The sequence below is a fragment of the Pogona vitticeps genome, chromosome 1 (genome assembly GCF_051106095.1).
Source record: "Pogona vitticeps strain Pit_001003342236 chromosome 1, PviZW2.1, whole genome shotgun sequence".
In the NCBI taxonomy this organism is placed as follows: domain Eukaryota; kingdom Metazoa; phylum Chordata; class Lepidosauria; order Squamata; family Agamidae; genus Pogona; species Pogona vitticeps.
The window spans coordinates 90,419,712-90,541,607 of NC_135783.1; the positions used below are offsets into that span (position 1 = coordinate 90,419,712).

At 39.6% G+C, this 121,896-nt stretch overlaps 1 protein-coding gene, 1 long non-coding RNA gene and 1 pseudogene across 3 annotated transcripts; 2 read left to right on the plus strand and 1 right to left on the minus strand.

Moving 5' to 3' along the window:
• Window positions 1-12,422: 12,422 nt before the first annotated feature.
• LOC144586439 (bromodomain-containing protein 9 pseudogene) lies at window positions 12,423-15,513 on the minus strand (annotated as a pseudogene). The gene has a single exon (XR_013541271.1). The product of XR_013541271.1 is annotated as a bromodomain-containing protein 9 pseudogene (transcript).
• A 25,929-nt stretch (window positions 15,514-41,442) lies between these two features.
• Window positions 41,443-106,834, plus strand: MAN1A1 (mannosidase alpha class 1A member 1). Its single transcript, XM_020802159.3, has 12 exons — window positions 41,443-42,230; window positions 52,030-52,126; window positions 58,535-58,650; window positions 65,395-65,475; window positions 74,823-74,917; window positions 91,508-91,631; window positions 93,331-93,424; window positions 95,612-95,727; window positions 96,979-97,198; window positions 99,359-99,531; window positions 103,622-103,737; window positions 105,168-106,834. Exons 1-12 carry the CDS (start codon window positions 41,571-41,573, stop codon window positions 105,289-105,291), a joined length of 2,016 nt encoding a protein of 671 aa, XP_020657818.3. The 5' UTR covers window positions 41,443-41,570; the 3' UTR covers window positions 105,292-106,834.
• On the plus strand, window positions 85,311-89,097 carry LOC144586444 (uncharacterized). Its single transcript, XR_013541276.1, has 2 exons — window positions 85,311-85,376; window positions 88,127-89,097. It is a non-coding gene; the product is annotated as an uncharacterized LOC144586444 (long non-coding RNA).
• Window positions 106,835-121,896: the final 15,062 nt, after the last annotated feature.

The following is a 121,896-nucleotide window of genomic DNA, read 5'->3' on the forward strand; positions in this document are numbered from 1 at the left end:
GAATCTTTTGATATTCTAAGGGGAGCATAATGAGCACTGATCAAGTAGGCATTGGCAATGAGAATCGTAGGAGGAAGGCTGAGATTAGGCATATGCTGCCTGCTGTTTGCCATTGCTTTGACAGGCAGAGAAGATTCTAGTATGATTATAAGGTCCCGCCCTCAGAGACTGGGACAGGCGTTAACAAGGCAGCAAGAGGCCTTATCACCTGGAATTACAGCAACTGATTCAACAATGTTGCCTACCAGTGATTAGCAAAACCTGCAAGCAGAATGTCTGCTTTTAAATAAAACCATGCTTCTGATCTTTCAAAGACTATTTTTTGTCAAAGTCAAAACTTTGGCATGTGAACAGTCAGCTTCAACCACTATAAAATTTTATAATGCCCCTTGATAATTTGAGTCAGCGGTGGTCCTGGCATTTATCTTTGAAAGGGTTAATTCCAGTGTGAGCCAGATAACCTTGTTAATCATATCAAAGTTCATCTGGATATCAAGGCAAAATGTGCTTCATTGCTCAAATTATTCCAGGCAACATCAACTTTCTGCAAGCTTTATTCATCTTCATTGCTTCTATGCATAAAAATCCAAGCATTATTGAAAACATGTAACTTTTTGAGAAGTCACAGGTATGTTACTTTAAAAAAAAACACTTTTACAGCTTTGAGAAAAAAGCTGTCGGTGGAAATGCTTTAAAAATATAAAGACTAAATTTAAGTTGCCGTCAAATAGTTAAGTCAGAAAAATATAATTCAGGTACAAGCTTTTAGCAGTAAAAGTTACTGTAACAGCCACCCTCAAACCTCAGAGAGTGGTTGCTACTTTACTTTAAAACTCTGCTGCCACCAACTTATCCTTATAAATCAAACGAAGGACAAGTGTAACTTTGAAAACACAAAAACTGGTTTATTGATTACAGGAAATAAAAATAGTAAATCACTGGTAAAGAATCAATAAGTCAATCACTGTTAATAAACACTGGCTCACACAGACTATTTCACACTGACAGGCTCTCTCACTCACTATATCTAACAATCACTTTAAACCAGGCTTGTCCAACCTGCGGCCCGAGAGCCACATGCAGCCCAGGTTGGCTCATAATGCGGCCCAGTGCAATTTTTTATTTTTAAAGAAATTCCAAAGTTTCAAGTTACACTGCTGGCACTTGCACTGGAATGCAGCTGGGGCACATCACAATAGTGGGGGGGAGAGAGGGAAGGAAGGAAGGAGCGGGAGGGGAGGGGAGGGGAGGGGAGGGGGGCTGTGTGACTGCATTGTGCCATCCCCGTCAATAGGTGGACCCCCCTCCCGGCCCCATAAAGCCACCAGAGTCGAAGCTGGCAGCCTCTGCTGTCTGAGATTGCAGCTGCCGGTAAGCACGCTTGGAGCGGGGCTGCGGAGGATGGCTAGGGCTGCCCCCCCCATGCGGCCCAAACCAAATTTATATGCGGCCCAAACCAAATTTTCATCTTCTAATGTGGCCCAGGGAAGGTGAAAGGTTGGACACTCCTGCTTTAAACCCTCAGCTCAAGCTCTCATCTCTCATCTCTATCTCTTCATACACGCTTCACCTCCTTTTTATACTAGCTCCTCCCCTTAAGTTCCACCCTCCATCACACCATTGGCTGATGACTCACTGCCCAGCTGTGACGGACAGGTGATGTCTTGGCTGCCCGTTACAGTTACAGACAAGAACTTAAATCATATTTCAATCCAAAAATGCAGGAGCATTAAAGGCACAATAAAAAACCAAAAAGAATGTTTTAATTATATTCTAAAAATGCATGGGCTTATAGCCTCAAAAGACATATTCAAAAAACAGAGTGTAAATTTTTTAGAATACATTAAAAAGTGAAAAGAATTAAAGCTTTAATCAATCACCTTTAGCATATTTAGACACATAAAAATATTGGGTTTCCTCACCCAAGTCATTATTACCATTTGCCAATTTGAATCTATGGAAGAAAATTCATGTTCTCTATGTGCTGACAGTGTTGTTGTGTCTCTTGCTTGCTTCTTGCTTCTTGCTGTCTCTTGCCTGGTAGATAAACTTTGATAAATCTGTTTTGATTTGGATTCTTACATTAAGCAAGGGTTGGACTTGATGGCCTTATAGACCCCTTCTAACTCAATTATTCTATGATTCTACAGTTCTATGATAGCTCTTTTGATATTTATTTATTTTTATTTATTTATTTATTTATTTATTTATTTGATTTATATCCCGCCCATCTGGTATATTTATACCACTCTGTCTAACAAGAAAAATATACAATTATAATAAAGTAAAACCTAAACATTGGTTATTAACAAAGCATACCAAAAATCATAAATGAAAGGTAGATAAGGAAGGGAAAATTAAATTAAATTAGAATAAATGCTGGCAGGAGGGAAGGCCTGGACATAAAGCCATGTTTTTAGTTGAATTTTAAATGTACCCAGCGTAGGGGCCACGCGAATCTCAGGAGGGAGACTGTTCCAAAGGCGGGGAGCCACCGCCGAGAAGGACCGGTTTCGCATCTTTTCCCTCCGGGCCTCCCTCGGGGTCAGGCTCCTCAGCCTCACCTCCTGGCTCGCACGGGTGATCCGGGTAGATCTAGGTGGGAGAAGGCGTTCCGCCAAGTATCGAGGTCCCAAACCGTTTAGGGCCTTATAAGTGAGCATTAAAACTTTGAAGTCAATACGGAAACGGATGCACAGCCAATGCAGTCTATCTGGTGTAAGTGAGGGAGACTGCGTGTTGCTTCCCTATATTTATATTTTTCTCATTTTCTTTCAACTGTAAACAATTGAGGTTTGCTAGTAGAGCCATATGAAATACGTCTTGTAAAATTTCTATGAGAATTTTCATTGCTTTCATCAACCCAGAAAACCACCTGCTTTGGGAGCAAACTGCAGCATTATAATGCCATTGTACGAAACGATGGTAGGGCTGCACCAGGAGTATTGCATATATTTCTGGTCGCTGCATCTCAAAAAAATAAATAAATGTGGAACTGGAAAAGGTGCAAAAGAGAGCCACTAAAATGACTACTGGTCTGGGGCACCTCCCTTATGAGAAAAGGCTAGAGCATTTGGGGCTTGTTAGAGAAAAGGCACCTGAAGGGGGCACATGATTGAGATGTATAAAATTATGTATGGGGTAGATAAAGTGGATAGAGGGAAGCTCTTTTCCCTCCCATCCAAACGAGAACCAGGGGACATCCACTCCAATTGAGTGTTGGGAGAGTGAGAACAGACAAAAAAAATATTTCTTTACCCAGTGTGTTGTTAGTCTGTGGAACTCCTTGCCACAGGATGTGGTGATGGGATCTGGCCTAGATGCCTTTAAAAGGGGCTTGGACAGATTCCTGGAGGAAAAGTCAATTGCAGGTTACAAGCCATGATGGGGATGTATCATCTCTAGGCTTAAAATAAAGGTACCTGAAAATGCCAGAAGCAGGGGAGTGATATAAGGAAACAGGTATCTAGTTGCCTCGTACAGTATGCTCCCAGAGGCATCTGATGGGGCCACTGTGAGATACAGGAAGCTGGACTAGATGGGCCCTTGGCCTGATCCAGCAGGGCTCTTCTTATGTTCTTATGCCAGAGGACCAAAATACTGTACTGGCAACTGAATTTAATATGCTACCAATTTGCTATACTTGCATTACAATACTCAAGTGTCATGATCTAGGATTTTTTCTCCCCTTTGTTTTTCTTGTCTTACTATTAATTTACATTTTCACAGTCAAGTATCAACCCTCTAGGAAAGAGATTGCTTTGCAAGGCAATGTTATTTTACATTGACCTTGTCTCCCTGTGATGGGACTGCTGACTGTTTTGCAGTGCCTTTTAGTATACTCCTGCTCAAACCTCGTTTTCTTCACCACACTGTACATTTTCAGGGTTGCATTTTTATTTTTATTTTACATTCCCCTTGATTATTTTAGCATTCTATACAGACAACATTTCAAATCTTGACATTTTGGACTATGACTTTCTTCAAAATTCTTCCCACAGTTAAAAGCCATTTTGGGGTTTTCTCATCGTCTTCCCTTCTCAGCCAGGGCATTACTAAGAGGAAGTCTGCCAAACCTGACTGTGGTTTATTAAAATGCCTATCTTGCCAAATATCATCCATAACTGATGCAGCCATGAGCATGTATCATTAAGGCTTCTTATCCAGATCTTTTAAAAAGACAGAACATAGCAAGAGTCTGGATCCAGAGAGCATCTAGTTAGTTCACATATAGTAGAATGGGGGCAACTTACTGTGCAATTCATACCAGTATAAATAAATAAATAAATAAATAAATAAATAAATAAATAAATAAATAAATAAATAAATAAATACAAACACACACACACACACACACACACACACACACACACACACACACACACACACACACTAGTGGTTCCTTTTGTACTTCAGCCAATACAATATGGTGTTCTTGTACTAAGGTTTGATCTGTATATATGAACAAGGCCCCATAGCCAACAAATGATGGTTCACTTTGCCTACAAAGTGCTCAGCATATTCAATATTAATGATATAACTGAGAAACCCAATACAATGAACAGTAAGGGATTAACAACTTGATCCCACCTTGGGCTTCTGCCAGCTGGACGCAGGTATTACAGCTACTAAATCCTTTGTACTGGCAAAACAGAACATTATGCTACCCCCTTGCACCAATAGTAATCCTTACACTGGCAGGTCTCTGCCACTACAAGAAGCAAAAATGGGCTGCCTTTGACAGTAGAGATGAAGGGGGTGAACTCAATCAGAATCCTTTACTCAGGTACCAGTCCCACACACCAGTGCCAGTGTAAAGTTATGCCAACAAAGTAGATGGCATAAGCACTACCATTGGAGTCAAGGGCAACTCCTTTGGCATCTCTTTTCCTCGCTAGCCACATCAGTGAAGAAGGTTCTGACCAACACAGGAGTCAATTGGTTCATGCAACACATTGTGGAGTATTTCTCCATCCCTGAAGCCAAAGGTGGCAAATCCAATCAAGGTGCATCAGATTCCATGAGCTGCACACTGACACCCTCTAGTTTCCATAAACACAGTGACCTTTGGGTGAGATCCTTTTTCTCCTCCAATTAAAAAGTCTACCTCAATTGTCATTCTGGTTCTTTGATGATAGAAGCTTTCAGAGAACATTATACATCCATCCTAGAAGTTGAAATTATCATCTCTAAACACATATTCCCTACAAACACAAACATTTGTTCTGGGATACAGTAACAATCTGTTTGGTGATCTGCAGGAGAGGACTTCGTTTCAGTCCCTCTATCTTCAGAGGTTTGTTTAGTGAGGACATGAGAAAGGCCCTTCTCCGTGGCTAATCCCAGCCTTCAGGATTCCACTGAGGGAGGATAGGATGGCCTCCAACTTGTTGTTCTTCCACCATCAGGCAATGATCTTTCTATTTAGGAAAGTCTTCAGCAATATAGCCCAATAATATGTGTTTTTAATTGGACATGCTTTAAGGAAAGTATTAGGGTTTAATTTGAAATGTTATAAACAATTTATTTGCATTTTACCGTTATACTGGATTTAACAATATGTTTTTTAATTTGTAACTGTGTTTTAAGGAAACTAGTTTTTTTAATTACATTGTAAGCCACCTTGCATCTCAGTTCTGGGAGAAACATGGTATATTAGGTAAACAAATAAAGAAATGTCACATAGCAGAAGCCATGCCATTTGGCTTTGTGATAACTGCAACTTTATAATCTGATACTTGCATTTGCTTTATTCATCCTCTCTCTCCACCATTTTTTCATTATGTCTGCATCCATATTTTAGCATGTCTTATACTATAAGCCTGAAGGCAGAGAGTAACTTGCTTTCTTTTTATTGATCTGTTAGGTGTTCTGGGAGCCTTTCTGGTTAAGCAATCAGGCAGCAATGCTTTCAATTAATTAATCAATGTCACCAAATACCTATAAAGCAGAGGTGTCCTTTAAAGGGCCAATGTCTACTGGAGGCACCTGTATGGCACAACTGAAAGATAGCTAAAGACAGACAATGAGTGGTGGAAAGTAGAAATCCTATTCAATAGTGCTGTTCTTGGGACCTGGCAGTGAATCATTCTAGTATTTAAAATATCTGTTAATTTTCCCTCCAGCTTCTAAAAGAACCAAAAGATAAACAAAAAATAGTAGCCAATTATTCCCCGTTGTTCTCATTAATAGCCAGTGTCTTTGTCTTTAGAAGAGAATATGCCCTAAACATAGTGAAATCAAACTGTAGCTTTCAGAGAGAGAGAGATTTATACAGAGGAGCAATACATGAAAAATAATCATGTTTCTAATTCAAAAATATCTCACTTTCTAATTTAGTTTCCTTCACTTTCCCTTCGAGATATGTCAAGCAGTTGAAAGTGTGTTTTCAGACAAATGATTGAAGGAATGCTAATAAAAGGACTTAGCATGAAACTAGTCCTGGTATTTGGGAGTTGACGTACTGTAATGACTATGTTACAAATGCCTTAATAAATTGGTGGAAAACTGAAAACAGTAACAGTAACACAATTACTTTTCCATAGCATAGTGAGATGGAAATGAACAGTATCACTTCTGAGCTCTAAAGAACTAGATTTGAGCTATCAGTTTTGTTTGCAATGTGCCTGGCATACTGTATGCACAGCAGGAAACAAATTATTTTATTTTGTGATAACCTGCTTAGCTTGATTAATTATATAGCTGAGCTTGTTCCTTGAACTACCCCGTGTGCTTATGAAAAGAAGATGTTGTATCATACATCCTTCTTACGATCCATTCATTTACATAGAAATAGATCAAATATTACATTTTGAAATCCATCCATGCTAAATGCTTTGCATACTGGAATTTGGTACAGAAAAGTGTACCAAAATCCATATTGTTTTTGGAAGATTTACTGCACTAATATTCATTCAGGAAATAATTTGTTTTATTAAATGTTTTTGTACCATCAAAACCACATCAATAAATATTTTGCATTTCACACTAGTTTTATTGTTGATGTTGTTAAACTTTCAAGCCTAAGCACATCTATAAACACAAACATACACGAATGACTGCTTAGGAAACTTTAAGCATATCAAGCCTAAGAAGTGTTACTGTTTGAAGCATGTATGTCTGAAAACACCTGAAGCCACTATAATTTGGGTACACAGTTGACAATATAATCAACATGTGAGGACAACAAGAAAGAATCAGCTAAAGCCTGACAAGCCAGAAGGATTCGGTCTTCACCCAGAGAATTGAATGTTTGAAGCTGGTAAAACAGTTACAAGAACTCCTGTTTTCTTCCCCTTTTTGCACATTTCTATGCAAAACTTTTCAGAGTGGTCTGAATGGTGATCGATGATCTGGGTGCATGGTAAGGCCATCCAATAATTGCTTTGGCACTGATTCAGTGCTCACTGTACCACACATCCTGCACTACATTAAAAAGGTCATAAATCAGATCAAATCATTTTACTTTTTTCTTCTAGTCAATTGGGATGTCATTGCAAACCATGGGCTTCTGTGCTCCTCTTGATTCCTCATCTGGCATAAGCTTGAGACCATGATCACAACATCTGGTTTTCTTTTCTTGTTGTTCAATCTCTGCAGTTCTAAGATTGGAAAGTGGCTTTGGAAAGTATTCAGAAATTTGAAAGGGTCCAAAATGCCACTGCCAGATTGTTAACTGGGGCTTTTTACGGGGAACATATAACTCCCGTTACAGTATCTCCACTGGTTGCCAATCCATTTCTGGGCACAATTTAACATGCTGGTTTTACCCTACAAAGCCCTTAACAGTTTAGGTCCAAGCTATTTAAAAGACCACGTTTCCCTCTATGAGACTGCTTGGGAGATGGCTGCCAAACTTTGGAACTCTCTCCCACATGAAGCTAAGCTGACCCCATTTTTGCTGTCCTTCTGCAGGCAGGCAAAGACCTTTCTCTTCAGGCAGGCTTTTCCTTAATGACTGGTAGTCTGAGATGGGTTATAAATGGACTGTTGTGCTCTGTTGTTTTAAATGTGTTTTGAAATTCATCTTTGCTACCATTTTAATATAGTATTTGTTTAATTATTTTTTTTAAAAAAAAATACCATACTCTCTAACTCCCACAGACTAACTCTTCACTTCAGACTCTCATCTCTGGCTCAAACTGGCTAACTAACTCACTCACTCCCAAAACTCTTCTTCTCTGCTTCACCCCTTCTTTCTGATTTCTCTGGCTCTGCCTCCCAACAGCTCCCATTGGTACATGGAAATAATATATGAGCCAAAGCAGGGTGATCGCCACAGTAAGCAATTAATAAGGTTGAAGCCAGTCTTACAATACATAGGTACTATGCATACCTATTCAGAGATAACTCTTAGTCTGTTCAATGGGACTAAATTAGTATGCATAAGACTGCAGTCCTAAATTCAGGTAACATGTGCAAATGCACATTTGTGAGGCTGAGAGTTCCCTGGTAGGGACTCCTCAGTGTGTTTCGTCCACCTGTTCAAGTGAAAATGTTAAAAAAAACAGATTTCAGCGATGAGAGAGACCATGAGAGGACTGTACTGTATATAAAAGAAAGTGAACAGAAAATATCAGAGAAAGGGGATCCAACAGGGGGCAGTATTTTGGTGGGAAAAGAGAGGGATATAAAAAGAGGAGGAAAGGGGGGAGTTGAAAGAAGAGAAAGAGAGGAGGAGGAGGAGGCGTGTTGTTGGGTGACTGAAGAAAAGGACGAGAGGGGAAAGGATTGGGTAGAAATAGAAGAAGAAGATCCCTGGATGGGACAATTGACAGAATTCAAGGTACCTAGGGATTATGCTGAGAAGGTGTGGAAAAGACAGATATACCATAAACCACTTTACTGGGGCAAAACTGAGGAGAGGGAACAGCGAAAGAAATTCAGAGACTGGCAGAAGAAGAAAGCCCTGTGGTGTGAAAGTAGAGCATGTACCACAAACCCTGGGAAACCCCATGGGGAGTTTCCAACCCAGATTATGCCCAATCCCAAGCAAGAAGGTTTGGGAGCCTCAGGTGCAATGGATTTTCCACCTTTGTCAGTAAGGTTATATGACGTTGTAATGGAAGAGACAGGCATATCCCATAAATGGCAATACAAGGAGTTCAGTTCTACACCTCTACATGTTGAGAGGGATTTGTTGTTATTTGAAGAAAAACCCTTGGAAAGAAAACCTCTGAAACCAGAGGATGAGTCAGTTACTAACATTGTCAATAGCAGTTTATATATATATGAAGACAAATCCCCTCCCCTCCACACACACATGCACATCCCTCCGACACATGTATGGTTCCTCCCACTGCCCCTCCGACGCACACATGGTCCCTTCCACAGCCTCTCCTGTGCAGACACAGCCCCTCCTACTCATGCACAGCCCCTCCCATTCATGAACAGCTCCTCCCATGCACATAGGCCCATCTCACAGCCCCTCCCACTCATGCACAGCCCCTCCCACAGCCCCTTGTGCACACACACGGCCCCTCCCATGGCCCCTCCCATGCACACAGGCCCATCCTGTGGCCCTTTCCACCCATACATAGCCTTTCCCATGGGCCCTCCCATGCATTCACGGACCCCCTGCCCCCCCGCCTGCACACTAAACTGGTCTGTGGAGACAAAAAGGTTGGGGACCACTGCCTTAAGGAATATAAATATTTCCATGCGTAAAACTTCACAACAAAGCTCTGCTATCTCCCACTGACCCATTCCTAAACAAAGTAGACTAATTTGTCCAAGGCAGATTGAGGCAAGTTTGTGTTAGAGTAAACAGATCGTTTTTCTTCTTAAGTAAGCTCTGCTTCCAACAATAAGTCAAATGCATTGTCTAGTTTAACTGTATTGTCTAGTTACTTAGAACTGCTGTCCATCTGTTCTGTGTTTGTGCCAGCCAAGGAGGTATGGATATGGCACAGCTTGGATCATCCCTCTCTGTATCTCTTCTCAATTTTTATTATGGCTCTTGTGCCTGAACATCTTGAATAACAAGGCAGATTAGCCAACAGACTGCTCTATCAGCAGATCGATGGAATTAGGGAACAGAAGGAGATTTCTGCCTGTAAAGTGAATTTATATCTCACTCTAATCCCCTCCAGCCTGTGCATTTTAGGATTAGGATTGGACCCTTCCTATTGTTTATTTGTTATTGTTTATTCAAGAACCTGAAAATTCCCAGCTAATAATCCAAAATTTTAAAAAGCTGATATTTCATCAAAATGTTAAAAAAAAAAAAACAAGAACAAGGAAACACTGAAATTGCATTGGACAATGTATTGGAAGCTACAGGGAATCATATCATTGCTGTCCTGAAATGTTTTCATGGTTTTAAGATATAGTATTATAGTAAAAATACATGCACTTCTTGTTTTGTTAACAACAAAGGCACAGGTGGGTATATCATGCAACAAGTCATGGTGATGTTCCCCTTTATTTCCAAAAGAATTAAGATGTCAAATGTGGTGAGACAGATTCAAAATTAAATTATTTGGATTCATTCACTGCCGTATAACCATGTTATTTCTTGAAAAACTCTTCTATTTTATCTTTTAACACTTTATATAGTTTTACCTCCCCCCCCCACCTAGCTCATACATATATTCAGTCCTGAAAGTCACATACAGTTTTAGTATACTGTATGAATCAGTCAGTTGCATGGGGGGAAAGGGGAAAAAATATGACATGCCATCAAAAATCTAACACCTACATTCATTTCTATAGTCATAAATGACAAGAATATTAACTTTTCATCTAGCAAAAAGCTTTATATTTTAGTGTCTCAAAAATAAACACAAATGAAAGAAGGCTTTCTGTCTCTGTTCATCCTTTTTAACAGCTTGTCTGTGTCTGTGCATATAAAGTTTATGTTCTCACGTTTATTCTGTCTGTTTGAAAAGAAGGTGTTGTCGTCTAACAAAATTATGGATAATAAGGCATGGAGGCCATAGGACAAACCAGTTGCATGAAGGCTGCCATACCGTGTGCAACAAATGTTTGGGCTATTTTCCAGAGTGACTTGGGGGGATCCTTTCTCCTCCTCTAGACAAGGAATACAGCAGTTTGAATGTGGCTAAGATGTCAATTGTCAATTGTTGGGAATGTGCAAATAAGAGTGGTGTTTTCACATTTCTATAGCAGACAGATTTTCCTGAAAATACATTGATCAGCCTGAGTTTAACAATGTTTGTTGAATAAATCAATAAGTAACTCAGAAATGTATTTTTAAAAGCCTGTTACTGTATTTGTTCTACCAAAAACTCATCCACCATGTGACCCTCTTCTTTACAAATACATACCTGTTATTTCCAACCTTTTTGTGAGGCTGTATGACTGGCAAGTCATCACCACATTACTGGTTCTCAGACTACTCATCATCTATCGGAACAGGAAGGAGAACTTTTCTCACACATCACTGATAAGTCTTGGCATAGCTAAGCAAAAACAACAAATAAACAAGTTATGTTTCCCATTCTTTGTCTATCACAAGGCCTCTTGATGAAACAGCATTTCTATTGGAAGTCTTCTGGCCCACAAATAAGATTTGTTTTAATGAGAAACAACCTGAAGTTTCTTTCACATATATTTTCACCAGGAGAAATGTGACATAAAAATTAAAAAAGCAAACAATATCTCCCAAAGGTGACTGAGTAGGCCTGTATGATTAGGCCTGCATGATTACTTATCAGGCTACACTAAACTTTGTCACCATACCTAACTGTGGGGATAACCCAAATACTCACCTATCTTCCAGGGAATATATGAGCCAAACCACATGTTGAAGTTAACCTGTTACTGCAGCAGAAATTGCCTGAAGTATTCAAAAAGCCAGAATGGGTTAGTCCTTTTTGTAAGAAATATCAGACTTACAAAGGAAAATGCACTTGTGATCCGAGAACCAATAATAAAATGAAGCAAGCTAATTTGAAAATTACAGGAAGTGAGAGAGGGTTCTGCTGTGACAGTCCCACACATCAATACAGAAATCCCTTCCTCCAATGACAGCTAATCTGTATTGCTAGTACATGTCAACTTGGATCTGCAAAACTCATGAGGATTGTCAAACACCTGGGACAAAACAATGCACAGATAGTGTGGTCTGTATGTGCAATGTGTCTGCATCGGGCTGAGCTTAACAATCACAAATTCTAAAAGAAGAATTCAATCTTTGACTCCCTGCCTCCCAGATATCTAATAAAGGAGCATCACATTTATCCCAGTCAGAGTGGAACAACAGCACATGCATGAATGATGTCAGAGGAAAGCACTTTTGTGTGCAATTCTTCAGAGGAATTGTTCAAGAACACTTCACCCTTGGAATTGATTATCTCTAATTCTTCAAGGTTGGTGTCAGAATGGGTTATTTGCCAACTAATTGTCAGCTATGCTGAAAAGGACTGGGGTCATTTTAAAGATCAATGGAAAACACAAACATTTCATGTTATTTTCTAGTGTTTGTATGACACTGTTCTTTCATCTTTGAAGCCTATTGCTGTGAGTCCAGGCAGTAATTTGTTGGACAGAGAACTCAGATCCACTGGATGAGTTTCTTCCTCTTTTGCATCTGGATCTGATGGATTGAGAACACTGAAGAGCAAAGACCCATCACCATTCTTCTTCAGATAACCTATCTTGCTGTTTGGGAGACATCAATTGATGCGATCTCGTGCTTCATCTGCAGCATGTTCCACCAAAGCCAGGACATGTTCTTCTGCTGTGTTGTCTGTCAGACTGCATGCATTCCCCTCTGGTTCAAATATACAACTAATAACTTCTTTACTTGGCTTTTTGGATTTCTTGGTAGTCTCTACATGCACAGGAACAACTTCGGGCACAGGTTCCTCAACAGCTGGGTCTTCATCACCCAAAAGAGCTGCCTGTTTGCTATCATCTTAAAGCCTGTATGGAGGGTCTTCTTGGCAAGTTTGTATGTGTCTGGTCTGTTGTATGTCATTGCATTGTCACACATCGCCTTAAAATCTGCCTTGAATTCTGTTACTGACTTGTACTCAATTGCTGCATTTTTCTTTCTTTCATTGTACCAAAATCCATAGGATGTTTTATTATCATGGAATACCCAGGAGAAATGGCCTCTGTGGCCAGAAAGGTGAAAAACCCATGAGGATTTTTCCTCTGTAATTGGTGAAGAAAATGTTCCAATAATTGTTGGATAGGTGTGCTCTCATTTTCTGCAAGCTGAGTTCTACAAGTTCGGACTGGCCGATCTGAGGGTAGCTCAACTTCTACTTTCCAGGATCAAAGTCATCCATTTCACCTTCAGTATCACACTGCTCCTTTCCCCTTTTTCTTTTCTTCTCTTCCTTTCTCTTCCGTCTTTCCTCCTCATCCAGATGTTTTTCTTTCTCTTTATCAGATTTCTTCTTCTTTTCTTTATGTTGCTCTCTCTCATAGTCTGATCTGTCATCATAATAACTTGAATCATGTCCTGATCCTGAAAGTTCTGTCACTTTGCTACCTCCAATTTTTAACACCAGTTTCAATGGCTTTTCCAAGGGTTTATCCACGTAATTGTCATAAGCATCTGCACCGGTTCCAGCGGCGCCAACAGCTGGGGCCGAGGTCGATCTCCATTCTGTCTTTTTCACCTTGTGCTTCTTGTATTTTTTCCCCATAATTACGACGTTCCTGACCACGACCACCACCCTGATGCCTCCACCCCCTTGTATGACACTATTACAAGATTGCTGCTTTGACAAAACACATTAGGACCATGTTGTCATTTAAGCCATGGAGGGAGCCAGGGGAAAAGTAAGATGAAGTGGCTAGCAGTAGATTATTTCTCCCATTGAAAGGGGGAAAACATTGAAGCTTTCTGCACTTGTAAATATAAACCTGAATTGTCACTAATGGCTTAAAACTTGCTTGACGCTCATTAAAGCAGGAATATTTGAATAATTGCATGTCAGCCAGGCATGAAGAACCACATTGAAATGAAGCTTCCAGTCCCCTTCTCTCAGTTTTGCATATCAACATCCTTCTAAAACTTAGGCAACTTCATCTTCCAATGTGCAATGCTGTCAGGAGGGTTAAGGGATTAGAGCTCCAAAGGGTGCAAGACAGCACTGAGTGACAGAAGAAAAGGAGGATGGGTCCTATGGGCTAGTGCTATGATAGCACTCGGGCTATGCTGTTACAAGAGCATAAGCTGGGAGGAGATGCCATTTTGTTGTCGTTAGTGTAGCAGCTTCAGCTGATTTTAAAGTGCTACAAGCACTTTGCTTCTAGTGACAATGTTGGATTTAAAAACATCCCCCAAGCTACAAACCCTTCCTTTACAGAGAGTGCAGAAACCCTCTGGAAAAGTTACTGTAAATGTTAAAAGCATAGGATACAAAACTAGAGCTCTGAGGAGCCCCCACAGCATAACTAATGGAGTCAGAGCAATAATAGTCCAGAACCACTTTCTGGAATACGCCATCCAAGAAGCACTGTGTATGCACACTCAACCCAGACCGCCTAGCAGGGTCATACTTCTATTTGTGTCCTAGGATATGTGTGTGTGTGTGTGTGTGTGTGTGTGTGTGTGTGTGTGTGTGTGTGTGTGTGTGTGTGTGTGTGTGTGTGTGTGTGTGAGAGAGAGAGAGAGAGAGAGAGAGAGAGAGACATTTACAACGTAATCCCTGCTTGTTTCCCCAAACAAGGGGCTCACATTATGTCTTCCCACCAGCAGATAACAATTGGGACGTTCCCCCTTTTTCTCACTGCCATCAGTGGATTTCCTTTATCCGCAACAAATAATGAACTTTAGTCAGACACTTGGCAGGTTGCTGCCAACAGAACTGTTTTATCTGTTTTATTGAACGGTATTAACTTTAATTATAATCACAGATGTTTTTTATTCAATGCATATAATCAAATCATTCAAATATCATATATCTTGCCACCTTCACCACCTGCTCTATCTATTTATCTTGACCAGCTTATCTTTATAATTTCTTCTCACTATCTCCCTGACTATCCCTCTCTCTCTGCCAATTCTCTCCTCCCTGCTTCTCTTCTGCCAAACCTTCTTCTGTTTGCTGACTCCACCCCTCAACTCCTCTCAGAGAACCAGACTGTGAGTGACAGGAGTGATGTGGGGCAACCATCACTGTATGTATGTATGTATGTATGTATGTATGTATGTATGTATGTATGTATGTATGTATGTATGTATGTATGTATGTATGTATGTATGTATGTATGTATGTATGTATGTGTGTGTGTGTGTGTGTGTATGTGTGTATGTATGTATGTATGTATGTATGTACAGTATATCACACAAATTAATACAACTCCTCACATTTCATATTTTAGTACAGTGGTGCCTCGCTTAACGATTGCTTCGTTAAACGAGGAAAGCGCTATACGATGAACTTTTTGTGATCGCAAAACGATGTTCTAATAGGCAAAATTCGCTTTGCGATGATTGGTTCCCTGCTTTGGGAACCGATTCTTCACATTACAATGATTTTAAAACAGCTGATTGGTGGCTTCACAATGGGTGCCTGCTGTGTAAAATGGCTCCCCGCTGTGTTTTTGGACGGATTCCTCGCTTTACAGGCAGCAAAAATGGCCGCCCCTATGGAGGATCTTCGCTGGACGGTGAGTTTTCAGCCCATTGGAACCCATTAACCGGGTTTTAATGCGTTTCAATGGGCTTTTTATTTTCGCTTAACAAGGATTTCGCTCTATAGCTATTTCGCTGGAACGGATTATCCTCGTTAAGCGAGGCACCACTGTATATCTTTTCATCTGACAACACTGAAGAAATGACACTTGCTACAATGTAAAGCAATGAGTATACAGCTTGTATAACAGCATAAATGTGCTGTCCCCTCAAAATAAACCAACACACAGCCATTAATGTCTAAACCACTGGCAACAAAAGTGAGTACACCCCTAAGTGACAATGTCCAAATTGGGCACAAAGTGTCAATGTTTTGTGTGGCCACCACACAGCCATTAATGTCTAAGGTAAGATAGCAGCCTCTGAAGTCACAGCTTAAGTGCAGGCTTTGTGAGCCTTTTACACTTGGGTCAAGTGTCTTTGGTGCTGTTCTCCAAGACAGAAAAGGCAGTGGTCATGGTTGTCAGTGAACGGGATCTTGTTATTACAACGTATGTACCACTTGAAAGGCCCGGGGGGGGGGCATAAAAGAGAAGGGAAAATTGGAGGGAAGATGGGGGAAAGGGGGGAATTGGCAAAAACGGGGGAAAGAGGAAAAAAACTGAATTGAATTGAAGGTAGAATAAATCCATTTAGAGGGGAAACGTCCAACAAAAAAGTAATTGAAATGACAGAAGAATCAACTACTGATCGCAGTAAACACCTCAATCGCTCTAGCTCTCTTTGAAATAGGTCAAACCTAAGCAGCGGCTAAAAGGAATTGAGGGAACTTCTAGTGGGCAGAGCATGCACTCCAAGGGGGAACGTCCCACTAATCGCATGTCTTTAAATTCGAGAAACTTTTAAGAGGTCCTGCGCAGGCGCAGAACAACCCAATTGTGTGCATTCACAGAGGCCATGCAGAAGAACCAAACAATTTGATGCTCTGGACACCTAAGTACAGTACTAAAATTGCACTTACTAAGGAGACCAAATCAGATATGAAGGACTTTATGAGTGCCATGCTTGCATTGGTCCCATGTCACTACACTAGGCATAATTAGTTGCAACCTTTGACAAACATCAATAATGCATTTCAGATGTTTTGAACTACAGCTTTCATAATTCATTATCTTTGGCTATGTCTTGGAATACTGGAAGCTGTAACTAAAAACATCTGGACCACCACAGTTGCCAATCTCAGAAGCACATTATTTCTGAATCTATGAGGGATTCTTAGATAGCCCTTGAGCGCCTTGCAACTCTACAATTCTGTTATTATACTTTTGATACAAACTTTCACATCAAACAAGAGGCTACCTTCCTACTCGTCTGTTCTGTCAATTTTTTTAAATTTGTGGGACAAAGTCCAAATAAAGTTTTGAAAGGGACTATTTGTTCATCCAGCAAAGTTGTCAGCATAGTTTACAAACATTTGTCCATGAGGTCTTTTGTCACATACAGGGATAGCCAGTAAACATTATGACGTTGGCAAGGATTTACTTGCTTTTGTTTAGAGTGATCACGCTGGATGCAGATTTTATACACAAAGTTTGTTGTTGTCTTCTTCCCCCCCCCCCCCATAAAGGGAAATATTTAACAGGACTCATTGCTTCTGCCAGGTTGCACAGATGTTACAAGAGAGAGATGTGAGCAACTAGCCAGCTTTCATCTCAAGAGGCACTTACCTCGATAACACAATAAAACTTTTGCTGGAAAAACAATGAATTTGCAATTAAATGGCAAGGCTTGTACAGAAGAAAGTTTCTGAAATACCGTAGTTTCTGAAATAAGCTAGCAATATACTTTTAGAGCTAATATTATGTTAAATTATGCAGACCTTTCACCACATGTTGGTGGAGGCTAGTTATAACTAAGGAATACCTTACATTCCCAAGTGTAATCTTTCTTTCAGATGCCAGAGTTTATTCTATTCCTCATAGACAACTCAAGTCAAATTCCCAAATGCGTAAATAAATCTATCTTGTTAAGGTACTCTCCACAACCTCTACTGACCCATATTTTCTATCCATTTTGGTAGAAATTACCCGGGGTATCCTCCACCACAGATTCCATTGCCATGAATGGAAGGTGTGTCACTGCACATTACTCTGGGCTGTTCTCCGGAGTAATTTTAAAAAGCACCTCTACAGATTGTATTCATGAATGGAATTATCCTATGCTATTTTCATATCTATAACTTTCCTATCATAAACAGGGTTTACAAATATCCAACTCTCTGTTCCCCTAAGAATGTATTGTTTGCCTGCTTGTTTACTTGCTTGTTTTTATTATCAGTTTTTCTGTACCTCCACTTGCCCAATTTATCTTTAAAATGTTACAAGTCTTGGGTTAGCAAGAATCATCTCATAGACACGAAAGAAATTCTTATGTTCTGTTTAGTTTTTACTGTAAAATGTACACCTCTAGAAAACTGATTGTTCCCCCTCACATTGTAAGCATTAGTTAGATTGCTAATCTTGTGCGCACATACCTCTGAGTAAACCTGGTTGAAAACAATGGGTCTTCTTTGCAAGTAAGCATGTATAGGATACACAGATAGCCTGCCAAGTTATTTTATTTGCTGTTTCCTGTTCACATCCTGGTTTCACAAGTTTAAAAAACTCACACATTGTTCTTGAATGATCCCATCAATCTTGTCCAAGCATGTTTCCAGTAAGAGGGAAAGGTACTGTGTAATCAGTAGGTTTTATATCACTTACTGAAGTGCCAACTGCAAATGTGTTCTGTGTGGGCCTGTATTTAAGGACGATTGACCCACATGGACTTCACTAGGCTTTAAGACTGATTTCAGAGAGTCCTGCTCAAAGACCCACCATTAAAAGCAGTCAGGTTAGCACACACTGGATGAAAGGCCTTTTGTCTGACAGCTTGGCAACCACAGAACACCTGTTTCCACCCCGTTTGTGTTGGCTTCATGAGTTTGCTTTTCAATGACATTTCTGTCTGCTTGTAATATTAATATGCTTGTTATTGGTGTGACTGAATATTTTTCGTGCTGTTGCATTTATTTACATGTTTTGTATGCCAACTTCAAATTTTTTATGGCAAAAGCCACCTTGTGAAGACTATGTTTGAAAGGCATAATATAAATGCTTCAATAAATTAAAGCTACATGGTTTTTTACAACTTTCCCCATTGCACCTCTGTTTCTCTGCAAATCATTTAAAGCATCGACATGTGTATAAAGACAAGAGAATTCCAAAATGTTCCTATTTCTCTATAGTAATCACAAACACTAATGATGAGTGGTCAGCTGTGCAGGGAGGTGGAGAAGCGCCAGCCAGGCTCCTTCCTCAATTGGTACAATGACGAAGGACCCCAGCATCGTATGGCAATTGTGAGTGGACCAGCCAGTTCGGGGAGGGGAGGGAACGAGCCTCTGTGGCACCTGTGGTCCCGCTGTTCATATTCATATACACAGGGATACAAATACAAATAGCCATGTCTCGAAAGGTGGGGTAAAAATATTTAAAATAATTATAATAGTAATAATAATTTTAAAAAAACTAAATGAAGCAGTGCAAAAATTGTTCCTTTACTGCAGCTGTTGACAAGTAGGTTCAGAGGAAGCAGTGGCAATACAAACAACATTACGAAAGCACTGCTACCACTCAATTCTCTTGAGCAGGATTTAAACTTCATTGCCATTTGAACTTATAATGAGTTTAGTAGATTTTTACCTATAACATGAGCCCATCTAGTTCTCATTTTTGATGCTATCCCTTACATTAGTACATTTTCCATTTGCACTGAAGACTCTGGAGGATTATTCCCACTGTAAGATTTTGATCATAAATGACTATCAAGTCCAATTTGATGCTAGCAACCATTCAGAGTAGGGTGTCTCACGTTTTAAGAGCTGTGCAGCTAAATCACCATAGCTCAAGCCATTATAAGCTGCAGTTCTTTAAACTCAGAGAAATAAACCACAACAAAAATGTTCTACACTGTGTTCAGGAGTTAGGGTACAAACTGGTATGGAGAAGATTTATTAGAAGTCATTGTATATTATTAAAACATGCTTTAAAATATTGGCCAAAATCCTATTACTTATGTATAACAGCATAAGTTAAACCGCGCAAGTCACCGCAGCAAATCACCATTAATTAAGAAGTTAAGATTTGTATTCCTCAATGTGGACCATGACTGTGTGTATGACAAGGAAACAAACTTCAAGTTCTTAACAGGTGGTAGTTTGTCGCTACGATTTGTGCTATTTGACCTACAGCTATGTATGTATAGAATAGGCGTGAATCCAATTTTAAGTCCCAATGAAAGTATTCCAAATAAATAAACGGGATAGGTCAATACTTGCATTACGTTCCTTTGATTCAATAGATTTGCTTTAGCTATTAAATTTAAACCAAGATCTATATTAAATATATAGTGGCATGTTTACCTATCCAAAATATTTCTAATATATCTCCATCTATACATCTATATGTATTTTCACTATTTTTCACTGAACTGATGTTTCAAACAATATTTTGCCAATTGATGGATGTTGAAGATTTGTACATTCACAGTTCCTTCTCTCTGGCTTTATAAAATGGAATCTATCAACTTTACCACATCAGATTCAATAGTTACTTAATGTTTCAAAAGATATTTGATAGTATTTTTGTAATTTTCAATAAACAGTTGCTTTGATATTTTTGTAGTCTAATTTCATGGGGCCATTATGCATAGGACAAGACAGTTAAAGTTGTCCAGCATAAACCACGACAGTTTTTTGAATAAGAAGAGACATTCTTATCTTTTTCAGAAACTTTCAGAGAAGGAATTACAAGTCATGTTATTACTGGATAAAGTAGCCAGGATGGAAAAGTGGTTTTATTGGTCTTAGAATCTCCCAACCTCATTGCCAATACCCTCCCAACATATTTTTGTAAATATTTAGCACCTAGAGTCCCCCAAGGACTGTAGTTTGGCACTAAAATCAAGCACAGGGGTCTTTGAACCCCACTCAGGATCCTGGAAATGAGACTATGCAAAATAGAATACTAGTGAACATTAAGCCAACCCGCCCCCAAAGTATTCAGGACTACTGTATCCTGGACAAGGTGTGCGGCTGCATAAGTGTGCATTGCTGCATTCCCCTCCTCCATGCACCCACAGCGAGTATTTTTAGACCCTCTGGTTAAGGTTGCAGTGGAACCCTGCGCAGGGAGCAGAAACATGTAGGGTTGGAGTCACACATGCAAGGGGCAGAGCCCCATCCAGCAGGGCTGAAAATTAGAAACAATGTTTGTCCTGGAGGTGGAAAATTGGCTCTGGGTCATGTGAAGCTTGTCCACCATTGATCTAGAGTCTAGACCCATTCAAGTCTCACTTCAAAACATGTCCGATTGATTACATTATTGAGACATAAGGAAGTGCTGCTCTGCTGCCTCTTCTTGGTCTGTTTTCAATACAGTTAATCACAGTATCTTTCTAGTGCTGCAAACTGATCCTTGGGGACATCCTGTTACATTCATTCTGATGCTCGTGGCAGGATTGCTAACAGAGACCAGCACTGGGAGACTACTGCTAGATTACTCTCTCTCTCTCTCTCTCTCTCTCTCTCTCTCTCTCTCTCTCTGTGTGTGTGTGTGTGTGTGTGTGTGTGTGTGTGTGTGTGTGTGTGTGTGTGTGTGTGTGTGTGTGTGTGTGTGTGTGTGTGTGTGTGATGACATCCACCCATCTCTTTCCATTCCATCTAAAGCAAAAGACACTGCAGAAGTCATGGGCAGGATAAGGGCTAGTAAACTGAATTTGAATCATCGCAGAATGATGTCTCTGTAAATTGATGGCTTTTGGTCCCAGCAAGTTGTGGAGGCAGACTATTCTGGTGGGGGTAGATTTTCTCTTGGAGCAGCAGTTCATAACTTTAGGAATGTTCCCTGATTCCAAGTTGTCACTAGAAGCTGAAGTCACACCAGCAGCGTCAGGACACCAATGCCTAATTTGTGTTAGTTTGTTAACTTTTGTTGCTTTGCATTTCTCAGTTGGGGTAGTCTGTCTTTGGGGATTATTATTCTGTTTATATCCCAGATATACTGGTGACATCGCTCTACTACAATACATTCTGTGTCAGACTACTTTTAAAGACAGTTCTGAAGATGCAACTGCTACACAATGCTATGGCCTGGCTGCTGATGGAAGCAGCAAGAAGAGATCATAGCACTGAAGGACCTGAATTGACGGTCAGTGAGCTATCAAACCATATCAAGATTTTGCTGTTGGCATATAAATCTCCAAATAACTTTGCCTTCAAGTACCTGAAGAAGCTTCTCCACCACCATTTAAGGGCCTTTACCGTATTATTGGCAAGAAATGCTTTGCTTGTGGCCCCACAAAGAGCAGATGCTAGGAACATGGTGACTTGAGACAAGACATTATCTGTAGCAGCAGAACATTCCTTCCAACATAACATCATATCTGCTGCTGCAGTCAATTTGTTTTTACAAAGACTGTTCAGGAGTTTGGATCTTGACAGACTGTTTCTTCAAGCATGGCTCTGAAAAGATGTATCGCTCTTATTTTATTGTATTTTTAATATAAATATTGTGATTTAAGGTAGTTTTATTATTCTGTCTTGTGAACTGCCCTTGTATTCTTGAACCAGGTGGCAGGACACAAATGGCTGGGATTAAAAATATTGAATGAATAAATAAGTGAGTGTTTTAGTTGTTATGACCTCTAGATGTCTTATAAGACTGAGAAGTACAGGGAAAAGGTCACATAAGCCATGTAGTTCTTTATGTATGCATTAACCTTCTGGCAAAAACAAAGGAAGCAATGAGATTTCTTTTCTCTGGGTGCTTTGCAGAAACTTCAAGATAGGAGTAATTCAAAATACATGAAAAGAGGCTCCAGACCTTTTAAATCAACCAAAGGCAATAAATCATTCGTGCTCCATTTGAAATGCCTACTGTATCTTGCATTTTTATGTTCTGTTGGCATTCTTAAAAAAATCCAAACCAAACCTCTATTTCATATACCCCAGTTCTATACATAAAACGCATGATTATTTAGATTATTATGCATCCAACCAATTGAATTCAGGCTGGGATGGAGGAAATTTGCACTGGGTCGAGATTCAGATTCTTTTTTTATGATCAACAGATCAAAACTGGATCCACATTTTTAAGCAAAGCATACTCATTTGCATTTCCATGGCTAACTTGAATCAGAACGCAGGTGTTCTTTGAACCATACACTTCTCTGAACATTGTGATGCTCAATATTAGAGATGGGTATGAACTGCTGGTTTGGTGATTCATACTGTTCATTTTTCATTTCAACAGGTGTTTGATGCTTCCCAGTCCCACCTCCTCCAGCAGGTACTCACTCTAAGGCAGTATTCCAGCTTCCCTTCCCTGCCTCCCCTGGGCACTGCCCACTCCCCAGAGTAGGCAAGACTAGGAAGCACTGAACACCTGTTGGACTGAAAAACAAACTGACACAAACTGCTGTGCCAGCGTTTCATGTCCATCTCTACCCAATATACATTAAAGTGCATATTTTAGGGAATGCTGTGTGAAAACAATATGCAAACAGAAAGAATTCAATGTGGACTGCATTTTTGTACCTTGCAAAAAATCAGACATACATAATGGCTAAAATCTGTTGAGTAACTATGCTTGTATGATTCAATGTAAAGCAAGTGGCAATGCTCATCACCTCAAGGAAGAAGTGCTATTCATGAAAGATTTCTGCAAGCACATTGTGCAACCAGTCAGAATGGGAACCGTATGATTGATTGCACCACTGAATTCCATAATCCTCATTGTTTGGGTGGAAAACCCAGCACATTTATGCAGACATGATTCAATCCAACAGAATGCAGTACATGCAAATGTGACATGAGCTGGAAACAGACTGATCCATCCATCTGAGAACACTTGAAAATGTATACCATCATAATTATGTTTATCTTCAAGGGGCCACAGGAATCTTTCCAATTTTTCTTAAAACAGATTAATATGGCTGCCAGAAATAGAACTGATCTTAACAAAGAATTCTAAAGGACTTGATCTTAGCTAAACCAGATAATTCAGGAGGTGACAAGAGTAGGCTCATTTTTTGTCTCCTAATCTTCTTTCATCAAAAAGTAACCCAACAGAGTATATCATTATTTTAAAAAAAAACACCAAGCGTAGAAAACTTAGATGTCCTTGGCTTCCTTTGGAGACAAAAGAATATTCATAAAGGTACAGACTGAACGCTGACATCTCAGCAGCATTAATCAGCAAGTGGCAGTTTAAAAGTGCCATCTCATGAATGATTGCACTAACTGAAAATCATAGTGCTAGGCTGAGGATAGCAGTATAAAACTGACCTGTGTTCTAAGTGAGTCCCAAATTTGAGTCAGATTTCGTGGCCCATGAAAAGAATGCTTTCAAAATAACTCTTCTGATTTTTGATGGGGAAAAGAATGTAAAGATACAATACATATCACTACATTTGTGCTTGACAGGCATTCTTTGGAAGGATAATATCATTCGATATAAACCTTATACTTCAATTTATTATACCAGAAAACACTTATATTTTCTGTGTCTGGGAATAGGTTGCTGTTTAGGGTTAATGTACTAAGAAGTGTTTAGAGTGATAGCATTTAGTCTATATTTTGCAACAAGAATTATCTGAAGAAGCAAAGTCCAAATCACAACAGCTCATACTGAAAAAGATGATACAATACTTCTATTCCGGTTTTTGCTGATGCTAAAAAACATGATGATCAGTGAAATGCATAGAGTAGCTGTGAGTAGAAACAGTAGGGGGCAGTAATGAGAGATTAGAAGTCTGTTTCCAGCTGTGAGTGGTGATAAATATTTATTTATTTATTAGTTTTATTTATATGCTGCATTACTCCCAACAAGGGACCCAAAGCAGTTCCCACAACCACTTTAATATGACTTGATGATCCATAGGATCTTTTCCAGCTCTGCAGTTCTAAGATGATGATGATGATGATGATGATGATGATGATGATGATGATGATGATGATGATGATGATTATTATTATTATTATTATTATTATTATTATTATTATTATTATTATTATAAATGTTTGGATTTCAAGGCAACATACACCCTTCTTCTTGTTCATCTTGGAGAAATGAAAACTGTAAGAAAAAACAAACCCAGCTAACTTCTGTCCCATCCTCAAGCACAATAGAAAGAAAACTGTTAACTTAAACTAGTAAAAGAAATATTTTATTTAATACATCTAAGTTGAACTGTGCTCTGGAGCTGTGTCCTGATACTATGTTTCCATATTAAATTTATCAGAAATACAATGATCAGCAAGGCCAATTAACTATTATATCTCTCATTATTTATGTTACTCTTTCACTAGTGGCAAAAGCACCTGTTCAGCTGGATTCATTCTGAAATGCTTCAACAAGTATACATGAAAGGTATGGAGGAAAAACAGTGATTAAAAGCCAGATCAAAGAAAGACTGTGAAATGTAGATCCAAGTATCAAAGCAAGAATAGATGTAAAGACGATGGCAATTTCACACTGCCACACAAAAGTTCAGAGTTCCATTTTGTATTACTTAATGGCGCTGCAGCAATTTATTGGGAAATGGTTCATACAATTCAAATTAATCAAAAAGACAGAAGTCCCTATTAAAAACTGAGTTTTAGAATCTTGCTGTATCTAGTGCTGATACTATTCAACATACTTTATTGCTAGCAGTTTTGTAGGAACTGGACACAACATAAATAAACAATAAAGGGGTGTAAGGAGAAGTCATAGACTGAGAAAGGAAAAAGAGAGTTGAGTTGATGCTGGTGACACATGTGCAGATGTCCGTGCTTGAGAGAGACATTACCCTTTCCCCAGGCATAATGTCATCAAACAGAGATCACATTATGAATGTGATGATGACATAAAACTGAATAGGCAATCAGATTTTGAATCACAACAATATCACTGAAGCCAAATGCAACTATTTTATTATATCACACTGTATGAGTACAGAAAGGAAATGCATGCCACATGAGGAAGACATGGAGGATAACTAAAATTACTGCGCCCTCCTGGGTAAAGGTTAAACTATAGTGATGCCTTGCTAGACGAATGCCTCACGAAATGAAAAACTCGCAAGATGAAAGCGTTTTGCGATTTTTTTTGGTGACTCGTGAGACAAATTTTTCTATGGCCGTGCTTCGCAAGATGAATAGGAATACATTAACTAAATTTCAATGCATTCCTATGGGAAACCGTGCTTCGCAAGATGAAATTTTCGCAATACAAAATGACTCACGGAATGAATTATTTTAGTCTTGCGAGGCATCACTGTACACCCTTTGTTTCAATTCAGCTTTGCTGTGATTTGGTTTGCAGCCTGTATCACATTTAAAATTGCAATCAGCACTCACATAGTGGCTGCAGATCAATTTAGGAGTTGACCATTCATATTCAATGTGATACAAGTCACATTCTAGCCCACAACCCCCTCCCTCCCTTTCTCCCTCAGCTCTTCTAATCCATTCTTCCTCTGGTCCCAGCTCTGTGATGCCTTTATGGTTCATTATGAAGCCACTTTCTCATTTAAAGCTTCAGGCTGCAACATTTCTCAAAAGCTTATTTATAGAAAAATAACATGACAAAGTCTAAGAGTACAGACCATCAAAAATTTGAACAGTAAGTTTGCAAACTGCATCATAATTCACATATCAGAATGCTTCCAGAATGAGGGATCACCACATTCCCTTTATTTATTTATTTATTTATTTATTTATTTATTTATTTATTTATTTATTTATTTATTTATTTACTTACTTACTTACTTACTTACTTACTTACTTACTTACTTACTTGATTTGTACCCCACCTATCTGGACCAATGGACCACCCTAGGCAGCTTCCAACATAAAATTTAAACAATTCCTATCTGTTAAACTTTTCCTTTACAGTACTTTCAAGTAACACATGCAGGAACTATCTCATCTCTGGTCACATATGATTTTAAACTACTGACACTTTCAGACCTCTCAATTAAATAATTAACAGCACCAAGCTTTTGCTTCACAGCAAAAGTGCCTTCTCCCAAAATCTGAAGCTTACCCTATTTTACAACGTTCAGGTCTAGCACCCAACCCTCCACATTAAAATTATAGTCCTTTGCTTGTGCACATGCCTGGAAACTGAATGTCAGATCTCAACTGCCAATATCATTGAAATAATGTATGAAAACTAACCACATGGGCAAAATAATCTTTGCTTCTGTTAACATCATGGAGATATCTTCTTTTAAATCTTTTTTTAAAATCAGAATGTGATACAATAACATTTCTTAATGTTAGTAGAATCAAGACCTAAAATAGACAAATCTTCACTTTTATGATTGTGGAGGAGGTCCAGGAGAGAGTGTGCCATCCCATGAGGAAGAAGGAAAGGAGGGTGGGGGGGAAACCAGAGAGTGCTAAAGAGCAGGTGGACCTAAGGGAGAACTTAACTTCAGAAGGAGGGAAAACAGAGCGATGCGGGAAATTCGAAATATGCTTGGTAGAGGAGCATGGGAGCAAGAAAGGGGAGGAGCAGGAGCTGTCAGTCTGGGAAGAGGGTATAAGTAATCAAGGAGAGCGGTGGTTCGAGGTGGAGCTAGAATTGTGGAAATGGAAGAGAGAGCTGGAGATGTTAAGGGAATACAAGAGAGTAAAGATGCAGGAGTTGTTAAGAGATGTCCTGAATCTAAAGTTAGGCAGGTTGCTACTGGACCCCACTTCTAAGGGAGAAGGCCAGGTGAAATATGAGACATTAGAATGATCAGTCACAGTCTTTCCCAGAGGAAAGCAGGTGATTCGACCGGACTCCTGACACAATACACCTCTCCCCGAAGGAGACTGGGCCCAACATCCATGCTGCGGCACCATCTGTGCAGTATGGAGCACTCCCCTCTGGAAGCCCACTGACGTGGAGAGGTTTGGCCCAGCATCCCTGTGAGTTCAGTGGACGGGGGATGGGAATTTGTGTTGGATAGTTACGGCATGTTGCCTGAGTTAAGCCTTTTTGATCTGATTATGAATAACATTGATCAGCCTGTAAACAATAAAGATGAAGTTGTGAAAGTTAAGAAGACGTCTCCTGTGATATTTCCTGTGCGAAACGAGTTGTCAAAATTTGAAACTGAACCCGTTCACAATGATGTTCCCCCCCCAACAGAAAATACTGTAAGCACCAAAGCATAGGAAGTGGTATAGAAAAAAAAGAATGCAAGGAAAGCATAGTACGGGTGGACTGATTTAAAGACCAGAAACATTAATATGGTATAAAGAGTGTATGTGTGAGAGAGAGTGAAGTGCCCAAGAACTAATCTATACAACAAATACCAGCTCGCAACTTGAATCTGATGACCCTTGGACCTAATTTAACTCTAATTGTTTCTACATATGCACAAAATAAAATGTTTGTTTCCTGTGCGTTAAAACCATGCTTGCAAACCTCTTATTATAAACTTTTAAAAATGCAGAGATCCTGATGACTTCCGACCAGAACTGTCATTCACAGTGGCAGCTAATTCTGACAAGGGCATTAGATGAATACCACTTCCTTTTTTTCACTACTAATTTGTATGTTTCTGTACATTTCTTATTTTTGTTAATTCTTGGTGTGGAAGGGTTGTCCATTAAAATCTCTCATATTGTTCTCTTTTGCATGCTTATGATTCATATGAACAGGATGTGGGAAGAGCAATGAAAAACAGTCTTCCTGTTTCTTTCCATTCTTTCTTTAAAAAACAAATCAGTATAGAACGAAACACTTCCTTCAGTGCAAGAAAGGCAGAAAAACTGCTAAAGATTAACTCTCTAGCCTGGACAATTATTTGTCTCTGATGGTTCTTTCTTTCCACATTGTAGTCCTGCCATTCTCTGCTATTTCTTCAGCATTCATAGATGTTCTTAAAAACCTTTTCCTTGCTTTTAATCGGGGGCGGGGGGAGGCAGAAAGATAGTGGAAGAGTGGATGTTCATTTGGTGTGTAGATGCATTAAGTCTTTCACTGTTAGTAAGACAGAGGACATATTTACCTAAGCCTAAGCTGTTTCATTAGCACAGTGTTATAGGTATTTAGCTGTGAAGCCAGAGGTTGGGTGTTTGATGCCACACTTTGCCGCCTGCCTATAGACCCAGTCCGTGTGGCCTTGGGCAAGGCGCACAGTCCCAAGTGGCCCCCAGCAAAAGGGAATGGTACGCCACTTCTGAGTATTTTCTATCTGGAAAACCCTGAAAAGGGCTGCCAATAGTCATAATTTAGATAAAAGCACCTTATTATTATTTATTATTTATTGGTGCAGCCATGTTGCAAACAGTTAAAAAAGGACAAAAAGCAGCATTCACGACCAATGTTCCTTATAAGTTGCACAGTGCATGGGCATGCAGCGCTGCATCAGGAGCACACAGCTGAGCAAGTGTTTCTGTCTGTTTGCTTCCAGTTGCAGGCAGAAACCTGTGCACATGGGGCAGAACCCTTGGGCAGCACTCTGGAAAATTAGAGGGAATGTTGGTTATTATACATTTAACAGATGTGACTAAACAATATAAGGAAATGGATAGTATTAAGAGAAGAGAGAATTGAGGGCACAAAAAGATTTTCAGTTTGCAAGATATAATTCATATATTGTTTCACCATGTATTACTAATAGATGATATAATTCACAAAATCCAGTTTGAACAACTGTATTCTGTTTTGATCTAGAATTTCTAAGCATCTTTGATAGTAACGGCCTAGGGACTATGTGTTGTCTGAATTGTGCTTCCAGATAAAACTCCCACAATGCAGTGAAATAACACAGGGAAATGCCAAAAGGCTTTCTACACAAAACCATGATGAATACTTTATAAACCAATGGTGTATTTAATCAGAAAACAATATTCCTTAAACATCAAACATGGATAGCCATTCCCTGAGACTGCAGGTGGCACTCTGACACTTGGCAAAGTTGATTTTTATTTCATGAAAGCTGACTGGATCAACAGTTGTTTCTTATTTCAATATAAGCAATGGTATACTGTAGTATATACGAGACAGCAGACTCAGCCTTTCTGACTATCTGTGGTATCTGTAAGGCTCAGCTTCAGCACTACATTTCAATTGGGTTGATTTTTGTCCCTGTCTTTCTTCACTGTCTTTCTTTCACAAAGTAGGGATGATTTTGAAGTCAGTTTCTATTGACAGTCTTGCTAACTCCCAGCTCTCCCTCCATTTTTTTTTAATTTCAAAAGGCAAGGGAAAATCTTTTTGAAAACACACACACAATACATTTGTAGAGCTTTTGGTCCAATATAGCTTTTCTTCATCAGGTTGCCTATTCTAAAGAATTGGTATGGAAATTGGAACATAGCTTTCTAATCTGTGTTCTGTGGAGTAGGCATGGTAACATAAGTTTATCTGAGAGCTTAAAGGATTGTATGTTTCTCTATTGTATGTGTTGCACTCACACTTTTGCTTCATGATTTCATCAAGTCCAAATTTCGATCTTAATGACAGTATTGCTAGGAAAGGGAGCAGCAAGAAGAGAGAACAACCTAGCATGAGATGCCATTGTTTTGAAAGATCTGAGCAGAGTTCTTAATGACAGGATACTCTGGAAGTCAGTAACTCATACAGAGCCTGTCTATCCTGGCATATAGTAATTCAAGCTCCCGGAGGTCTGAGAGAAAAAGGACTATGTTGACACCATGGGTTCTGCTCACATGAGACAGCACCCCCCACCTCAACAGAGCCCTAGCTGAGGAGAAAAGCAGAGGAAAAGAGGGAGTTACCTCACTCCTGTCTCCCTAACCTTCACCCAAATGTTCTCTCCTCACATTGTAGCTCTATTTGGCTGCTGGTGCTGCTGTCTCATTGTGGTGCTGGAGGAGGATTTTGAGAGTCTCCTGGACTGCAAAGAGAACAAACCTATCAATTCTAAAGGAAATGCTGACTACCATTCACACTTTTGAAAAAACAGCCGTGATTATTATTTTGTATTTGTGTGAGAAATGGTTGATGAAAGAAGCAGACAGCTTCTAGGATTTTCACTTTCTGGGTGTCACTTTGGGAATGATAGTGAGAAGAGGGTATCCTGTAGACCAGGGGTCCCAAACCCCCAGTTGGTGGCCCAGTGCCTGTCCATGGCCTTGGCAGGACCAGGCTGCAGAGACAGATCTCCCACCCCCGCATGCACTCCCCCGCACACGCCCACCTACACGCACGGACTGCCCACCTGCACATATGAGTGCCCTGCCCACCTGCAAGCACCCCCACCCACCTGTACCTTCATGAGAGTGCGCCCCACCCACCTGCGAGTGTGCACCACCCACCTGCTAGTGTGGAGGGTGCCCTGCCCCCCACGGACAGACTCCGCCCTCCCAACCAGTCAAGAAAAGGTTGGGGACCACTTCTGTAGACCATCTTGACTGTTGCTATAGGTGGGTGGTGTCAACATTCAGGCTGTCCTTTGCTACGTAAAACTTAGCATTCGTTTTTCCAGCTGGCAGTGCAGGTACAATATTGTGCAGCATTATGTTTTGCATCATGGATTCAGAAGCACAATAGCCCACACTCATAAACCAGAAAGTGAATTGAATATAATGAAAATAATTGTTAATATCTGATCATGCTTTTCTTCTTTCCTGGTGTAAAATTCCACCTACAACAAAATCAGTAACATTGAAAACCCTTCTGTCTGCCTTTAAAAATAGTTTTGTGTTACAGTGGACCCTCAACTTACGTATGTAATTAATCCATATTGGAACGGTGGCTACAGGTTGAAAAGTCTGTAGGTTGAGGCTCCATTGACCTACAAAGCATTGGAAACCGATTAATCTATAACTGGCCGTTTTTGTTCCATTTTGGTTTTTTTTTCCTGGTCTGTAGGTTGATTCTCTGGCTGCAAGTCAAACCTAAATTTTGCAGCCAGAGAAGTCTGTAACTCAAAAAGTCTGCAAGTGGCGCTGTCTATAAGTCGAGGGTCCACTGTACTATACAATTCTGACTAGGGATAGAAAAGAAATGTGTTGATTATCCTATGATATATGGTGTAGTCCACCACGACTAGATAGGCGGGATATAAATTAAATAAATAATAATAATAATAATAATAATAATAATAATGAAAATAACCACTTTGCACTTCTCAAAACTGGCAATGAAATGCATCATGCTTTGGAAAACCATACATTTTAAAAGTTTCAATGTATATTGGAGAAACAAACAGGCACAAAACCATGCATACATTTAAAAAACTGACATGGCTAAACATGTGGAGATTTGAAAAATGCACACAAACATTTTTGTCTGTGAAAAAATACATTTAAAACTCCTGGACCTCTCAGCGGCTTTCGACACCATTGACCATGGTCTCCTTCTGGATAGGCTGGCTGGGTTGGGAGTTGGGGGCACTGTTTTACGGTGGTTCCACTCCTTCCTAGCTGACCGTGTCCAGAGGGTGGTGCTGGCGGACAGTTGCTCTGCCCCATGGCATTTATGTCATGGGGTTCCTCAGGGCACGATCCTGTCCCCCATGCTCTTTAACATCTACATGAAACCGCTGGGAGAGGTCATCAGGAGGTTTGGGCTGAAGAGTCAGCAATATGCTGACGACACTCAGCTCTACCTCTTGTTTTCCACCAATCCAGGTGAGGCGGTTTTTGTGCTGAACTCGTGTCTGGACCTGATAATGGACTGGATGAGGGTTAATTTAAACTCAATCCAGACAAGACGGAAGTGCTGTTAGTGGGTGCTTCGCCGGACAGGTTGGAGGGCCATTTGTCTGCCCTGAATGGGGTTACACTCCCCCTAAGGGACAGGGTCCACAGCTTGGGGGTGCTCCTGGACCCCAGTCTAACTCTGGAAGCTCAGGTGGACTCGGTGGCCAGAGGCGCCTTCCTTCAGCTGCGGAAATTATACCAGCTACGGCCCTACCTGGACGAGCGGAGTCTCATGACAGTTACACACACACTGGTAGCATCTCGTATAGATTATTGCAATGCGCTCTATGTGGGGCTACCTTTGAAGACGGGCCGGCGACTGCAACTGGTCCAGAATCAAGCTGCGCGTCTGGTGAGTGGTGGGGCTGCTAGAGAACACATGAAGCCGATTCTGTTTAATTTACATTGGTTACCACTTGCTGCCCGGGCCCAATTCAAAGTGCTTGTTTTGATGTATAAAGCCCTAAATGGCTTGGGCCCTGGATACTTGAAGGACTGCCTCCTTCCATATGAGCCTACCCGGCAGTTAAGATCTTGCCAGGGGGCCCTTTTGAAAGAGTCATCCCTTAAGGAGGTAAGAGGGATGGCTTGTAGACAAAGGGCCTTTTCGGCAGCTGCCCCCAGACTATGGAACACCCTCCTGACTGAAATTCGTCTGGCGCCGACGTTGATGACATTTCAGCACCAGGTCAAAACCTTCCTGTTCCAGAAGGCTTTTAATTGAAATAACATCAACTGTGAGTCCTGATGATGGCAATTTTAATTGTATTTTAATTGTATTTGAACCATTTTATCTTTTATTGTATTGAACTTTAATTGTTGTGAGCTGCCCAGAGACCTCTGGGTAGATTGGGCGGCATAGAAATTAAATAAATAAATAAATAAATAAATAAATAAATAAATAAATAAATAAATAAATAAATAAATAAATAAATAAACTGGATGCCAAATTTTTTTTAAAGGAAATGCACATAAAAACACACAAAAATGTGGAAGTGAGAATAGGAAAATAATCTTACAGCCCATGTGGAACACAATGACAATTGTATGAAAACAGGATTTCCACATTCCTCATCACATGCTTTCTTAAGCAAATGAAGAACAGCAGTTGCATGCAGTCATAGGAAACACTCTGGAGTAACTTTACCATGAATGAAATTTAATGTCAAAGACTTCCAGGCTATTGTTAAACCATTTTATAGCAGTTTCTTTCATTTCTTTGTTCATTACACCACCACCATATAATTTACTGCTTGGCAATGGGCTTTGGCATAGAGCCATGTACAATAAATATGTGGCTTTACATAACTTCTCAAGGAAAAAAACTATCTTTGTTGTTTGGTAAGATGTTGACTCATTGCTCAGTACAAACTTTTAATTTAAAATGGTTCCATTCAATTTCTTTCTTTTCTTTTTTCTTGCACAATGTTATCAGATAATGCCTGTCTATTTTAAGTGCTTCAGAACCTCCTCTGCCAAGGCTATCTTCTTCTTTCTTTTCCACTTTCTTTCTTTGATTCTGTTTTGTTCTGAAGAACTTTGGGATGTTCTGAACCACAGTCATTCATACTTTCATTCACAATGACCACAACCCGTCACCTAGTACGCCTCTCACTCAAAAGCTCTCCTAGTCTCTATGGAAATTCCCATCAGGGCCCTCAAGATCATTGTCCCTAAAGAGGTTTATGTTTTCACTGTCAAGTGCAACAGAACACTCTGATGCACAGTATAATATAATGAATAAGGTCCCAGAAGATCCTTTGTGATAGTGAAGTAACATGCCCAGTACTTTATGCCCATTTTTCTTTTGATGGCAATTCAATAATGTTAGTCAATGCAAAATATTGCAGCCTACTTTCTAAAAAAAGGTAAGTCATCCATACCATATTCAACTCATACTTTAGTTTACATTGACTCCAAAGTCATCACTTTATTACTACATCTTTATGTCACTTTTATTTCACTAAAATAGTGCTCAAGGAAGATAGAGACAACTAAAAATAATTAAGACCAAAGCAGTGAAGGGCATTTTTAAAAAGCCAGATTGAAAAGACATTCTTCATGAAAGCAATGAGGTTAGGAACTGATTGCTATTCTATATTCCTCTTCTCCTCCAAACTCAGTTTAAAATTAGGCGGACTACCCTTATAATACATCATTAATAAAAATAATAATTGTGTGTCATCAGGTTAATTCTGAGTCATGGAAACCCTGTTCAGAGTTTTCTAGATAGAGAAAACCTTGAAATGGTTTACCATTCCCACAGAGGCCTGCTCTTCTGGGATATATAGCAGGGAACTGAACTCCCAGTCTCTGGCTCTGCAGCCAGACACCTAACTCACTGAGCTGTTAAAGCTAGGTATCTTGAAAAACAAGGATATTCAGATGTAGATCCCCTCCTCACTCAAAATATGACTACTGTATAGGTAAAGGTAAAGGTTCCTCTTGACATTTAGTCAGTCGTGTCCGACTCTAGGGGGCGGTGCTCATCCCCGTTTCCAAGCCGTAGAGCCAGCGTTTGTCCGAAGACAGTTTCCGTTGTCACATGGCCAGCGCGGCTATACACAGAACGCTGTTTACCTTCCCACCGAGGTGGTGCCTATTTATCTACTGGCATTTTCGCATGCTTTCGAACTGATAGGTTGGCAAGGAGCTGGGACAAAGCAACGGGAGCTCACTCCGTCGTGTGGATTCGATCTTATAACTGCTGGTCTTCTGACCCTACAGCACAGGCTTCTGCGGTTTAGCCCACAGCGCCACCACATCCCAGATGGGCAGGATATAAATAAATAAATAAATAAATAAATAAATAAATAAATAAATAAATAAATAAATGAATGAATGAATGAATGAATGAATGAATGAATGAATGAATGAATGAATGAATGAATGAATGAATGAATGAATATGATAGACACACAAAACAAGTGAATCCCCTTCTTTAACTTTACAAAGAGAGGGAGGGAATAATTTTCTAAATTCTGACTTATGGCAGCCCTTTTCAGGGTTTTCCAGGTAGAATATACTCAGAATATGGTTTACCATTCCCTTTTGAGACTGTGCAGCTTGCCCAAGGCCACATGGGCTGGCTCTATCAGCAAGCGGCACCGTGGGGCATCAAACACCCAACCTCTGGCTTCACAGCTAAATACCTAAACCACTGTGCTAATGAACCAGCCTCGGCTTAGGTAAATATGTCATCTGTTTTAGTAACAGTGAAAGACTTAATGCATCTACACACCAAATGAACATCCACTCTTCCATTACTTTCATGCCCCTCCCAGATTAAAAGCAAGGAAAAGATTTTTTAGAACATCTATGAATGCTGGAGAAATAGCAGAGAATGGCAGGACTACAGGGTGGAAAGAAAGAAGTAACCATCTCTTTAAATGAATGGAAGCACAGGAAAGTCTAGCTCCTGGTCACATGGAGAACTGGGCTACTCAAAAGTCACTTAGTAAACTGGAGTTGGTGGAGCCTAAGTAAATGGGGTTCTTGCATTGACACAGTTCTTTGTGAATACAGAAAAGAAAAGGCAACTTCCCACCTATGTTGGTGTGCTCTATGCTCCCAAACCTCTACTATGGAAGACCTGATGCTAGCTACCACTAAGTACTCTTGATGTTGCCCATTATTGGGTGAAAATTATCTGATATACAGTATATATTAATTGTACTGTGATACTTCTGACACAAAGAAAACAGGCTCTTCTACAATACTAGTGATATGGGGGGGAGTATTAGTTTATTTGAGTGGAAGTTAAGAAACAAGCAGAGTGCACCAGTGTGTGCATGGTTTGACTGAGGAGAAGGTCTAAATTTATGTCTGAATTTCCTTACATTTCAAGAATACAGTATATCTTCTTTCACAATGTGGAATTTCCTTGCCTTCAGAAGTGTATGCATGCATAGACATCTACCTTAACGGGACAACTCAAAGGAACCTTTTAAGCCTTCATACCAATAAAGAAAGCAGACAGTCAACACTGAAAAACTCTCCAAAAAAAAAAAAAGCAAAAAAACCCCCCACCCCTACACAATCAACATCACCAAAACCATTCTATAGTATCTCTCTGAGGAAATCACACCCATGCACATAGGAAATGAGTTGCTATTTATGCCTCTGTCTTAAATAGAAAGGGGCTGCACAGTGCAACATGTCACAGATTTGTCTTAAAGGTGAATGAAGAATACCCATAGCAAAAAAGACTGCCAAAAGGAAAAGGAAAAAAATAGTCTCCACCGTTTGTAAGAGATATAACATGCAAATGTTTTATCAACAGTAACTCTCACTGGTAGGGCCATTGTATAATTCAGTGATCCAAAGCTGCCTGTTCAAAAGCTTGAGAAGTATAAAGGTTATCACATACTATGTTGCTGAAAAGACTAGACATGCCTTTCTGGAAAGAGAATTTCTTAACTGGGTGCCACCATTGAGAAAGCTCGTACCCAGGTAGCCATCAACAACCAAACAAAGGAGCTCACGCTCAGCTGCCACCAGTTGATTTCATCAACAATACAGTACTTATTATTAATGATAGATGTCCAGGCCATATGTCATTTTAAAAGAACCAAATAGAAATTGTTTATTGATACAGGTGTTGACAGCACAGGCAATGTTGTTAACTCTTAAACAAACATTCTCTTTTATCCATCCTCAACCGCCATGCTCCCACCCAAACTCCAAAACTCTCTCAACTCTCTAATGCTCTAATTCTCCATCTCAAAACCCTATCTAAACCTTATCTCCACTCCTCCTCCTAAGTTTCTTATACCTTGTGACTCCGCCCCTCCTGCACTCCTATTGGTCTATGCAAATAGCATATGAATATTCATGACCTGGGCAAATGCCACATTCCTGCCCCCTTAATAAGTTTGTATTAGGAGGGGACACTTAATGGTTTGCCCTCATAAACAAACAAAGGTTTATGAAACAATACGAATATCAACATCTTACATTATTTACATCACTAAGGATATATCACTTTACTCTTACATCAACAAAGACATATTAACTTTTTGCATTGCTTACATTAATACAAATTACATTACATTACATTACCTTTACATTAATAAAGACATATTAACCTCTTGCATTACTTACATCAATAGAAATTCCATTATGTTACCTTTACATTAACAAGGAAACTCACCAATATTTATACCATCACTATACACCTCTCAGTTCATCAACATCCAAGCAACTCTGCATTTTAATGATATTCCAGAACTATTATACAAACAGAACAATTAATACAATATTACAAACTGTAATTAGTCATTTGGTCTTCGAGACAAGGCATCAGTATCCACATTCTGAGTCCCTTTTACACTGCAGATCACAAAGTCAAAGTCTTACAGGTTCAGTGCCCATATTGCAAGTTTACTGTTATTGGAATTCATAGTTCATAGCCACACCGAAAGGTAATGGTCGGTGCAGAGGATGAATTTCCTTCCCAAATGTCAGCTTTTACAGCATCTGTACAATAGCTAGGCACGCCCTCTCAATGGCAGGCAAATGTCTCTCACCAGGTTGAAGTTTCCTGCTGATGAAAGTCACTGGGTGTAGCCCCCCTCTGTCATCCGCTTAGCCCAGCATGGCTCTCAGTCCCACCTTTAATGCATCCATGTATATGATGAACTCACGGTCGAAGTCCAGTGCAACAAGGACAGGTCTTGAAGTCCGCACTCTCTTCAGACTATCAATAGTCACCTGGCACTCTCACGTCCACGGGATATCCTTGGCTCACCTTTTCTGGGTGAAGCCTGTTTTCTATTTGATTAGTGGCTTCATTTTCTCAATTGTGGGAAAAGTAGGCAGTTTCTTCCATTCCTCCAGAGCAGCTATGACTGTGTTCCTCCTTGAAATCTTATTGCTAAACACAATCTCAAACACTTGTCTTATTTCAGATGTATTGAGATTTTCCTCTGGTTCTATTTCTTTAATCTCTGGTTTCTTAGGTAGGGGTTTGCTTTGCAGGATTTTCAGTCCTTTTGCATCTGCACATGGAGACTTCCCAGTACTAGTTTCCTAAGCCCTCCAGTGCTGCTGCAACAAATCCACATGTACTGACCCTGCTAAATGCAATTTATTGTATTTTAAATGATGTAAGCCGCCCAGAGACCGTTGGGTAGTGTGGGCGGCATATAAGTTAGTTACATAAATAAATAAATAAATAAATAAATAAATAAATAAATAAATAAATAAATAAATAAATAAATAAATAAATAAATAAATGTTCACTCCCCTCTATGGGTCTCAGCATCACCACTTTGTCCTCGGAACAAAATGCTCTTCCCCGGGCCTTTTCATCACACCAGCCCTTTTTCTTTTCTTGAGCACCCCTAAAGCTTTGCCCTGCTATCTCTAAGGATTTTTGCAGACCCATGTGTTGGCAAGGGGTCGAGATCCCTGGCAATGGGCATAGCTTAGCCTTTATCTTGTCATTTCCAGTACCACGTCTTTGGCAAGTATCACAGCTTAGACAATATTGTTTCACTTGCTTCCCCATTCCAGGTTAATAAAAGTTCTGCGCCACTCTTTCCTTGGTGTGAGAGAATCCCAGGTGTGCCCCAAATACATCTGTGTGCTCGCGAAGGCTTCCCCAGCTGGGATCTAATGGTTGTTGTGGGTTTTTTTGGGCTCTTTGGCTGTGTTCTGAAGGTTGTTATTACTAATGTTTTGCCAGTCTCTGTGGCCGGCATCTTCAGAGGACAGCCCCGCCACTAAGCTTTTCTGCAAAATCCTCTAGAGGTCACCCACTTCTTCACCACAGACCTCTGACTAAAAAAGTACCCACGACTCAAAAAAAATTCACTTTCAAACTCTGGCTTTACTGGATTTTTTCATATCCTGTCGCTGGACTCCAATTGTGGCGTTCGCCCTCATGGTGTTTGTTTGTTTCCTCACAGAGCTCACAAGGTACCTCAGCATGCCCTTTGATACGCTGCCACCAGTTGATCTCTTTTATCAACTTATTTTACTTAGAAAAGACGAAGGTCCATCCAGTACTGACTTTTCAACAGAACAGGTTTATTAATTACAGGTGGTTTCTGGAATCATTCATAAGCACATTCTTCAAGATTCATCAAGCTTCAATATTAACCTTTTATATTAATTATCACGTTAACACTCAGACTAATCATGCCTCAGACCCCCAAACGATCCTTCTCTCTTTGATTCCAGACTCTGACTCAGCCTGCTCCAAATTCCTTTCAGGCGCCGCCTTTTATCACCTTATTTATCAGTTATTAAATAATGGTGAAAGTAACCCTGGGAAAGGGGGGAGGGGAAAACAGTTTTTGGCCATACTAGGTAAAAGTAAATGTTCCCCTTGACATTTAGTCCAGTCATGTCTGACTCCACGGGGCAGCACTTATCCCCATTTTCAAGCCAGCGTTTGTCCGAAGACAGTTTCCGTGGTCAGGTGGCCAGCATGAGTAAACACAGAACACCATTAAATTCCCACCGTGAGGGTACCTATTTATCTACTTGCATTTTTACATGCTTTCAAACTGCTAGGTTGGCAAGAGCTGGGACAAAGCGACCGGAGCTCATTTGGTGGTCTGGATTTTGATCTTACAACTGCTGGTCTTCCAACCTTGCAGCACAGAGGCTTCTGCGGTTTAACCTGCAGCACCACATCCCTTTGGCCATACTACATTCAAACTAATTGCAATTTTCTAGGTATTAATAGTATCGTTACCCAAAAGAAGCCACTGCATTGAATCTAGTGGGATGTATTCCTCTGTTAAGAGTAAAAAGCTGTTTCACATCTTCTGGATGTCCATCCCACTTAGATCCCACTACTGTATAAGTCCCATTTGCTTTTTACTAAGATATTGCTTAGTCTGTGTATTAACAGCGCTTGCAGGAGTCCTCCCTTACCTTCTCGGTTGTTATGAACTACAACAACGTTGCTTAAACTGTATATACATCCGTCTGTGTGTGTGTGTGTGTGTGTGTGTGTGTGTGTGTGTGTGTGTGTGCATCTAAAGAGAGAAGCAAATGCTTGGTAAGAAAGCTGCCTCCTCTCACGCTTACGGGAAGAACTGGGTGCCTTCTAAGAAGAAAGGTAGAGTTAAAATATTTTAAAATAAATAAATAAATTCTCGTCCGTAAGTCCAGCTAGCCGTCCTGAAATCCCGGGTCTCCCCCCTCTATCCCCGCAACTGCATGTCAATTTAGTCAGAAAGCTGACTTCACGCGGGGATGATTTCTGAATCGGGGAGTATATCCAGTGTGACGCAGCTGTACGTCTGAACAGACCTGGGGCAAATGAACGTTATCTGCCACTGCACAAGGTCTAACGGGCGAAGCCAGCAAGCCAGGGACAGAGACGCGCCCCTTCGCTGCTTTGGTGCTTCCTCTCTCCCCCCCCCCCCCCACAGCCTCCCAGCCGCTCCGCCGTTATTTCCAACGGTAACCCTCCGCGCGCAGCTCCCCCCTCGCCTCCAGAAGCCCCGCCCCCTCGTCCCCGTAACCGCCTCCTGCTCCTCCTCGCCCCGCCTACTCCGCGATTGGTCCGTCCCGCGCCTTCGCCGCCGAGCGGGGCCTCCCCTCCTCGTCGTCTCTTTACTCCGCGAGGCAGCCTCAGTCCCGCGCTCGGCGCTGGAAGGAGCGGGGCTGGGCGTTCGCTTGGGCGTGCGAGGCGGCGCCTGGGAAGGGGAGGAAGAAAGTGCCGCCACTCCTGTGAGCTGGCCGAGCGCCCGAAGCGAGAGCGGTGGCGGCGGCGCTGCCTGGTCCTTGTCGCCTTGCCCGGCTACCTAGCGGCGGCACGAGGAGCGAGAGGAGGCAGCGCAGGAGGCGCCAACATGGGCACTGCTAACCAGAGCGGGGACGGTCGGAGCTGACAGAGCCGGGGCTGGCCGTCACCCGTCTCCGCCAACTCTCTCCCTCCCCAGGCGGCTCTCTCTCCTCAGCCACGGGGCGCCTCGGCTCGCCGCCAAGGAGCTACCCATTCCCGCCGACGGGGAGCCCCGTGAAGGGACGCGGCGGCGGCGGCGGCGACTCTCGCCCGGAAAACTTCGTGCCGCCGGAGAGGACGAGGAAAGTTTTCTGCCGCTCTTGCTGCCGCTGGCCGCGGACAGGAAGCGCGGGCTGGTCCCGCCGCAGCCCGCCCGCTCTGGCTCCCGTGACGGCGGCCGTGGCGGCGGCGGCTGGTGGCGAGCCGTGCGGAGGGGCGCCCTCCTCCTCGCCGTTGCCCCGCGGCCGTGGCGGGCCTGTAGGGGGAGCTGAGCCGACGGGGAGGCGGCCATGCCCGCGGTCAGCCTGCTGCCGCTCTTCGGGAGCCCAGCGGGTCCGGGCGCTTTGGGCGGCTCTTTAGGCGGGGTGGCCCTGGGGGTCCCCGGCGGGAGGAAAGGGCCCGGCCCCAGCGGCGCCTTCCGCCTGACGGAGAAGTTCGTGCTGCTCTTGGTGTTCAGCGCCTTTATCACGCTCTGCTTCGGGGCCATCTTCTTCCTGCCCGACTCGCCCAAGCTCCTCAGCGGCGTCTTCTTCCACTCGACCGCCCTCCAGCAGCCACAACCGCCGCCGCCGCCGCTGCCTCCCGCCCAGGGGGACCCCCGCGCCCCGCCGCCGCCGCCGCCTCCCGGAGCCGGGGGGAGCAGCAGCAGCAGCAGCATCGGCTATTATGGGGCGGGCGCGGCGGGAGAAGCGGCCGAGAACCTGGCCAAGATCCGCGAGGACCACGAGCGAGCTCTGCGGGAGGCGAAGGAAACCCTCCAGAAGCTGCCCGAGGAGATCCGCAGGGACATCCACCAGGACAAGGCGAAGTTTCTCCTCCAGGACAAGCTGGGCAGGAGGGACGCGGCGGGCGCCCGCTTGCCCGACCTGCCCTTCCGCAAACCCGTCGGAGCCGTGGGAGTGGAGCCGTCGGACCCCGTTATTCGGGAGAAAAGGGAGAAGATCAAAGAGGTGGGTGACTCTCCTGACTCTCCCGTCCCGCCATTAGCTCTTCCTCCTTCCCATCATCGGACTCGGGGTCTCTTTCTCTCTCTCTCTCTCGTGTTTCTCCACATACAGTTCCTACCCTTCATTTGTTCTCTTTCTTATGTTGACATTGACCTTTAGGGCCCCTTGCCCATTATTCTTACCCGTGTTCTCACTGCTGTCCTTCTTGGGTGCTGTTCTGTGGTTGAGACATCATTTGACCTGAGTAGGAACTTCTAGCGGGGATGGGAGAAAAACACGTGTCCATCCTAGTATGCTAAGGGTTTATATCTGTATAAAACATAGAGCAAGAGCAATGTTTTAAAAGACCTGTTGACCCAGCCTCTGTCAGAGAATGTCATTCCAAACTCAGGTGTTGGGCTAAATTCATAGAGATTTTATTCTCTTTAGGTTCTCCAATTTACAGGTAACAGTCAAGATGAACATAGTGGCAGTTAGGTCTGCCACTTCTAGCCTATCCTGTCAGTACAAGGCAGGAAGATGACCTTTGACTTGAGCTTTCTCAGTTTTGGTATATGTGTAAGGTGGGTGGAATGAATTGCCGTATACTGTGTCAGAAGATATTTCTGTTCCTAGTACTTGAGCTTTTAGTGATTAAAAGCAAAATGATCACTAAAAACAGGCGAGCAACAAGGAAGGAGATTACACTTTATGTAATTTCCTGAATTAAATCCTTCATTTTTTTTCAAATAAAACAAATAAAAAGGCTTAAATAAACTGCAGGGTGTGGACACACAGAGAAGACCTTTGAAACAAAAAATTCTGGGGCACCTTTTCAAATGTCGTTACGTCAGTGATTTTCTTGTTAAACAAGACATTTTGCAACTTCACCCTGAACCATTTGCTTATGTTACAATGTTTAACTTGCCACCTCATCCATTGGTGGTACTGAAAGTTTTTCACGTGCAATATTTTACTAGTTTAGAGAAAGATAGCAGATATTTTATTTACTGACATAAATGCATTCATTTGTTGATGAAATGAGGATGGGATTTTCTATATACTAGTGATTAAACATGCTATAGAGATAACATAGGGGTGTTTATTCACTGAGGTGTTGTTAAACTTTTGAGACTTGCTGATACTGGAAAAGCAACCCCAAAATCTCACATGTTGCCTGCATGTAAGGCACTTTCATGTAAAACTACAAATACAAAATGTGTGTGTACCCTGTGAGAATCCTGTGTATGTGATTAGATGAGAGTGGTATAGAGAACAGATTCTGCCTGAATTCACCTGTGTAGAAATTATTTAGTATGTGGAGTGGCCTGCAGAATAAACAAAGAATATGGAAGGCACACTTGTGATTAGTACACTAAAGTTTTGTATAGCACGCAGAGTAGCGAGTCAAATGTGTGTATGCCACTAAAAACATTTTAATCTTTCAAAAATTAAGTACAGGTATAGCAGACTTGGAAGAAATCCAGGATGGACATATGGTATCTAAAACTGAATGCTGTGGAAAGACTGGCTATAATGTAGCATTTGCAAAACTGCAGTTTGTGGAAATTTTATTGCAGTGCTTAGGTTTCTGGGATCTTTGACTTATGAGGTTTGAAGGAGTAAACAGGTCTGAGGCAAATTCTATGTTTACATGCAACATTGGTGATTAGCACAGCTTATCTCTGGTTTTGTGCCTGCCTCCAGGGGTTTTAAAGTTTTCACAATACTGCATTGCCTGAACTTCTCAGTCTCTACATAGGTTATCCTTATTAGATTGAATCGCCCAGTAAATCATCTAATTAAATTTAAGATCAAAGCTGCTACTGTTATCAATGACTGTTTGGCTGGCACATTAGGCTTGTAATTACAAGAGTCTGATTGCATGGGTCTGCAATATTCTACCTGTGCTGCATTTTTGTGTGATAAAGGCAAAGTGGTTGATTGAGCTTCTGTTTCAGATTATTACTGAAATTGATTTAAAGCTACTTTCAAAGCATTTTGAGTCTATCAAAAAGGACATCCATGATGCAGAATATCTGACTCTTTTTAGTTTCTGTTAAATATTTTATAGAGAGACTAGGGTTTTGAGAACAAATGTCAGTTAAATAAGTGAAGGCATTAAGTATTCTTGTAGTGGGGTCTGCATCTTAAGAGGCTGCTATATTTTTTCCATATCTAATTATCAATCATTTTTAGACCAGTGGCTAAGACTAGGAAGCCAGTTTTGCAGGTATGTTGTACTGTCATTTTTATGTTTGCTCTGCACGGAAATGATGATTGAAAGGAGGAAGCAACAGTGCCATTGTAAATACTATTCACACTGTTGACCATGTATCCTGAATCTCATATTGTCAAATTGCAGTGACATGAAATTCCTCCAGGTGTGTTCTACCTGAGGATAAGTAATTTACTTTTGCCTGCTTGCCTTCTAAGCAGTTCAACCTTTTATGTTTTATGCATTTTACTTGTATGATACCCAAGTTTAATATATGTGATAGCCTGTCACTCATGGAGGAATCTACTTGAATTTCATTGTTCCTCTAAGTAAAAAACAAAACTCTGTTGAACAGATCTACAGCAAGGGGGAGGAGCACAGACATTTAGGGTAGCGATTAGCTTTATTTCTGATATTGTAGCAGATCGATCTGATTATTCTTAAGCATGCCTTGTAATTGATAAACATGAATGAAAGCCTGGATCCATCTGAGTTCATGTAATCATGGCTTTTTGCACAACATTTAACATGTCCATGAAGCTCAGGTCTTTGTTGGGACCTTGATCCATTTTAGTCTCTCTTTTAAAAAACTCCGTTCTCTTCACCATGCTTGTGGGGCATGCATTGCCCCAGCAAATAATCGTTTTTTTAACATTTAAAATGGCGTTTAGCCATTATTACATTAATACACGTAGACTCCTGAAAGCTATTCATTGGCTGGGTGACTTCAGTGACCATGACTCTTACAGTCCCCATCCTCAGCTGGCACAGCTTCTGGTGAAGGATCGCTGGAGTTGCAGTCCAAAAGTGTCCGGAGAACTGAACACTTTATTAGATGATCAAACATGGAAGTTTTCTATCCTGAGCTTAGTGGGATACTTGCAAGTGAATGTAGTAGGCTACTGGGATAAATAAGTTTAACTGAAACCTTGGAGATCTGAGCAAATAAATAGAAATGACTGCAGTGCAGAAATGCACATCTTTCTGTGGATTACAACTTGGTTGGGATTCTAGCATTATAAATACCATCCTTATGTGTATCTCATTTCCCATTTCTTTTCATCCTTATATGCATCCCTTTCCTCTCTTAAGTGTAAGAAAAATTTTCTCCTCCATCACTTCTTGTAATTTTGGTGCTAATCCAGCACATTTGCAGATAGTTTTTATGCCTATTTAAGAGTAATCTTCTTGTGTTTCTTCTGTAAACATTTGCTTCATTTGTTTTACTTTCTTTCTTTCTGTTTTGGACTGATATTCTATTCAGGAATTGCTGTAGTAACTTTATCCTACAACCAGTTTGCATAGGTTGTCCCCAATACTTCCTTTAACTTTTAATGTTTGTTTCGATTGTTGCAGATACATTTCTTGAGTCAGTGATAAACACAAAATGGTTAGTGTGTAGAGCTTTGTGTTAATGAGATTTGCTAACTTTTAGCAAAAGATAAAACTACATTGCATCTGAATTGCTTCAGGAGCATCTTTATGCTTGTTTAATACACAACATCCAAAATATACAATGTACAAAAAGTTAATATACAACATGTTATTGCTGTGGTGTATTTTCCAAATATACAGTACATGCACTTGAAACTGTCAGCTTGACTCTGTCACTAATGGAAGTGTCTTGATGGCCATACTCTGCCCATGTTTACTTGAGAATGCTCAGTGAGCTCAGTGACTGTTCCTGGTAATAGGGAATGCAATGTTGTCAAAGAACAGTAGAATATATCTTTTGAAGCAAAGAAAAGTTCATCTGGCTGCCGCACCCACTTAAGAAATATTCTTTGGCCATCTCTGTGTGACATAAATATGGAAATGTTCTGTGATAAAGAGCTGACAGGCAGTCTTATTGAAATTGGTGGACTTTTTCACACAGAATAATGTATCAGTGTTGCATATGGTGTATTTAATGGCTTCTTCAATTTAAGAACATGTTTTCATTATAAATAACAGCAAAGCAGAACTCATTAGACTTGGTTTTGAAGGTTTGCCATTTTGGTGACTCATATTTTTAATATTGTTCAATAAGCTATTAATTTCATATGTTTAGAATTATATATAAATATATTTTTCAGTTATTTTTGTGGAGGTAAAGCTAAATGCAATTTTAAAAATGACACGTGTTACCTTCATAATAAAATTTAGTTGTAATCAGCAAAATGGTTTGAGCAAGCTTGATATCATCACATGGCAAAAACATAATTAGATTACAGTTTGGTTATGTTGTTCCAGCAGAAATTACTCAATCCAAAAAGCAGAAGTAATGCAATCTAGATATTTGAAATTGGTTTTAATTGTATGAGTATCTAGGAATATTACTGCTTTGGGGAAATGTCACGACCAATCTCATGATGATCTTTAACAAGTTTTCTATAGAGTTGAAGATAGAAGCTGAAATTCTGTTCATATTTTGTTGGGAGAAACCCGTGGTGAAATTATGGTGGTGAAATTATGGTAGTTAGTTTCTGCGTTGAATGAAGAAAGGGTTCCATGTGTTTTCTGAGTTTAACATGTTCCCATTAGTGGCTACTTTTCCCTTTTATTCAGAGCTGTACAACAACTTCTAGACTTTCACAGCTAGCACTAGCCATTGCCCATGTTAACTGTGAGTCCATGGGAGTTGCAGTCCAAAAATAACTTCTCCATGTTTTTGACAGCATCCTAAAGACACCTTGTATAGTCTAGAATTGTTGTACAAAATAGCGGCTAGGAGTATATAAAGCAGAACAATGCTTCTCTGTATTACATTTGATAGCCTTCGGTGACATAATTACAGAAAGCAAAACATTATACTTGGCAGTTGATTCTGTTTTTTCTCATCTGAGTGAGAGAGAAAAAATTATATACAGACATGTGTATAAACTGGTTCCTGACGCCACTTCTTTAGTTCTAGCAGGGATAACTGCTGAATAATTATTAATCTATAGCTTTGCTAGTTCTGTTACATAAAACAAAGAGTAGTGCTTGCTTATATGGTTCTTGTTCTCCACCCATCTGCAGCTCTGAGAAATGCACTCTTGTGTGCACTCTTTCGGTATTCACATCAGACTTCATTTAATATGTGTCTATCAGCAATGCATAGTTCATCTTTGCAACATATATAGTTATTTTCTGTATTGCATCTCTGATAACTAAAGTAGTTCTGAGTAGTTTGCCAGTCTCAATAAAATTGTAGCAATAACATTGCCAATATCTTACTCATTATTTATATGTGTAAAACAACTGCAGAAGTTGTCGTGGTGCCAAATGTGTGCCGGGTCACATGAAACAACCATGTTGTCACATTGCCATGACAGCTTCCATACTTGAGCCACTGGACAAATATAAATATTGAACAAGATACTTGCCCTTAATAAACTTCATGAGAAATCACAATACGCCTAACTTCATGGAAAAGGGAACGCCCTCACTTTATTTCTTCATCAACCTGTTTAGCAAACGACAGTTACTAAATATTGTATTTAGCAAACGACAGTTACTAAATATTGTGCCATATTTTACTTTAGTTTGCCAACTGAAACGCTGGGGACTGTCTTAAATTGTCTGATTTTAACTATGCGTAAATTAACAAGCAAAGTAGAGAATAGTCCTTCGATCAGACAATCACCACTAAGTCAAATTATCTGTCAATAAAATGGAAGATTTATTGCATTTCATAAAAATGCATTTGAGAGTCTTACCTTGAGAGAATAGTTTTTAGTGCAAAAATAAATTCTGTTGTTACTAAACCATATTGACATCAAAATAATTTCAGTCCTCTTTCCTTAGACTTCTAGCACAACGTATGGAACTAGGGTGATATTTTCAAAATGGCATGTATTTTGATGTTTGAGAGAGGCTGTCCCCATCCCAGTCTTTTCAGCTACTCATAATATTTATTTATTGGTTTTCTATCCCGCCCATCTAGACCAAAGGTCTACTCTGGGTGGCTTACCAATTTTAAAACAATAAAACCAAAACATACATTATAGATCCAAAATGGCAAAGTATAAGAAATCAAGACATGGCAGGAGGGAAAGCCTGCCCAAATAGCCAGGTTTTAAGTCTATTCTTGAAAACACCCAGAGAGGGAGCCTGGTGGATCTCCACAGGCAAATTGTTCCAAAGGCAAGGGGCCACTGCCGAGAGGGCCCGGTTCCTTGTTCTTTCCCTCTGAACCTCCCTCGGAGTTAGGCTCCTCAGCCACCCAGCCTGCCTGGAACGGGTGACTGGCAGAACTGGGTGGGAGAATGCACTGTGCCAGATATTGAGGTCCTAAACCATTTAGGGCTTTATGTGTAATTGTAAGAACTTTGAAAGGAATGTGGAAATGAATGGCCAGTCAATGCAAGGCGGCCAGCGTGGGGGAAATATTTTGGTACCATTTCACCCCAGTAAGAAGCCTGGCTGTTGCATTTTGTACCATCTGAAATTTCCGCGTCAGTCTCAAAGGCAGCCCCATGTAGAGCACATTACAGTAGTCTAATCTTGAGACTATAAGCGCATGGACCAAAGTGGTGAGCACCTGCACATCAAGATAGGGACGCAGCTGTGCAATCTGCCAAAGGTGGAAATGTGCAGAACAGATCACTGATGCCACCTGGGTTGCTATGGTGAGCGCTGGGTCCAGATGTACACCCAAAGTGTGGACCTCACTCTTAGTGGTAAGAGTCACCCCCCCCCCAAAAAAGAGAGGGAGTTTCCCAGACCACTGATGTCTTGTCTTAATCATAACCCTTGCAATGTTCAAGACTTCTTTTAGTGTACTTTTGAATTTTAGGCTAGATTTGTGCTAACTTTCTTATTACAATAAACATAGTCACTACCATACAGTTTCCCAACTTTTCCTTGGTGTGTGTGTGTGTGTGTGTGTGTGTGTGTGTGTACACATGTACATGCATAGATACATATAGCTATAGCTATCTCCACACCTTCAACTAGTCATTGCTGCCTCACAGAGATAGGAAAATAATGTAACTTGAAAAGAAAAAAAGAGGATAAAACTCCAATCTGCCACATGCTAGCTGCAGTATATAAACTGCTTTACTTTTTGTTTTCTCAGTAAAATGCCCATTTTCATGTAGGGCAATTTAGCTTCAATGTCTCCTGCAGATCCTGTGGGTACTTTTCATGCTTGCTGATCATGATTTTTCTCATGGATTTGGAACAATCCATATTTTGCCATCTATCTGTACTGGCAAATTGTGTTCCATATTTTCCCAATATGGTTTGATCCTAGTTGCTAATTGTTATTTGCAAAATATTGCAGAGGTTTCTTGTTTGAGCTTGGATGTTGAAATATGGAATGAAACGACTGCTCTGTCTAGAATGAAAGAAAGGAATTGCCTTGCAGAAAGTAGAAGGATGCAAGAGTTGAAGACTCACTGGAAGCTTTTTAGGTTCCTCGCAAGTATATTATCATTTATTTATGTACCACCATAGGGGACTCAAGGCAGCTCACAATTGGTTAAAACTACACAATAATCCCAATTAAAACATCATGATGACACGAGGAACCAAGAAAACATATAACAATATGAAAAACTACCATAAGAAACACTTTAAAAGCATTCTTTAAATTCTTTAATTGAATAGATGCAGCATCCTTAGACCTCTATTTATCCCTTTTAAGCCTGCCTGAAAAAGAAGGTCTTTCCTTGATGATGGAAGGGCCAGAAAGAGTGGACCAACCTGGCTTCCTGAAGAAATGTATTGCACAACTGGAAACAGCCATTGAAAAAGCAGTGTCACATGCTCACCAAGTGAGCCTGTGAGGAGGGTGGTCAGACTGGAAGAAGGGTATCCCCAGACAGTCTTAAAACCCAGGGAGATTCCTATAGGATATGGCCCTTCAGATAGCCTGGGCCCATGTCATATATAGCTTTATAGGTCTTAGCAATCCTTTTGAATGGGGTCTGGCAGCAGATTGGCAACCAGCGGAAGTATTATAATAAGAGATTTATATACTCGCTGTAACCAGGGACAGTCAGCAGTCATTAGAATAAGTAGGCATCCTGTCTCTTTTCTTTGTCATTGAAATGGTTAAATGATTCATTAAGAGTACAAAATCTTAAGGAAAGGTGATTTCTTCAGACGAAATTGAAAGCACAACAAAATGGCCCTCCCAATTGTAAATACTGTATAGGTGAGACAATTTATCTGTTTTGTTATCTTCTCTAGGCAGTTATGTAAGTCTTTTTGGATGTCTGCTCATTTAATTTTCTTGAAAATGGATGGGCTTGAATCAAAGTTTTGATTGGCTTGTGGATCATAGCTTTAATTTTCACCCCCTGGAAATGATTTACCTTATTACCTTCTGATGGCTGTCCATTAGTATATGTACAGATGTCCAGATGTACAGATATTAATGGTTGTCTATTAGTATCTTGGTTTCAATCTGTTTCCTGTTTGACAGGTTCTGAGCTTGGCCTATGGCTGCCAACAGTTGGTACCCTAATAGGGACCAAGTTTTATATTTGTATGAGGATGCTCAGTCCATGTCATTGCAGATCTAGTTTTAGTATGTATTTCAGGATATTATTATTTGGCATTCCCAAATTAGAATGTGCCTTGTAAGTAAGCAACTCTTTGGCTAATAATTTTGCATAGATGTTTCACTGACATACAATTCAAAATTGAGAGAGCAGTAAATATTCATAAAACGGAGGTACAGCATATTCCAAAATTTTTGTCTAGCAAAAACTTTATGAAGCTACTGCATATTTGCATCCAGATCTCTGCCTTAAAACTGTATATTGACATCTTATATCACAAAAGCTGGCTGAATAGCTCAGTGTTTGAGGTATCTGGTTGTGGAGACAGAGGCTGGAAGTTTGGTTCCCCACTATGCGTCCCAGGAGACGATCCACCCTACGTGTCCTTTGGCAAGCTGCATAGTCTCAGGATGTACTTAAAAGAAGGGAACATTCAACCATTTTGTTGTGTTCTCTTACCTAGAAAACCCTGGAAAAGGTCACCGTAAGTCAGAATTAACTTGATACCATGCAATTATTATTAATTATATCACAAAACATAGTACTTCAACCTTTTATATAACCTGATTTTAAGCTCTCATGCATAGTAATAGGTATATCTTGCCAGTGGTATACCAGTTTTCTTTATAAACCTTCTTTTCATATAAACAAGTTCCTTCAGTCAGCTAGCTTGTAAGAAAATTAGTAGCTTCTGCCAGACATCAGATTTGAGTTACATAACTTCCCAAATGTCTGTTGTAAATGGAGAAAATACCTGAGATTTGCTATACTAGCTTCAGAAGCCTCTTGTCTTAAAGAGAAATTATAATTGGATTAATAAACTCTTAGTTAAATGACTTAATGAGAATTAATGGGTATGTATTGCAAACAGCTAATTAGCAGAAAAGAATGGAATTGTGTAACAGTGGGCCCACTGCTATAATTAAAAATAGTACAACAGCAACATGTGCAACATGCTGCTGTTGTTAATAATGCTTAATATTAAAGCATTATGCCTATATTATGATATGGATTTAATTAGCCACTGAATTAAACACATGTATCCTTGGAGTACAGTATATTTTCTGCTAGTATTTACCAAAACCATTTCTTACTAAATCAACATTATAATCCTGATTTCGTTTCCCACCAGATGATGAAACATGCCTGGGATAATTATAAGCATTATGCTTGGGGATTAAATGAATTGAAACCCATATCGAAACAAGGACACTCAAGCAATTTGTTTGGTAAGTAATGTGTACTTTTGTGCTTAATGACATCAATTGATTTACTGCTCTGAAGTTAGAGATTACGTTAGAAACATGTATGCTCTAAACCAGATGTTGTAACATGTCTTTAAACAGTTGATTATTGAAAATCACCAAAGCAGCATTGCCTTGTCATGGTATAGTCACCCATCCACAGGGGATGTCACCTCTGTCCTACTAGCAAAATGGTACTGTGCATTTTTTTTCTCTTCAGGGATTTTTGTTCTGCAAACATGAATCAATGATCCATGAGGTGTTGAAAAATCAGTTAAACATATAACTTTAAAGTACAGTATAAAAATTTCACCGAGCACAGAGCTGTGTTAATAGTGATAATATTGTGGAGTGACCAGAATACCACATAAGGTGATGCAAGTATTTGGGCAATGTTTTGTTTGGCTGAAGTGGTAGAATAGTTCTACTACTATACTAGAGTGGAGTTCTGACTGTTGTCTCTCCTTTCCTTTTCTTTCTTTCTTTCTTTCTTTCTTTCTTTCTTTCTTTCTTCCACCCAACTACTAGTAGAGCCACTATTCTGGGTGGCTAACAGAGTAACATCAGAATAGCATAATAACAATTTTTAAAAATTCAGAATGTTCAGAAAAGGGACAGATACATTGATTAATTTCTATTTGTCTAGTTCATTATCAGCTCTGAGTGTCTGCAACATCTCCTATGGTAATAGTTTCTGATAGAAATTTATTGACTATTTGAAGGAAATGTATATAATGGTAGACCTTCATGAACAACAACAATCATTTTCTGATATTGTGGATTTTCTTTTCCATTAGTGACTTCTTTTTTGCCCTTTTAATAATGGAGTACTGGCCTCTCTCTCTCTCTCACTCACTGTGTCTCTCTGTTCTTTGGTGAGTTGACACCAGTTTGAATATTCTGTATTTACTGTATGAATGCAAAAGCAAAAAAAGAGTGTGTTGCTTATATAGTGCCCCATAGTGCTTCAAGCACTCAATAAATTGAGTAAATGAATAGACAGTTGTGGCTGACACACCAGCAGCCTCTGTCTTTTACCCTGTATTGTTAAAGGATATTTGTTGTGTTGTTACCATTCTGTAAACCTTCCCATTCTTGTTCCATTTCACTAGATATAATAGCAAGGAAACTACGTATATGTTTAGTAACCCTAAACATTGTGACACGTAGATGTTACTTTTTTGAAAGGAAGCATAGGACTGTTGTACTTAATACAGTAGCAGTATTTTTGCATTCCAATAATTCCTGACTTGTTTATTTACTCCTGTAATCTTTGAGCAATAGACTATCCTCTTTTATTTTGAACTATAATCCCATCCTCAATCCAGCAAATCTGCTTTTTCTATTCCATTTGCATTCAGTAAAACTATCTGCACTACTGCTTTTTCAATCATATTGGATCCCATTCATACATAAAATACACAGTAGTTATGTGCAACATTCCCTCTAATTTTCCACCAACACTGAGCAGAAACCCAGCCCCACATGCACAAAGTTCCTACCATGACTGGACCAAATGGGTGACACTGCAGGTATGCAGCATCAATACAGTACTGCACTACTATACAGCTTAGAGGAAACATTGGTTATTTGTCATTGGCCTTCAGGTTGTGTGCTAGTTTCTTTTTTCCCATATGACCATGAAGAAATGATCTTTTGATTTTTCAGTCTTCCACAGTTTGGCATTGCATTCAGTCTTTAAATTTTGCGCTCTTACCAAGCTGTAAATTGAATTCTTTGAAATGATGAGAAGATTATCCAAAATTTGCCTCCACTCTGACATTAACTTCTGTGATGATGATGATGATGATGATGATGATGATGATGATGATGATGATGATGATGATGATGATGATGATAATAATAATAATAATAATAATAATAATAATAATAATAATAATAATAATAATAATAATAATAATAATAATAATATCCAGCTGTCAATTCTGATTTATGGTGATAACTGACACAGTTCCCCAGGTATACTCCAAAGTAGTTTACCATTTCCTTTTTCTGGCAACACTCTAGCACTTACAGCTTGTCCAAGCCCACACAGGTTGGGTTTTCTTCCTAGAAGCACAGTAAGGTTTTGAACTCCTGACTCAAACCCCCGCCCCCCATATAATGGAACACCTTAATGGCAGATCCAGGTATCTTAGTTTAAGTTTCAAACATTCCTTGCTCTTAAATGTATTGTTTTTCCTTTAAGATGCTTGTCCTTAATCTTCAAACAAGATGGCAGTACGATATGTGCTGCTATTTTGGCAAGCTCAGAATAAATTAGCTTGTGTTGATGGTATACATTTTTGGTAGAAGATGTAAGAAGCAGAACTTCAAAAGTCATTATACTTGGAATATATATTCTCTGATATTTTATGTAATTCTTCCTCCCACAGAAAGTAGTTTCTGCCCTTGACTTTATATGTTTTCTCTTCAAAGAATGATTAAATATAATTTGTGAAGAGAAATGTGGGTGGCTGGTTCTTTAGATTAGTACTTAGCCTGAAATGTCAAGGTTGGAAAGTAAACTTTAGCTTTGGGTGGAGGCTTACATACTGTAAATCAACCTTGTGTCATGTTAATAATCATTTATGGTGACATAAATTATAAACCAGACAACTCCAAGCAAATAAAGCCTAAGGCAATAGGAAAGCTAGTGATTCAATCCACGTCCCTTCCTTCCTTGTGGATAGACCTAACTGTGCTGTAGGACAGTGGTTCTTAACGTGGGCGATAATGCCCCCCAGGGGGCGATTTCATTTTTCAGGGGGGCGGTAGAACGAAAAGGGGCGGTGTGGGGGCGCTGGAGCAGAAGGGGGGTGGTAGGGGGGCGCTGGAGCAAGCCAAACCTGTTAAGATGGCTGTAGCTTTTTTACAGTGTGCATGAATATATATTTTCATTTAGTTTCAGAGTTTTCGTCTTGAAATTTTTAGTTCCTGCATTGTGGTTTGTTTTTATGCCCTTTTTATATTTCTTTTTGCGTCTTAAAATTTGCTTGCAACTAAATCATTAAATGTTACTTTTTGGGGGCATTTCATTTTCTTGGAATTGAATTTTGTTTTCAGGGGTCATTGGATTTTAGTGTCATAAATAAATAAATAAATAAGAAAGAAAGATTTCATCACCGCAGGGAGGGGGCGATGTTAACTTCCTCAATCGCTCAAGGGGGCGTTTCTTTCAAAAAGGTTAAGAACCACTGCTGTAGGACATTTCCACGACACTCACGGTTGCAGCATGATCTGTAGGACATTGTACGGGCTGACTGTGCTTTGCACACCAGCACTGGAGGTATATGTTAGACTGCTTACTCTTACATTTCCATGCTTATTTTCCTTTTCAGTTGGTTTGTCTTTCAACTACATTGTATTCTACACAAGTTTGGATAGTTTGTTCATGTGTTCCAGTTGTCACATGACTATGGAGTAGGTATTATCAATAATAGTTGTACTTGTTTTTGGTTCTGTTTGAGGGGTCACCACTGGTGTCCTTGGACTCGTGCCCCGTGCACTTTCTCAGATCCCCCCAGACCTCAGCATGCACGTTGAAATCATCCAGCACAAGAAGCCAAGGAGACTCTTAACACCACCTACAAGACCAGCTTGGCTCAGGAAGGGAGACTGTGGAGCAGCAGGGTGGGTGGTGTACCAGTAGAATCCCTATTCTGTCCTGGGCTCTCACTTTCAGAAACATACATTGAATTCTGGAAAACTGGGGGATGTGACATCTTGTGAGGGGAATGGAATCATGATAGACCACTGCAAGTCCACTTCCCTCCCCCAAGTCTTGTTTGCTGCTGCACAGAGAACTCAGAGTTCAATGCTAAATGGCAACAAAAATATCAGTTTCCTAGGGATTACTGAAAAGAAATGTGTGACCTTCTGTTTTCCTCGATTGGTATAAATTCATTGATTTGAGGGGACTAGTTTGACTGAATTTTTAGGTTACCTACATGCATAGGGTTTTTAGGTTATGTGCTGTCATATTGCTTCCAGTTTATGGCATGTAAATGAATTAATACCCTCCAAAGACCCTAGACTTAATAGCCCTGCTTAGGTCTTCCAAAGTGAAGGCTATAACTTCCTTTATTGAATCTATTCAATCCTCTTCTCTTATTGCCTTCAGCTTATTCCACCATCATTGTCTTTTCCAGAGAGTCTTGTCTTATGGCATGCTCAAAGTATGAAGATCTCAAGCCTCTTATTTCTAAGTGAGAGTTCAGAGCCTGGTTTGATCCAGCATCCCTTTCTTTGTCTTTTCATAAAATTTTCCTCCAAAATCACACCTTGAATGAATCAATTTTCTCCCAACAGCTTTCTTTACTGTCTAGTTTTCTCTAGTATGTACTGGTTAGTACATACCAGTCAGCAATCACATCATACAGACAGTCTTGGCCTTGATGTTTAATGACACACCTTACACCTAAGGATTTGTTCTAATTCTTTAATAGCTACCCTTCCAAGTCTCAATCTTCTGGTTTCTTTGTTGCAATTTCCATTTGGATTGATGATTGAATCAATGGATATAAAATCTTAACTATTTCAGTTTCTTTTTTGTCAGTATTAAAGTTATCTTGTAGGCATTAGGTTAATATTCAGTGGTAAGCCTCCTTCTTAGAGGTCTGTGACTTCAACAGATGGGTTGTGCACCTGCACCAAACAATTGCTGGAATGTTCCAGAGCTGAGAAACCTTTTGTTAGGACCGTGATCCCACTCTGTCTCCAAATGGCTAGGCTCAGCGTAACATCTCTCCTTCAGTTCTGCCTTTTTTGCTGCATCAACTGAGCGTAGACTGACTATTTATACTTCTTTGCAAAGTCATGAAATCAGACAGTGCTTATGCTGACAGCCTTGGAGTTTCTGCAAATAATGTCACCAGGGCAAGCATGTCTGTAAAAAATTTTTGTTCCTGCTCTTGACTCCTGCTGGCAGCAAACTTTTATTTTTCTTTGTGCTAGTCTCTATTGCACATGTGTACAGTATAATTGAGAGGATCTAAGGTCCTTGCTAGTAGAAGCAAAGCACCTCTATTCTCTATGACCTGGTTTTAGACACTATGAAGAAATAGGCTGATTTAGTAACTACAGTACATTATTTTGCTGGAGTGATAAACTGATTGTATTTATAACTTGTGCTGATTTTGTATGATAAAACTATTTTAAATCCAATAACATTTTCCTCTGGGAGCTTAATTAGTGCCAAGATGTATTAGCAAATCAAAGATGTTTATCCTGTTTGTGCTATATTCGTTTTAAATCAGATTGCCCTATATGTCCGCCATATGATGCAAAGTTAAAAATAAGTTATGATTATCTCTTTATAAGAACACATAGGTGTCAAGTACCTCTTTGTAAGTGCAAATTATAAAACTATTTTATTCAGTAATACTTACATCAGTTTAATTAGAACTCCTGGATAGCTTAGTGGTTTAGATGTTTGGCTGTGGAGCCAGAAACTGGGAATTTGATTCCCTTTGCTTCCTTGACAGGTACTAGACTCAGTGATCCAAAAGGTCCCTTCCAGCTCTGTAGTTTTAAGATTAATATTATAGTTGACTGTATCTGTCCTTCCTTAAATGGCTTAACCCTACTTTTGTATAAGAGTTTAGAGCTGGCCAACATACTAGACCACATCGTTTTCCTGTCGTTAATATTGGATTTGTTTATTTGTGAAAATTGAGATTGAATTGAGCATTTATTTCATTTTCATTTATCAAAGTTGAATAACTTTTTGCAAGTATTGACACCTTTTTTAACCTTGGACATGCTCTTCAGTATCTTAACGATTTTCTCTGAGTGGGAAAAAAAAAGCAGGATGTTTGCTTAGGGCCTGTTTAGAGCAGTTGAATGGTTTTAGATTTATAACTAGCTGATTAAAGAAGTTATTTACGTTGATTACTGTGGATTTGCTTCAGGACCTTTGTATAATTTTTATAGTTTACAAGTGGGGAACTTGAACTAACTGGAGAGTGCTTCTAGAAAAGTATAATTTACCTTTTCTAGACCAGTTAATGTCGCTACATTCTCAGCAAGTTTTTAATATGAATATTTGATGTTGTATATGTCTCACTTAAAAAGTTAATTGATAGCAAGTACGCTTCTATAAGTATTAACAATAAGGATGATTGCTGTAAACAGGATCCCAGTTCTTATGCGCACAATATCCATTTCCAGTTGGAAATTCTATTTTAATTGCATCTGTGGGTCTATCTTTATTTCTGACTTAACAGCAGTTAATGCCCTACATTGGAAGGCATCAAAGTTAAAAAAATTCAGCATACATTCTGCAAAGATACAATGTGCTCAATTATTTTTGTGAATGGAAAAATAATGTTGTCTCTTATTTCTGCAAAAAATGCCAATGAAGCTTATCTAATAATTTTGCTTTCTTTATAGGTAATATTCAAGGAGCTACAATTGTTGATGCTTTGGATACTCTGTATATTATGGAAATGAAAGAAGAATTCAAAGAAGCAACAGAATGGGTGGAGAAAAATCTAGATTTCAATGTGGTATGTATTTCTCTTTACTGCTGTTTTCATAGAGGCAAAACAGTATTACAGTATCAGTGTTCATGTATCAAGTTTCTAGGCTGTTTTCTGAAGAGGAACCAGCAGGTTTCATTCCAAAGAATTAAGTAATCCTCCATTTTTTGTCTGATTTCCCCCCTTCTTAATATGAGATGAAACAGTAAATTTTAAAACCCTAACTAGGTAATATAATTAGAAATGGGCTTCTAGCAAACAATTTTGATTGTGTATATGTTTAGAATGCCGTGTCCTTTCCATATATAGGTGATTATCTGTGGAGGGACATGTCTATTTTGGACTGTCTTTTAAAAACATGTTTGCAGACTGTGTTTTTACTGACATCAGTTATGTAAATATTGCTTTTTAAAGGCCCTCAACTTTACCTCTGTCTCAAGAGCAGTGGTACAGAAATGCCAAGTGTAGCATTTTCCTTCCTAATTGGACTATTCTAATGAAAGTCTGTGGCAGTAAAGCTAGGATATAATCCGTTAGTGATAGACCAAGACTCTGGCTAGGCTAAGAGGCAATGCTAAAAAACATTAAGATATCCCTATGCCTTTGCATGTATCCATGAAACATTGATATTCCCTTCTCTTGTACTCTATTTTATGTGGTGCTAATGAAAGATATTAATTGTTACTCTTTTAAAAGTTTGGTCAGTTCTGGTTTTAGGGAGAGGTTAATTGGTCTTGAAGAAATAATGAACTAGTTGAAGAAAGTGCAATGTAAGATAATGAGGATAATAATCCTGAAATAATGTAACAAGTGTGATGGCTAAAGTGAAACTGGAGAATTCTGTTCCGCTTCAATGGAAGACTTTTACTGGCTTCTGTGTCTTATTCCTTTCTCCTGGCATTTTCCATGGAGAAGGGAAGAAAACATGAAAGACCTGGATGATGGATGTATGAGACCTTGTTTCTTGTTACAGGAGATACTACTCAACTAGTATTAATTTGATTTGCATGTGGGTAGAGAATAACACTGAGTTTATTTTTCAAAAAAAAACAACTTTGATATATTATTTCTTGTTTAATCTTTATTTCTTATCATTCATTTCTTTATTTTTAATTCTCTATAAAATCTACCCAAAGAGATTTTTCTCTCTATTCTAAAGAATTACAATTCCAGAACTCCTTACAGTGTTAATACTTCTCCAGTGGGAGGTTTAGAATTCCTGATAATCCATTTTTGTTTAAAATTTCTCAGTTTATTCTTGTTGATGTTTCTAAGAAGCATCACTACCTCAGTCTTTTTCAGTGTGTAACAATTAAAATAGCAGGAAATCCTTTTGACAGAGAATTGCAATTGGCACCACCTCCCTTCACTTATCTGCTTCCTGCATAACTTTTCATGGAAATATAAATCTCTGCCAAAAGATTATTTACCACATATCACTTAGCTAGAATTTGTAATCATCTGACCAATGTTCAGAAGTCTTTTTGTTCTAAACAAGGTTGTCTTGTAGATGTCTACTCAAAAATTAAGGTTCAGTGTGAGATTTAATCTTGAGTAAGAATGTATCAATTTGTAGCCAGAATATAACTTTATTTACTTAATGTGATACATATCCAATCAACTATGCTTTAGTTTTAATCCAGAAAGTAAAAAACAAATCAGGTCTTTTGTTCTGAATATAATGAAATTAAAGCATAGCCACATTATTAGCCACATTATAATCTCACGAAGAGTCGGACACAACTAAATGACGACGAATCAGGGACTTAGTCATTAATACTGTATAGGTTTTACCAGAGGACCCAGTGGAGCGAAGAAGAAGAAGAAGAAGAAGACGAAGAAGAAGAAGAAGAAGACGAGTACAAGAATGAAAAAGAAAATTCCCCATGGATTTTTACTGAGACTACTAATATTTATTGAACAAACTGAAGGCATGGAATAAATGATGTAGAAAAGCTGTAGGAAAATACTGCTTGAAGTTAGGAGATCTCAGATGGACTGTATAGCAAGCCTGAAGCAATATTAGGACAGATACAATTTATCACGGGATCCTGAATCCTTATATCATATATTTAATAAGAGTTTTTAAATTGGCTTACTCCTAGAAAATACTTTCAATGTGCCAAGAAAAACATGTTCCTTTCTTTGTAATAGTAAATTTCTTCTAAACTATGTTGTTATTGCTATATCCTATCAAGTTGTCTCCAGCTTATAGCAACCTTGTGACTGAGTGATCTCCAAAATGTCCTATCTCATGGTGTGCCAAAAGTAGGATAGCCTCAGTTATAATATTTTTGCCTCAGATATTGTTCAGGCTCGATTTGATCTAGAACCCACTTGTTCATTTTTCTGGCAGTTCAAGGTATCTGCAAAGCTGTTCTCTAGCCCCACATTTCAAACGAACCAATTTTCTTCCTGTCAGCTTTCTTAACTACCCAGCTTTCACACCCATACATGGTTATTATAAATTATAAAGGGGGTTAAAAAATAAATAGGTAAGTATCATAATATTGTATTGCTATATCTATGGTCCTGTGCAGCCATTTTCAACCTTTTTTTGGCCATGGCCATAAACGTAATATGAATGAAATATAGGCTGAATCAGGAATGTATAAGTGGCATAACAAACCTTATAAGGTGGTGTGTGAAAAATTCTTTCCAGTCTGTGGCCCGCTTCAAATGCGCCAGGACCCCCAGGGAGCCATATGACCCCCTTTGAGAATGGCTTGTCCAGTGTACCAGTGGCTGAGTTTGACACATATATAAAGGCAGCTAAAATAATTAAAATCTAGATAAATTAGAGGTATAATGCATATTTATTTTGGGGTATGTGTATGTTGCCTAGCTTGTATTTTTGAAGGGGAAAGTAGTCCTCATTGTCTACTAATAGACAATCTACGTTCTTGTTTCACAAGTAGAACAAATCTGATAACTCCAGTTGCAGATAGTTCAATAACGTTGTTGATATGTTGGATCTTTGTTCAGTTTGCACATGTTGGAAGCTCCTTTTCACTGAAGTTACTTTGTCAGCATGCTATAACAACTGGGTTAATCATGGTAGTCTATGTGAGTTCCTGGGGACATGCAGGGCAACTCTTGCCCTGACTGTATACTCTCAAAAATATCTGCTTGGTCAGAATGATCAGGGGTTCCCAGCCGTGATTCTCCTCATGATGTTGGTCTGAAAGTCCCAGAAACCCAGACTACTGACCTTATTGCTTGGAGTTTGAGTCTAGCCACAGTAGGGCAGCCAAGAGTAGTCTATGCTATCTTCTAATTCAGCAAAATTCTTCCTCTTGTAATTTGAATTGCAGAAGGACTAGGCACATTACACATCAGGTGTCACTTTTTATCAGTGAAGGCTTGTTATATGATTGCATATTTGAGAGGTTTTATTTTACTCAATCAGAAATTAATCTGAATGGCAGTCAGTTGGACATAACGGCATGAATAATTGGGGGCTCTTTCTGTTCCTGTTAGATGAACACCAGGTTATATTTAGGAATAGATAAGTTGTGAAATGTTAGCTTTAAGGCAAGATGGAGATCAGGAGTTTTGGGGTCAGCTGGTTTAAAACTTCCTCTCTTGCCATTGTTACCAAGTGGGGAGGTGCTCAGCTATAGCCTACCTATATTTGCAACATTATTCTTTGTTTGTTACATTTATATGTTGCCTTTACCCCAGTGAACTCAAGATGACATAAATTTCTCCCAACTTGTTGTGTACAACAGGCTTGTCAGGATAAAAAGGGAGTGACTGGCCCAGGCATTCCACTGAATTCCATGTCTCAGGGAGGACTTGAATCTATCTCCAGTATCTTTCTCCAGTGCTCACCCATTCCACAAAGATTCTAAGAAGCTATAGCAGGGCAGAAGTGCAGAACTTTAATTATGTGACGAGAGCCTAGAGTATCTGCTATTTACGAATGTATGCATTTTAAGCAAATGATTCACATTTTGATATATCTGAATTTACCATCTGTGTATAAAAAGTGTTGTAGTTGTTAGGGGGGTGGGGTTTGACACAATTCAATATTAGTCATTGACATTATTTGCAAAGAACAGATGAGCCTTTAGGCCTCTAGAACTTCTAGATTATCTAGGCAGCATTCACTGGTGTCATTCTACATTCAACAGCAATGTCTGTTGGAACCAAGGCAATCCCTGTACTATACTGAACCCACTTGTTCATCTTTCTGGCAGTTCAAGGTATCTGCATGTCTTTTGGTGCTGGCTTCTGAAAGCCAGCAAAATGCTGTATTGCTGAAAGCCAGCAAAATGTGGTATAAATTGCCCCAAGTTGAGAAATCATCATAGGTACAGTGGTGCCTCGACTTACGAACGTCCCTAATTACGACCATTTCAAGTTACAACCAGCTCCAGCCACAAAATTTTGCTTCTACTTGCGACCGGAGCTTCCACTTACAAACAGAAAAAGAGAAGGGGGAAAGGTGGGAAATTCAAATTTCTAACTGTAGGTGACAATGAGGCTGCATCTTTGTAGCTCTTTTGCCCCAGCAGTTAGAGAGCATGCATTGTCATCAGAGGCTTGGGACTGCCTCCTTCTGCTTCTGAGAGTGTGTGTTTGCAGGGAGGCTTTGGACTGCCTTGTAAGCTGTTGTTTCTGCTTTTTAAAAACTGTTCTGGGTGTTTTCGCAGCATGATTTTGAGCTTGGGGTTATATTTCTGTTCTGTGATGGGTCTTGGGGGATTTGTTTATTTGTTGGCTTCCCCCCCCCATTTCCAATGGGTCTTGGGGGGTGGGTTGCTTTTGGAGGTTTTTTCCCCATTTCCGGTTGGTCCTGCATCTTTCCCTTGCTTTTTCCTTTGTTTTCTTTGCATTTCCAGCCTGCCCCCTTTGTTCTCTGTGCATTTCCAATCTTCTCTGTTTATTTTCTGTGCACTTCCAAAGGGTCTTGCATGCTTGATTGCTTTTCTCCCACCCCACCCCCCGGCCAGAAGGGATTAATTGAGTTTCCAATGAGTCTTGCAGTGACTTTTTTGAGTGTGATTTTTTTTCTTTGGCCGGAACTGATTAATTGCATTTCAATGCATTCCTATGGAAAATTGTGCTTCAAATTATGACCATTTCGAGTTATGTCCATCTTCTGGAACAGATTATGATTGTAAGTGGAGGCACCACTGTATTGTCCAGTGTGCAAATGATAAATGTATGTGGTGATTCCATAACTTGAGGCAATTTGTTTCAAACAGTTACATCATTTGTGCTATGCCACTGTAACTAGATAAGGTTGGTGCAGCAGAAAACATTATTTGTGTCAAATAGAATTTGGAGTAGCTAGATATTCTGAAATATTTCAGGATTTGCTTGAGAAACAGAAATTAAAAGAGGTCAGAGCCATTTAATTAAGTGTGTGCTATTCAAAAGCACTTTTAAAACCCCTTTTTAATCCTTTGATTCAGAAATTGGTATTAAAATACATACATATATACAGTAGAACCTCTACTTACAAACTTAATCCGTCCCATAAGATATTTGTTAGTTGAAATGTTCATAAGTAGAAGCTCCATTTCCCATAGGAATGCACTGAAAACCAATTAATCTGTTCCAGCTGAATGAAAAAAGAAGAAGAAGAAAAAGGAAAATAAAAGAAACAGAGCAAGTCCCATGCTGGGACTGCAAAAAAAAAAATCCAAAAATAAACATTGGAGCAAGTCCCACGCTGGGACTGCAAAAAAAAAAAAAAAAAAAAAAAAAAAAAACCACCAAAAAACAAAACAACACAGAAACATAAGCCCCCAGCCCAAACCTACCCTCCAAAACCCACCCAGAACCACTTTTCAAAAAAAGGAGCACCTTACCCGTCCGAAGCCTCCCGGGGGCCCCCTGTCGTTGCGATTGATGCCATTGGAGACCTCCCAGGGGTCCCCAACCACCATGATTGCCGCCTTCAGAGACCTCCTGAGGGTCTCCCACTGCCGCGATCGCCACCTTCGGAAACTTCCCCAGTCTACCCCAGGAAAGCCTGTGTCAGGTTGGGGAAGCCCTGGGAGGCCTCAGAAGATGGCGATCGCAGTGGCGGGAAACCCCTGGGAGGTTTCCAATGGCAGTGATCGCGGTGGCAGGGGGCCCCCAGGAGGCCTCCAAAGGTGGTGATCACAATGGCAGGGGACCCCAGGAGGTCTACGATGGCGGCAATCACGGTGGCGGGGGACCCCCTGGAGGCCTCCAAAGGTGGCAATTTAGGTGGTATAAACAATAGGTATACTTTATTCTGTGTTAACCAGGCTTCATTTGCTGAACTGGCCTTATTTTAGGTGCCACATTCTAGAAAGGGCATGTTTGATTTTAAGAGATAAGCCAGTGGGATAGTAAGGGGTATGGAAATCGTGTACTGCTTTGCACAGTTGACAAGGCAGGATCAGTTTAGTCTGGAGAATATTATTTAGAGATAATGGCAATGATCTTCAGAGCTCCAAAAGGCTGCCATGGATTGCTATGAAAAGCTTTGTAATTAGTGCAGTTTACCAAAACTTGATTACTTTTTTTTAATCTTGAATTTTATACACAATAAAATGTGTGTGTTGTTTTTAGAAGTCCTTGGATAGCATAGCCCTCTGTAGGCTAGTTTGCAGTGAATGGCACATTTTCAGTTGTTCAGTCCAAGTTTGTAATAATTCTTATAACAATGAAACTTAATATTTTATTGGGCTTAAGTTTCTGCAAGATAGACATACTAAAATGGCATTGTGATATTTTGTTAGCACCTTTATAAATTAACTTGAATCTTAAATATCATTCTATTCCTAGAATGCAGAAGTTTCCGTTTTTGAAGTGAACATCCGTTTTGTTGGTGGGCTACTTTCAGCATACTACCTTTCTGGTAAAGAGGTAAGATTATATGCAGCTATGCAGTAATTAACAGAGTTGCTGGTTAAAGTCTAGATCAGTGGTTCTTAACGGGGGCGATAATGACCCCCAGGGGGCGATTTCATTTTTTAAGGGGGCAGTAGAACGAAAAGGGGCGGCGTGGGGGCGCTGGAGCAGAAGGGGGCGGTGGGGGGGGGCTCGAGCAAGCCAAACCTGTGAAGATGGCTGCAGCCTTTTTACAATGTGCATGAATATATATTTTCCTCCAATCTTAATTTAGTTTCAGAGTTTTCGTCTTGAAATTTTTAGTTCCTGCATTGCGGTTTGTTTTTATGCCCTTTTTATATTTCTTTTTGAGTCTTAAAATTCGCTTGCAACTAAATCATTAAATGTTACTTTTTGGGGGCATTTCATTTTCTTGAAATTGAAATTTGTTTTCAGGGGTCATTGGATTTAAGTGTCATAAATAAATAAATAAGATATCACCGCGGGGAGGGGGCGATGATAACTTCCTCAATGGCTCAAGGGGGCGTTTCTTTCAAAATGGTTAAGAACCACTGGTCTAGATTTCTGTGAATATGATTGGAAAATAATCAGTAAAATGACAGTCTTTCTGGAAGAAACTTGGTGTTAGGAGGCATTAGGTGTATACTTTTGGGGAAAGATTATCATCCTATCTATAACTCTGTTGCTGGGAAAAGAAACCTATATTGATGATCTGTGTAATTTTCTGGATCTCTATGGCTTGGGAAGGCTTAAACAAAAATCTGAAATCCATAATTTAAGAAGAAGCATAGTATCTTATATAAACTCTTCATCAAAGGGTAGCACAAGAAGACTCACAGGATATAAAATAGAATTTGTCCATATGCTGCCCATTCAGAACAAGCATGCAATATGGATATCCAAGTTGAGCTGACATTTGCTAGAAATCCAGAACATGCTAACTTTTGATGTGCTGAGCTTATGAGGAAAAACAGTGTTCCTGATAAAGAACAGGCCACATTTTTTTTTTTTTTTGTGCTTTGGAACCTGATTTCAGATATTGTGTAAGGCTGTCAATTTGTTACATTCTGTGACTCGTATTATTAAAAGGATTTTAAAAATATTTAGTATTCAAAACTTCTTTCTTTTAAGCAAATCTCACCATATTTTAGTGGGACACCTGGCAAATGTTTATAACAAACCTGGACACATTCCTCAGGATTTGTGTTAAATCTGCATATTTTATCCAAGTTGATGGAAGGGATTAGGAGAGAGCATTTTCATTCTTTTGGCATGCTCCCAAACTCTTAATTGTGGTTAAAAGCCTGCATGTCATCTGCAACAGTTGCAAAAGATGTAACATTTCTGTGACATGGTATATTTCTACCATTGCAAAAATTGACTACAAGGTATAGGAGAGCCATAACATAGACATACTCTTAAGTGCTTCAGACTCATAATAGTGCTGTTTGTTTGTTTATTAAATATTTTTACCCCACCTTTGTCCTTGAAAAGGACCCAAGGTGCTTAGAAATTGAAAGACAATATTTGAAGATGGAAACAATGATAGTTAATATCATTGAAAGATAATATTTAAAGCTAAGAACAATGAGTAAAGAGGCATCTTACATCATTAAAAGAAAATATTAGAGTTAAGAAAAGTAACTATACAAATACAGTGGGGTCTTGACTTGAGAACTTAATCCATATTGGAAGGCGGTTCTCAAGTCAAAAAGTTCTCAAGTGAAATCTGCATTTCCCATAGGAATGCATTGAAAACCATTTGATCCGTATCTGCTCTTTTCCGTCCATAGAAACTAATGGGAAGCTGCTATTCCGCCTTCGACCACTAGAGGGGGATATTTTGTTTCTTTTTTTTCTTAGGTCAAGAAAGGTTCAGGGAAGGCAAGGAAAATACAGTCCAGGCAGTACCAGGCAGTCCGAAGACTGTCTCCTAATCCACTCTCTAAACGCTGGGAGGAGTGAGGAAGCAGACAGGCACCCTTTTCACTGGCCAACAGTTAACTGAACGTTCACATTTTGCACTTTCCCTGCCTCCCACGTGGGTTTTTTCAGTTTGTAACTCAAATCTAAGTACTTAAGTCAAGTCAATATTTTCCTATGAGAGCGGTTCTTAAGTCAAAATGTTCTTAACTCGAGCCGTTCTTAAGTCAAGACCCCACTGTAAGTTAAGAAAAATGAGTATACAAATAAAAAAAATGCCAGTCTGAGAAATGGAAGATAAAAATATGGAAAACACAAGTAGTACTAAAAATCCATGAAACAGCAATGCATAACAATCTATCTTCTCTCTCTCTCTCTCTCTTTCTCTCTCTCACTCTCACGCACACACACGCCCGCACGCACACACACGCCCGCGCGCGCACACACAGCTACTAATTGTGGAATGGCCTGTCTGAAGAGAAAGGTCTTTGTGTGCTTTCAGAAGAACAGCAAAGATGAGACCAGTCTAGCCTCCAATTAGAGGGTGTTCCAAAATCTTGGAGCAGCTCTATCCTGTGTCCCCATCAGATTCACCTGTGAAAGTGGTGGGACTGAGAGAAAGGCCTCTCCTGATTATCTTAATACCTGAGCCAGTTCATAATGGGAAACATGGTATTTGACATAGCTGGGACCCAGGCTACTTATAGCTTTATAGGTTAAAACCAGCACTTTGAATTGTGCCTCAAAGCTGATTGGGAACCAGTGGAGCTGTTGTAACAGGGAGGGTTAAGTGATCCCTGTAACCAGCCCCAGTCAGCAATCTGGCTGCTGCATTTTGGACCCACTGAAGTTTCTTGACACTTTCAATCAGCAGCCCCACATAGACTGTGTTACAGTAATCCAGCTGGGAAGTAACTAGGGCACGTGTCACAGTGGCCAGACCAGATTTCTCAACAAACAGACATAGCTGGTGCACTAGTTTTAGCTGTGCAAGTGCAGTCTTGGCCACCACCAAGACCTGGGCATCCAGACTCAGAGATTAATCCAGCAGCACCTCCAAGCTGTGTGCTTGTTTTTTCAATGGGAGTGCAACCCCATCCAGTAGTGACTGCATCCCTATTCATTGATCTGCCTTTTGTCTGACCAGAAGCACCTCTGCCTTGTCTGGATTAAGCTTCAGTGTATTCACCCTCATCCAGCCCATTGCTGATACCACACTCTGATCTAGAGCTGAAGCAGGTTTCTCGGATTTAGGTAGCAAAGAGAGGTAGAGTTGGGTGTCACCAAACCCCAGAGCTCCAAATAATCTCTGAGCAGTTTCATGGACATCTTAAATAAGACAGGAGACAAAACAGAACCCTGAGGGACCCCACAGGTCAGTGTCCAGGGTATCAAACATGAATCCTCCGAGCACCACCTTCTGGGTTCTCTCCTCCAGGAAGGGAGAAGAGAATGGTTGTTGTGGTTTTTTCAGGCTCTTTGGCCATGTTCTGAAGGTTGTACTTCCTAACGTTTCGCCAGTCTCTGTGGCCGGCATCTTCAGAGGACAGCAGAGATAGGAGTCTTGAAATAAAACTCAGTTGGTCCATGTGCTTTTTCCCCAAGACCTCTTCTGGAATCATTTCACTTTCTGAGGCACAAGAACAGGCACTAGGCTGTAAATTGTTAAGTGAGCTAACTGTCAGCACATTCAGTATATTGGAGGGCGGGATTATCAGAGAAGACTCAGAAGGCTTCTAGAGGATGTAAGGGAGATTCAAGCTCTACTTGCAAGTTATTCAACTCAGAACTGTAAATATAGTTAAGTGGGACTGCCTAGCCCCATATCCTCTGTCCTCTATCTTTGTAGTTACAGTGCTTGATGTGAAGATCCCATTTGTGGATGTGGTTTACACATGGGGAAGAAAACAGATTTTCCATATTTATTGCTCACATGGTGAGCCTAGACATTGAGCAGGGGATTGGACCAATGGCCTTATAGGCCTTTTCCAACTTCATTATTCTATGATTCACATCTGGTGCTGTATAACAGTGAAAAATGTAACAAAGGGGCAAGGCTAGGTAATATCCTCTAAGCACATTAGTGCTGGGTTGAACAATGCCAGAATAGGGCTTCAGTGGCTTAATTCAAATGTAATGAAAAGCTGGGCACCATAAAGCTTTTTTTAGTGCTATGGGCTTGCTCTATGGGGAGATTCCTTTCCGAGCCCAAACAAAGAAATGGAATAGTACCCTCACCTCTTTGTCATTCCTCATGCTCAGGAGAGCAATTTAACCAGGATTCAGTTTCTACAGTTCATCACTTGTTAAGACAAACTCTAGTCAATTATAAATGCTGACTTGTTTTACAAATAAGTTTTTGTCTTAAACCAGTCGTGAACAAAGTAAAGCACATAGGACAAATGTGGTACCAGTCCTTTTTTGCAGCTTCCCTGAATCTCTCAAGAAAACTTAATTTTAAAATCCTGCTATGATAGTCAGTGGCACAATGTGCCACTGAAAATCAGCAGGGCAGTAAGATACCAAAATTTGATGGCAAGGGGCTAAAGCAATGCTTCTCTTAACAAAGTTAGAAGCCATCCACAGCCCTTTGCTGATTCCCTAAAATTTAATAAGTACATGTTTATCGAAACAGTAATCATTTTATTAGCTGTCTTTCCCAGCATTTCTTCCTGAAGTAACTCCCTGCAGTGTTCTTTCCCAATTTCCTGAGCTGTCGTCTTTATTTTTTATTCCAGGCATCTATGGTCCTTGGATGTAAAACCTTCCAAGGATCATGGACTGGCATTGCAGCTTCTATGTGGGAATCTGTTTCTCTACCAGTACAATTTAAGGTGGCTTGTTGGATTATTTTTATTTTATTAGGTAAAGGTAAAGGTTCCCCTTAACAATTTGTTCAGTCATTTCCGACTCTAGGGGGTGGTGCTCATCCCCGTTTCCAAGTCATAGAGCTAGCAAGAGTTTCCGTGGTCACGTGGCCAGTGCAACTAGACACGGAATGCTGTTACCTTCCCACCATGGTGGTACCTATTTATCTACTAGCAGTTTTACATGCTTTCGAACTGCTAGGTTGGCAGGAGTTGGGACAAGCGATGGGAGCTCACTCCATTGTGTGGATTCCATCTTACGACTACTGGTCTTCCGACCTTGCAGCACAGAGGCTTCTGTGGTTTAACCCGCAGTGCCACCACATCCTTTTATTTTATTAAATCATACTAATAAATTAAATTTGAATACAGTGAATCTTTACTTTAATCTCTGTTTGGGTGGCTAAATGATCCAGTGTAATGAATTAGTTATATATTTTTAATATTAATTAACTCTGAATGGGATTTGAACTAATTTGAACTAATTTGAAATTTGTGTAGTGAGGTGTGCTCAGTATATTAGCTTCCAGCTCCAGTCTGAATTGGAAGAATTTTTCTAAACAAAATATGGTTTTGGAGGAAAAATTGCCCTGTGCCTTGCGTGTTTATAAAACTGCTGAACTAAAGACAAGGGAATATGGTGGGCAAGGAAGACTAGAAAATGAATGTATACATAATCCTGCTTGAAATGCTTTTACAGGCTGTAGGTGTAAGTAGTGTAGAGAGTAAACAGAAGGGAATGATATTGCTTACCTGTGCCAGATACAGTAATAATAGATAGCTGTAATTAAATATATATTCAGCAGTTGAGATCATTGAAAGGAGTAGTAATGAGTGGCATCTCTATTTCTTATGTGGAAGCTTGCCATTTGTATTCCAAATATGTGCTCAGTAGTGTTTCTTCATCACCACTATCTATAATAAGTACATGAATGGTCAGTTAAAGGTATCACACAAGTATTGAATACTTCACAGAACTTTTTGAAAGAGAGAATTACATTCTTTCTCTCTCTGTATTTTGTATCTATAATAAATTATTATTATTTATTTATTATTTATTTATTTATTTGATTTGATTTGATTTGATTTATACCCCGCCTATCTGGACCACCGGACCACTCTAGGCGGCATTTGTTTTGTTTTCTCTGAGATATATACATGGAAGAAAAGGCTGCTAGTCTTGTTAGCCATATGTTATGTTCATTATCAAAGACAGCTTGCCTTTAAATACCATTTGCTGGGGATTAAGAACAGAATTGTGTTCATGTGTTCATGTCCTGTAGTGGACTGTTCACAGAAATCTCATTGGCCATTTTGTAAACAGAATATTGGACCAGATAAATCTTTAGTCTGATTCTGTATCTGTGATGACTCCAGCATTATCTGTATACCACCACTATCATGTTGTCATCCAATCAGAACTATATTTCATTAGAATCACTTAAATAAGTTGGTGATTGGACTTGTCTAAAAGTAATTTTGCTAAAAAAAATCGTATCTTCAAATGTTTCTGATAAAAAGAAGTTAGCTAATTTCTATGTCTCACACAGAACAAGAATAGAAAAATAAATTCAATTAACATTTAACACTTACTTGCAAACATGAAGGTTTGCTTCAAAGGTACATCAGTTCAAACACTGATTTTCAGTGTTAGTGACATATCTTATCAGCTTATTTAAACTGAAAAAAAATCCAACTTTGATTATACTGTGTCAGCATCTTTGGTTCAGTCAGAATAAAAAGTTTTGTACTATGTCACGAATGGGCCTGAAATCTGCTAATACGCATTAGTACTGTTTCTGAGTGCGGAACAATTGCAATCCACCAAATTCTGAAGCAGATCCAAATTTTCAACCAGTAACACAAATGTTTCTCAGTTTAGATGCAGAGTTGCACTTAACCTCTTTAGTGGCATTTAAAAAAAATAAAGTAGAAAAGAAATAACTTGAATCATGGTTCTTACACACACACAGCTGTATTTAAATATGTGCGTTTCCCCTAGACGAAGTTGCCTCTCAATAGTATGACAAAAAGGTTAAATGGAGTGGAGAGTAATTCTGTTATTTGCTCAGCTTCAGTATTTTTAGCACACACAAAAATTGAACATTTCTTTAAACTTCATACTTTCCCAAGTTGGAATAAAAAGAAATATTTGTGTGTTCTATGATTTAAATTATTCTGTTCCCTTCTGCCTACTTAAATGCTAATGGCTTCATATTCCTGTCTAGTATGCTGTTTATCAATCTCCTTTCATATTGAAGAGTTGTGCAATAGAAGTACAAAGGTTGTTGCAAGAGGTTCCTCAGGCTGAGTTGTTTTACACACCTAATGCTATTTTACTATCAGTATTGAAGGTTTTGCCCACAAGAAGTTGTAGCAACATGGTAAATTTTAGCACTGTCATTTATCTGGTGAGTGCCTTTGAAAAACTGTCAACTGAAGCTTGTGAAAAATAATTTAGAATTGCTGGTGGTAAAATGCGGAGCTGTACATAATGATGATAAGATATGTGTTCTATTGTTAATGTTAATTCCTAACAGCTACTGTGAGGAGGGGTATTAGAGCTAAAGGACTCAGGAATATTTCAACCCTCTCTCAGAATACAGTGGTGCCTCGATGTACGACCATAATCCATTCCAGAAGATGGGCGTAACTCGAAATGGTCAAAAGTCAAAGCACCATTTCCCATAGGAATGCATTCAAACGTGATTAGTCCATTCCAGACAAAAAATAATAATCACCAAAAAAACCACTCCAAGCCCCCTCGGAACGCCGTGGGGCTGGGGAAAAAATAAAAAACACACACTCCATAGCCAGCTCCGTCGGAATGCAATGGGGCTGGGGAAAAACACACACCAGAGCCAGCTCCATTGGAACACGATGGGGCTAGGGGGAAAAAATCAAACACCCTCCCCCACACAGCCAGCCCCATCAGAATGCCATGGGGCTGGGGGGGGGAATCAAAAACACACCCACCCACAGCCAGCTCCGTAGGAACGCGATGGGGCTGCAGAAAAACACACACCAAAAAACAAAAACCCATCACAGCACAGAAACAACCCCTCCAAACCCAAACTCACCCTGCAAGGCCCTGTAAATGTACTCACCCAGAAGCAGAAAGTAGCACCAGGCAGTCTGAAGCCTCTTTGCAAACCCACATGCACTAACTGTTGGGGCGAAAGAGCTACAAAGAAGCTCTTCGCCAATCAATGATTAGCCCTCTAATTTGAATTCACTGCCTTTTCCCCTGCCTCTTTTGTTTGCAACTCGAAGCTCCGGCCGCAACTCAAAGCAAAATTTTGCAGCCAGAGCTAGCCGCAACTCAAAATGGTCGTATGTCGGGACATTTGTAAGTCGAGGCACCACTATATACAGTTTTCATTTTCAGAATTTTACTAGTGTTTTGCTAGTGTTGCACCTAGTATGTACAAAGATAGTTTTTCATGGCAGTTGGAAAACCTGAAATCATCTAACTATGAGAAGGCATACTTTAAAAATGTCAAGAGGGAATTGATACAGGGAAGGAAAACAATGGCTATGTGAGTTTATGACACATTCTGAACTCTGTATTACGACTTACTGATAGAAATTCTCTATTAAGATTGTTTTATAATTCCTTACTTGGAAACTTAGTTTTTCTTATCAGGCAAAACCAAAATAATTTTTTTTTAAAAAAAGAAGAAGACAAAAATATTGTGCCACCTTAATATGCTATATTTTAATGTGAGCTTTCTTGGACAAGTCCACTTTCTCAGATGTATGAGATGTATGAATGGCAGATATTTATACACATCCTGAAATCAGATATTTTATTTTGGCACAAGTTGTTGACTTGACAGTGACCTTTAAAACATCTGTTGATATCATTTCCCCTCCCAGGAAGCACTGTTCTGTAAACAGTGACAATGATTGTTGGCTAAATTAATCCCAGGCTACAAATAATGAGCAGAAGCAATGTGGCAATGAGTTTCTCTAATCACCAGTGGGGCTTCTCAGATGGGACTGGTAGATATTAAGGATATAGCATAGGAACCAATGGATAGTTCATTGGCATAAGTTGCATAGCGGGGAATTTCAGCAGATACAACTATAGTATTTTAGATTTTATAATGATCTAAGAAACTTTGGCTTATATTGAGTTCTTTGAGTCCGTATACACACGTGTGTATATATTTTGTCTCAGCTGTATCTCTGTGGATTCTGGTCCTGTATTTTTTTTCCAAATTGGCAACTTTCAGGTCTTGTCAAAGTGTTGACATAAATGAAAATGATTTGAAACTAATTTCTGTGTGTTGTCATTCCTGATGTCCAAATTGTGTCCATCAGTTCTTTTGCACAGAGACTGTCCTGTTTGTCCTATGTAGAGTGCAGAATGCCATTGTTGACATAAAAATATAGTCTTTAAGGTGCTACAATGTTTTTGTTTTCTTTATTTTTTCATTTTTCTTTTGTTTTTGCCTGATATTCTAGCAAAGACTAATAAATACAGCTACTTATTCTAAAACTACAGCTATAGAAGGCATTCGTTTTTCTTTACTGCTATATCACATGACCTTTTTTAAAATTTTGCAGGTATTTCGAAAGAAAGCAGTGGAGCTAGGAGAGAAGTTGCTTCCAGCTTTTAACACTCCCACCGGAATTCCTTGGGCATTATTAAATATCAAAAGGTAAAGATTACCAGTTGTTAAGGAAATAGCTTTGTTTATTCAGCTTAACATGTAAAGGATGAGCATGCAGACAGACGTTGCTCTATCATCAAATTAGGTTCTTGGCTTTGGAGAATTTTAATCAGCACTGATGTTGTTCCGCTTCCCTTGTATGTTTATTGCAGTTAGCTGATATTCTGCCAAATGAAACAACCTGGTAGTTTAACACTTCCAAAATATGCTCTAAATACCTAAAAAATTGTAGAAAATTGTAGGAGTACAGTGGTACCTTGACTTACGAACTTAATCCGTATTGGAACAGTGTCCGTAACTCAACGTTCATAAGTCAAAGCACCATTTTCCATAGGAATGCATTGAAAACCAATTAATCCGTTCCAGCTGAAGAAAAAATATCCCAATTTTTTAAAAAAAAAAAAACTGCAAGTCTCATAGGAACGTGCTGGGGCTGCAAAAAACAAAACCCAGGGTAGAAAGGGAGCCTCAAAGGCTGGCCGAAGTGAACGGGGCCAGGGCCAGAGACTTGGCCAGGAAGCGCTCGCCTGCCTGCCCGCCCGCCCGCCTCCTCCTGCTCCTCCGGAGCTTCCCTCACTCCAGTAAGCAGCCACGGCATCACCCCCCTGCTGCCCAGAGGAACCCCCCCAAAAATATATATATATAAAAAGAGCGCAACAAGCCCAGTCAGAAGGTGCTCTGTTGCTGAGGCTTTAAGAAAAAACCTCAAAAAGCAGACACTAGAGCCACCTCCATTGCTGAGGTTTAAGAAGGAAAAAACCCTCCAAACACACACACACACACACGCTCGCTCTGAAGGCGAACACAGAAACAAACCCTCCCTTCAGGCACACACACACACTCACTCCGAAGCAGAGCCACCAAAACCCACCCAGAAGAAAACAGCAGGTTATCTCCCTGCAAACACACACATGCTCACTCCGAAACAGGAGGCTCTCCCAAGCCTCCAACTGCAACACACCCTGTAACTGCCGAAAGAGCTACAGCACAAAGAAGCAGCCGCGGCGCCACCTACAGTTAGAACATTGAATTGCCCGCCTTTTTTCCCTACCTGTTTCTGTTCGTAAGTGGAAGCTCCGTTCGCAAGTCGAAGCAAAAAGTTGCAACTGGAGCTGTTTGCAAATCAAAATGTTCGTAAGTAGAGATGTTTGTAAGTCAAGGTACCACTGTATTCTGCGTTAAGAATTAATTTCTGATTCACACTCATGACCATACTGTATATTGATCTGGGTCTGGTTCCTGTTACTTAGCAATTAGTTTTCTGTTTTGTTTCATTGACAATTAATAGTGGATGAATTCATTTGTTAACTTTAGCCATACTTGCTGGAGAAGGTCCAGCATTTGGAGGACCACATTGGGGAAGTATGAGCTAAGACTCTTAAATCTCAGACACACATTATGCAAATCTCCACTAGAAAAAAGCTGCTTGTCTGTGCACAGAGGTAAAACAATGTTTTATTTTTTTAAATCATAGTTTAAAACCCATTTGGACAGATTTCTCCAAATTTGGTAGAGATCAACAGCAGACTTTCTCCTTGCTGTATCTGTGCCGAATTTGGTAATGATGTGAGATCCCATTTCATAGTTACAGTTCTTTGTTAGGGGCACCCATCTCTTTTGGTGTTGCTTGTAGAATGCTTTTTGTTGTGCTTACGCAAAATATATGGTGTGAATACCATAGCTACAAAGACCCTAAAATAGATCTTAAAATAGAAATTGACCAGACTGATCCATAGCAGGAAACCAAAATCCAGGATCCAGAGGTGGACAAAGCTTTATTAAAATAAAGTATATGTTCATAGAGTATGTAAGGTCTCTATACCCTTCATTGTGGTATCTGCTAAAAGATTTTGAAGTCTCACAACTTAACTAAATGTTCTTGACCTTGGAGATCTGTAAATTAAATTCACCCAAAAGAATGGAGAGTAAAGAGTCATGCATTTCCCTAATGACCTCTTGCAGAAGAGGCTGTGAAGATGACAATATGAAAATTTCCTTCTCTGCAAACACAGAAACTGTCTATACAATTTATGTTGTGTAAGACTAAATGCTGGTACGTGGGATTTTGATTGTTCTTAAAGCAAGTGCAGATGCTGGCTTCGCTAAATCAAAAAACACAGAGGATGTTTTGGGCCCATGCTTGCTTAACTGTTTAGGGGAGGAGAGAGGAAACAGTGAGGATAATGAGCTAGTGTATACTAGGAAAGAGCATAGCAGCTAGGATGCTGAAGAGGAGGATTCTGTTCTATGGTATTTTGTTGCATCTCCCATTTGAATTTGTTCTCTTATCAGCTCAAAAGAATTGTTTAGTTATGAACTATTGCTCTGCATTCTGGAAACATTTCTTTGCAACCCATAGGATTGCAGAAATAATTGAAGTTGTTTGTTAAGATTTAGTTCATGCTTGTTAGATAAATTGTTTTTAAACAAACAAACAAAAACAGGGTGCCCCAGTAGAAGGGAATGATAAACCGCTTCTGAGTGCTCTCTACCTGGAAAACCTGGAGGGGAAAGGTTGCCATAAATCAGAACTGACTTGACAGCACTTTTCTTTTAAAGTTGCATTAAATAATGCTTGAATACCTTATCATAGAATAACGGAGTTGGAAGGGGCCTATAAGGCCATCGAGTCCAACTCCCTGCTCAATGCAAGAATTCAAATTAAAGGATATTTGCCAGCTGGTCGTCTAAATTTCTCTTGAATGCCTCCAGTGTTAGTGCACTCACTACCTCTCGAGGTAATTAGTTCCATTGTCATAGTACTCTATTTCCAACTGACTGATGTTCTGGTAAGACGACAGTGACAATGAAGGGAGCCTCGTGTCGCAGTGGTTAAAACACTGTACTGCAGCTAAAACTGTGCTCACGACCTGGGGTTCAAATCCCAGGTAGCCGGCTCAAGGTTGACTCAGCCTTCTATCCTTCCGAGGTCGGTAAAATGAGTACCCAGCTTGCTGGGGGGGGGGCAATGTGTAGCCTGTATAATTAAATTGCAAACCGCCCAGAGAGTGCTTGTAGCACTATGGGGCGGTATATAAGTCGGAAAAAAAAATGAAAACAGAGCCAGAATAGACCCTATGGATCATCGAGTCAGCCCCTGTCAAAGAGGCATAGTGGGAAATTGAACTCCCAACCTCTCACTCCACAATCACACACATAAACCCCTGAGTTATCCAGCAGTGCAAGATGACTATTCAGTTAGGCATGTATCCGTGTTATTAAGAGTGTATAAAAATGTGCACTTCCTTGTTCTTGATGGGGCAAAATACATTATGCCTTTAATTGAGACGTTCCCATATAGAGCCAATTTCAAGTAGAAAATATTTGGACTAATTGCCCCTTCTTGCCCAACAATTATTGTCAGGCTGGATGAGCCTTTTTATGGCTTGAGTTTCTCATGGCTTTTCTATTCTTATTCTGTTGTCACAGGAACTTTGCAAGGATGAAAAATTATGATATGAACCAAAGTTACTGTTTCATATAACATAATTATGAACACTGAGAATGAGAAAGGTAAATTGTGTGACAGAGCATATGACATGGTATAATTACTACCTAATCAGGAATCTCATGCAATAAATCAAGATACTTCTGTCACATGTTACCTGCATGAGGTAAAATCAAGTAGTAGTCTTCTGCAGAATTACTATGATGTATTTGACACAATTAAAAATACCACTGCGTCAAGAGTAATATAATAGAGAGGATAATATACAATGGAAGAATGAGTTGACAGGTATAAATCAATCAAAATCAAAGTCAAAGCTTGAAAGTATAGATAATTCTCTATTCAACCATTAACATTCTTGGATCTTTGACATTAAAGAAAGTTTGTTGGATTGCAGTGAAAAATGCTTTGGGGAATATACATCATTAAGAACATAAAAGTTGCCATATTGGGTCATGAAATGAATTGTAAAATCAATTTGTATTTTAAACTATAATTACAGAATGAAAAATACATTGCCTGGCATTTTGGAGGTGCTCACAGACTTTCTTACTTTGATCAGTTATATCAAGCCATCTGACAGGTTATTTTGCTGCACTAGTGCATTGCTTGTTGTGCTAGCAGCTGCAGATTTTCAGAGTTAGTGCAAGAGTGTTATGTAGTGCAAGCTGCATTGTGCAAAGGCTTCCTCAACTGGTTGTACAAGAATTGTACGAGGGCTTGTGCAATAGCATAATTTATCAGTCCTTTTTAAGTGACTCTGAGATTATAGACATACCATTATCTTCTCCAGTATTTAATCAGGCGTAGAGCGTTACACCACTATTACCCCTGTCTGTGTATTCAGAAAGAAGGAAAGTTACTCTGGACCAATCCCCTGCCCTGGCAAAGAATACTAGAGGCTCTTTGTCTCCTTACCCATCTTGGACTATAGCCAAAACTGCAATAAAATACATAGTTTGGCACGGGAAAGAAAGAGGCAAACACCTACTTCCACCAAGATCTACCCGTGTCACTCGCGCGAGCCAGGGGGTGAAGCTGAGGAGCCTAACACCGAGGAGGCCCGGAAAAAAAAGACAAGAAATCGGGCCTTCTCGGCAGTGGCTCCTCGCCTCTGGAATAACCTACCCCCTGATATTTGCGCAGCTCCCTTGCTGGATATTTTAAAAAATCAACTAAAAACACTGATGTTTCGGCAGGCCTTCCCCTCAGTCTATCCCTAACTCCCGATTTTCCTCTCTTTCCTCTTCCTAGTGTCTGTCCCTCCTTGACCTAAGTTTTTTCCCTTATATAAAATTGTTTTTAATTACATTGTTATATTTCTGTTGTAAGCCGCCTAGAGTGGTCTTGACTAGATAGGCGGGATATTAAATAAATAAATAAATAAATAAATAAATAAATAAATAAATAAATAAATAAATAAATAAATAAATAAATAAATAAATAAATAAAAATGAGAGATTTCATCCAGAAGTAGGCATCAACTTCCCCTAAAGCAGGGTATGATTTGGTAGCACCTATGGAAGTACAAGTAAACCTGCTAATTGATTTATCAAACATGTCCCCAAGTAAAGAACAGTTATTTGAAAGTCATAATCCAAATAACTACCTTACTGTAGATTTTTATAAACTATGAATAGAATTTTTTTTTTTTTTTTTTTTTTTTTTTTTTTGCTCATCCCATTATTCCTCTTGAAGAATCTGTGTGGAATAATAAGAGTTAAATGCTTGAGAAGATGCAGGATGACCATCAAGCTAGGAAAACTGATACTTCTAAGAGCGTAATCCAAGAAGCTGGTAGAAGAAACACTGCAACACATAAATCCATTCATATTGACAAATCTACATATACAAAGAATGTTGGTAATTTTGCAACTTATGATGTCATACTGGAAGTTAAAGCTATAGTGAAGAAAATAAAATAATTATAAGGACGTAATTGGATTATTGATGGAGAGAGAAGTCTCATTCAGAGGATTTGCTGGGTTAAAGAAAGAAAGGAAATTCTTCATTTTGGGCAGCTAAAGATGAGCAATATAATCTATTTCCCAATACTGCTGACAGACTTGCTAGCCTTTCTCTTGAGGAGTTACTGCTGTGTGTGGGTCAGAAAGCCTTGGTCCCTTTCTACCTATGGTAGATAAAGCTGACATTGATTATGCTCCTCAGCTTTTGAAGATAGTTAATATTGCAATGGATGTAGGTAATCCAATTCTGGTTTTGATTCGAGATAGAAACTGAAGGTATAAAAATATGGCTGAATATGTTAATAAGGATTCTAACAGGATACCTGTTGTTAGGAATCAGTGGCAAAACAGTGATACAAAACAAGTAAGAGATAAGAAAGTTAATTGTAATTGGCAAGAACATGTCAGGGTGGTGGAACAAAATGACAGAATAAACACTGACGTGACAGGAGACTAGATGATTCAGAATATATCCCTGTTTGGTTTATTTCTTAGAATAGTGCAGGCTAGTTCAATAAGTTGTTGTTGATGATAATTTTTTCAAATTCCATTTGAATATATGCATTGGCCCATATTTCAATAAAATAGATAATATTTCAATCCAGAATTTTTGCCTAAAATCACAGTGCAGACTGAGCCTATTACATCCATTGGTACTGTATTTGGTCTTTTAAAGAAAAGTCTTTATGATATTGAAAACATCAATTCCTTTTGCCATCAACTCCATTTACAAAATAATTTTTTTCCAAAATTTCCTTTTCCTTTCTGAATCACACAAATACTAATAGCTGACTGCAATTATCAACATCAGTTGACTCATCCAATTTCCCTAGCACACAGATATGCCACCTGATAAGAAGCTTCCAACAAAGGCTTTTGAACTGCCACAAAATCAAATTTTGTGATACTATTGCTGGCATCAAATCATGCCTTCTGTTAAGCGTATGTCCTGTAGCTTCACCACCATTGCTGATTGCTAAAATATTCCAACAACTTTAACAATTTGAGATTGGTTTCTGAAAATATCGTGCAACATAAAATGCATTATGGTTGTTGGGTACTTTCTTTCTCTGTTGTACAAGTGAATCCATAAGCAAAATAGTTATTTTTCCACTGGTGTCTTTTTGAAATAGCAAAGGTTACTAAAAATAATAAACTAATATTCACACATTATTTTACCTACACATTTTAAATAAATTATAAAATAATGTGTAAACACAAATTAATTATAATTCCTACTGAAAACAAAAAATATTGTTTGTGTGTTGACCTGCTTCATTAACATGTTTGTATGATTAAGTACATGCTTCGAGCAATTTCTCATGGTATGGGCAAGTGCATGTAAGATGGGTAGTAGTGGGAATCATATTTTCATAGCATCTGGTCATAGCATTTGCCGGTACATATGTACTCACATCAACCATGAGTTGATGTGAGTTTTAGATTAAGCATCCTTCAGTCTCAAGAGACTATGGTAACGTGCTCTGTAGGGAGGACTTGGAACAGCATCTAGTGTGGCTGAGAAGGCCAATTCGAGAGTGACAATCCCTTCCACATTGAAGACAAATACAATCTGTACCCCATCCATCTCCCTGATTTTGCTGCTTCCGGGACTGCCTCTTTGCTTTGGCCTGCTGGACAAGGGTCTCTTCAAATTGGGAGAGGCCGTGATTCACCGCCTGCCTCCAGGCTGAACGCTCAGATATCAGGATTTCCCATTTGTTGAGGTCCATTCCCAAGGCCTTCAGGTCCCGCTTGCGGTTATCCTTGTATTGCAGCTGTGGTCTCCCTCTGGTGTGATCTCCCTGCACTAATTCTCCATACAGGAGATCTTTTGGAATCCAACCATCAGCCATTCTCACGACATGCCCAAGCCAACGTAGACATCACTGTTTCAGTAATGTATACATGCTAAAAATTCCAGCTTGATCTGGGACTACCCTATTTGGAATTTTGTCCTTCCAGGTGATACCAAAAATGTGTCACAGACAACGCATATGGAATGTGTTCAGCTTCCTCTCCTGCCGTGCACAAAGGGTCCAGGACTCACTGCAGTACAGGAGTGTGCTGACACGGGCTGTATAGACCTGGATCTTTGTGAATGCTGTCAGCTTCTTATTGAGCCATACTCTCTTTGTGAGTCTAGAGAACATGGTATCTGCTTTGCCAATGCATTTTATCCACCTCGACATCTAGGGAGAGAATGTCAGAGACCTTTGAGCCAAGGTACACAAAGTCATGAACAACCTCCATTTCTTGCGTGGAAATGGTAATATAGGGAGTCCATGCCCTGCCCCATAACTTGTGTTTTCCTCAGGCTGATCTTGGCAGGCCTTGCTAAAACGATTCATGAGTTGTTGGAGGTCTTCAGCAGAGTGGGCAACAATGTCTGCATCATCAGCGAAGAGGGTCCCACATGCATTTCAGTTGGACTTTGGTCTTTGCTCTCAATCTGGAGAGATTAAAGAGCTTTCCATCTGATCTAGTCCAGAGATAGACACCTTCTGTTGCAGTTCCAAAGGCGTGCTTCAGCATGACAGCAAAAAAAATCCCAAACAGGGTTGGCGTGAGGACACAGCCCTGTTTTACTGCACTTTGGATGTCAAAGGGATCTGATGTTGAGCCATCAAAAACTACAGTGCCCTTCATTCCCTCATGAAAGGACTACCTGATGATATTAAGGAGTCGAGGTGGACATCCAATCTTGGGAAGAATTTTTAAAAGGCCATCCCTGCTAACCAAATCAAAGGCCTTTCTGAGATCTATGAAGGCCGGAAATAGTGGCTGTTATTGTTCTCTACATTTCTCCTGTTACTGTCTGAGGGAGAATACCATGTCAGTGGTGGATTTATTAGCTCGGAATCCACACTGTGATTCTGGATAGACTGTCTGCAAGCACCTGGAGTCTCTTCAGTACAACAGGGGCAAGCAGCTTCCCTACAACACTGAGAAGAGAGATGCCACGATAGTTATTGCAGTTGCCCCTGTCTACTTTGTTCTTATACAGTGTGACGATATTTGCATCCTTCATGTCCTGTGGCACTCCACCTTCCCTCCAGACAATAGACTTCATACAGTTCAGTGGTGATGATTTCTTTACAGCACTTCAACAGGGATGTTATCCTTTCCAGGTGCCTTGCCGGAGGCGAGGGAATTCAAGGCCGCTTTTATTTCTGCTAGGGTTGGTTCGCTGTCCAACTCTTCCAAGACAGGGAGGCACTCGATGTTATTTAATGCTTCATCGGTTACTACATTCTCTCTGGAATATAGTTCAGAATAGTGCTGCACCTAGCAGTATATCTGCTGTGCTCGGTTCTGAATGATCATGCCTGTAGCAGTCTTCAAGGGAGCAGATTTCTTCTGTATTGGACCTAAAGCCTGCTTGATACATCATACATTCCTTTGATGTTACCTGTGTCCATTGGTATCTGTACCTGAGAGCAGAGCTGAAACCAATAATCGTTGGAACATCTGGCAGCCTGTTGGACTTGGCTGCAAGCAACTCGAAGAGCCTGTAAGTTGTACTCACTAGGACAGGCTTTGTATGCTGCAAGAGCTCTCCTCTTATCCTTGATGGCTGGCATCAACTCCTCTGAATGGGCTTTGAACCGATCTGCTGTCTTTTTGGTCTTCTTGCCAAATGTAGACAAGGCGGTGTGGACACAGCGTTCTTGAAATGTTCCCATCGTTCAGGTGGATTTGCATCAGCTGGGCCTGGAAGGGTTTCCTCAAGTGCTTGAGCAAATTCCTCCACTTTTCTTCGATCGTGAATCTTGCTGATGTCAATATGTGGTCTTCCTTCCTTTTTCATGTGATGCCGTCTCTTTGTTTGCAGTTTTACTGTACTACACACCAAGGAGTGATCAGTGTCACAATCAGCACTCTGGTAACTGCGTATGATCGTTAATACTAGATAGGCTACAATGTCTAGTGAGGATCAAATCGAGCTGATGCCAATGCTTGGATCTTGGATGTCTCCAGGAAACCCTGTGTTGAAGCTTCATATTAAAGAACCTGTTCCTGACACAAAGACCGTAATAACAGCAAAACTCCAGCAAGCATAGGCCATTTTTTTTTCATCTTCCCAATGCCAAAATGGCCTAGACAAGTGGGCCAAGAATTGTGATCAGCACCAACTCTAATGTTAAAGTCTCCGAGAATGAACAGTGGCTCTCTCTCAGGGACTTTTTGATAGTAGCTGCCAGATCATCATAGAATTTGTCTTTCACTTCTCTTGTGGACGACAGTGTCAGTGCATATGCATCAATGAGGGTGACCGGTCCTGCTGACGAGTGGAGCTGCAGAGACAGGATTCTTTCACTCCCCACAGTGTTGGGTTCAGGCGATGAGTAGGCTGATGGGCTTTGTGGTGGTGATCGCCAGATAATGGATAGCAAAGGGTCTCTTAGCAATAGATTAAAGAGGTCAGCCACACACACAGATGGATGTCTGCCAGCAGTACTCCTGGTGGGCAACTCAAGGTTACAGAATGAGAAGTCTTCTCCGTTCTCTCTCTCCTGTCCATCTCTTCTGCCCTTCCCCCAGGAGACTGCTCTTTTATTAACATTACAAGGCCACAGGCAGTGACAGCATTACAGATAGTAGACAGAGTTCAGATAGGACAATGGTTACATCATGTTATTAGGGGTGGTCTGGAGAAAGGCAATTAATCAAGCCCTCTGATTGGCCTAAGGGAAGGCCTCTACAGCAAGCTCTATATGATAATGAGAAAGAGGAGGAATGGTGGCAGCTCCTCCCCTCAGAAGCAGCCACAGGATGCTAGGAGAGTTTTCCCTCACTAGAACACCCATGTGGCTTAGCAACCTTAGGAATGGTACCCTCACACCACAGAAGGTGGAACAATGGATCTCAGCAGAATATTTCTGACTGCAAAGCCAACACCATATTCCCTGGTCTCATTCAATGGTCTTCCCTGCCAGAAGAATGAGAAGTTTTTTTCTTTGACAGATCCTGAGTCTGGCAATCTTGTCTCTTGCAGGGCAACAATGTCCATCTGCAGTCTACTCTGAATGTGAGTACATTTAAGTCAAATTTATGGAGAGGCAGCTTTAAATTGTATATTATAAATCTAGAAGTTAAAAACGCAATTGTTGCTACTTGCACCACTAGAAATGCTTTCTTGCACCCTTAGAGATGCACGCACTCCTGGTTAAGAACCACTGCCATAGACAAACCTGTGGAAGATATAAACATCTGCTAAAGGAAAATAAAATGTCTTACTGTAACCATCTCTGGTAACAGCTAAAACTAGCAGGCAATAGAGAAGGATGCTGCTAAATTTGGGGAATTATTGTCACAAAAATCTAAGTACCCAAAACTTGATGTTGATGCGTACATAATGTGTGATAAATGGGAAGAATTGTTTTACATAGATTTTCAGTGCAAAGCTCCTTGATCATAAAGCACTATTATATACCATGTCAAGCAAAATAAAATAAAATAAAGAAGACAAAAATGTTGTGGCACCTTAAAGGCTAGCTGCTATATTTTAATGTGAGCTTTCATATCCACTTCATCAGACTATGTTATATAACAAGTATCCAGAGATTAATTAAACTGATCCATGCCTCCAGTGACATTATCAGAGATTTTAAAAGTGAAGGATGTGAAAGCTTTAGGTGAAGGTGGGTTACCACCTGAATTATTCCTATAAAATTCAAACCCCCCAGAGGGGGTCTTTCCAACATCGGAGTGATTTCAGGCATAGGAAGATATGGTGTAGGTAGGTGCAGTTGCCATTTGTTCCAGAAGAACATTGAACAGATACTTGAAATTTGTTCACTGTTCTGGCACTGTGACTTCCTGCCATACTCGAGGTAGTCAACTCAGCTGGCCCTCCACTCTAAACCTGGTGTTGTTGAATGCCAGATCTGTATCAAATCACTGATTATACAAGACCTGATTCTGGAGAAGGATGCAGATCTGGCATGCATAACCGAAACATGAATGGGCAGGGAAGGGGGTGTTCCCCTGACTGTTGTCTGTCCTCCCAGTTATGCAGTCCATCACCAGGGTAGACTGGAGGGTCGGGGGGTACAAGAGCACCCTTGAGGTTGTTATGAGCTCTGCGGTGGTGACACCGGGTCTAGAGGTCCTCTGCATGTCAGTTGGGGCCAGGGATGGTATTGGGACCTTGCTGGGTTAACACGCTCTCCAAGACCCCGCGGCACTGGTCTTGAGTGACTTCAACATACATACTGAGGCGGAGGTTTCCAGTCCGGCTCTTGAAGACCATGCCTCCTTGAACATGTCCCAACATATCAACGGCCCCTTCCACGTGTGTGACCATACACTCGGCCTGGTGTTCTCCACCGAGCAGAGTGAGTGTGGTCTGATGGTGACTGACCTAATGTCTTCCCCTTTTCATGGTCGGATCACCATCTGATTAAATGCAACCTTACAGTGGCTCTTCCTCCCCACGGGGAACAAGGACCTGTTTTAATGGTTCACCCTTGAAGGTTACTGGATCTTATAGGTTTCCAGGATACAATGAGAGGGATTCCAGCCGATTTGACTGGCACTCCTGTTGAAGCTCTGGTTGACAGCTGGTTTTTCGCTGCCACCAGGGCTGTTGACATGATTGCACCTAAATGCCCTCTCCGGCACAGAGTTGGCCCTTCGCCCTGGTTCAACCAGCAGCTGCAATCAGTGAAGCGAAATAGGAGAAGGCTAGAATGCATATGGAGGCGGAATCTGATGGAAAATAATCAAATAGCTGTTAAGATCATGACTAACCTTTACCAATCTAAGGTGAAGGCTGGTAGTCGATCTTACTTCGCTATCCGGATAAACAAAGCTTCCAATCAGCAGGCAGAACTCTTCCATAAAGTCTGTGATCTATCCGGAGTTGGTCATACTGACTGGCCTCCCACTAACATCTCACCTGACCAGTTTGCAGCCTTTTTTAGAATCGAAAGGGGAGGCCATCCGCCGGGATCTTACCCCCTATTTGAAAACTGTGGATCAAGCCAAAACGTCCAGCACTCTGTTATGCTCAATGAGAGTTAACCACTTCCAACCTGTGATGTCAGACATGGTGGATGCTTGATCGCTGTCGCCCCACCACCTCCTGCCTTGACCTTTGCCGGGCCTGGCTAATCAAAGCAGTCAGGCCTATAACATCCAAATGGGCTACGGCAATAATTAATGGGACTCTCCATTAATGAGTGTCTTAAGGAGACACTCATTAGGCCCCTTAGGAAGAAACAGAGTTTGGCAGTGGACAATATTGGTAATTATAGCCCATCACCAATGTTTCTTTCCTCAGCAAGGTAGTTGAGAGGGTGGTGGCCGATCAGTTGCAGGCTCTTCTGGAAGAAACCAGTGCCCTGGATCTGTTCCAGTTAGGCTTCAGACCACGCCACAGCACAGGAATGGCATTGGTCACCCTGTTTGATGACCTATTGAGGGAGACTGACAGGGGCAAAATGTCTCTGCTAGTCCTCCTCAGTAACTCAGCTGCCTTTCATACTGTCGACCATGGTATCCTCCTGGGAAGTCTCTCTGAGTTGGGAATTGGTGAACTGGCTTTTGCTTGGCTCCATTCCTTCTTGGAGGACCATCCCCAGAGAGTGCAGATTGGAGAGAGTTTTTAAGCCCTGTGGAGCCTCAATTGTGGAGTTCAGCAGGGCTCAGTCATCTCTCCAATGCTGTTTAACATGTATATGAGGCCGCTGGGAGGGTTCATTAGGGGATGCGGGGCTTGGTGTCATCAGTATGCTGATGATACTCACCTCTGCATCTCCTTTTTTCCAATAACAGTGGATGCTGTTTCATCCTTTGAGTGCTGCCTGGAGGCTGTTCAGCAATGGATGCAGGATAATGGATTGAGGCTGAAGTCGAGCAACACAGAGGTCCTTTGGGTGGGTGTCCCAAACATCAGTGGTTTGGGAAACTCCCTCGCTTTGGGGTGATGACTCTTACCACTAAGAGTGAGGTTAACAGTTTGGGTGTACATCTGGACCTGGCGCACACCATGGAAACCCAGGTGGCATCAGTGGTCTTTTCAGACGCTTCCATCTTTGGCGGATTGCCCAGCTGTGTCCCTGTCTTGATGTGGGGGCTCTCACCACCTTGGTCCATGTGCTCATAGTTTCAAGATTAGACTACTGTAATGTGCTCTACGTGGGGCTGCCTTTGAGACTGACACGAAAACTTCAGATGGTGCAGAATACCGCAGCCAGACTTTACAGGGGTGAAAAGGTCCCACCATATTTTCCCCACTCTGGCCGGCTTGTATTGGCTGGCCATTTGTTTCTGCATTGATTTCAATGTCCTAACAATGAAATATAAAGCCCCAAATGGTTTAGGACCTCGATATCTGGCAGATCGCCTCCTCCTACCAGTTCTGCCAGAGTCACTCATTCTAGCCGGCCCGGCAGCTGAGGACCTAACAGCAAGGGAGGTTGGCCCCTCGCCTTTGGAACAATTTGCCATGGAGATCTGCCTGGCTCCCTCTCTGAGTGTTTTCAGGAGTAAAGTTAAGACCTGGCTATTTGGGCAGGCTTTCTCTCCTGCCGTATGTTAAATTTTAACATTTTTGTCACAATTTTTGTCAAATAAATAGTATACGTTTATTGATTTCACTGTTTTTAAAATTTTTAATGCTGCCCAGAGTACACCTTTGGTCTAGATGGGTGGGGTAAAAATCAATCAATCAATCAATCAATCAATCAATCAATCAATCAAATAAATAAATAAATAAATAAATAAATAAATAAATAAATAAATAATGCTATGGAAATTTGACGGCAGCAGGAAAAGAGGAAGACCAAGTATGAGATGGACTGACTCGCTAAAGCTGAGCAGGGGTGTTAAGGACAGGACATTTTGGAGATTACTCATTCATAAGGTTGCGATGATTCAGAAGTGACTTGACAGCACATAACAGCAATGTTTAATATGCTTAAAAGCTAAAGGTTACTTAAAATCACAGTCCTTTTTACTTTTTAATGATTTTGGAGAAGTATTCTGGACGTATTCTCTAATTTGGAGAAGTATTCTCCGCTGTTTCAATGTGTCTTTTAAGATATAAGCTTATTTAATTTTGGATTCAAATATGATACAAGTTCTGCCTACAACTTAAGTATTGTTTTTGAATATACTGTTTGCAGCTCCTCATAGTTTTAAGACTTTTGGATGGCAATTTAATTTTAAGCATTTGTGCCTACAGCCTTCATAAATGTAATGTTTTCTGTACATGTTAATTTGTTACTTTTTGAAGTATTTTGTGCTCATGGAACATAGAAGCTATGTATATAAATAAAACTTGTGGAATTCGACAAGCTGATATTGCCTGGAATTATTGCAATAGTGAAAAAACTTATACCTTGATACTCAGATGAACTTTGACAAGATTGTGAATGGCTGTTTGCTTTTAATCTGGGATTAACCCCAAATTAGGATTAATGCTAGCTGTGATAAACACAATCTTCTGATTTTTTCTTAGTGGTCTATGAAGTTCTGTAGTGCTCTTGGGGAGATGTTCAGGCATGACAATCTCTGAACTGCCTGTTGCAGCAAAAACAAAATTTCTTGGCTCAGTTCTTTTTCATCATTCATATCAGAAGCAATCCGGTGATGCTTCTGACAGGGTGCTGTTATTGGCCTAGAGGTGCCTGAATGCGTTCACAGTCCTCACATTTTATGGAGATGCTCCTTCCATGTCCCCTTTTGCTTAGTTTAGTTGTTGTTTTTTAATTATTTCAAGGGTAAAGGGAAATAACTGGATAACAGGGAATAAATATACTATAAATTATCACATATTATCTGTACTTAATCATATATCATTATATTAAAGACTTTTGTGTCTGTTAGTTGCCTATATAATTCCAACTACTGTAGAGTTATTTGACTATTTTGTATTAAAATTATCACATTTGGCTTTCAGGTTATAGAATGGATCCACGTTTGGGTAGAGTGGGTGGCATATAAGTTAAATAAATAAATAAATAAATAAATAAATAAATAAATAAATAAATAAATAAATAAATAAATAAATAAATAAATAAATAAATAAATAAATAAATAAATAAATAAATAAATAAATAAATAGGGACCCATTTTTTAGATGCTTCTTGGATTGAATTGCCTTTCAAAACTTCTGTTAATATGTCCATCTCTGCTCAATTTAGTTTAAACCAACTTGAATTCTATTATGCTCAGCAGAGTCCAGAAAGGAAGTTTATTGATTACACCCTTAATGGCATTCATTGGTTTATTTTCTTGGACATTTTGTGTTGTGATTTTTTGAGATATAGTTTTCTGCTTCAAATCCTTGATGGCTTTCTGTTTTGGAAGTTCGTATTGTTAACTGTACTCTTAGTGTAAAGTAAAAGTTGCTTTGTTAAAACTTTCCTACCAGATTCATAAAGAAAGATTTCAACTTTTCTAACTGTAGCTTTAGGTTTGATCTCACTGGAGCTGGAGGTTTTGTTAACAAGCAAGTTTTGATCCAATAATGTTCTTCAGCATCAATACATTATCATGTAAAGAGTTCACTTACTGTGGTTACTGTGTCATGACTTTAATTTGCTTAAGCCGAACAAATAGTATGTTTTTTGTTGAAAGTGCAAGCAAATACTGATGATGGATATTAGCACAGATTTTATTGTTTATAGTCTTGGGATGTTTTATTTTGTGCACATGGGAATAAATATCAGTGAACTCATGACTACACAAATGGCCAACAATCAGGAGTGATGGAGTTGGAATCCAGCAGCATTTGGAGGGTTGAAAGTTATACTTATCCCTGTGTTATACAGTGGACCCTTGACTTACAGACGGCTTGACTTACAGACTTTTTGAGTTACAGACTTCTCTGGCCGCAAAATTTAGGTTTGACTTGCAGATTGAGATTTGATTTACAGACCAGAAAAAAACCAAAATGGAACAAAAACGGCCTGTTACGGGATTAATCAGTTTTCAATGCACTGTAGGTCAATGGAGACTTGACTTACAGACTTTTTGACTTGAGAACCGCCTTCCAATATGGATTAAGTTCTCAAGTCAAGACCCCACTGTACCTGCTGCTTCCTTTTGTCACTGCTGAACATTATGTGATATTAGCATTATCTTATGTTTCAGTTGCACTTCACTTTCCATCATTATTGTTGTTGATGAAACAGTTATTCTTATTCTTAGTGGCATTGGTCGAAACTGGCCCTGGGCATCTGGAGGAAGCAGCATTTTGGCAGAATTTGGAACACTGCATTTGGAGTTTATGCATCTAAGCTACTTGTCTGGTAATCCAGTGTTTGCTGACAAGGTTAGATTTTAACAAGTTCGGGTTTTGTGGGGGGGTTGTGTTTTTTTGTTTGTGTGTTTTGTTTTTTGCAGTTAGTAGTGCCACAATTTGAGAGTATGATCAACTATTCTCAAATGTCTAGAATTTCAGTTCATTTTAATTTTTAATTCTCTGAAAAGGCTATCACTTGATAGCATTCCTACATACTAGAGTGAGTTTATTCACTTGGGTGACAGATTAAGAGCTTCTGTTCTGTAATTTAGGTTGACTTTGTACTACAAACAAGGAAATATTGGGAGAGTATGTGCATAACGTCAAGCCAGGGTTTAGCTTTATGGGCTTTAGCTGGAGCAAGCCCAAGTGAAGACTAAGGCTAACATGTTTCAACACTTTTCCTCTTCTATGTGACTGAGAAGAGGACTGAGTTCCCTGGGAAGCTGGTTTGTTTTATTCTAGTATAAACTAGTATCCGCACACTCAAAATAGCCACACAATGTTTGCTGTGACCCAGCTACCAGTTTAAACCAGTGCCAGTAACAAAAACAAAAATAACGACAGGGCAGGAGCCTTTTTAAAAAAACAGTTTGATGGTAACTTTATTTTTCCAAACTATCTTTCCTTTCCCTTCTTTCCTTTCTTCCTTATTTTTGGAATCTAAACATGATTCCTGATGAAGCAGATTTTAATCTGATGGACACTTTTCTTATTTATATATGTTTAACTGATGCCTTACATGTTTTCATAAAAAGTTTTGCTCATTGTGTTTGTATTTAGTTTTGTGCACAGTGTTAAATTCTGACTTTTCACTCATGTAATACAGACTTTTACTGTAATGAGATTTTTACAAATATTCTTTTGTATGTATTCGTGGCTTTCACAGCCGGAATCTAATGGTTGTTGTGGTTTTTTCGGGCTCTTTGTCCATGTTCTGAAGGTTGTTCTCTGTGGTCGGCATCTTCAGAGGTGACAGAGTGCTATCCTCTGAAGATGGCGAAACTAGGAAGAACAACCTTCAGAAACATGGCCAAAGAGCCCGAAAAACCCACGACAATTATTCTTTTATATCTTGCTATAACTTGTTTCACATGAGGTAGGCTTGCCTAAATCATGCTGCAGTTCCATTCTACCTGTTATGGCACCTTATTTTATTATTATTAATCTTATTACACTCTTGTTTTGTTATCATTATCACTAGCTGAATTTAATTCCTTAAATATCAGATCATTCCCAAGCACCGAGGATATTCATAGATATTTCCTTAAAATATGTGCTGTTCCAAGTAAGATAGCCTTTTACAGTGTTATTGTTCCAGTGGCAGTGGTGTTATTGACATTGGCTGAAACTGGTTGCTGGATCACAGAAAATACTTCATAATTATTTTGAGCGTGGAGAGTAGCCTACAAAGATTATTTCCACAAATGTGTTCTTCGCATATGTTTATGTTGCATAAACCAAACAACAATCACATTTTTGCTTCTAGGGCTTGAACATGCGTTTGCTTTCTTTAAAAAGAACATGGTTTCTAACTGGAAGCCATTACTTTGGCTTCACAAAAGATCTCTGGACCAGTGTCCTTCACCATAATTGGGATTACAAACTAGTAGTTAAATTGCTATGTTACAATACTTATAAAGAAATTCTTGCTTAGCATATATTTAGTTTTTTTAAAAGTTCATATGTTTAAATGAAGCACAATAACGGAACTTTTGTTTTGCACTAGGTTATGAACATTCGCAAAGTTTTAAACCGGTTGGATAAACCAGAAGGTCTTTACCCTAATTACCTAAATCCTAATAGCGGCCAGTGGGGTCAACGTAAGTACAGGGGACAGTAAAGCAAACACTGTTTTTAGTAGTCACTAGAGTTTATGTTCTGAATGCAGGCCTTCTGTTCTTTTGTCATCACTTCTGTTTCTGTATAAAATATTAATACAAAGTGCTCTGCACCAAATATCACAACAGATATGTTTTTGGAGATATGAAGGCATTTGTTTAATTTCCATGGCTTTAAATGTAGTAATGATTTTGTTGGCAAGAAATAGTAGCTCTCTAAAAATGTTCATATGATGGAAAACATGCATATTTATGGACATGTTGTGACCCTTTTTACTGAAAGCCTCCCAAAATTTATCTCTGAAACACAGGAAACTGGGAAAGCCTACATAAGCCAGAATGGGGCAAAATGTGTTCTGTTACTGTTTAGTTAGCAGCACCAGATATCTAAAAGTCACTACTGATTTTATTGCTGTTTTTCCTATAAATTTATTTAGCCTTTTTTACTCTGCTGGTAAATTGAAAGTGATTTGCAGCGTCATGGGTCAATTAGATTTGTCTCTAGCAATAATAGGTATAATAGCAAGACTTATTATTGATGAGACTCTGTTTCTGCTATTTAGTCTGCAAATGTCAGGAGTTTCTGAGGTAATTCATTTAAGAAACTGGAAAGGTCATTTAAATGTTGCTGTTCAGAGATCAGCCTTCCATCGCGCTCATTCTTCCAAAGAAAGCATCCTTCCCCTTTGTATTGTAGAGATTCCTGTAATTAATTAGGTATTTATATACTTCTAAAAACTTCAGTTTTGTTAGTTCTTAACAATCCTATCTTGCCATCACAGAACATTTCATTGGAAAAGGATAGCAAAGGTAACATTTAAGAAAACTAAATACCAGATCACAGGCTGATGGGTAAAGAAGGACACTATCAAGGTGAACAGATTGTAGGGGGAAAATGTGTGCTTGTAAACCAGATTTCAGTTGAATATCAGGAAAAACATCCTAATTGTTAGAGCAGTACAACAATTGAACCAATTATCTTGGGAGGTGGTGAGCAATGCAACACTGGAAGCAGTCAAGAGAAAATTAGACAACCATTTGTGAAATTTACTTTGATCTGGGTTCTTGCCTTGAGCGAGTTGGACTCGATGGCCTTATAGGACTCTTATAACTACATTATTCTATAGTTTCCAGCCTTAAAAAAAGCATCCACATCTTTGGTGTTACTTTTAGAACAATAACTTTTAAAAGCAAGAAGAAAATTAATGTACTGCTCTGTAACTCAAAGGGACAACTTTGCAAAGTTAAATTTTATATCCTATAGACAGATCCTGTATAATATTCAGTGTAAATGTCCTTTTAAAATTTGTAATTATCGAGTATCCAAAAGAATACATTTGATATAGGCCACAATCCTGGTGCCTTACATGATAATGTAAGGGGGAGTGCACAAGCAGCAGTAACCGTTTTCTGACTGTCCATTGGGGTCCTTATCTTCTGCAGTTGCACAATCAATCACGCAACATGAACAATGCTGCTGCGGATGACCTTAAGCATGTGGAAAACACCAGTAGCATTTTGAGCATAGCATTTAATGATAGTGCTGTACTGCTTTGTGATTGCAATATATCATACTGTGCTGGAGGTTCACTTTGAACTGATACAACCAGTAGTTTGAATCTACTACTAATAAGTATAGAATTTGGTGCTACAATTATTTAGTACATGAGCAATCCTACTTCTTTTTCATTCAGAGCAGCAGTGTATTTATAAATTTATTTTACAGATTTAAGATCTGACTTCTAGACTGGTTCACCATTTAAAGTCAGATGACTATGCATGTTGCATTGACTATGAGTTGGTTCCATAAAGAAAATAAAAATACAGTAATTTACCTCAAACAGGAGCCCAGTGAGAAGATTTCAGGGAGGGATTGAAAGAGTTCAGATAAATAAGCCAAATAGAAGGAGCTATTTCATGTCTAAAGAGTGCTATATTTTGGAATAGCAAGGTGTAACTGCATTTATAAAGAATCAGTGTATCATGCAAAATCTGTTTCACATGAAGTGCTTTGTGCTGGAAAATGATTGAAAGTATTTTCAAAGATTTTGGGCTTTGGAATGAAAGTTACTTTCCAGTTCACCATCTTTCAGATGTAGGGTAGGTGTGCTTGTCTGTTTAAATTGAAGATGGAATTACTATAAAGCATCTGCTTACTTTTCTTTTCAGATCATGTCTCCATTGGAGGACTTGGAGATAGCTTTTATGAATATTTGCTTAAGGCATGGCTGATGTCAGATAAAACAGATGAAGAAGGCAAGCAAATGTATTATGATGCAGTTCAGGTAAATAAGATATATAAATCTTCTTAAGATGATCTAATATAAAATTGCTCATAAAGAAAGATGCTTCGTTGTCTGCATTTTAAAATGTTTTCAGCATTAAATAATGTTGAATATGAATTCCTTTAAAAATATTTTCAATGGTTTTATTTAATATTCAGTATCCTATTCCATGAATTATTATTGTTTCTTACTTATACTGTAAGTTGGTTCCAAACTTTGTTTCCAATGCTAGGAGAATCTCTCAGGGACTGGGATGAGGGAAGTGGCTTTTTTTCAATTCCCCAGAAGTTCCAAAAATTGCTCTATATTATTATGGGAAACACTAAGTGAGATAGCACTAAAGGGAGGGGAAAGCAAGTCCTGTGATCCCATTCTGTCAGTGACATCTGTCAACTGGATCAAAAGTTTCCTATAAATGGATAGAAACTTTCTGTGTGTTAAAAGCGAAGTCTGGATCCAACATTAAGAATGGAAAACAGAATTGGATGCTTGGACAGCATACCTTTGCCTCATAGTGAACTGATTATATGCCAATGGCAAAAGATCAGATTCTCAGTTTATTCCAACGGTAGGATTAGCTCAAGTCTTTTTATTTGCCAGAAGAGATGCAGTATTAAAACATGTAACTCACTCTCTTCTCCTGCTTGGCAAAACGGGAAAATCTGTATGAATTGAATGGAAGATTGAAGAATTTAGTTAAAATTTTGTTTTGAAGCATTATGAGACACTAGGATTTTCCCCTAGCTTGTATATTAAAACATTTTTATTATTCAAGATGCCAACATTATATTTAAAAACATGTTTATCATCACTACAGGAAGAAACAATAAATAAATCAATACTTATGAAAACTCCTCGTGCTGGCTGTTGTGATTAAAATATATTCTAATCGATGTTCTTATAGCTTTTAGAGTCATTTAATTATATAAATTAAACACAGAAGTGTCATGACCCATAATATTGCACTAAATGTAATTCTTGGCCTGCGATGAAAAAATACCCTATTAAGTCAACTTGCCATCTCTTTAGCAGTTCTGTCAAATTCCTTAACAAAGGCCAGACTCCAAAGAAGCCAGAGACTGTGCACAGTGCTTCTGTCCACGTGGTAGTTAGCTAGTTTCCACTACCAGGACAGCAACTCATTCTTCATATAATGCCTGTCTTGATGTCTCACAACCTTTGGGAGTAATTCAGGGTGGGGGTTGTCTATTAACTGCAACCTAATACAAACTTAAATTTTTACTTTACCAGTCTATAGAGACCCATCTCATCAGGAAATCTAGCACTGGTTTGATGTACATTGCTGAGTGGAAGGGTGGCCTGCTTGAACACAAAATGGGCCACCTCACTTGTTTTGCTGGAGGAATGTTTGTTCTGGGTGCAGATGGAGCACCAGCTGATAAAACTGGACGTCACATTGAACTTGGTGCTGAAATTGCCCGCACATGTCATGAATCGTATGACCGTACAAGTAAGCATTATAAACTGTTGAGTAGCTTTATCCTAGAATGTTCTTTCCAACTTTCTTTCTTCTACAATTAACTTTTAGTATTGTGCACTTTGCTTGCTTCCTGCCTGGTTGATATGTTTGGCTTAAGAAGTTCAGTGCTGAAATTCTGTCAAATGTGTAATTCCTGCCTTCACATCTTTTTGAGAGGGAAGACATTTTAGAGCCTTCTGAGAGTAGTTTGCCCATGATATTGGGACCCACATCAGCATGCTTTTTACTTTCAGATAAATGTAGCAGGAATTCTGTTGGTAACCCTTCTCATGTCTCTGGGGGAGTCAGGTTTACCGCCAAAGTGGTCAGATGGTAAAAGTGGAAGAAATGTGGTATAGCTGCCTGCAGTCTGTTTTCTACTGCTTCTGACTGAAAATCCATTTTCTTTAATATTAGTCTTAAGTAAGGGAGGGGTGGATGAAACTGCATCCAGGGTCTTGCTGATTCCAAGCAGCCAAGATGAGAAGTGAGTGTGGCTATGTTGCTGTTCTGGTAGTCTGCCATTTTCAAAACTTCCTGTTGTCTCGAAGCTGACAGCTAACATGAGTTTAAGTGTCTAGGCTGCCATTAGTTTATAAACTAATCTGCAGGAAGGAAACTTCAATTAGTGTATGGCACTCCCTATAATGCTGCATTTTGATAAAACAGTAATTTGATTTATATCCACATAGCTTTCTGCAAAGATACAGTGGGGTCTCTACTTAAGAACTTAATCCGTATTGGAAGGTGGTTCTCAAGTTGAAAAGTTCTTATGTTGAATCTGCATTTCCCATAGGAATGCATTGAAAACCATTTAATCTGTATCTGCTCTTTTCCGTCCATAGAAACTACAGTGGAACCTCTACTTAAGAACTTAATCCATTTTGGAATGGTGTTCTTAAGTTGAAACATTCTTAAGTTGAAGCAAAATTTCCCATAGGAATGGACTGAAAACCAATTAATCCGTTCTGGCTGTTTTTTTGTTATGTAGAGGTGTGTTCGTACATTGAAGCATTAGTTCCCATAGGAACTAATGCAAAGCTGGTTAATACGTACTCTACCACTAGGGGGAGAATTTTTTTTAACCTAAGATGACCTAAGGTTAAAAAAAGAGCAGGAAAGGTTTTTTTCCTGTTTTTATCTTGGATTTCTGTTCTCAAGTAGAAGCAAAATTTAGCAAATGAAGCTGTTCTTAAGTTGGATTGTCCTTAAGTAGAGACCCCACTGTATCAGGGGCTCCACAGCAGAGGTAACATCCCATCAAGGAAGTGTTTATTTTTATGTTCCTTTATATGGTTTTTTATTTTGGTTTGTTGTTTCTTTAAATCCTCTTGTGCTTGAAATAACCACTAGTCAATATTGTCATACTGGCTGAAATCCAGTATTAAGTAGCACTAGAGTAGGCTCCTGAGTCAGTGAAACTTACATAGCTGTTGACTTTTCAAATCTCCACTTATTCAGTAGGTCTTCCCTCAATTGAACTTAATACTGGATTTCAGTCATTTTCTGTTTTGACCAGTTAGTCAAGAGTTGGCTAAGAGCTTAAAATTCTAGATAAATGTTTTCTTAAGTACATGTTTCATTTTCAGAAAAACCTTAGAGTAGGTAATCTCATTTGGAGAAATATTCTAAGAAAATTTCAGATTTCTCAGTATATTCATTCATTCATTCATTCATTCATTCATTCTATTTACAGTATATCCCGCCTATCTGGTCAGTTACAACCACTCTAGGCGGCTATATATATTGTTCAGTAATGTTCGTGCTAATCCTCAGCTTGAAAGAATCCATTTGTGTGGTTTGCATTCAGCCTTTGGGACATTTTATTTAATTTTGTCATATATCCATATGTGGTTCTTTTCTGTTCTGTGTTATTTCCTGCTAGGGATGTCAATAAAATATGATAGGGTAAATGTGATTGTTTTATTGGGAGCTTTTGCAAAACAATGTTTTTAGCGGGGGAAAAGGATTGGAGTTTTGTACAATAGTCGCATATGGATTTAATGTTTGAGTTTAGAACTATAAAATATTTATGCATAATAGTAAAAAGTTAATAGTTTTCACATACATTTATATGGTGGTTTTACACTATGAAGTATTTAAATTCCATAGTACCCATGCCAACAATAAGAGATTTAATACTGTGTCTAGGCATGAAACTGGGACCAGAAGCCTTCCGGTTTGATGGAGGAGTGGAGGCAATTGCTACCAGACAGAATGAAAAATACTATATCTTGAGGCCTGAAGTTATTGAAACCTACATGTACATGTGGCGATTCACTCATGACCCAAAGTATCGACAGTGGGGCTGGGAAGCTGTAGAGGTAATGTACTTATTTCTGTTATTATCTTAATGGATTTTATTTTAGTAGCTCTTTGTCACTTTCCCACCTGTCCCTTGGTTGTTTCACCAATCATAACTAGGTTGCGCTTTTCCAAGCAGCTCGCCTCGGCTACTTCCAAGCTCACAACCCTTACCGCAATGTTTCCCTGTCTAGGCGATTCTTTTCTCCAGACACAAAAACAACTTTCTGCTTAGCTTTTCTTTACTTTTAGCATTTATAATCACCTCAGATCTATCCTGACTTAGGCTTCCACTCCATCCTCCACTGCTCTTTGCCCCCAGAGCTCCAGATATTGAGCTAGCCTCTTGGTCTTGTAAATCCGGAGGTAAATGGTTTCTCTTGAGTAAGTATTTTCCCTATCTTAGGATTCTCCAGATCTGGGCTCAGCCACCCCGAAACTAAGTCTTCCACAAGACTCTAACAGGTAACCACTTCTTATCACAGATCCTAACCTCTCCTAGCTAGGAATACCTTCAAACTCAAGACCATTCAGTTTTTCACTGGAATGTTTCGTATCCCAGCGCAGTGCCACCAGTTTGTCATGTTCCTGCCTGTCCCTTGGTTGTTTCACCAATCAAAGGGCACAAGCTATGTATCGTGTGGCTGCGACCAATTGATTACATCAGTATTATGTATTATTAATAATAAGAAGTCCAGGCAATGTGTCATTTTAAACAGAACCAAATAGAAGTTGTTTATTATTACAGGTGATTAAGGTACAATCAATGTACCTTAACCAAACATCCCACTTCATCCACCCTCAACTGCCAACCCTCTCTCTATCCACCCCAAGCTCCAAAACTACAGTCTCTCCAACTCTCAAACCGTAAAACTCCAATCTCAACTCCTCCTGCTGCTGCAGAGAATCTTATATCTCATGACTCCACCTCTCCAGCACTTTCATTGGTTCATGCATATAGCATATTAATATTCATGACCTGGCTAGATGCCACACTCTTATATTTTGTTTTTGTTGTTGTTGATTATTTCTCTTTTATTGCTTGTATTGCTGCATTTGTAAACCACCCAGAGTGGCCTTGGTAGCCAGATGGGCGGTATAAAAATCAAATAAATAATTAAATTAAATTAAATTAAATTTCTTTCTTTAAATATATATCAGAAATACCTTGATGAAAATAACCTTCTATAATGGGTAGTTTCTTCACTTTGAAGAACGATATACATTTCACACAAGCAATTGATAGTATACCACTTAAATTGAGGAGAAGGGCCTTCAGTCCATTGACAGTCTCATTCTAGCATACAGAGGGTCTCTAGAGGCTACTTCATCCATGTGTGAGAATCCTACTGTTGCCTCTGATCAGTGATCTGAGACAGCAACAGGAGTCTAATCCGGTTCTACTCTATGGGACACCAAAAAGATGCAGGAAAGGATATCTTTGAAGCTGAGGGAGAAATGAAGAAAAATATTGTTGGTGATTGGATTCAGGTGATAAGAGGGGGAAAGTTCAGAACAAAATGCCCTTTAGTATCATCTGGCCCACTTACCAAGCAGGTCCGCAGGGAAAACTGGCCCACAAAGCCAAAATACTTTCCTCCTCCTGGCTTAAATAGAAACAATAATAATGGATATTGATCTCATCATGAAATATGTTTTAATAAATATTATATAACAGAGGTAGGTACATTGTTTACCTCTGCAACAGGTATTCAGCAATACAGCACCCCACCCCATCTGGCAGGTGCCCACTCAGAGGGAGCATCCTAGCTTCCCTGTCCTGCATCCTCCAGGTGCTGCTTCTGAGTGGGTGAGCCAAACACCTGTTTGCAGCAGTAAACAAACAAGTCCAAACCACCAAACAAAGGGATCATGGCCATCTCTATTAGATAGACAGATAGAGAGAGGGGTGGGGGGGAAACATTCATCTGAAGTACAATCTCCAATATGTTGCAAACTACTTAATAAATATTTGTTCCCAACATCTATCAGCTTATATACCATAATACATGTTAGTCTTCTACCACTTTTCTCAGAAGATTTAAATTTCAGGAAAGTGAGTATGTTTATTAATGTCTATTCTGTAGCAATTCTACTGCATATTGTGGTTTTTGCTTCTTCCAGTAGATTTATTCAAGTGCACTCTTCTACCTCAAAAAAATCTGATGTCTCATAGTTGTTGGTAGTGCAAATGGAAGTTGAAATAATACAAAATATTAACGTAATTAACATTTTCCAAAAAGCGAATTCTCCGAGGATCTTTTATCTAAAAAACACTCTACCCCATCAGAAGCTTTCTCAGCATCTAAAAAGGCAAAAAACAATCTTTTTCTATCAGAAATTGCTAGTGTTTTCTGCTGTTTTTGAGTTTTCTAAAAGTAGTTTCTTAATTATGAGACTAATTTTATAATCATAGAGTTTAATATAATTCTGTCCACTTATTTTATTTTATTTTGCATTGCAGTTAAAAACCTACCACCTTGGGAGGGACTGATACTGTGTGCCAAGACAATGCTGTGTGAATTTTGTGAATTTTGTATTTGACCCAAGTAGTTCTTTAGAATTATCTTTAAATAATTTCCCATATATGCCTTCGTGTATAGATGCTATTTTATTTTACCTCGGTTCTTGTTATGCCCTCTTCTAGAGAGTACCCTTAATCAGGCCTAAGGGCATTTAAATTACATCTCCAAAAATCTATTCTAAGTTGCGGTGTCTAAAAGTATATACAAGTCTATCCCTCCCCTTCAGGATAATGAGATGAGATGCAGAATCTGAGGACTCTCTGTTCTGAACCTATCTGTCAATTTAACTGATCAAATTAGTGAGTTACCATCCTCCAATATATCTATCAGTTCTTTTTCATGGTCTCTTCAATTCATACACATTGGTACTTTTGTGCCTGTGTAGACTATCTCAGGAACATTCTAGAGCTTTAAACTGCCCCTTCAGTTAATATACCTGTCCGCTCAACGGTTGTTTCTCAGTTCCCCCATACCAGTGATTTGGCAGTCTCTTGGGCTCTTTGGACCAAGTATTTTCTCTTCAAATGTTGTCAGTTATACGGATTTTTTCTCTCCTACCATTTAACTTCACTTAGTTCATTCATTTATTTCTTATTCTAAAAATAAAACATTGACATTTGTCATTTGTTTGCCACTGCTTTTGGTCTCTAAGGCCCCATTTAAACAAGGTGTTTCTTGTGGCAGCACGATGCACTGACAGCCACAAGAAGTGCCTCTACCTGTCTGGGTGGGGGTCATCAGACCCAGAACTGTAAAATCTGTCAAAACATCATGAAAGTTAGCCTTAAGAACAGAGTCAAGATTAAAAGTCTTCCTGCGGGAACAGTCACTTAAGGCCATTGACACGATCTCTAAAGTCACTCATGTGTGTGAATCAATAGATCACATAGAAGGAGGCCAGTTACTTACCTGTAACTGTAGTTCTTCAAGTGGTTATCTGTGAATTCACATAACCTCCACTTCTTCCACTTATTGAGTGGCATTTGATGGAGGGAATTGAAGAGCAACCATTCCACAGGTGTATTACCTGAAGGGAGAAGTTAAAATTCTAGAATGTTCCCAAGATTATCTGTGCATGTGCAGAAGTATCATTCACAGATGACCATTTGAAGAAATACAGTTGCAGGTAAGTAACCTGTCCTTTCCCTTTCTCTCAAAAAATCTATTTTCTGAATTTCTTTCTGCTTTAAAATGATTTAAGATTATCATTTAATTATCTTGCTTTCGTAAATCTCTCCTGGCCTTGGTTAATTAATTACTGATTCATTAAATTTAATGCTGACAATTCTAGTAAGTATTGCATAATCCTATAATAGGCAAAGATTGAAGAATGCGGCATTAAAAACTTGAGCACCTGTTTCTTCTTCTGGTGTTAATGTCAAGATCCATCATGCTCTCAAAACCTTAATTGTCTAATCAGCATTATAAATATATAGAACAATCCTAAACTGTGTTCATCTCACTATTTTCATCTCCTGCTATTCTGGTTATTTTATCTCTTCCAACCACCCTGGAAGTGTTTTTCATTAAAGAAAAATATTTATTAAAAAAACTTGTAACCTTTTTTTCCCGTTTTGAAATTCAGGCATTGGAAAAATACTGCAGAGTAGATGGAGGCTATTCTGGTGTTAGGGATGTTTACAGCAGCCGTCAAAGCCATGATGATGTGCAGCAGAGTTTCTTCCTCTCAGAAACACTCAAGTAAGCAACTGAAACTCTAGAAACAGAAGAGAGAAGTGTTAGTGTTCTTCACCTGGGCTGTGGAAATGGACAGCAAACAGTGAAAAAATGTTGTAGAAGTTGGTAGGAGGAAAAAGGATGAAGCACATTCCAAGCTTAACAGAAGCACACAATTCCTAAGTGGTCTCTGAGGACAACATGATCCATTAAGTGGTGTTCATCTGGGCTGGTGTCAGAATCCTGATGGTGTAGTGAAGATTTTTAGGACTAGAATAGGAACTTCAGGGAGTACTGGTGAGGTTTTCAGCAAACAGATCAGTGAAGTTGGCCAGGCTTAAAAAGAAAGGATGACTGTGAAAGCAGGATAGACTGAAGTAAAGCCAGGCTTAGACTGCAGTTTCTTGGTCTTGTGCCTGTGACAACTGACAGGTGGCCAGTGTATGGACTAACACCAGGGAAGGCTTCAGATTGATCATTTTCTCTCTGTCTAACCTGTCTTGATCAGTTGTTGTGAAAATAACATGAGTAGCAAAGTGATGTCCACTGCCCTGAGCTCAGTGGAAAGTGGGATGTAGATGATACACATACATGTTAGTGAACCATAAACCTGCTTTTAGTTACCTTGTCTCGAGTTTCAGCCCTGTTCCCTGTAACATGCAGATGATGTCAGAATATTGCTAAGAATGTATAAGAAGTGCTTTGAGGTTTTTCAATTATGTTTATGTAAGGAGTAGTATTTATTGAACTGAATACAGCACAGGTGAACAGACAGGTGGAAAACAGATTGGGTGGGAGCTGACTGAAGGATAAAAATGAAATAAAATAATCTTTTATTTATAAAAATAAAAGGTAACTAACTTCAGGGATAGCCAGTGTGGTGTAGTGGATAGAGTGACAGACTAGGACTTGGGAGGTTCAAACTCACTGGGGATGCAGAACTGGACACTCCTTAAATATCTCACCTTGAAAGTCCTGTTTAGGGCTGCTATAAGTTGGTTTCAACTTGACAGCACATAACAACCGTAACTTCCATTAACATTATAAGCAACTATTTAAATTTGTCTTTCTCAGATAAAGTTAACATCATTCCAAATGAACCATCTGAGTGACTGAATGAGATTTTGAATAGAAATGGCAGTATCTTGAAGTGAGCTACAATACCTGCACATTTCATTCTTAAATGCTGTCAGAAGCATATTTCATGTAACATACTAATCACTTTCATATTTGCGTATAGGTTGATTTATGAAGGGATCTGAGTCAATTCAACAGAGATGCAGGCAGAGTTTTCCCAGCTGTTTCTTTAACACTCCAGATTATCTAATTCATTGTACCATTATTGATATATAGATAGTTGATTTGTTAGATACAAGTATAAATGATTTCATTACTATTCCTTTATCTGTGATTTTAGAGTGTATAAAATAATCCTTTTTTCCCTTCCTTGCCAGGTACCTGTACTTATTATTCTCTGAAGATGATCTTCTTCCATTTGAAAATTGGGTTTTCAACACCGAGGCACACCCTCTCCCAGTTCTCACAAAGGAAGAAAAGGGTGAAAGCAAAAGCAAATAAAATAATGCTAAATTTTGTTTGGGCATATGATGCAGTTATTAATATTCCAGAGTTGTCACTTTTGAGTTTTGAACCAGTTTTTTTGCAGTCTGATGTCTACCTATAAAAAGTTTTTATCAAGGGACCGAAAGTCACTAATTACAATTAATCTTATTTATGTATTTTAAAAAATATTAACCTGTCATCTCTATATTTTGTTAGGCCACAGTGTATGCTTGGCCAGATAGAACAGTGAGGTTTTCTGTTTTCTGTTTGTTTTTGACTGCAAAATTCTTCCCTCCTCTATGAGGAGATGTCTGCTTTAAGCCGTAATACTTTGCTGTGTTGCAAAAAGCCATAAAGAATTAAGTATGAAGAGCTTTTTCTTTTTTAATCTATGTTAATGTGGTTTGTCTGATCACTAGAGACAAATCTAACTGTGACAGCCTCTTCTTATGCGGGTCTATCATTAATTGGTAATTTGAATACTTTAAAAAGTATACTGTTCATGAAAAACTATACAAGAACAGTTTCATCTCATCTGTGCACACTCTATTATATTAAGCTGTGGCTCATCTTGAAAGACGAAGCCTGGATTTTGAAACCCTTTTATGATATACTTTTAAAATATAAGTGCAAATCAAACCTAATCACTGGTAAATTTGCTTCTAAACTTTTCTGTTCCTATGCTAGTTTCACAAGGAGCCACTAAATCAAGAATGTGGAAGCTAGCATCTGGACATAGCTTTTTAGACTGACCTCTTCTAGTATGGGTTGCATTTTCAGTAGAGATTACATTGAAAAGCAAAAACTGTATTCCTATAAGCCTGTAATCTGTCATGCAGTTGACTGAGTATGTGGAATCCAATATGTTTCAAGGCTTCTTTTATTTAAAGATGGAGGCAGGCTAGTTAAATATTAAGTCTTATTATTGCTTTTTTGTAACATTCCATTTGCTGTTCTCTGACACCCAGTCACTTAACATGAGTTGCCAGCACCCAAGGCAAGATAAGTATTGTGCCACCCTTGAGGTCACCTTGGGAAGTGACAGGAGAGGGAGCTTGGTGCCAGTCAAGCCCCTTCACCCCACCGGACCCTCCATGTGACCCACCAGGCCCGTCCACTCTGTTTATGCAGGGGGGAGGTCAGGTTGCTCCAGGCTGCCCTTCACCCTCCAACCCACCCTTTCCCAGGAGGCAGGTCCACATGGCCATAATCAAACTCTGCTGCCACCTGCTGAGGGGTGAAACAGAGCAACAAGGCAGCCGCAGCCAGAAGAGGGAAGGTGAGGCTCACTATGTGCTCCACCTCACCCTATGGCTCCATGGCAGGGCTGAATTTTTGCAAACCTAAGAATTTAGTTCCCAAGGCAACTGCCTATGTCCCCACCCATGCTACGCCACTGATCTCAAAGGTACCATGTTTCAGAAATCCACATTTTAGTTTGAATTCCCTTTTTGAGAGCTAGAAACTCTTTAAGTGCTTCATGTACAGTATATATGTATATGTTTCTATTCTGTACCCTTGTTAGTAGAAGTAACAACTAAAGTATGGGTTAATATTATCCATTTGTGTTATGAAACAGATTTTCTTTTCTTCACAGTTTTCTTTGGGAATGCTTCTGTGGGCAGTATGATTTTAATGAGTGATAGTAGCCACATCTACTTGGGGTAATTTTGTATGGCCAGTCACCAAGTTCTGTGCAGAAAGCAGAGTGAAAATCAGAGATGTTACCATAGGGAATTTTTTCTAGAAGTGTGGAAAATTTAGGGAAGGGAACATGAGAAATAAGACAGAAATAGTTAAAGCTGTATCAGTTGTCCAGTTGCTTCTGAAATCAGATTTTGCCCATACAGTCTTAAATCTTCGAACTACATATAGCATTATACAGCATGTAGTTATAGTGGTGGCCATTAAGGAGGCTTCAGCACATAAACGCTGTTAATTTGTTACACTGTCAAATATGAAAACCATATGTTTTAGCCCATGAATATGACTTACTAGACAGGTGGATAAAGTGACTAAGATAGAACCCAAATGATTACACACAATCTGTGTCAATTTAACCAGTTATCATGCAGTGATTAAACTGCTCACACCCTGAGTTCAATCCTGGGTTCAGGTAGCTGGCTCACAGTTGACTCAACCTTCCATCTGTACAAGATCAGTAAATTGCATGCCCAGCTCACTGGGGGTGAGGGCAATGTGCTGCCTGCACAATTAAATTATAAACCACCCAGAGAGTACTTTAAGTGCTATGGGTTTGCAGCATGCATAATTTGCTTTGTAGTAGTGGCAAATAACATTACACAGTGCTGTAATACAGTTTAACAGGATGCATTAGCTATGATGCGGCGCCATTATAGCGTGATGGTTTCACAGGAAAGTCTTGGGCTGTTGATTTTGTGCTAGTACACAGTGCTGCATACAGGATTGGGCCACAGGAATGTAATATGTGATTGACAATATGAATAGAGAGCACAAGCAATAATTCTCTCATACCCTTTCCTTTCCCCCATAAGATTTTACTATTTTCTTTTTTGTGCTTCTTCATGCCAAATCACAACACTTATTCCTACAAACTATCCAAATTTTGAAAGCTGAAAGTTGAGGAATCTTTTGTGGCAACTGAAGAACTGAGAACAAATTAGGAGGGAGAAGTTGGCCTGCATATTTGTCTGAGAAATGACTGTTCTTTGGGGCTTTGCTACGAAATTCATGCTGCCTAGAATATTTTGGTTGCAGTTGGGTATGCATAGGTATGTGGCTCATTTTAGCCATCACAAGAACTAGTCTAATAAAAGTTTATACATTTTTTAATTTGATTTGAACCATTGTTAGTTTCTGATTCCTGTTTACTTCCTCATAGTTCAGAAAATCAGTCAAACTATGAGAGAAATTTTTCAACACAGTGTCTTGTCCTGAACATTGTAGTTTGTATTTCCTAACTTCTTTACACCAGAGATTGGTGATATGTGGCATTCCAAATGTTGTTGGGTTATAATTTCAGTAACCTAAAGCTACTGTAGTCAATGGTGAGAAATGCTGGGAATTGCAATGCCACATATAGAGAGCCACACGTCGCCAATCCTGTTTTACACATTTGTGTACCCTTGGTTAATTTTTTTAAAAATGATAACATGTTTTAAGGCTTAATGAGTTGAAGATCAGCATTATGGTAAATGTTAAATTTAAAGCATACTTCATTGTTGATGCTGAAATGGAAAGTACGTGTCCTTATTTTATCTAAAGAACCAGTTTGTTTCTGAACATCAGCAACAAATTGGTTTCTAGGTTACTTTCTATATTTTTGTGTCTATGAGTATGAACTGAAGAAAGCCAAATGTAATAGAACTGATGACTAGCTTGGTTGTCTAGGCATCTAGGATGAGAGTTTGATTCCCCACTGTGCCTCTTAACAGAGGCTGGACTCCATGATCCATAGGATCCCTTCCAGCTCTGCAGTTCTAAATAATGATGGTGGTGATCTAGTTCAATCTATTTTTCCCTAAAACACCCATTGCATAGATACTGTATTTGTTTCACTGCTCACAGTAATATGTTTCTTCAACAATGAGCATTTTGTCATATCAAAGGAACAACTATTGTGTGTAGTTTAAAAGGGAAATTAGAGTGAATTTAAGTGCCCTGACATTCTGAACAAATAAGAGTGGCTCCTTGGCTGCTCAACCTGGCATCTGAAGTGGAATTTCTGTGATACATAACTGAGTAGAGAGCACCAGGTTAAAATATATGCTGCTGTACCTGATTTCCAGACTTGTAACTCAGAATGATGTAAGTCTAGTGGTATTGATTGTTAAACCTGTTTTTTTAAGGTTAATGCACTTTTCAAAAGTATATGTAGGGCAAAGGTTATCTGTATGAGCTAATAATGTGCAATGCAAATTGGTCATAGTTTTTTACATCTTAATGTTAGAATGTTGCAATCTGTGTAACAGCTTTAGTTCAACAAAGACTGTTTATGTCTATTGTACTATTGCTTTATTGTTTTGACCACTTTGGTCATCCAACATCCACAGATTGTGACTGTTTATATCAGTTGCCTAAGATTTTTATTTCCACTGAGGCAGTACTTACCATTTTTGAGACCTATCATTGATATTAGTGGGATGTGGTGGCACTGCAGATTAAACCGCAAAGCCTCTGAGCTGCAAGGTCAAAAAATCAGCAGTTCAAATCCACGCGGCGGAGTGAGCTCCCGTCGCTTGTCCCAGCTCCTGCCAACCTAGCAGTTTGAAAGCATGTAAAATGTGAGTAGATAAATAGGTACCACCTCAGTGGGAAGGTAATAGCGTTCCGTGTCTAGTCGTGCTGGCCACATGACCATGGAAACTGTCTACAGACAAACGCTGGCTCTACGACTTGGAAACAGGGATGAGCACCACCCCATGGAGTTGGACACGACTGGACTAAATATCAAGGGGAACGTTTACCTTACCTTTTACCGTTGATATTAGAGTCTGTAGCACCATTATGGTTTATCTTTCCTCAGAATTCTTTCCATCACAGACATCTACTAATATATCCTCCCTGCAATTCCACCTTACGGCTTCATGAATCAACAGTCTGCTACCACTATCTACGTGAAATATCCTAAACCCTGCTTGACATCATGTAAGAGGAAAGTCATAGGCCAGGAGTGCCTCTTCCAAATTTTGTATTCCAAGATCACACCTGTAGAATTGCATTGATCTTTGTTTATTCAGTATTAATTTGTCTTTAATGTAGTTCTTCTGCGTACCTAAAAACATTGCATCCTCCTTTTTGAATAGGCTGTTTATCAAATCCCCTTTTCAGTATTAATCAATGGTTTATCTTGCAGTTAGACCATGCAGCTAGACCATGTCATCTGTTTTAAAGCAAGTCCTGTTAGATACTTATTTAATCAGCTACTAATATAAAAAGATCCAGTATGCTTATTTTAGAAAGTAAAAAAGTAAGATTGATAGGCCACATTTTAATTAATCAGATACTGGCTGAAATCTTGTAGCTTTGTTATTATGCATGTGGAGGGCAAAATGCATAACCTTCAACTATTCCTAGCTGGCAATGTCACCACTGGAATGCTTGGAGGTGTGCACACCTACTGGCTTGGGAATCTCAATGTGGACTCATTAAATTCCAGCTAGGAACAACTAGAAGTTATGCTTTTTGTGGAAGAATGCAACAGGATTTCAGCTAATATTTTCCATCTGTGTAACAGACCTTCCCAATAACTGTATCTTACTAGGTTGAAATAGCCTTCACAGACACTCTCTAGACTATGAGCAGCTGAACGAGTAAAGATGTTCATGCATAAAGCCCAATGTAGCCCTTATATAATAATTTATTTTTAGTAATGGACTACTAATATAATATGAAATGAATATTGTGGTTCAAAGAAATTCAGTTAGTCTAACCCTATGTCCCAGGGCAGGTGACCCTGATAATTTAAACAGGTATGATCTCCTTAAAGTTATCCACACAGGTATTTCAAACAATATCATATTCTTCTTTACAGGAAGTTGTAATTATAGTGATTTTTCATGAGTGTTAATATTGAAAGAGCACAACATTTTTATGATCCTGTAGCATACAGTAATCAGGTTGTATGTACAAGATGCACTATATTGTACCTTTTTGTAAAGTAATATGAAGTAGACAAGAAGATTGTATACCCTATAAAACTGCAAAAGTATGTGAGAAACACATTTGTATATTCAAAATGAGTGATATTGTGTTTAATACAAACACAAAAGTACAAAATTTCAGAGTGATCACCATTTAAAAAGCTATGGCTACAATCCTGAGATTATTTACAGTGATATAAATGGCTTCAGAATTACCATTTAGTATGTTGGAGCAACTTTGACATAGTCAGGTTGGAAATAACACTGTTAACCCTGTATGTTCAAGGGAGGTAACCATGGGGTGACTGAGCAAAGGCTGACCATAGTATATAATTTAAAGGTAAGGCCGTTTTCATTTGTAAAATGCATTGTCTTGTTTAGACTGTGTCTAAACTTCCATTGCTCTTTATCATATCACAATGCAGTTGTTTAAATATATATTAAATCCTGAAAATCACTAATTTTAATGTGTTGTATAACAGCTCTGCAATTCCAAATGACAACTTGTTGATATGGTAAACTTCTCATGCAGTCATTTTGTGTAATTACAATGTTTTTTTTAATTTGTGCAAATCCAACTTAGTCTTTTCCCACCTTTATAGAAATCTCTGGTGTTACAAGAGATCAAAAGCTTAATTTTTAAGAATTATATTTGTAAAAAAAAGTATTGTGAATAAAGCCTTTTAATACATTTATTTGACAGACCTTTTTTTTCCCCCATATATTTTTGGTACATAAGCATGAGGCTTTGGCTACATGGGAGATCATGAATCTGTGCTGTTTCTATTGCAACAATTAACTCAGTGAAGATCTGACAGTGCTGCCATATCTGTTCACAACATGGGTCCATTTAGCATGGTATTGTCTGCTTTAAAGGAGAACAGAGTCCCAGAATAAGATTTCCCAGATCTGCTGCCTAAAAGATTTAATTAGGAATGTCAGCAACTGAACCTTTTGCACATAAATGACATACCCTACCACACAGCTATGACACCTTCGATTTTCATCATTGGACACTACAAAATGAAAGCACTATTGTACAGGTGCAGGATTACAGGCTATTTCTTGGTAGTTTAGTAGAGAAGGCCAGTCTTAACTCCATTGGTCCAAATTAAAATAAGGCAATGTTTTGCTCTGACTTGCTAAAATTGAAATCACATTCTCCATGAAGCAGTACTTTACATTTTTGCTTCCTGCATTGTAAAATTTGAAATGCCAGTCCTTAAGAAGAGATAATCTACAGTTAAATAAATGGGGGAAACTAGCATTCTAAGTCAATTGAGTCCCCTTAGCCTCCTGATGTGTCTTCCCTGGCTCCCACTCTTCTTTGAATCCCATATAAGGGAAGCTGTTGCTTCCTAGGCCACTTACTTTTTCTCCTCCAGCAGCCAGGCAATTCTTCCCAGCCAATACCACAGTTTCTTGGATTTCCCCCCCCCCCCATCTCCTGAGAGTGTACAGCTGACATCACAGGATTCTGTGAAAGCAAAGCTGGTGCCAAGGATGTTCCCCATCATCTCCCTCACTGGAAGCCAGTCACATTTCCTACCTCTCAGCCCTTTGTGGATTTTCTCCCCACCTGCCCTCTATAGCACAGAAGACCAACACATAGACAAGGCAAACATGGTATAGGCTGTTTTTTTATAACACTCAAAGGGTAAGGGGGCAGTTTGTAATATTGGAGAAGGCAATTGGTGAGTTTCCTGGCAGAGTCAGTGAGACACAGGATCTTGACTGGCAGCCACCCAGCCCAGAGGAATGGTGGCTTGATACTTGCATATAGGCAAGGTAAAGCAAAGAAGAACAGAGTGCTGTCCTCTGAAGATACCGGCCACAGAGACTGGTGAAACGTTAGGAAGAACAACCTTCAGAACACGGCCAAACAGCCCCAAAAAACCTACAATAACCAAAAGAGGTAGCTTCTTTGGTAATATTCCAGCGGCAGTGGAATTTTATCTTTCCAGACTGGAAAGAAACAGCTGAAACAAAAAGTTGGCTTGTCATCGGTGAGTAGAATAAAGCAAACACTGGCTTTGTAGAGCCTGAATGTAGGATTTTTAGGGGTGCCTAGTGGGGGGGAATGAAAGCACCCAGTAAGGCTAATAGATTAAGGAGGATGTAAAGGTAAACAGGCTTCTTACCATTACACTAAATGAGTAAAAGGGAAAAACAGCCAAGGCTAAAGATAACCCTCATTCCCTACTTGTGAGCCATCCACTCAAAGCTAATACAACAAGGATGCTTCCACAATCACACACATGTAGTCAATCGTAATAGTGCAATAAGTAATGCATAAGGAACTGAGCTGCAAACAAAATAATATTCTAAAATGCAAAGGTTGATTATTGCTGCATGAGAGTGCACAATTGTTTGGTGCTGGCACAGCAAATCAGCACTCTACAAGGCCAGTCTAAAAATGGAGGAAATCCAAACAAACATTATAACTTTGAAATTGGACTTCAGATCAAAACCAAATTGGGCAAAGGGTTTTCAAGTTCTTTAAAGTAAAACTACGTCCCATCCAGATACAGTTGGCCCTAAATGTCCCAGAGTTTAAAACAGATCACATAAACTTGTTTTTTGTTTAAAAATTTATCTTGAAAGAAAATGCTTGGCCCACTCACTGTTTGTATTTAGAAAGAATCCAGACTGCAGGGGCTGAAATATCAATCCTCAAAAAAGGCCTTTCAGAAGGAAAGAACAGCCACTTTGTTATGAGACTGAGCATGTGTGGTACAGGCTAGCTAGCAGGGGCTTTGTGAAATGAATCATTGTATACATTTGTGGGTGGGAGAGGGACATATTTATAGGGAGAGCACAGAAATAGACTGAACAGAAAGGTTTTCTGTAAAGAGCTTTTTTTTTAAAAAAAAGTATGCTTTAAAGAAAGTGATGGAGTGACAATCCTCTAGAAAGGGGGATATTTTGCCATGTGTCTTCAGTAAACGGTCTCAGGATTTCTAACACCAGTCTCCTCACCTAGGCTTTCAAAGTGGAAAAGTTTTCAAAAGGGAAATCCTGTCTGAGGCAATCTGAACTAATTACTCTGTCAATCATGATAGAATTACCTGACTCTTTGTTGTTGTTGTTTAGTCGTTTAGTCGTGTCTGACTTTTCGTGAACCCATGGACCAGAGCACGGCAGGCCCTCCTATCTTCCACTGCTTCCCGTAGTTGTGTCAAATTCATGTTGGTTGCTTCGCAGACACTGTCCAGTAGTCATCTCTTCCTCTGTCGTCCCCTTCTCTTGCCGTCACACTTTCCTAACATCAAGGTCTTTTCCAAGGAGTCTTCTCATGAGATGGCCAAAGTACGGGAGCCTCAGCTTTAGGATCTGTCCTTCCAGTGAACACTCAGGGTTGATTTCCTTTAGAATTGATAGGTTTGTTCCCCTTGCAGTCCAGAGGACTCTCAACAGCCTCCTCCAGCACCACAATACAAAGGCATCAATTCTTCAGCAGTCTGCTTTCTTTATGGTCCAGCTCTCACTTCCATACATCACGACAGGAAAAACCATAGCTTTGACTATTCGGACTTTTGTTCGCAAGGTGATGTCTCTGCTCTTTAAGATGCTGTCTAGGTTTCTCATCGCTTTCCTCCCAAAAAACAGGCGTCTTTTAATTTTGTGGCTGCTGTCTCCATCTGCAGTGATCATGGAGCCCAAGAAAATAAAATCTGTCACTGCCTCCATATCTTCCCTTTCTATTTCCCAGGAGGTGATGGGACCAGTTTTTTTGATGTTGAGTTTCAGGCAGTTTTTTGCTCTCTCCTTTTTCACCCTCATTACAAGGTTCTTTAATTCCTCCTCACTTTCTGCCATCAGAGTGGTATCATCTGCATATCGGAGGTTGTTGATATTTTTTCCGGCAATCTTAATTCCGGCTTGGGATTCCTCCAGTCCAGCCTTCCGCATGATGTATTCTGCATATAAGTTAAATAAGCCGGGGGACAATATACAGCCTTGTCGTACTCCTTTCCCAATTTTGAACCAATCAGTTGTTCCATATCCAGTTCTAACTGTTGCTTCCTGTCCCACATATAGGTTTCTCAGGAGATAGATAAGGTGGTGAGGCACTCCCGTTTCTTTAAGGACTTGCCATAGTTTGCTGTGGTCCACACAGTCAAAGGCTTTTGCATAGTCAATGAAGCAGAAGTAGACATTTTTCTGGAACTCTCTGGCTTTCTCCATAATCCAGCGCATGTTAGCAATTTGGTCTCTAGTTCCTCTGCCTCTTCGGAATCCAGCTTGTACTTCTGGGAGTTCTCGGTACACATACTGCTGAAGCCTACCTTGTAGGATTTTGAGCATAACCTTGCTAGCGTATGAAATGAGTGCAATTGTACAGTAGTTGGAGCATTCTTTGGCACTGTCCTTCTTTGGGATAGGGATGTAGACTGATCTTTTCCAATCCTCTGGCCACTGTTGAGTTTCCCAAACTTGCTGGCATATTGAATGTAGCACCTTAACAGCATCATCTTTTAAGATTTTAAATAGTTCAACTGGGATGTCATCACCTCCACTTGCCTTGTTGTTAGCCAGGCTTTCTAAGGCCCACTTGACTTCACTCTCCAGGATGTCTGGCTCAAGGTCCGCAACTACATTGTCTGGGTTCTCCGGGATATCCAAATCTTTCTGATATAATTCCTCTGTGTATTCTTGCCACCTCTTCTTGATGTCTTCTGCTTCTGTTAGGTCCCTCCCATTTTTGTCCTTTATCATGGCCATCTTTGCACAAAATGTTCCTCTAATATTCCAGATCTCTGGTTTTTGTATTCGTGAAGGGGGCAACATGTCCTTGTTGGTCCTCCTCCTTTTCCTTTTCTGTTATTTCCCTCTATTTCTTTGCATTGTTCATTTAAGAAGGCCCTCTTGTCTCTCCTTGCTGTTCTTTGGAAGTCTGCGTTCAATTTTCTGTAACTTTCACTATCTCTCCTGCATTTTGTTTCCCTTCTCATCTCTGCTATTTCTAAGGCCTTTTTGAACAGCCACTTTGCTTTCTTGCATTTCCTTTTCTTTGGGATGGTTTTTGTTGCTGCCTCCTGTACAATGTTACGAGCCTCTATCCAAAGTTCGTCAGGCACTCTGTCCACCAAGTCTAGTTCCTTAAATCTGTTCTTCCACTGTGTATTCATAAGGGATGTGGTTTAGATTATACCTGAGTAGCCCAGTAGTTTTTCCTACTCTCTTCAGTTTAAGCTTGAATTTTGCTATGAGAAGCTGATGATCAGAGCCACAATCAGCTCCAGGTCTTGTTTTTGCTGACTGTATAGAGCTTCTCCATCTTTGGCTGCAGAGAATATAATCAATCTGATTTCGATATTGCCCATCTGGTGATTTCCATGTATAGAGTCGCCTCTTGTGTTGTTGGAAAAGAGTGTTTGTGATGACCAGCTTGTTCTCTTGAGAAAGCTCTATTAGCCGTTGCCCTTTTTCGTTTTGAACTCCCAGGCCAAACTTTCCTGTTGTTCCCTTTATCTCTTGACTCCCGATTTTAGCATTCCAATCCCCTAGAATGAAAAGAACATCTTTCTTTGGTGTCAGTTCTAGAAGGTGTTGTAAATATTCATAAAATTGTTCAATTTCAGTCTCCTCAGCAGTCGTGGTTGGTGCATAAACTTGGATTATTGTGATGTTGAAAGGTCTGCCTTGGATTTTTACTGACATCATTCTATCATTTTTGAGATTGTATCCCAGTATAGCTTTTCCCACTCTTTTGTTGACTTTGAAGGCTACTCCATTCCTTCTACGGGATTCTTGCCCACAATAGTAGATATGATAACCGTCTGAATTGAATTCGCCCATTCCCGTCCATTTTAGTTCACTGACGCCCAGGATGTCAATGTTTATTCTTGCCATCTCCTTTTTGACCACCTCCAGCTTCCCAAGTTTCATAGATGTTACATTCCAGGTTCCTATGCAGTATTTTTCTTTGCAGCATTGGACTTTCCTTTCACTTCCAGGCACATCCACAGCTGAGCATCCTTTTGGCTTTGGCACAACCACTTCATTAGCTCTGGAGCTACTTGTACTTCTCCTCTGCTCTTCCTCAGTAGCATGTTGGACGCCTTTCGACCTGAGGGGCCCATCTTCCAGTGTCATATCTTTTAGCCTTTTGTTTCTGATCATGGGGCATTCTTGGCAAAGATACTGGAGTGGCATTGCCATTTCCTACTCCAGGTGGATTGCGTTTAGTCGGAACTCTCCACTATGTCCTGTCCGTCTTGGGTGTCCCTGCACGGCATAGCCCATAGCTTCTTTGAGTTACTCAAGCCCCTTCGCCACGACAAGGCAGCAATCCACGAAGGGACTCTTAGCTAACTTTTAAACTTCTTCCTGGCCAAACAGGGTTATCAGAATCATATTTGCAAGTAGATTCTGCATCTTTGTAGAGACACCACAAGAATATAAATTTTTAAAATACAGATATTAAAACAAAATTATATATATATTAAAAAGAAAACAGAACAAATAATCAGAAGCTTGCTCATTAAGCTGTGAAATTACATTTTTTGCTTTGTGGCTGGGGATAGTCTTATTTGATGTTAATAGAGCTTTGGTGCCTATATCGTGTCATGGTCTCCTGTTGTAGTCTTCATTCCACCCATCTTGTCACTATACAATTGGTTGGTAATTTTGAAAAATGTCCAAAAATGTTACATGCCATCAAGTCATTTCTGATGTGTGGGGATTATAGGAGTTAATGACCTTGCAAATGTCCCATCATTAACAGCTCTGCTCAGATCTTGCAAACCAACAGCATCTCATTTTAAGTTGTTCTTTCTTTCTAGTGTCCCCCTTCATACACCATTTTTCTCAGCAATGTTTTATTTTCCAGTAAGTTCTGTATTTCCATTATATATGGAAACCTCAGTTTACCCATGTTTGCTCTAATGAGAGTTCAGATTTTACTTGATTGAGCACCTACGGTGTTTCCCAAAAATAAGATATGGTCTTGTATTAATTTTTGTTCCAAAAATGCATTAGAGCCTATTTTCAGGGGATTTTTCCCATGTCCAACAATCTACATTTATTCAAATACAGTCATGTCATCTTCTGGCTGCTGCACAATCATGGAGGGCAGGGTTCCACTTAACTGGAGCTTTTTGGGGGGGGTAGGGCTTATATTACAAGAATCCTGAAAAATCATACTAGGGCATATTTTCAGGTTAGGTCTTATTTTGGGGGAAACAGGGTACATATTTGCCTTTATGATTGTATGTAAAGGTCACCTCCGGCACCACATTTCAAATGAGTTGATTTTTCCTATCTTTCTTCACTGTTCATCTTTTACCTAGTATGGATAATTTTTACCTTGGTTTCAAATGACAATCTATGCTAACTCCCAGCCCTCCTTTTTTATATTTCAAAAGACAAGGGGACATCTTTTGGGAAACATGCTGGCAGCCTGTTTGTAGAGCAATGATTTGGAAGCTGGAAGATAGCTTCCTAGTCTGCATTTTGCAGAGTGGGCATGGCAACATTAGTTTACCTGAGAGATTAAAGAGTATATATATTTCTCTGTTTAATATATTGCACTTACTGACACCTTAGCTTCACTATTTCCTTAAGACCTAGATAGCCCTTCAAAATATTTTGGCACAGAGGAACTGCAGCAACATCCCAGCTTTTCTTGGTTCTGCTCTCCCCCAGCAACCATGGTACAGATCACCTTCTGAGATCATGTAGCACTGGATAATTCAACATGAGGAAAGTTTCTTTTGGAATTTGTCCATAGTATATGTATACTTAACTTCTGTTTTGAAAAGTTAGAACTCAATTCTTCCCAAAAAAGCAAAACTCCTCCAGTTTGTGGATGTGGGATATTGTGCTTCTGTATCCACAATTCAAAACTCCAGAAAACGGCCCAATATTACTGTTCAGTATTGTGCCCACATTGCCAGCAGGAAAAATGATGTCAAGCTTTATATAGCAAAGGGCAGCCTGAAAGTTGACAACACCAATGTGGCCTCCTCACTATCATTCACAAGGACACACCAAGCAGGGGGAAATCCCAGAAGCTGACTCTTTTTTTCACCTGTTAACCACCCAAACACAAAGCATTTGTCAGGGCTGTTTTCAACAAGTTCTCTAGGTATCTATGACTTGAATCCATAAAATAATCAAAATGCCTAGAAGAAATGGTAGTGACCAAGACTGGGCCCTGGAGACAGATCTCCCGGGGGGGCACACACACGCACACATGCCCTGCTCAGGCACGCACGGAAGTATGTGCGGCCTCCCACATGCACATATGGATGCCCCTCCCACACACGGGTGCCCACGCTCACCCTGCCCACTCATGCACAGACATACACTGCCCGTATGCTAAACCAGTCTGCGGTTTGGAAACGATTGGGGACCACTGCTGTAGACCACCTTGACTGCTAGCATGTGAATCATCAACATTCAGGCTGCCCTTTGCTATGTAAAATTTTGCATCCTTTTTTTTTATGGTCATGTACCGTGTTTTCCCGAAAATAAGACAGGGTCTTATATTAATTTTTGCTCCAGAAAACGCATTAGGGCTTATTTTCAGGGTTTGTTTTTTCATGTTTAACAATCTACATTTATTCAAATGCAGTCCTAGCATTTTCTGGTTGCTATACAATGGTGGAGGGCGGGGTTTCACTCAACTGGGTCTTATTTTTGGAGTAGGGCTTATATTATGAGCATCCTGAAAAATCATACTAGGGCTTATTTTCAGGTTAGGCCTTATTTTCGGGGGAACAGGGTAGGCACTACATTGTGCAGCAATATCACATCATTTGCTGGCAAGTTGTATCATGGATGCAGAAGTACAATATCGCACATTCATAAACCAGATACTTTTTTGAAGAATTTGATCTAAACAGCAAAGTAACTCTGTCACTTTGTCCTGCAGCTCCGAAGGGGAAAGTACAATACAGTGACCTCAGTCTAAGTCCTCCCTAATACTTCAGTGATCGGAGCATCCAGGGCCAATCTTGGACTTGTGGGTTGGGTTAACTAGAACGTGCCTCCCTTTGTACCAGCAACTCAGTCTACTGCTATTTTCTATGTTTTTGTTTTCCTTTTTCCTCCATTCGAATCACTGGCAATCTTTTAAAATGATTTAACTTCATTAAGGTGGGATGAAAGATCTTTAGGTATATTGCTCCATTCAAGATAGCCAGAGTCTCCTTGTTCTGCTCTAGGGTCACCCTGGAGTCATGCAAACAGTCCTGATTCAATCCATTTTCCCCCAACTGTCCAAATACATTGTCCATCCCTAGGATGTGATTAAAAATGTCTATTAAAGCATGGTGATTGGTGGCTTGGTTTAAAAGCTAGCCTGGTGATTTACATAGTGCCATAGTTTACATGGTCAAAAGCACATATATTTGTTAGATTTCACATAAGAGCCTGGCTTGTTTACCTGATCTTCATCTGGTCCAGCATTCTGTTTCCAGCAGCCAGAAGCTTCTGAGCTGCTATCATTTTGCAGGTTACTAGGGCATTCATAATACTACCCTGGAAACTGTTAGTGAAGGGAAATGAAACTTTAGAAATAACATTCCAATGAAAATATAACAGCAGCATTAAGGCAGCTTCTTGTTGTGCATTTTTTTCTGAATCTAAAAACAATCACTTCTGACATCTTTTTATGCTGTGTTGGTTACTGACCTTCTGCTGTGGCTTTTGTGAATTTGAAATTTATATATTGCCACAAGAGAAAAGCACTTGGAGGTAGCACAAAAGTCTTTTGAAGTGTTAATGTTAGTATCAGGTAACTCCTCAAAAAAGTTCCTATATAATCAGATTCTTTTAAGATGATGTGTAGAAGCTATTTACTTCTGCCATATTGTTGGCTTTAAAAAACCCAAATTGAAGAATACATTACATAAGAAACATCTTGATATGTCTTTGAGACTGAAGATATTAAAAGGTTTTGGGCATAAGAATTTGGACCCCAGCAGCAGAGAAAGATACTATTAAGTGAGGGGAAGAACTCTGGACCGATTCACATTGACTTGTATGTCACATAGTGAATGGAAAATAATACAAAATCCAACTGTCCCAGTCCCCCACATTATTTTTCAATGTAGTCACAACCCAGGTTTTGAAAACTCTCCCACAAAGTTCATGGGGTAACCTTTGGCCAATCACCATTTCTCGGCCTAACATACTAGAATCATACAGTCATGGAATGTTAGAGCTGAAAGTTAACTGTGTTCAGCTCCCTGTCAGTGCAGGAAATTCACAGCTAAACAGGTGTCCACCAACCTCTGAGGCAATTTATTCCACTGACAAATGGCTCACACTTCAAATATTTGAATATGGCTATCATATCAACTCTCAGTCTTCTCCAGGTTAAACACGCCATTTTCCCTCAACCTTTTCCTCAAAGGGCTGGGTTTCTATGGCTCTTGCCATTCAGGGTGTCATCCTATGAACACATTCCAGCCTCACATAAGAACAATAGAAGTTTCATTTTTGTTGAGTGTCCTGATGGTACCAAGGCTGAAGGGTGAGATAAAAATTATGTAAATAAAATAAATAACCACTGTGATCACTATCAGTCATTGTATAAATCTCAATAATTAATTTTTTTTCATTCCCCCACACTTCTTTAACTTCCATGTGAAAATGAGAAAGTTTGTTTAAAATATTTTTAGTCCACCTTTCTCCTTTAAAAGGACCCAAAGCAGGTTACATGATTAGAATACAATATTTAAACTTAAAAACATTGAGTATACAAAGCTGGCCAAGGTACTGTGACCAATATAAGCAGTATAAATAACCACCTGTGAGGTGGAAAGAGATAGGAAATGTTTTCATGGACTGCAACTCCCAGAATTCACTAGCAGTGGCCACTGACTGTAGGATTCTGGGAACTATCATCTAAAAATGGTATTATATCTCCTATTTTGTAAAAAGTTCAAATTAATTTATTAGTTTCGTTGAGCACTGAAAAGCTTTGTCTTTCTCTAGAGTCAGAAACTTGACGGACTTTGATTTTCTGTTTTCCAAACTGACC

Coding starts and splice junctions, on each gene's coding strand:
- MAN1A1 (XM_020802159.3), top strand. CDS start 41,571: ATGCCCGCGGTCAGCCTGCTGCCGCTCTTCGGGAGCCCAGCGGGTCCG. Junction 52,127..58,534: donor ACACTCAAGCAATTTGTTTG/GTAAGTAATGTG, acceptor CTTTCTTTATAG/GTAATATTCAAGGAGCTACA. Junction 74,918..91,507: donor GCATTATTAAATATCAAAAG/GTAAAGATTACC, acceptor TCTTATTCTTAG/TGGCATTGGTCGAAACTGGC.